Below are 144,179 nucleotides of genomic sequence, written 5' to 3'. Positions count from 1 at the left end.
GCTCCTATTCAATCCCAGTTGTTGTTCAGTTGCTAAGTCGTACCTGACTCTGCGACTCTATGAGCTGCAGCACTCCAGGCTTCCCTGTCCTTCACCATATTACAGAGTTTGCTCAAACTCATGTCCATTGAGTTGGCAATGCCATCCAACCATCTCATCTTCTGTCACCCCCTTTTCCTCCTACCTTCATCTTTCCTGCATCAGGGTCTTTTCCAATGAGTCTGCTTTTCACATCAGGTGGCCAAAGGATTGGAGCTTCAGCTTCAGCATCAGTCCTTCCAATGAATATTCAGGGTTGATTTCCTTTAGGACTGACTGGTTCTATCTGCTTGCTGTCCAAGGGACTGTCAAGAGTCTTCTCTAGCACCACAGTTCAAAAGTATCAATCACAGTAGCTCATCTATTTTTAATTAATTACTTTTATTTTTAATTATGGTAAAAGAACACATAACAAAATTTACCATCTTAACCATTAAAAGAATATTTCTTTACTTGGCTGCATTGGGTCTTAGTTGCAGCATGTAGGATCTCCACTGGATCATTCAGGCTCTTTTATTAAGGCACATGGACTCTGGAGCACGCAGGTTCAGTAGTGATGGTGCACAGCCTTAGTTGCTCTGCAGCATGTGAGATCTTAGTTCCCTGGGCAGGGCTCAAACCCATGTCCCCTGCATTTCAGGGTGGATTCCTAACCACTGGAGCACCAGGTAAGTCCCCCACCTTAACCATTTTTAAGTGTACAGTTCAGTAGCATTAAGTAGGTTCACATTGTTATACAAGAGATCTCCAGAGCTTTTTCATCTTGCAAAAGTGGAACTTCTTAACAGATATATCCCGGTTTTCAAAAATTTGCTTTACACCACTTCACTTTTATGAAAGGCCTACATTAGTACATGTTTTTGCTAACCAAAAGAAATGCAAACAGGGTTTTCAGTTTCACAAAAAAAAAAAAAAAAACAAAAATAGCATTCAAAGTTTGTTTTGCAGCCAACCATTATAGAGGCAATGCATCTGAACAGGCTAAGGGGTCCCACCAAGCTCCTTCCTCTGGAATAACAACTCAGAATCTTAGCATCAAGCTGCCATAGCTTTGAACTGAGTCTACAGGCATCTGTGCTTTATCTTGAATTATTTTGTGAGTCCATTAATAAGATGCATCTCAGGTAATTTCTTCTTTGCTGTATGCCATTTTAGCTTACAAAAGATTTCATCAGAATGTTCTACTTTTGCATGGTGGGGGAAACCCCTACTCATTAAACAACTCCCCTTCCCTTCCCCTAGTCTCTGGCAACCATTAGGCATGTATCTATTTTTGAATGGGATAGACTTCTGCCGTGGGGCTTCCCAGGTGGCACTAGTGGTTAAGAACCCTAGTGGTTAGTAACTGCCTGCCAATGCAGGAGGTGTAGGAGAAACTGGTTTGATTCCTGGGTTGGGAAGATCTCCTGGAGGAGGGCACGGCAACCCAGCCCAGTATTCTTGCCTGGAGAATCCCATGGACAGGGGAGCCTGGCGGGCTGCAGTCTGTGGGGTCACAAAGAGTCATACATGACTGAAGCAACTTAGCGTGCACGCATGGCTTCTGCTAATACCAGACTTAATATGGATAGTGAAGGAAGGCCACACTCTGTTTTTCTTTTTAACCCAAAATAATGAATGGCAGATATGGTAGAGTTGGTGGACCAATTCTATCCCAACAAGCAGGAATGACCTAAGTAATCCTGCTAGTTGCCCTTAATTTTGAAATGTGATAATTCTAGAGGTAAAAAATACATGCATGTTCAGTCGTGTCTGACTTTTTCTAACCCAATGGACTATAGCCTGCCAGGCTCCTCTGTCCGTGGGGTTCTCCAGGCGAGAATACTGGAGGGGGTTGCCATTTCCTCCTCCAGGGGATCTTCCCGACCCAGGTAAAGAACCCACATCTTCTGCGGCTCCTGCTTTGCCAGGCAGATTCTTTACCACTGAGCCACCTGAGAAGCCCAGAGGCAAAAAGGAGTGCTGTGGAAATGCGTTTTTTTTGTTTGTTGGTTTAAAAATTCCCTTGGATCTTGAATGTGCTATGATCTTTCTCTAAACTGGAAGACTTCAGCTAATTATCAACACTAGGTCTTTCTTCCCCTCTTTGTGCAGTTGACATTTTCAGAATCTAAATGCAGCAAGAGAGGTTTTAAGGTGATAAGCATGTTTCAGTGTCATAAAACAATGCCATGAAGTGCATTCAGTGATAGGTATGAACTTGGTATAATCTTTAGACAGGTATTTTTCAGTTAAGATGAAAAGATAAACATCTCCTAATTAGTTCATAAGATAAATACCTTCAGCATGAAGTAAGGGAAAAAAAATCCCCAGGAAAACTGAGGGAAAGTTTGTACACCTAGAGGGTTTGGCTTTTGAACCATTAATCCAGTAAAAGAAGCTCTGAATCACCTGTGCATTTTACAATCCCAGAGGAACATGAGCAGATCTCTAGAGCCAGGAAAAGGCTTTAAGATGAGAAATGGTCCAAAGATTTTACTTGCTCATACTTGCCCTGTGATAGTCTGGAAAAAAAGGCCTTTTTCAGAAGTGTTAGTTTCGTTTTGTATCATTTCAAATTTTATAGGTACATCTTGCCTTCCATCTCAAGAGGACTTTCAATAGTAAATTCTCCCATGTGTGAGTACTCTCTATATTAATTTTCTACTGGCCCACATGCTCTCCAAGAAGCTCGTTTTTTGACTCAATGTTTCTGAAGCAAAGTCACAAATGGTCTCTAAAGCCTATTGTCTCTTCACCCTGGAGAATTCAGAAACATGGAGACTGCCTCCCATGGTCTACACGTTGGGGCACGGATGACATCAGGGCAAGGGTCATTCAACAGAATGTGACTCAGCAAAGGGAAGAATCAGATATTCAAAGCCAGCAAAAAGAACAAGTTCCGGGAGTTAGGCAAGGTGTGAAGGCTCTCACAGTTCTTAAAGCAGAAGATGGGGAAGGGTCCCAAATCCAGAAAGACTTGGAATTTGAAGGGCAGTGACCATGGGTACCTTATAACCTTCTTGGCTTCATTTTTATTACCTGTAAAACGAAGGAATTAGATTAGTCGATGTTATGAGTTGAATTGTTTGCCTCAAAAAGATATGTTGAAATCCTACCTCCCAGTATCTCAGATGTGATCTTATATCGATAAAAGAGTCATTGCAAATGTAATTAGTTAATATGAGGTCATACTGAAGTACAGTGTACCCTTAATTCAACATGACTGGAATCTTTATAAGAGGAGAATAGAGACGCACAGGAAGAATGCCATGTGAAGATGGAGGCAAAGATTTGAGTTATGAAGCTACAAACCAAGGAATGCCTGGGGCTACCAGAACCTGGAAGAGACAAAGAATCATCTTTCTTAGGGGCTGAGAGAGAATGAGTTTCTGTTGTTTCTAGGTATCCTAGTTTGTTACTTTTTTACAGCATCCCTAAGAAACTAATATGACCAACATTTAAGTTCTGTTTTCCCACTAACACTTATTGATTGTGATTTAGAAAAGCATTTCTAATGGATATTGTAGTGTGATAGTGCTAAGCACATTTACTAGCCAGTGAAATGCAAATGGCTATTTGAGGTAGCCCAGTGAAATTTATGCTGATCAATTCATTTCATTCGTTATGTCTGAATCTTTGCAATCCCATGAGCCGCAGCCGGCCAGGCCTCCCTGTCCATCATGAACTCCCGGAGTCCACCCAAACCCAGGTGCATTGAGTAGGTGATGCCATGCAACCATCTCATCCTCTGTCGTCCCCTTCTCCTCCTGCCCCCAATCCCTCCCAGCATCAGAGTCTTTTCCAATGAGTCAACTCTTCGCATGAGGTGGCCAAAGTACTGGAGTTTCAGCTTCAATATCAGTCCTTCCAATGAACACCCAGGACTGATCTCCTTTAGAATGGACTGGTTGGATCTTCTTGCAGTCCAAAGGACTCTCAAGAGTCTTCTCCAACACCACAGTTGAAAAGCATCAATTCTTCGGCACTCAGCTTTCTTCACAGTCCAACTCTCATATCCATACATGACCACTGGAAAAACCATAGCCTTGACTAGACGGACCTTTGTTGGCAAAGTAATGCCTCTGCTTTTGAATATGCTATCTAGGTTGGTCATAACTTTCCTTCCAAGGAGTAAGCGTCTTTTAATTTCATGGCTTCAGTCACCATCTGCAGTGATTTTGGAGCCCCCCAAAATAAAAGTCAGCCACTGTTTTCACTGTTTCTCCATCTATTTCCCATGAAGTGATGGGACCAGATGCCATGATCTTCGTTTTCTGAATGTTGAGCTTTAAGCAAACTTTTTCACTCTCCACTTTCACTTTCATCAAGAGGGTCTTTAGTTCCTCTTCACTTTCTGCCATAAGGGTGGTGTCATCTGCATATCTGAGGTTATTGATATTTCTCCCAGCAATCTTGATTCTAGCTTGTGCTTCATCCAGCCAAACATTTCTCATGATGTACTCTACATATAAGTTAAATAAGTAGGGTGACAACATACAGCCTTGACGTACTTCTTTTCCTATTGGAAACCAGTCTGTTGTTCCATGTCCAGTTCTAACTGTTGCTTCCTGACCTGCATATAGGTTTCTCAAGAGGCAGGTCAGGTGGTCTGGTATTCCCATCTCTTTCAGAATTTTCCACAGTTTATTGTGATCCACACAGTCAAAGGCTTTGGCATAGTTAATAAAGCAGATATAGATGTTTTTCTGGAACTCTCTTGCTTTTTTGATGATCCAACAGATATTGGCCATTTGATATCTGGTCCCTCTGCCTTTTCTAAAACCAGCTTGAACGTCTGGAACTTGACGGTTCACGTATTGCTGAAGCCTGGCTTGGAGAATTTTAAGCATTACTTTACTAGTGTGTGAGATGAGTGCAATTGTGCAGCAGTTTGAGCATTCTTTGGCATTGCTTTTATTTGGGATTGGAATGAAAATTGACCTTTTCCAGTCCTGTGGCCACTGCTGAGTTTTCCATATTTGCTTGCATATTGAGTGCAGCACTTTCACAGCATCATCTTTCAGGATTTGAAATAGCTCAACTGGAATTCTATTTCCTCCACCAGCTTTGTTCGTAGTGATGCTTCCTAAGGCCTGCTTGACTTCACATTCCAGGATGTCTGGCTCTAGGTGAGTAATCACACCATCGTGATTATCTGATCATAACATTTCAAAGCTCATTTTGGAGAAAGCCACAACTTGTTTGAAATGCAACACTTTATTCATGTCCATGCTGAGAAAGTAATATTTCCAGCATGAGCTATTATTCTGGAAGATACCAGGCCTGTTCTGGAGCCACGAAATTAATGTCCTTTCAAAATGTCTTAATTCAGAGCAAGAAACGAAAGTAAAAGTCTGCATGACTCAGGTTGGAGGATTAATAAAATAGGAAGCAAGAGTCAGAGGAGCCTAAGTCTACAGTCATGACAAGGAAATTGGAAAGGTTAAGAGGACAGACTCCTTTTTACTTGAGTTATTTCATTACATGATCCCCCAAAAGACCAAATTCAGGGCCCAAAGTAAGAAGGTATAGTAAGAAAAGTGTGCAGATATAAATGGGAAAAAAAGATAAGAAGTCATCTTCCTTTCCCCTGATTCATAATAGTAATTGATGATGATGATGATGATTATAAGAAACAATCTGCCATAACCCCTGAGTGTTCCTTCATGTTCTTGCTGGGTAAGCCAATCACACAAAGCCCTGACTGCTCTTTACTTGGGTTATTTCTCAGAATTGTGTTTTTGCACACAACCTTGCAAGATGAGGCAATTTCTCTTCCTGGACACAGAGCAGGCTTGCTTACCGCTTACTATCCAAGCTATAAATCCCCCAAGCTCAGAGTTCCTCAACAATGGTTCACATCCATTGTGTGCTCAATATCTGCCTGTGTTCTCACATGTCAACCCCGTAGGAACTGAGGGCAAAGGGAACTCATGCAAATACACAGATGCTCATGTTGCTTGGTGTAAGTAAGATACTTTATCATCGAACCACTAGTCTCTCCTGTCTTCTGCCAGCATCTAGGAACCTGCAGCAAGTTAATTTGTTAGTCTACAAGTAGCGTGAGGTTCCAGATTTGACAATAATAAGGTAAGCTGTTTTCATCTACTGTGGTTAATAATAGTAATAGATAATGATAATTTTAAAAGATAATAACAATGCCATTTACTGAGTGCTTACTAAGTGCCAGGCACTGCTTTATGCACTTTGAATAAAGTATCTCATGTCATACCCACAAAAATCTCTCTAAGAAGTCAAATGACTCACCCAAGGTCATATATTCTCAAGGTGACCTGACGATTATCATTACTGTTGTTTCTTACCTGCTAACATCTTTCTTTCTTGTTCATTTCTGCCTTCTTATTATAATTCTTTTTTCTCACAATCAAAAGACTACTATATATATCATATAAAAATAATATATTGATAAAACTCACTGACCCCCAAAACTCTTTTGTATCTCATGTTTCTTCTTCTTATCATAGTAGTTAATAGTCCAGACTCTGGAGCCAGTCTTCACTCACTAGCTGGGTGACCTTGGGTCAAGTTGTTTAATTTCCTTATGTGTCAGTTTCCTCATTTGTAAAATGGGGAATGAGGGTACCTACCTCATAGTGTTGTTGTGAGTCTCAAGTGGATTAATATATGTAAAGTGTTTACAATAGTGCCAAACATTTCATAATACTTCCATTCAAATTAGCTCTTCTTATCATCTTCCTTCTTTTCTGAAGGCAGAATATTCCTGAATCATCTTTTCTACTGTATAAATTTCTAATTGACAATGATTGGTGTAATTGTATTCAACGTCATCATCATCTTCAATTGAGTGCATACTGTCTCCAAGGTAGGTACTATGTTTACATCAGAATAATATTCCATTTCAGTCAAGGAAACTATCATATCAGGAATCTAACAGTGCTAGATGCAGCAGGGAATGCAAAGCAAGTTTAGGGCATTGTCCTAGCCCTAAACAATCTTAAATCTACCTGATGAGATGAAATTAACCCACACGAGCTCATTAGAGGGGAATAAATAATGATTGGTATGCTATTGCTCATATAAACTTATGTAAATACAATATGAAGGGCTTCCCTGGTGGTCCAGTGCTTAAGAATCTGCCTTGCAATGCAAAGGACACAGGTCAATCCCTGTTCCAGGAAGATCCCACATGCCACAGAGCAACTAAGCCACGGGCCACAACTACTAAGCCCGTGCTCTACAGCCTGAGAGCCACAACTACTGAGCCCATATTCTGCAACTACTGAAGCTTATGCGCCTAGAGCCTGTGCTTTTCAGCAACAGAGAAGCCACAGGAATGAGAAGCCCATGCACCACAGCAAAGAGTAGCTCCTGCTCACAGCAACTAAAGAAAGCCCAAGTGCGGCAACAAAGACCCAGCACAGCCAAAAATAAATGAATTAATAAATCTTTAAAAAATACAATATGAATTGAGAGAAAAGTGACTAAGTCAGGCAAGAATTATGCTGAGTCTTAAAGTGTGAGCAACATTTACTCTGGGACGTGAGGGAAAAGATGAAGACTCTACACTGAACACTTTCTAGATTTACAATTCTTTTCTATGTATAGACTCATTTTATTTTTGTGGCAAGCCCTTCGGATAGACAGAGAACACATTCTTATTCTAGCCCATGTGTGTGTGTGAAAGTCGGTCAGTCGTGTCCAACTCTTTGGGACCCCATGGACTGTAGCCCACAAGGTTTCTCTGTCCATGGGATTCTCCAGGCAAGAGTACTGGAGTAGGTAGTCATTCCCTTCTCCAGGGGATCTTCCCAACCCAGGGATCAAACCTGGGCAAATTCTGTTTGGAGAAGGTTCAATTGACTTCAATCTCTTGCATTGCAGGCAGATTTTTTACTTTTTGAGTCATCATGGAAACCTATTCTATCCCATAGGTGGGTCTTAATGCACAATGGTAAGTAATTTGCCCTGGGTCTACAGCCAGGGAACGGAAGCGATTACCACTCCAGGTCTAGGAGTGCCTCTGCCCATAAGAAGCTTACACATGTTAATCATGACTCTCCTACAGGTATAGAATGAATGTGTTAATTTTATTTAAATTGTTATTAATGAGAGAGCTGGTAAGATGCTACAACCAGTTCAAAGGAGTAGTCAAAGATGCACACCTTTATATGGAGTAAAGAGATGATATTGAAATGAATTTATAAAAAGATGGGAAACTGTGTTTTTTTTCCATGGAGGGTGGGGAGGAGGAGGAATGTCAACCAAATGTTCCCAAGACAGAATTTACTTCTGTCTGTGGACAAGGATTATTATTCATTGCTACCAGTTATCTCCAACTTGCAGAGGTTTAAAAATAGCTCCAAGAAAATGAAAGACTGGATCAGATAACTCAGAAGAATCTGCTCTAAACAATGCATAGTTTCCATTGGAGACAGCCAGTAATCTTTTTTTTTTTTTTTTTTTGCCTATTATAAATTTCCCTATTCATCTGAGTTATAGACATAAACAAAACACAAATGAAATAGTAGCAAATGGTATCAGGCCACAGGGTTGGAAGTTCAGTTCAGTCACTCAGTTGTGTCTCACTCTTTGTGACCCCATGGACATGCCAGGCTTCCCTATCCATCACCAATTCCCAGAGCTTGTTCAAACTCATGTCCATCCAGTCGGTGATGCCATCCAGCCATCTCATCCTTTGTCTTCCCCTTCTCCTCATGCCTTCATCGAGCCAGCATCAGGGCTTTTTCCAATGAGTCAGTTCTTTACATCAGGTGGCCAAAGTATTGGAGTTTCAGCTTCAGCATCAGTCCTGCCAATGAATATTCAGGACTGATTTCCTTTAGGATGGACTGGTTGTATCTCCTTGCAGTCCAAGGGACTTTCAAGAGTCTTCAACACAACAGTTCAAAAGCATCAATTCTTTGGTGCTCAGCTTTCTTTATGGTCTTATGGTCCAACTCTCAATCCACACATGACTACTGGAAAAACCATAGCTTTGACTATATGCACCTTTGTAGGCAAAGTTATGTCTGCTTTTTAAAATGCTGCCAAGTTTGGTCATAGCTTTTCTTCCAAGGAGCAAGCATCTTTTAATTTCATGGCTGCAGCCACCATCTGCAGTGATTTTGGAGTCAGAGAAAATAAAGTTTATGTTTCCATTGTTTCCCCATCTATTTGCCATGAAATGATGGGACCAGATGCCATAATGTTAGCTTCTTGAATGTTGAGTTTTAAGCCATCTTTTTCGCTCTCGTCTTTCACTTTCATCAAGAGTTCATCTTCTTCACCATTTGCCATAAGGATGATGTCATGTGTGTATCTGAGGTTATTGATATTTCTCCCAGCAATCTTGATTCCAGCTTGTGCTTCATCCATCCCAGCATTTTGCATGATGTACTCTGCATATAAGTTAAATAAGCAGGGTGACAATATATACCCTTGACGTTCTCCTTTCCCAAGTTGGAACCAGTCTGTTGTTCTATGTCCGATTCTAACTGTTGCTTCTTGACCCGCATACAGATTTCTCAGGAAGCAGGTCAGGTGGTCTGGTATTCCCATCTCTTTCAGAATTTCCCCCAGTTTGTTGTGATCCACACAGTCAAAGGCTTTGGTGTAGTCAGTAAAGCAGAAACAGATGTTGGCAATTTGATCTCTGGTTCCTCTGCCTTTTCTAAATCCAGCTTGAACATCTGGAAGTTCTCAGTTCATGTACTGTTGAACCTGTCTTGGAGAATTTTGAGCATTACTTTCGTAGCATGTGAGTTGAGTGCAATTGTGTGGTGGTTTGAACACTCTTTGGCATTACCTTTCTTTGAGACTGGAATGAAAACTGACCTTTTCCAGTCCTGTGGCCAATGCTGTTTTCCAAATTTGCTGTCATATTGAGTGCAGCACTTTAACAGCATCATCTTTTAGGACTTCACATAGCTCAACTGGAATTCCATCACCTCCACTAGCTTTGTTTGTAGTGATGCTTCCTAAGACCCACTTGACTTCACATTTCAGGATGTCTGGCTCTAGGTGAGTGATCATACCATCATGATTATCTGGGTCATGAAGTTCTTTTTTGTATAGTTCTGTGTATTCTTGCAACCTCTTCTTAATATCTTCTGCTTCCGTTAGGTCCATACCATTTTTGTCCTTTATTGTGCCCATCTTTGCATGAAATGTTCCCTTGGTATCTCTAATTTACTTGAAGAGATCGCTAGTCTTTCCCATTCTATTGTTTTCCTCCATTTCTTTGCATTGATCACTGAGGAAGGCTTTCTTATCTCCCCCTGCTATTCTTTGGAACCCTGCATTCAAATGGGTATATCTTTCCTTTTCTCCTTTGCTTTCTGCTTCTCTTCTTTTCACAGCTATTTGTAAGGCCTCTTCAGACAACCATTTTGACTTTTTGCATTTCTTTTTCTTAGGGATGATCTTGATCCTTGCCTTCTGTACAATGTCACGAACCTCTGTCCATTTCTTCAGGCACTCTGTGCATCAGATCTAATCCCTTGAATCATTTGTCACTTCCATTGTATAATCGCAAGGGATTTGATTTAGGTCATACCTGAATGGGCTAGTGGTTTCCCCTACTTTCTTCAATTTCAGTCTGAATTTGGTAATAAGGATTTCATAATCTGAGCCACAGTCAGCTCCCAGTCTTGTTTTTGCTGACTGTATAGAGATTTTCCATCTTTGGCTGCAAGAAATATAATCAATCTGATTTTGGTATTGACCACCTGGTGATGTCCATATGTAGAGTTGTCTCTTGTGTTGTTGGAAGAGGGTGTTTGCTATGACCAGTGTGTTCTCTTGGCAAAACTCTGTTAGCCTTTGTCCTGCTTCATTTTGTACTCTAAGGCCAAACTTGCCTGTTACTCCAGGTATCTCTTGACTTCCTACTTTTGCATTCCAATCTCCTAAGATGAAAAGGACATCTTTTTTGGGTGTTAGTTCTAGAAGGTCTTGTAGGTCATCATAGAACTGTTTACCTTCAGCTTCTTCAGCATTAGTAGTTGGGGCATGGACTTGGATTACTATGATATTGAATGGTTTGCCTTGTAAACGAACAGAGATCATTCTGTTGTTTTTGAGATTGCACCCAAGTACTGCATTTTGGATTCTTTTGTTGACTATAGGGCTACTCCATTTCTTCTAAGGGATTCTTGCCAACAGTAGATATAATGGTCATCTGAATTAAATTTACCCCTTCCAGTCCATTTTAGTTCACTGATTCCTAAAATGTTGATATACACTCTTGTCATCTCCTGTTTCACTACTTCCAATTTGCCTTGATTCATGGACCTAACATTCCAGGTTCCTATGCAATGTTGTTCTTTATAGAATTGGGCTTTACTTCCATTACCAGTCACATCTACAACTGGGTGTTGTTTTTGCTTTGGCTCCGTCTCTTCATTCTTTTTGGAGTTATTTCTCCACTCTTTTATAGTAGCATATTGGACACCTACTGACCTGGGGAGTTCATCTTTCACTGTCAACTGTGAGCCATGCTGTGTAGGGGCACCCAAGATGGATGGGTCATGGTGGAGAGTTCCGACAAAATGTGGTCCACTGGGGAAGGATATGGCAAACCACTTCAGTATTCTTGCCTTGAGAACCTCATGAACAGTATGAAAAGGGTTGGAAGTGGGGGTTAGGAACACCTACCACAATACCTTGGTAGGTATCACCACTCACACACACTGAAACAGAGACACACATACACACTGAGAGAGAGACTTCCATGCTGAGAGAGAGAAACACACACTGAGAGAAAAACACACACTGAGAGAGACACAAACCCCGAGAAACACACAGAGTGACACATAAATACACACACACTGAAAGACACACACACACACACACTGAGAGACATACACATACAGAGAGAGACACATACATACACTTAGTGAAACACACACACACAGAAAGACATACACACTGCGAGAGTGACACAAACACTGAGAGACACACAGAGACACAGAGACACACACACTGAGAGACACACTGAGAGACATACACATACAGAGAGAGACACACACACACTGAGAACCTGGAATGTGAGGTCCATGAATCAAGGCAAATTGGAAGTAGTGAAACAGGAGATGGCAAGAGTGTATATCAACATTTTAGGAATCAGTGAACTAAAATGGACTGGAAGGGGTGAATTTAATTCAGATGACCATTATATCTACTGTTGGCAAGAATCTCTTAAAAGAAATGGAGTAGCCCTATAGTCAACAAAAGAATACAAAATGCAGTACTTGGGTGCAATCTCAAAAACAACAGAATGATCTCTGTTAGTTTCCTTGGGCTCCCAAGCTGGTCTGGAGCTTCCTAGGACCATGAATCTAATCAAGGGTGAGGGAAGCTTTTTTGTATGAAGAGTTATTCAGAGGGTCCGTTTTAAGCCAAGCCAGTTTTTAGTTCAAAGGAGGCTTGAAGATGAGGTTTCCAAGTTGCTAAGTGGTAGATAGTGGTGGGTGCATTCCAGACTGGCCAATTTTATAGTACCAAGATTCAGCGATTCAGATAACTATTTAATTTAAGTTTATATATAGCAGAGTTTTTGTTTTTGTTTTAAGAAAGTAGTAATTTTATGATCACAACATGGATGCGCTTTCCTTCCTGCCAGAAACTAGGGGTACCAGGTGAGCAAGGAAGAAGTTTTTATTGATGTCCTAATGAGGGGGTTGCACAGACATCCACTTATAAAAGTCGCATTCATATCCATATATGTGAATATATAGCTCATCCATTAAAGTGTAATTATGTACTTATACAAAGTGATACAGATATTAATTCATAGACTTGGTCTTACATGTAGGTAACCACCTACATGTTGTGCTCTAAAGGGTGATTAAAAGTCTCCCTGCTCCCTGATGTCCCCCTAGCAATCTGCATTAATTTATGACATTCCCACTGCTAATGTTACTTCTTTGAAGGAAGAGTTTGCTGCAGAAGGCCCATGTTAAAATGCAACAGGATCTTTTAAAGAGGACTGACAGAAGAGTGGGATGCAAAGGTCTATAATGCAGGCAGAGAGGGCAAATCTGAGAAGAAAGCCATGAAAGCAGCCTTGGAAAGTGCCACGTGAGGTGCCATGAGAACTCCAGATACCGAGGAGGATCAGTGACAAAGAGTGCAGGGAGGGAGAGAAGAGTGGAAGCATTAGAAGATGAAATTGACCATACCACAGAGTTGTGATGGCTCTGTAAAAGTATCCAACAATACAAATACTGTACATTAAGGATTACTCCATCGGAGAATTTAATTTAAAAGAAATTAAGTTTTATGAAAGACATCTAATTTCCCTAACATTAGTATGTTGTTGAAAAATGATTTGGCTGAGACAAAGGTTGCAAATCAGGTATTACCAGAAAACAAGAGTAGAAGTGGGAAAACTGGTTTATCACCCAAGGTTCAGGACTTCAGTGCAAACCAAGAGAGACATCTTTACCATCATTTGCATCCTCTTCAAACCAGTTATTAAATACCTCTTGGTGGCAACCCACTCCAGTATTCTTGCCTGGAAAATCCCATGGAGGGAGGAGCCTGATAGGCTACAGTCCATGGGGTCACAAAGAGTCGGACACGACTGAGCGACTTCAGTGGTACACTGAGTGGTAGCAAATAAGCATAGTTAGGATACTCTGCCCTCAGGCAATTTCTAATGGTGCAGAAATATAGTAAACAAATTCAGAACTTGAAACACTGATACCTGACATTAATGTAAGGAGTTACATATTTTCACTGAGTGTAAATAAGAAGGTAAGTGCGTTTGCCAAAGAGTTGAGCAAAGGAGCTTTAATAGGGAGTTATTGACACTTTTTCAAGGCTTCTCTGGTATAGATAGACTTTCAAAAGCTGTTTAGATAATGGGAAAAATGAAAATCATAGAAAGAGATTCAGTATATTTTAGTAGAATATCAGAGATGGGCAGTTAATGAATAAGTAAATGACATCTTTTAGGATTTGAAATAGCTCAACTGGAATTCCATCACCTCCACTAGCTTTGTTCATAGTGATGTTTCTTAAGGCCCACTTGACTTCACATTCCAGGATTTCTGGCTCTAGGTGAGTGATCACACCATCGTGATTATCTGGGTTATGAAGTTCTTTTTTGTATAGTTCTTCTGTGTATTCTTGCCACCTCTTCTTAATAATCTTCTGCTTCTGTTAGGTCTATACTGTTTCTGTCCTTTATAGTACCCACTTTTGCATGAAATGTTCCCTTGGTGTCTAATTTTCTTGAAGAGATCTCTAGTCTTTCCCATTCTATTGTTTTACTCTATTTCTTTACATTGAGCACTGGGTAAGGCTTTCTTATCTCTCCTTGCTATTCTTTGGAACTCCACATTCAAATGGGTATATCTTTCCTTTTCTCCTTTGGCTTTTGCTTCTCTTCTTTTCACAGCTATTTGTAAGGCCTCCTCAGACAACCATTTTGCCTTTCTGCATTTCTTTTCCTTGGGGATGATCTTTATTACTGCCTCCTGTACAATGTCACAAACCTCTGTCCATTTCTTCTGGCACTCTGTCTATCAGATCTAATCCTTTGAATCATTTGCCATCTCCACAGTATAATCGTAAAGGATTTGATTTAGGTCATACCTGAATGGTCTAGTGGTTTTCCCTACTTTCATCAATTTCAGTCTGAATTTGGCAATAAGGAGTTCATGATCTGAGCCACAGTCAGCTCCCTGTCTTGTTTTTGCTGACTGTATAGAGCGTTTCCAACTTTGGCTGCAAAGAATACAATCAATCTGATTTTGGTTTTGACAATCTGGTGATGTCCATGTGTAGAGTCTTCTCTTGTGTTGTTGGAAGAGGGTGTTTGCTAAAACTGGAAAAGGTCAGTTTTCATTCCAATCCCAAAGAAAGGCAATGCCAAAGAATGCTCAAACTGCACTCAATTGCACTTATCTGGCACAATAGCAAAACAAGGCTCAAAATTCTCCAAGCCAGGCTTCAACAATACGTGAACCATGAAATTCCAGATGTTCAAGCTGGATTTAGAAAAGGCAGAAGAACCAGAGATCAAATTGTCAATATCCATTGGATCATCAAAACAGCAAGAGAGTTCCAGAAAAACATTTACTTCTGCTTTATTGACTATGCCAAAGACTTTGACTGTGTAGATCACAACAAACTGTGGAAAATTCTTAAAAAGATGGGAACACCAGACCACCTGACCTGCCTCCTGAGAAAACTGTATGCAGGTCAAGAAGCAACAGTTAGAACTGGACATGGAGCAACAGACAGGTTCCAAATTGGGAAAGGAGTACATCAAGGCTGTATATTGTCATGCTGCTTATTTAACTTATATGCAGAGTATGTCATGAGAAGTGCTGGACTGGATGAAGCAGAAGCTGGAATCAAGATTGCCAGGAGAAATATCAATCACTTAAGATATGCAGATGACACCACCCTGATGACAGAAAGCAAAGAACTTAAGAGCCTCTTGATGAAAGTGAAAAAGGAGAGTAAAAAAGTTGGCATAAAACTCAACACTCAGAAAACTAAGATCATGGCATCTGGTCCCATCACTTCATGGCAAATAGATGGGGAAACAATGGAAACAGTGACAGACTTAATTTTTATGGGCTCCAAAATCACTGCAGATGGTGACTGTAGCCATGAAATTAAAAGACGCTTACTCCTTGGAAGGAAAGTTATGACCAACCTAGACAGCATATTAAAAAGCAGAAACATTACTTTGCCAACAAAGGTCCGTCTAGTCAAAGCTATGGTTTTTCCAGTGGTCATGTATCGATGTGAGACTTAGACAGTAAAAAAAGCTGAGCACCAGAGAACGGATGCTTTTGAACTGTGGTGTTGGAGAAGACTCTTGAGTCTCTTAGACTGCAAGGAGATCCAACCAGTCCAACCTAAAGGAAATCAGTCTTGAATATTCATTGGAAGGACCGATGGTGAAGCTGAAACTCCAATACTTTGGCCTCGTGATATGAAGAACTGACTCATTGAAAAAGACCCTGATGCTAGGAAAGATTGAATGGGGGAGGAGAAGGGGATGACAGGGGATGAGATGATTGGATGACATCACTGACTCAATGGACATGAGTTTGAGTAAACTCCAGGAGTTGGTGATGGACAGGGAAGCCTGGTGTGCTGCAGTCCATGGGGTCAGAAAGAGTCAGACAGGACTGAGCAACTGAACTGAACAGAAATGACATCTGTTAAGGAACCCTGTTCCCTTAACCTCACATTTTTTTTTTTTTGAGGTAACATAGACTAGAGGGATGCCCATGGTCTTCCTCCTTGACCCTCCCTTATGCCCTGTCAAGTGAAGAAAGTTTTATCTGGGTAATGAGTTTTTGAGAAGAGACTGAGAGAGCTCTGCCGTGCCATTTCTACGTATTCTGTTTAAGGGTTTTATTGTGATCTTCTCTTAGCTTGTGGGAGAAGGCCTGAGGTTATCTCCCTGAACCAGTGACTAGATGAATCAAGATCCTTAATTCACGGCTGGAAGGAGATATTAGAAAAACAGTTGAGGTCCCACATCTTAGCTATGTCTTCCAACCCAGTTTTGTAACTGATATTTTCATCTCCTGTCTGACTCTGGTGTTTGTCTCAGTTGCTAGGAAGAGGAAAAGAGCTGTTATTGATTGTTCTCCTAAAATCAGGCAGAGCAATGATTATATTTGTCAGGGAGAAGTAGAGAGGGATGGTGAGAACAGAAATAAAACTCTCACAAACCTCATGAAGAAGCTCAGACTTCACTACCTTCCATTTTTCTTACTAGAATAGTCATCATGAAGATATGCTTCTCAACCTGTCTATGGTGAAAGACCAGTGTTTTTTTCTTTTTTCAAAAATTCCAATCCATCATGGAACAATGCTTTTAAAAAAGAAAATTAGTCTATCAACAAACAGGTGAACTGATAAAAAAGACGTGATATTACTCAGCCATAAGAAAGAATGAAAGATTTCCATTTGCAACAACACGGATGGACATGGAGGGCATTAGGCTAAGTGAAATAAATCAGACAGAGAAAGACAAATACTGTATGATATCACTTATATGTGGAACCTAAAAAATACAACAAACTAGTGAACATAACAAAACAGAAGCAGACTCACAGATTTTGAGAACAAATTAGTGCTTACTAGTGGGGGTGGGGGAGGGGCAATATAGGAGCAGAGGAGGTACAAACTACTATGTATAAAGTAAATAAGCTACAAGGATATATTATTCAGCATAAGAAATATAGCCAATATTGTGTAATAACCATAAATGGAGTATAACCTCTAAAAATTGTGAATCACTATATTGTATACATGAAACATATAATACATCAACTGCTGCTGCTACTGCTAAGTCACTTCAGTCGTGTCCGACTCTGTGTGACCCCATAGATGTCTGGCAGCCCACCAGGCTCCCCCGTCGCTGGGATTCTCCAGGCAAGAACACTGGAGTGGGTTGCCATTTCCTTCTCCAGAGCATGAAAGTGAAAAGTGAAAGTGAGGTCGCTCAGTCGTGTCCGACCCTCAGTGACCCCATGGACTGCAGCCTACCAGCTAGATCTCAATAAAACTACAATAAGAATGAATTACTATAAAATGATATTAGATAAAAACCAAAGACACAGAAAATGCAAGCCCTCAATTTTTAATAATTAGGTCCAACAAACATAAAAATTACTGTCACATTGCTCTAATTGTTTATAAAAGCTAGGTCTTAATTTCTGACGAGTAGCAAGCAGTCCATGAACCACCACTAGCCTACAGCCCATGCTTTTTTAGTAATGTTGATCTGGTCCACTGAGTATAGTCGTTAAGAGCACAGGTTCTGCCAACAGACTTTGAAATTCCAATGAATGACTGGTGGAGTTACTATTAATGCCTCCCCCAAAGGGTTGGTATGAGGATTAAATGGGAATTTGTGTAAAGTACTTGACTGTGTCAAGCCTCTTATAAGAGTTCAATAAATCTTATTTTTATTCTGGACCAATATTCACGTTGAGTGGTAGGTTTTTGCTTAATGTTTCAGAAGAGGCCTAAATGGGTGCAAATATCTCTAAGATGTGTCCTTTGAGTGAGTCAGATCGTATTATCAATTGTGCTGTGTAGGGATATTTACACCCATTTAGGCCTCTTCTGAAACATTAAACAGAAACCTAGTCAAAATTGTAGTCATAAGTAGCCATAAATAGTCATAGCCAAAGGTTTACCTTAGCCTCAGCATATCATTGTGTCTGTTTCCAGTAATATTTGCAATGTTTGCTAGTGCTGCCTAATACTGTCTCCTAAAATATTAGTTCTATTTTCCATGAGAAAAGTAGTCCTGGAGGACATGCATGAAAGTAGAACAACTCAGGTTTCAGGGGTAGGGGTGAGTTGGGGGTGCCCTGGAGCCTACAATGTATCTGACTGAGTTGGGTCAGGAAGCAAAGTGTGCCAAATGGCCTTGTAACAGGGTCTTGTAACATAGAGATTTGTTTTTGTCAGAGAAGCAGCTGACTGTTCCAACCCCCCCATCCCCCTTTCTTGGTATTTCCAATTTGCAGTCTTCTGGTGCCAGCTAAAGCCACCTCATTATAAAAGAAAGTAATAAAGTATAAAAAAAGTAATAAAGCTACACCCAAGTGGCATAGAACATTAACTGGTTGTTTCCCCATATCAAACAAACAAATATGCTTTTCAGAAAGGCAGAGCTAATGAAAGGCTGATTTGCTTTCATTGTTCCCGTCTGTTCACTCTAGAGGGCCAAAGCTGAGGTGGTTTGGGTCATGGGGGCTGTTTAGAACCTGGCTCTGGCCTCACCTGGCCACCGAGTTTCCTGCTCTATGGAGAACTGAGCTGATTTTCTTTTTTCCAGTTTGATCTGATAAAACTACAAGTTTCATGCTCCAAATTTACTTCAAGGCACTGTAGAGTTGATTCCTGTGTGGTTATAAAGGGAATGCTATCTACTGAGACAGGTGAACCAAAATTCTCAGAAATTAAGTTTTTTTTAAGATTTATTTTGATGTGGATCATTTTTAACGTCTTTATTGAATTTGTTACAGTATTGTTTCTGTATTATGTTTGGGGGGGTTTTTTTGGCCATGAAGCATGTGGGATCTTAGCTCGATGACGAGGGACTAAACTCACACCCCCTGCATTGGAAGGCAAAGTCTTAACCACTGGACCACCAGGGAACTCCCTAAATTTGTTTTTTAACAGAGGGAATAAACCCAATGACATTTGAGGGCCAGTGTGTGTGTGTGCTGCTGCTCCTGCTAAGTCTCTTCAGTCATGTCTGACTCTGTGCGACCCCATAGATGGCAGCCCACCAGGCTCCCCCGTCCCTAGGATTCTCCAGGCAAGAACACTGGAGTGGGTTGCCATTTCTTCTCCAATGCATGAAAGTGAAAAGTGAAAGTGAAGTTGCTCAGTCATGTCCAACTCATTGAGACCCCATCGACTGCAGCCTTCCAGGCTCCTCCATCCATGGGATTTTCCAGGCAAGAGTACTGGAGTGGGTTGCCATTGCCTTCTCCAGTGTGTGTGTGTAGTAGAGTGATATTTTAAAGTCAGGCCTTCAACAGGTATTTTATGTTCCTCTCTGAACTTAATGCTTCTGAAACCCCATGAATTCTCACCAATGGCAGAGAAGAGGGCCTAAGGACTACCAGAAGGGAAGGAGATTTGTCACATTGCTATACTAAAAGGAAAGCTGAGTGATGAGTAAGACATTTCCCCCTAGAGGCAAGACCATCTGGCAGGTCCTTGACAGAACTGAATACAAAGAATGTTAATGATCAAATCCTCCTTCAAAAGTAAAAGCCATTCTTGTTTCTCAGCTAATGAGCAAAAAAGGTACATATTTACCTGGAATATAAACTGCAAATGCCTGTCTTACTGTTCTTGAATTTTTTGAGATGAATGGGGAAGACTGCTATTTTAACATTTGAAATAAAATTACTCTCTCGTTGAAATGATCCACTTCCTGGTGGGAAGCCTCACCTGGGAAACTGAAGCTTTGTAGCCAGATATTCAGATCAATTAAAGAGACGATGAGAAATAATGGAAAAGTCATTTAAGAGGAAGTCACTCTTTCAATAAAGCAGAACCAAAGGCTGTCCCCCAGAAGGCCTCTCATTTCCTTATATCATATTCTGAAAAGGCATAGTGTACAATAGTCACTAGTGGCTTCCCTTGTGGCTCAGAAGGTAAAAAATCTGCATGCAATGCAGGAGACTTGGGTTCGATCCCTGGGTTGGGAAGATCCCCCAAAGGGAATGGCTACCTACTTCAGTATTCTTGCCTGGAGAATCCCATGGACAGAGCAGCCTGGTGGACCACAGTCCATGGAGTTGCAAAGAGTCAGACACGACTGAGCTACTAACACTTAACTTACTCAGTGAATGACAACACCTTAGTTCTGATCCAATGGAATCCTTGGATAGCCAGGGCCACAGTGAGAGAACACTGGGCTAACATAATCCTGGTAACCTAGAGCTGGCAAGCACATTGTAGAAGCCACTGATGTTCCATAGCATTTAGCCCCCGCCTACACCCCCAAATTCCATCTGTCATAGATGATTCACCTGTGTTCCTCCCACCATTAGAGTTTTATTTATTTATTTTTTGGTTCATTCATTTATGCTGCAGATTAAGTGGCATTTAGTTGTGTGGGAGTCCTCTTTGGTTACCATGTGACAATCTTCTGAAGACTTTCTAGCCTGTCTTTATTTGAGGCTGGTGGCCTACTCAGGAAGAGTCAATGGTTTTTGTTTTGGACTTCCTGAAGTCCTCTGAGATCTAATCCAGACCTCCAATAAGATTCTTGAACTGTCACAGTTTCCTGGTATACTCAAGATTCTTGAACTGGCCTAAATGCATTATGACACTTCTACATATAATTACTGTGTTATAAAGGGTTCTAAACCTTACTTGACTTCCATAGGAATTTTAAGAATGTCTTAAACCATCGTTGGATCCAAGGATTTGGGATGAGTATACTCAGTGGTCTAAAATTAGTTTTGGAGCAGCAAGGCTGCTACTAGGGTAGAGAGAGAAAGGATGCCTGTTATACTTAACACTTGATTAATACTTTACAGTTTTCAATGTGTTTTAATACTATCTTATTAATTCCTCCCAAGCTGTGAGGTGAGGGTGTGGGTATTCCCATAAGGAAACTGAAGTCAGAAAATTAACTTCCTCAAATGTACTATTTCAAACTCTTTCAACTGGAAAGGTAACTTGAACACAAAAGTGGATTTACTTGTTCACATAACTCTGTGGTACCTGGCAGAATTGAAGGGGAAAAAGTTGCCAAGAACCAGGCCTCAGATGTTGAAATAAAGACTCAACATTGCCAGAAATTTCTCTCTAATCACCATTATTTCTTCTTGTCTCTGTTTGGATTCCTTCTATATACAGGCTATCTTTATATGTTGGGAAAGTTTGTGGGTAGTAGCCCCAATCATATGCCTTTAACAGCTCATTATCAAAGTGACAAGTACCTGTACTTCAGATAATTTAGGGTAAGGATTCCAATTTGCTTAGCCTTGGTCATTTGACCTATCCCTTGGACCAATTACCATTGATGCAGTGCTATGGTTGGGCCAGGCCTGGATCACATGCCCATTCTTGTAGTGTGGGTTGAGAGTGGAGCACTTGATTAACCGCTTCACCAGGAAGGCAAGGAATGGGGAGAGGGTTCTCTAAAGGGAAGGGAATGATGTTATTAGGCAAAGAACAATGGGCAAGTGTGTGGGGTAGACAAAAACCACAACTACCACTGCTGACTACACCAATATTCTGGAAAATGCAGATCACTCTTTCCAAAATACCATACTAGGAGAGAGTGAGGAGAAACAAATTGGGTGAACACACAGGAGAATGTTTCAGTTTTAGAAGGCTATCTTAGAGCCCTTAATCATTATTTTTGAGAAGTCATAAACAAGAGATAGACCTGGAGATGTGAAAAGTTTGTGTACAACACATAATTGAAAAGAGGAAACTTGTCTTGATAAGAGTCATGCTTGTCAAGTTAAGAGAGCAACTGTTTTCAAATATTTTGGTGTGAAGAGCCTCTCACATTCTTAGAAATCATTGAGGACCCCAAAGGTATTGTTTGTGTGTTATAGCTATCCATGTTGATCAAATTAGAAAGTAAAACTAAGACATTTAAAAGTTAAAATAATAATGAATCACATGTTAAAAATAACATTTTAATGAAAAGTAATTATAATTTATACTGCTTCATCAAATATATTCCTAAGCAAACTGGCATTTCTTTTTCTGAAAGTGGATGGTGGTAAAGAACACAATGACTAGTAATATAGTTTTGTACCTCTGCCTTGATTCACACTAACACACCAGATGTTTTACTCACCACTGCTTTTCACCATCCGTACAAATGCCAACACTCCAGGAAAAGCAAACCCTACTTTAGTATTATTATGAAAGTAATTTTGACCTCTCTAATGCCCCCAAAGGGTCATGGAAACCCCCAAGCATCTGGGAACTATACTTTGAGAATCAGAATTGCTACAGGAGAGGAGATTGTCCAATAATCTATTTACTCCCTACACTAACATCAAGTACTGTGTAGCAATCAGCCCAGCTTTATATAAAGCAAGTCATTTCATGACATTTTAATTTCCTTCTTTCATAGAAAAATAGGCCAAGGAGTTAAGAGTGAAACAGTATCATTGTAATAAAGTCACTTTGAAATTGTTTAAAAGCCTTGTTAGATTTTCAGTCATCAACATCAAAAAGTATTTGTTAAGCTTGCACTTCCCTAGAATAAAGCCCTCTTTCTCTTAAAGATTTAAAAATGTAAGCTAGGATGTACTGACAGAGTTTGCCACAGGAATAAATGTGTAGGAGAAGCAGGTAACAAACCAAAAAGAAGAGCTCATATTTAAACAGTTGAATTTATATATCAAATACTCAGATCTAATCTATAGTCACAGTCTTGCCCATGATAGCATCATCAATGGCTAGTCACGTAGACTTGTCAATATGAACAGCACAGGGGGACTACATCTATCTGGAGGCTCACACCCCCAAAAAAGAGACTTTCAGTGCTTCTTTATTATAACCTGGAAGCAATGTGAAACATAGTGTTTCACAGGCAGAGCCCTGGGAATGGTATATCAAATCCATTCATAATTCCAAAAAGAAATAGAGTGAGTAATACATCTGCATAAAGCTCTAACCAGGGCACTTGGTTAAATTGGAACTGCAACTTGGGAACAAGTCAGGAAATTAAATATATATATATATATATATATATATATATATATATTATCAGACCATTGAACAGAGTCTTGGAGCATCGAACTTCTGGAGAAGGAACTTAGTTATTATAGATTTATTTGTGTGTTTGTTTAATGTCTGCCTTTCTCATTCACCACAGTATCCAGAGTCTAACATAGTGTTCAGTAAATATTTGCTGAATAAATAAATAAATGATTGCTTCTACCTGGTCCTGCATGATCTGACCTCTGCCTCCCTTCCCAGCCCCATCTCCAGCACGTTCCACCTGGCTCTCTGGACTCAAGTCACAGTTACCTTATTTTCATCCCTTGACTACACTCTACATTCCACTATTTTGTTCCCTTTGCTTGGAGTGATCTTCCACTCTATTCGCTAATTAAAACTCATTTGTCAGATATCAGATCCAGTTTTAGGTTTATGTTCTTTAGGAAAGCCCACCTTGAGGTCCATTTCTAGAGCAGACCCCTGCTTGGAAGCTTGGGCAGGGCCTAGCACAGGTGCAGGGTTCCATTTGTTTGTGTGGTTGTTTGACTGATGTTAGTCCCTATTCCTACCTGATGAGATTGTAAGTGTCACAAAGGTAGGGACTAGGTTGGCTTTCACTTAGCCTTAGAGGTCAGAGCATAGTGGCTGGGCATGGTGAGTGCTTCCCCATTACTTGTGAAATGAAGGAGAGAATGAATGGAGCATGCTGTTCCTTTGTCATGGAAGGAATCTAATACCATTTAGGATGGGGGAGGGTCATTGGAGGAGACACTGCTTATTTTCCGATTTCTTCAATTCTTCTCACTCCCTTTATTCCCCTCTGCAATTTATTTGCCTTCTGTGTTTGCTCAGCTGAAGTGGCCATTAGTATCCTCATTGTTGTTATTGTTGTTTTTGTCGCTAAGTCATGTTCAACTCTTTGAGACCCAATGGGTCCATGGGTTTTCTCAGGCAAGAATATTGGAGTGGGTTGCCATTTCCTTCACCAGGGGATCTTCCCAACCCAGAGACTGAACCCTTGTCTCCGGCTTGCAGGCAGATTCTTTACTGCTGAGCCACCAGGGAAGCTCAGAATCTTGTTAGCCTAGGATAATTACTTGGAGCAGGGATAGGCCAACTATGACCCCTGGGCCAAATCTGATCCACAGCTTTTTGAAATAAAGTTTTATTGGAACACAGCTATGCCCATTCATTTACATAGTGTATATGACTGGTTCTTCCCCACAGCAGCAGAGTTGAGTACTTGCAACAGAAGCTGTCAGTCCTGTGAAGCCTAAAATAGCTCCCATCTGGCCTTTTACAGAGAAAGTTTGCTAACTCCTTTTTACAGAAATGTGTTTTGAAAGCCCAGTGTCTGAGTTTAACTTCCCATGTATTGCTGGACTTCCTAGTTATACACTTAAAATGATGACTGTGTGTGAGGGCTTAACACAAAAAAGATATTAGGCAACTAATAGTCTTTCCATGCAATCTTCACAAAAAAATATGTTTGATTTGTAGCCAAAGTTGGCCCTAAGTAGCTTGCAAATTTTGAGTTCCTTGGATAATGATAGCTAATATTTATTAAGCACTTTTAATGAACTGGGCTCAGTTCATAACACCTTATGTGAAATTATCTCATTTATTCCTCACAACAATTCTTTGGTGCATAGATTATAATTATTCCTGCTCTGCTGATGAGGAAAGTAAGGCAAAGAGAGGTTATACTGCATGCCAATATCACACAGCTTGTGGAAGTACTTAAGCAAGAATTTGATTTGGAGGATTCTGACTCCAGACAGGACAGGACCTGTGCTTTTAATCATTCTACCATCCTGCCATTTGGTTCCTTCACTCAAAAAAAAAAAAAAAAAAAAGCCACCCTGTTTCTGATTTCTAAATATGAAGACAGTTGATGTGCTATTGTTTCCAAGTGGGACCACTTAGAGTTTTGAGCTTTGGAGGTAAGATGTGGAAAAGTTTTAAAAATCCCAGGGCTTGGCAGAGTGCCAGGCACACAAAAGTCAGTCAATAAATGTCTTTATTGTGGTTGGAAGTGAGATTGCATTGAAGAGGAAAAGGATGAAGACAAAGAATAAGTTTCACCTCATCCTAAGTCATTGCCAGTGGATGAGAATGTAGTTCCAGGTACTGGATTCACTGCTTAGGGATCTGGCTACCTCTGAGCATGTGAGTGGAAATAGCTGACCTTTCAATAGAAACTCTTCAGGCCAGAAGGGAATGGCAGGACATACTTAAAGTGTGGAGTCAAGTATTCATAGGTAAGAGTGGCTTAGGGTGTAGTCCCTGTCATCTGAGAGTTAACCATCAGTGAATTTTAAATCCCAGTGGTACAGGTTCATAAAAGACTGAGACCTAATCATAGGGCTATAGTTGAAGTCCTTTTCTTACAAAAAACTTAACTCTTGCCTGGGGGCAACGATGGCTGTTTGATCAGTTGTACAGTTAATGTACAACAAAGTGCATATTATTCTAGCCTACCAAGATTTCAATAAGTAATTCACTCTTTAACACAGATCAAATTACTTTTTTGTTTTTAAAGTTTTTATCTAAGGATTGCAGAGATAACATCTACACTAAAAGGTGGCATTAAAAACATAACAGGAACTTCTGGTTTCCTGTCTAACATGTAAAGAGCTTGGGAGTCGGCATTCCATCCTGACAAAAAGTAAAAAGCTGAACAAACTGAAAAATCAACAGTTTTTCTTAGATCCACAAAAGAAGTGAGGTCACAGGGTAAAATGTTGCTCTGAAAATTGGAGAAACAGACAGGCGTATATAGAGAATCACAGTTTATCAAAGCAGAAACCTCCAGTGGAACCTGTATTGGGTACTGGGGTAGGAAAATCTGAGATGTAAATGATGAAATGCTGGAGGCTTAGTGTGGACAATTCTGTGAGTTAAAAACTCCAGGGGAAACCCAACATTTTTGTGAGTTTTATCTCCTGGAGCCCTACCAGGTTCTTACAGGGAGGAGAAAAAGAAAATCCCCTCAGGCTTCTGGCAGGAAGAAGGGAAAAGTGGCCACTTTCAAGTAGACCAGAGAATTCTGTTCTTCTTAACAAGACTTACCCTCAAGAGAATCTATTTTACCAGAGCCTAAACTTTTGGGTTTATATTGGCGCCTGACTGGGAGGAAATGAAATACTCAGTTTCAGCTTATTCTAGCCTTCCACCTGATGAAAGAGAAATACCCAATTTTTGGAGAAGGGAAATACCCGATTCAAGTCCCTCTGGCCATCCTGTCTGACTTAAGGTGAGGAGGGACGACGGAGAAATACTGGTGAATTTTATATCCCAAGGGTACAGGTTCATAGAAGACTGAGACCTAATCAGGACTACAGAAAACTTTCCCTTCCTCCTACACATTACCAGCATATCACTAAATGCCTATCTATTGAAGATCTTTTCATTCAGAACATCATGTCTTCTTTCAATAAAAAAATAAATTATACTAAATAGTAAAAATAATACAGTTTGAAGAGAAAAAGAACCAGACTCAGTATGTCAGGGATATGGAATTCTGACCATGAATTTAAAACAATTGTTACGGATATGCTAAGGGTTCTAAAGAAAAAGAAAGCAATATGCAAGAACAAATGCATAATATAAGCAGGGAGACAGAAATTCTAGAAAAGATTACAAAAGCAACACTAGAAATCAAACATACTAACATCTGTCCAACTCTTTGTGACCCCATGAATCGCAGCACACCAGGCCTCCCTGTCCATCACCATCCTGGAGTTTACTCAAACTCATGTCCATCGAGGGGGTGATGCCATCCAGCCATCTGATCCTCTGTCATCCCCTTCTCCTCCTGCCCCCAATCCCTCCCAGCATTAGGGTCTTTTCCAATGAGCCAACTCTTCACATTAGAAGGCCAAAGTATTGGAATCTCAGCTTCAACATCAGTCCTTCCAGTGAACACCCAGGACTGATTTCACTTAGAATGGACTTGTTGGATCTCCACACAATCTAAGGGACTCTCAAGAGTCTTCTCCAACACCACAGTTCTTTGGTGCTCAGCTTTCTTCACAGTCCAACTCTCACATCCACATATGACCACTGGAAAAACCATAGCCTTGACTAGATGGACCTTTGTTGGCAAAGTAATGTCTCTGCTTTTTAATATTCTATCTAGGTTGGTCATAACTTTCCTTCCAAGGAGTAAGCGTCTTTTAATTTCATGGCTACAATCACCATCTGCAGTGATTTTGGAGCCCCCCAAAATAAAGTCTGACACTGTTTCCACTGTTTCCCCATCTATTTGACATGAAGTGACGGGACCAGATGCCATGATCTTCATTTTCTGAATGTTGAGCTTTAGGCCAACTTTTTCACTCTCCTCTTTCACTTTCATCGAGAGAGTCTTTAGTTCCTCTTCACTTTCTGCCATAAGGGTTGTGTCATTTGTCTGTCTGAGGTTATTGATATTTCTCCCAGAAATCTTGATTCCAGCTTGTGCTTCTTCCAGCCCAGCATTTCTCATTATGTACTCTGCATATAAGTTAAATAAGCAGGGTGACAATATGCAGCCTTGACGTACTCCTTTCCATATTTGGAACCAGTCTGTTGTTCCATGTCCAGTTCTAACTATTGCTTCCTGACCTACATACAGGTTTCTCAAGAAGCAGGTCAGGTGGTCTGGTATTCCCATCTCTTTCAGAACTTTCCACAGTTTATTGTGAACCACACAGTCAAAGGCTGTGGCATAGTCAATAAAGCAGAAATAGATGTTTTTGGAACTCTCTTGCTTTTTTGATGATCCAGCAGATGTTGGGAATTTGATCTCTGGTTCCTCTGCCTTTTCGAAAACCAGTTTGAACATCTGGAAGTTCACGGTTCACGTATTGCTGAAGCCTGGCTTGGAGAATTTTGAGCATTACTTTACTAGCGTGTGAGATAAGTGCAATTGTGCGGTAGTTTGAGCATTCTTTGCCATTGCCTTTCTTTGGGATTGGAATGAAAACTGAACTTTTCCCATCCTGTGGTCACTGCTGAGTTTTCCAAATTTGCTGGCATATTGAGTGCAGCACTTTCACAGCATCATCTTTCAGGATTTGAAATAGCTCAACTGAAATTCCGTCACCTCCACTAGCTTTGCTCGTAGTGATGCTTTCTAAGGTCCACTTGACTTCACATTCCAGGATGTCTGGCTCTAGGTGAGTGATCACACCACGGTAATTATCTGGGTCATGAAGATCTTTTTTGTACTTTTTGTACAGTTCTTCTGTGTATTCTTGCCATCTCTTCTTAATATCTTCTGCTTCTGTTAGGTCCATACCATTTCTGTCCTTTATTGAGCCCATCTTTGCATGAAGTGTTCCCTTGGTATCTCTAATTTTCTTGAAGAGATCTCTAGTCTTTCCCATTCTGTTGTTTTCCTCTATTTCTTTGCATTGATCACTGAGGAAGGCTTTCTTATCTCTCCTTGCTATTCTTTGGAACTCTGCATTCAAATGAGTATATCTTTCCTTTTCTCCTTTGCTTTTCACTTCTCTTCTTTTCACAGCTATTTGTAAGGACTCCTCAGACAGCCATTTTGCTTTTTTGCATTTCTTTTTCTTGGGGATAGTCTTGATCCCTGTCTCCTGTACAGTGTCACGAACCTCCGTCCATAGTTCATCAGGCACTCTGTCTATCAGATCTAGTCCCTTAAATCTATTTCTCACTTCCACTGTATAATCATAAGGGATTTGATTTAGGTCATACCTGAATGGTCTAGTGGTTTTCCCTATTTTCTTCAATTTCAGTCTGAATTTGGCAATAAGGAGTTGATGATCTGAGCGACAGTCATCTCCCAGTCTTGTTTTTGCTGACTGTGTAGAGCTTTTCCATCTTTAGCTGCAAAGAATATAATCAATCTGATTTTGGTATTGACCATCTGGTGATGTCCATGTGTAGAGTCTTCTCTTGTGTTGGAAGAGGGTATTTGCTATGACCAGTGCATTCTGTTGGCAAAACTCTATTAGCCTTTGCCCTGCTTCATTCCATACTCCAAGGCCAAATTTGCCTGTTACTCCAGGTGTTTCTTGATGTCCTACTTTTGCATTCCAGTCCCCTATAATGAAAAGGGCATCTTTTGGGGTGTTTGTTTTAAAAGGTCTTGTAGGTCTTCATAGAACTGTTCAACTTCCGCTTCTTCAGCATTACTGGTTGGGACATAGACTTGGATTACTGTGATATTGAGTGGTTTGCCTTGGAAACAAACAGAGATCGTTCTGTCATTTTTGAGATTGCATCCAAGTACTGCATTTTGAACTCTTTTGTTGGCCATAATGGCTACTCCATTTCTTCTATGGGATTCCTGCCCACAGTAGTAGATATAATGGTCATCTGAGTTAAATTCACCCATTCCAGTCCATTTTATTTCACTGATTCCTAGAATGTTGACGTTCACTCTTGCCATCTCCTGTTTGACCACTTCCAATTTGCCTTGACTCATGGACCTGACATTCCAGGTTCCTATGCAATATTGCTCTTTACAGCATTGGACCTTCCTTCTATCACCAGCACCAGTCACATCCACAACTGGGTATTGTTTTTGCTTTAGCTCCATCCCTTCATTCTTTCTGGAGTTATTTCTCCACTGATCTCTAGTAGCATATTGGGCCCTTACCGACCTGGGGAGTTCCTCTTTCAGTATCCTATCATTTTGCCTTTTCATACTGTTCATGGGGTTCTCAAGGCAAGAATAGTGAAGTGGTTTGCCATTCCCTTCTCCAGTGGACCGCATTCTGTCAGACCTCTCCACCATGACCCATCTGTCTTGGGTGGCCCTGCACAGCATGGCTTAGTTTCACTGAGTTAGACAAGGCTGTGGTCTTAGTGTGATTAGATTGACTAGTTTTCTGTGATTATAGTTTCAGTGTGTCTGCCCTCTGATGCCCTCTCGCAGCACCTACCATCTTACTTGGGTTTCTCTTACTTTGGACGTGGGGTATCTCTTCACGGCTGCTACAGCAAAGTGCAGCTGCTGCCCCTTACCTTGGACAAGGGGTATCTCATCAGGGCCGCCCCTCCTGACCTTGAATGTAGAGTAGCTCTTCTCGGCCCTCCTGCACCCGCACAGCCACCCCTGACCTCAAGCGTGGGGTTGCTCCTCCCGGCCGCCGCCCCTGGCCTCAGGAATGGGGTTGCTTCTCTTGGCCGCTGCCCTTGACCTCGGGCGTGGGGTAGGTCCTCTCAGCCATGCTTCTGCGTGGTCCATTGTAGGACACAACTGAGGATAGAAGAACCTCTGAGCTTGAGGACATGTCAGTAGAGACCTCCAAAACTAAAAAGTGAAATAAACCCAAAGCAAGCACAGGGAAGAAAACAATACAAATTTGAGAGCAATTCCATAAAATTGAAAACAGGAAATCAATGCAGAAAATCAATGAAACCAAGAATTGGTTTCCTAAAAAGATGAATAAAATCAGTAAACCTCTTGCTAGGGTAATTAGGAAAAAAGAGAGATGACACAAATTGTTAATATTAGAAATGAAATAGGTAACATCACTGTCGGAGAAGGCAATGGCACCCCACTCCAGTACTCTTGCCTGGAAAATCCCATGGATGGAGGAGCCTGGTAGGCTGTAGTCCATGGGGTCACAAAGAGTTGGACAGGACTGAGTGACTTCACTTTCACTTTTCACTTTCATGCATTGGAGAAGGAAATGGTAACCCACTCCAGTGTTCTTGCCTGGAGAATCCCAGGGATGGGGGAGCCTGGTGGGCTGCCATCTATGGGGTCGCACAGAGTCCGACACGACTGAAGTGACTTAGCAGCAGCAGCAACATCACTGAAGACCCTATGGACATTAAAAGGATAATAAAGAGATACTATGAATATTGCCACACCCACATATTTCTTAACCTGAATGAAATGGACCTCCTGAATGAAATGGAATTCCTCAAAAGACACACTCTGCCAAAACTCAAAAAGAAATAGACAATCTGAATATGCCAATATCTATTAAAGAAATTAAGTCACTGATTAATAACCTTCTAAAAGAGAAAGCACTAGTGCCAGATAGATTCACTGGTGGGTTCAATCAAATTTATGCCAATTCTCTGCAATGTCTTTCAGAAAATAGAAAGAAAGGGAATGTTTTTCTAACTCATTCTATGAGGCCAGCATTACCTTAATACCAAAACTGGACAAAGACATGACAAGAAAAGGAAACTGCAGACCAAATATCTCTTAGAAATATATAAGTAAAATTCATCAACAAAATATTAGCAAATCAAATCCAGCAATGTATAAAAAGAATTCTATACCATAACCAAATGGAATTAGTGAAAGAATGGACAGATCAAAGGAACAGAATAGAGAGCCTCGAAATAGACCCACAAAAGCATAGTCAACTGTTCTTTGACAAAGGAGCAAAGGCAATACAATGGAGCAAAGATAATCCTGTTAACAAACGGTGCTTGAACAATTGGACATCTATATGTAAAAAAAGAAAAAAATCTAGGTATACTCTCCACAAAAATTAACTGAAAATGGATCACAGACCTAAATATAAAATGCAAAACTATAAAACTCCTACAAAATAACATATGAGAATATCATTGCCTTGAGTATGGCAATGAATTTTTCAGTTACAGTGCGTGTGCATGCTAAGTGTCTTCAGTTGTGTTCAACTCTGTGTGGCCCTATGGACTGCAGCCCGTCAGGCTCCTCTGTCCATGGGACTCTCCAGGCAAGAACACAGGAGTGGGTTGCCATTTCCTACTCCAGTATATCTTCCCAATCCAGGGATTGAACCTGTGTCTCTTATGTCTCTGCATTGGCAAGTGGGTTCTTTACCACTAGTGCCAACTGGGAAGCCCCTTAGGTACAACACCAAAGCAAAAATCAGGAAAGAAATAATTGATAAGCTAGACTTCGTTAAAAATAAATGCTTCATTTCTGTGAAACCCAACATTAAGATAATGTAAACACAAGCCACAGACTGGGAAAAAATATTTGCAAAAAACATATCAGATAAAGGACTATCGTTCAAAATGTACAAAGTCTAAAAGTCAACAATATGAAAATGAACAATTTAGTTTTAAAAATGGACAAAAGACATGAACATCAGTTCAGGTCAGTACAGTCACTCAATCATGTCCGACTCTCTGCGACCCCATGAACTGCAGCACGCCAGGCCTCCCTGTTCATCACCAATTTCCAGAGTCCACCCAAACTCATGTCCATTGAGTTGGTCATGCCATCCAACCATCTCATCCTCTGTTGTCCCCTTCTCCTCCTGCCCTCTCTCTTTCCCAGCATCAGGGTCTTTTCAAATGAGTCAGCTCTTTGCATCAAGTGGCTAAAGTATTGGAGTTTCAGCTTCAACATCAGTCCTTCCAATGAACGCCCAGGACTGATCTCCTTTAGGATGGACTTGTTGGATCTCCTTGCAGTCCAAAGGACTCTCAAGAGTCTTCTCCAACACCACAGTTCAAAAGCATCAGTTCTTTGGTGCTCAGCTTTCCTTATAGTCTAATTCTCACATCCATACATGACTACTTGAAAAACCATACCCTTGACTAGATGGACCTTTGTTGGCAAAGTAATGTCTCTGCTATTTAATATGCTATGTAGGTTGGTCATAACTTTCCTTCCAAGGAGTAAACGTCTTTTAATTTCATGGCTGCAGTCACCATCTGCAGTGATTTCGGAACCCAAAAAAATAAAGTCAGCCACTGTTTCCACTGTTTCCCCATCTATTTGCCATGAGGTGATGGGACCAGATGCCATGATCTTAGTTTTCTGAATGTTGAGCTTTAGGCCAACTTTTTCACTCTCCTCTTTCACTTTCATCAAGAGGGTCTTTAGTTCTTCTTCACTTTCTGCCATAAGGGTGGTGTCATCTGCATGTCTGAGGTTATTGATATTTCTCCCTGCAATCTTGATTCCAGCTTGTGCTTCTTCCAGCCCAGCGTTTCTCATGATGTACTCTGCAAAGAAGTTAAATAAGCAGGGTGACAATATACAGCCTTGACGTGCTCCTTTTCCTATTTGGAACCAGTCTGTTGTTCCATGTCATGTCTAATGGTTGCTTCCTGACCTGCATATAGGTTTCTCAAGAGGCAGGTCAGGTGGTCTGGTATTCCCATCTCTTTCAGAACTTTCCACAGTTTATTGTGATCCACAGAGTCAAAGGCTTTGGCATAGTCAATAAAGCAGAAATAGATGTTTTTCTGGAACTCTCTTTCTTTTTCGATGATCCAGTGATGTTGGCAATTTGATCTCTGGTTCCTCTGCCTTTTCTAACACCAGACCTGAACATACACCTCACCACCCCACCCCCCCCCCAAAAAAAGATATACAGATGTCAAATAAGCATATGAAAAAAAATCTCCAAATTGTATATTATTTGTTGTTATTTAGTTGCTCAGTCGTGTCCAACTCTTTGTGACTCCATGGACTGTGGCCCACTAGGCTCCTCTGTCTATGGGATTTCCCAGGCAAGAGTATTGGAGTGGGTTGCCATTTCCTCTTCCAGGGGATCTTCCGGAGCCAGGGATCAAACCCACATCTCTTGCCTTACAGGTGGATTCCTTACCACTGAGCCACTGCATAAGCCCCTATCATGTATTATTGCTGCTGCTAAGTCCCTTCAGTCATGTCCGACTCTGTGCGACCCCATAGATGGCAGCCTACCAGGCTCCCCCGTCCCTGGGATTCTCCAGGCAAGAACATTGGAGTGGGTTTCCATTTCCTTCTCCAATGCATGAAAGTGAAAAGTGAAAGTGAAGTCACTCAGTTGTCGAACTCTTTGCGACCCCATGGACTGCAGCCTACCAGGCTCCTCTGCCCATGGGATTTTCCAGGCAAGAGTACTGGAGTGGGGTGCCATTGCCTAGGTGACTGTAAATTAAAACAACAGTAAGGTACCAGTACCCATCTATTAGAATGGCCAAAAATCAGAACGCTGACAACAACAAATGCTGGTGAGGATGCAGAGCAATAGGAACTTTCATTTATTGCTGGTGGGAATGCAAAATGATACAGTCATTTTGGAAGCTAGTTTGGCAGTTTCTCACAAAATGAAATATGCTGTTAATATATGATAGAGCATTCACACTGGTATTTATCCAAATGAGCTGAAAACTTACATCTACTAAAAAACCTGCACATGAATGTTTATAGAAGCTTTATTCTATAATTCCCCAAACCTGGATGCAACCAAGATGTCCTTCAATAGCTGAATAGATAAATAAACTGTAATACATCCAGACAGTCAAATATTACTTAAAGCTAAAAAAAAAGTCAAGTCATGAAGAGATATGGAGGAACTTTAAATGCATATTACTAAGTGAAAGAAGCTAATCTGTAAAGGATACATACTATTTGATTCTAACTATATGACATTATAGAAAACACAAAACTATAGTCACTATAAAAACATCCGTGGTGGGCTTCTCTGTTTGCTCAGTGGTAAAGAATCTGCCTGCCAATACAGGAGATACAGGTTCAATCTTTGATTCAGGAAGATCCCACAAGCTGCAGAGCAACTAAGTCCATGTGCCACAACTATTGAGCCTGTGCTCAAGAGCACAGGACTCACAATTACTGAGCACACACGCAGCAACTACTGAAGCCTGAGCACTCTAGAGCCTGTACTCAGCAACAAGAGAAGCCATCACAATGAGAAGCCCACACACTGCAACAAAGAGTAGTACCCGTTCACTGAAACTAGAGGAAAGGCCCATGCAGCAACAAAGACCCAACACAGGCAAAAATAAAATAAAATAAAAAAATAAAAAAAAAATTTTTAAAGCAGTCAATGGTTACCAGAGAATAAGCAGGAAAGAGAGGGATGAATAAGCAGAACACAGGATTTTCAAGACAGTGAAAATATTCTATGTGATACTACAATATCATTATACACTTGTCCAAACCCAAAGAGTTTTTCATTGATGGGGTATAAGAAGGAATCCGTCAGAAAGGGAGGACACTGGTTCTCTTTAAGGGCCAGTCACACTCTCTTTTCCCTCTAATAAATTTCCCTTTTCTTGCCTGAGTGCCCAGCTCACTCTCTTTTCCTCTGCACTCGCCTTACAATGTGGAGTATGTTTCCAAGTGCTTTTGGACTTGGACCATGCTTTGAATTCTTTTTCGATGATTTTCCCATGGACACTACTTGAAGGGAAGGAATCATTTACAGCCTCTCAGCCCTTTTGAAAAAATTAGGCATCCCTGGTGGCCCAGTCAAGAAAGAATCTGCCTGCTATGCAGGAGACCAGGGTTCAATCCCTGGGTCAGGAAGTTCCCCTGGAGAAGAAAATGGCAACTCACTCCAGTATTCTTGCCTGAAGAATCCCATGGACAGAGGAACCTGGCAGGCTACAGTCCATGGGGTCACAAAGAGTCAGACACAACTGAGAGACTAAACCAAACCCATAGAACATATAACACCATGAGTGAACCCTAAGGTAACTCTGCACTTTGGATGATTATAACGTGTCACTGGTAGGTTCATTGACTGTAACAAATCTACCAGTCTGGTTCAGAATGTTGATGGTAGAGGAGGCAGTATGTGTTTGAAGGCAGAGAGTATATGGGAACTCTCTGTACTTTCAGCTCAATTGTGCTATAAACCTAAAAGAATGTGCTCTGAAAAATAAAGTCTACTTAAAGGGGGGAAAACCACAATGGACAAAATATTAAAAATTAAATTATTCTAACAGCATTAATAAGGTGTCGTTTTTTTCAATGGTTTACATCAGAAATTCCAGTCGCAAAACTCTTTTATTTCCCTGGTATTTAAATTTGTGGGAGCCCTAACTAGGACTGCAAAGAGATCCAATCAGTCCATTCTGAAGGAGATCAGCCCTGGGATTTCTTTGGAAGGAATGATGCTAAAGCTGAAACTCCAGTACTTTGGCCACCTCATGCGAAGAGTTGACTCATTGGAAAAGACTGATGCTGGGAGGCATTGCGGGCAGGAAGAAAAGGGGACGACAGAGGATGAGATGGCTGGATGGCATCACTGACTTGATGGACATGAGTCTGAGTGAACTCCGGGAGTTGGTGATGGACAGGGAGGCCTGGTGTCCTGCGATTCATGGGGTCACAAAGAGTCAGACACAACTGAGCTACTGAACTGGACTGAACTGAACTAGGTCTATTTTTTCTCATCCTTGAATCTACTGTTAAAAACACAGGTAACCATTGGGCATGGCTATGGAATCCAGTCAGTAGCTCTAAGGAATGTAAAAAATTAAAAAGGCCCAGTGTTTGTTCTCCAGGGGAAAAGTACTGATCTAATGTATTTAAACATACTTATTCATTCAACAAGTATTTATTAGGTGTCTACTATGTGCCAGGATCTTCCCTGTAGCTCAGACTATAAAGAATCTGCCTGCAATGCAGGAGACCCAAGTTCGATCCCTGGGTCAGGAAGATCCTCTGGAGAAGGGAATGGCAATCTACTCCAGTATTTTTGCCTGGAGAATCCCATGGACAGAGGAGCCTGGTGGGCCACAGCGCGTGGGGTCACAAAGAGTCAGACACGACTGAGCGACTAACACTACTACTACTACTATGTGTGAGGCATATAGTGTGTGCTAGGCCCTAGGACTACTACTAGGCCCTAAGAATACTGTGTTAAGTTCTTGCTCTCCAGGAGCTAACAATCTACTGGGGAGACAGATAATAATCAAGTAATCATACTAACAAATGTCAAACAGGAACTATAGTAAGTGCTACAAATGCTAGTACACAGTACCAAGACACTGATTGACCTACCGGGAGGAGGGTGGCTGGGGTTGGGGGATGGTGGTCAAAGAAGATAACCCTAAGGGAGTCACTCAAAATGACATCTAAAGAATGAATAAGAGATGAGAAAGGAAGGAGCAACAAAGAAAACAAACAAATCCGAATATGCAAAGGCCCCATAGCAGGAGGGAGCCTAGTGACTTGAAGAACTTAAGACTAATGTGATAGTAAGTGAGGAGAGCGAAGGGGTCTATGATGAGGCTGGAGAAATAAGTACACATGCCAGGTCATGGAGGGCCTTGTAGGCTACATTAAGGAGTCTTGTTTGTGTTTGTTTTAAAAGTGATGGGAAGCCGTAAGGCTTTTAAGCATAAGAATGACATGGCATTCCTTATGCTAAGACCATTCTGGCAGCAATTAACAGAACAGATCAGAGTGAATGTTTGTACATGAGGAGATACTGCAGTAGTCTAGGAAAGAGGTTGATGGTAGCATGGTGAGAATGAAGATGGAAAGAAGTGAATGGATTCCCAAGATTTTACGAAGTAAGCAATAAACAAAAAAATAAGCAAAATTTGACTTCCCTCCCAAAAGGAAGTTTCAAAGTGGGGGAGGAACCAAGTGGTATCAAAAGATCCCTAAGTACCACTGGATAGAATGGTAGACCAATCAACTGAGATAGGGAAGGCTGCAAGAGGACCAGGTTTGGGGAGCAAGTTGAGCCTGAGTAGGCTTTCAGACATCCTAGCGGACCGGTCCAGTAGGCATTTGGATATACCAGTCTGAAGGTCACACAAGAGGACTGAGATGGAAATATAAATTGGGGACCTCATGTGTGTGCACGTGGTAATTAAGCTGTGGATGTGAGTGAGTTTGCCAGGAGAGAGAGCATAGAGATGGGAGACAACTGAGGACCAGGCCTCAGGAAAAGTCAACATGTGTAACAAAACAGTTCAGTTCAGTTCAGTTCAGTCACTCAGTCGTGTCCAACTCTTTGTGACCCCATGGACTGCAGCACACCAGGTCTCCCTGTCCATCACCAACTCCCGGAGCTTGCTCAAACTCATGTTCATAGAGTCAGTGATGCCACTGAAATATCTCATCATCTGTCATCCCCTTCTCCTCCTGCCTTCAATCTTTCCCAGCAACATGGTATTTACAATGAGTCAGTTCTTCCCATCAGGTGGCCAAAGTATTGGAGTTTCAGCTTCAGCATCAATCCTGTCAATGAATATTCAGGGCTGATTTCCTTTAGGATGGATAGTTGGATCTCCTTGCAGTCCAAGGGACTCTCAAGAGTCTTCTCCAACACCACAGTTCAAAAGCATCAATTCTTTGGCACTCAGCTTTCTTTATAGTCCTACTCTTACATCCATACATGACTACTGGAAAAACCATACCCTTGACTAGACAGACCTTTGTTGGCAAAGTAATGTCTCTGCTTTTTAAAATGCTGTCTAGGTTGGTCATAGCTTTTCTTCCAAGGAGCAAGTGTCTTTTAATTTCATGGTTGCACTCACCATCTTCAATGATTTTGGAGCTCCCAAAAATAAAGTCTGTCACTGTTTCCATTGTTTCCCCATCTATTTGCTGTGAAGTGATGGGACCAGATGCTATGATCTTAGTTTTCTTAATGTTGAGTTTTAAGCCAACTTTTTCACTCTCCTCTTTCACTTTCATCAACAGACTCTTTAGTTCTTCTTTGCTTTCTGCCATAAAGGTGGTGTTATCTGCATATCTGAGGTTATTGATATTTCTCCTGGCAATCTTGATTCCAGCTTGTGCTTCATCCGGCCCAGCATTTCGCATGATGTACTCTACATATTAGTTAAATAAGCAGGGTGACAATACACAGCCTTGACATACTCCTTTCCCGATTTGGAACCAGTCTGTTGTTCCATGTTCAGTTCTAACTGTTGCTTCCTGACCTGCATACAGATTTCTCAAGAGGCCTGTCAGGTTGTCCAGTATTCCCATCTCTTTAAACATTTTCCACAGTTTGTTATGATCCACATAGTCAAAGATTTTGGCGTAGTCAATAAAGCAGAAGTAGACGTTTTTCTGGAACTCTCTTGCTTTTTCCATGATCCAGTGGATGTTGGTAATTTGATCTCTGGTTCTTCTGCCTTTTCTAAATCCAGCTGAACATCTGGAAGTTCTCGGTTCATGTACTGTTGAAGCCTGACTTGGAGAATTTTGAGCATTACTTTGCTAGCATGTGAGATGAGTGCATTTGTGTGATAGTTTGAACATTCTTTGGGAATGCCTTTCTTTGGGATTGGAATGAAAACTGACCTTTTCCAGTCCTGTGGCCAATGATGAATTTTCAAAATTTGCTGTCATATTGAGTGCAGCACTTTAACAGCATCATCTTTTAGGATTTGAAATAGCTCAACTGGAATTCCATCACTTTCACTAGCTTTGTTTGTAGTGATGAATCTTAAGACCCACTTGACTTCACGTTCCAGGATGTTTGGCTCTAGGTGAGTGATCATACCATCATGGTTTCATGGTTATCTGAGTCATGGAGATCTTTTTTGTATAGTTCTTCTGTGTATGCTTGCCACCTCTTCTTAATATCTTCTGCTTCTGTTAGATCTATACTGTTTCTGTCCTTTATTGTGCCCATCTTTGCATGAAATGTTCCCTTGCTATCTCTAATTTTAAGAGACCTCTAGTCTTTCCCGTTCTGTTGTTTTCCTCTATTTCTTTACATTGATCGCTGAGGAAGGCTTTCTTATCTCTCCTTACTATTCTTTGGAACTCTGCATTCAAATGCATATGTATTTCCTTTTCTCCTTTGCCTTTAGCTTCTCTTCTTTTCACAGCTATTTGTAAGGCCTCCTCAGACAACCATTTTGCCTTTTTGCATTTCTTTTTCTTAGGGATGGTCTTGATCAATGCCTCCTGTACAATGTCATGAGCCTCCATCCATAGTTCTTCGGGCACTCTGTCTATCAGATATAATACCTTGAATCTATTTGTCACTTCCACTGTATAATCATGAGGGTTTGATTTTGGTCATACCTGAATGATCTAATGGTTTTCTCTATTTTCTTCAATTTAAGTCTGAATTTGGCAATAACGAGTTCATAATCTGAGCCACAGTCGGCTCCCTGTCTTGTTTTTGCTGACTGTATAGAGCTTTCCATGTTTGGCTGCAAAGAATATAGTCAATCTGATTTTGGTATTTACCATCTGGTGATGTCCATGTGTAGAATCATCTCTTGTGTTGTTGGAAGAGAGTGTTTGTTATGACACATGTGTTCTTTTGCAAAACTCTGTTAGCCTTTGCCCTGTTTCATTTTTGTACTCCAGAAGGAAAAAGTAGCTATGACAATATGTGGATTCTCCCTTCACTTCTGGAAATCAAAAATCCTGAATTCTTTCTTTCACTTTGCCACTCAATCACCCTGACTACATCCAAAAAAATAACTTTTCCCTTCTTTAAATCAACATTCCCTTTCTTGAAAGAGATCGTGCTATTTTTGTGAGGGAGTACTTTTACTTTTTACCAGGTATCAGTAGGAGGATGTTAGTAAATACACTGTTAGTACTTCTCAAAAAACTAGAAAAAAATTATATTCTGTTGAGAATATGGTAGCAGAAGTTTAACTTGTTGAAGTATTGAGCCTTATTCATAGATGCATGGGACACACAGAGAGCTACTGTACTCTTCCAGGGTTGATTCTGGGAGGGTGGGAAAAGGATAGCCCCTGTACTATGGTGATCTGGAAGATGGTCCCACATACCCAGTATTTCTCTGAGTGTAGAACTATGTTTTCAAAGTGGTCAATGACTTTGCTTGGGGAACAAAAGAGAGAGAGAGGGAGGAGATCCCTTGCCTTCTTTCTCAACTCTATAGTGCATATTTTTTATGCCCTTGGGAGGTAAAAGGGAGGAACAAGCTAATAGTTTGGTTGATTCAACATTCTGATCCCTGAGTCAAAAAGTTACTCAATAATCCTTTTAGCATGCGGTAAGGAGGTGAATATTCAGAGTCAGGAGTCTCCCGTTCTGATACTGACTCATACTCTGAGTTATCTTGGGGTAAACCATATCAACTCCCTCTATTTCCATATCTGTAATACCATCTGTCCCCCCATCTCTTTGGGTTGTTATGAGAGTCTGATGAGATCACAAATCTAAAAGCATTTTGAAAATGTCAGACATTATCAGGCCACAAGTAAGCCATCCACCGGGGAACTGGTCTGTTTTGAATAAAGCACAGCTTTGTTACACCACACATGTATCAGTTCCTGTTCTAATTGTTTTATTTCCAAATCATGTTTCCTTTGAAAATAAAGGTTTCCCAGCTATTGATATATAAGCTAGCTGCTTTTACCACTGCAACTAAATATCAAAATATGTAAATAAAAGTTATATTAATCCATGACCCAGTTTACAAATGAAACTCTAAAACAAAAAATGTAAAATTGAGATTAGTTTTTATCATAGCATGACCTGAGCTCACTAGACTTTACACTGTCTTGTTCCTAACTATCTCTTTGACCTCCCTATGCACTACTCCCTTCTTTTCTCACTCCTTCCCACTACTCATTGCTTTTGCCCTTTAGCAAAGGCCTCCTCACTGTTCCCTGGACAACCCAAGCACTGCCTTGCCCCACAGACTTCGCTTTGCTACTACTCATCATTTCCCTCTGACATCCCTCATTTCTTTCAGGTCTCAGTGGATCCCTAACAACCCTCCCTGTGTGTGTGTGGTCAGTTGCTCAGTCATGTCCAGCTCTTTGCAACCCCATGGACTGTAGCCCATTAGGCTCCTATGACCATGGAATTCCCCAGGCAAGAATACTGGAGTTGGTTGCTATTCCTTTTTCCAGGGGATCTTCCCAACCAGGTTGAACTTGGGTCTCTCACATTGGAGGCAGATTCTTTATCATCTGAGCCACCAGGAAAGCCCCACTACCCTCCCTAAATTAGTATATATCCCTTGCACTGGTCATCCATGTCTCTCTCTCATTCCTTCTTCTTAAATTGCTTTATTATTCTTTGTAGGACTTATAATCACCTGACATCCTGTATTTGTTTTTCTGTTTTTCTCCCAACAAAAATGTAAGTTCCATGAGAGCAGGGGCTTCTTGTCTAGTTTGTTCCACTGTTGCATCCTTAGTACTTAGAGCATATAGGCACACAATAAATAGCTGTTGAATAGAAGAGTGAAGGAACATAATTATACCACTCCTCCAGCTAGTAAAATCCTTCCTAACACAGTACCTTGAAATCAAGGACTTAGGAAATCAGAATGAGATGCAAAGTAGTAGGATGCTTCTGCTGGACATGATGCTATGGCTGGTTTAGCAAAAATGTGGGGAAGAGCATAAAGATCAAACATGATATATTGACCTAACTGAAGCCCTTAATGCCATTTACAGAAATGGACTATGGAAACTTTTGAATAAATCTGGCTGTCTTGAGAAGTCTAGCAGGTTTACAAGTTCCCTCTCATTAAAACAGTATGGGCCTGTTAGTGGGAATTGGACATCACATCTAGGTGTCCCTTAAACTTGTTATCTTAACAAATTAAGTGCATTGGGGTCAGCTACAAGCTATAATTAGCATTGTCAGGTTCGATTCCCCAATAACCAAGTCCTGGAGTACAACTAGACTACAGGCATTGAAACAATTCAAATTCATGGCAACACACATCAGAGGATAGAGGACATGCAATTTACTGATGCCAGTGCTGACCCCAAATGGTGCAGTTATCAACACAGAAGGCAGAAACAAAGCTTTGTGTCCAAACTGAAGCACAAATATGTCCTATCTGTTGGTGGGGGTGAAAATCTCAATTTTGTTGCAATTTGGGCATCTGCTCTTGCGTCTAAGATCATATGACCACTTTATGAGAGGAGGGGATAGTCAGGGTACATCACTGAACTAACCAGAGCCCATAAGAACAATTAACAAGACATAGGAAAAAAAGAGCTAAGCATTGATTGTGGAGACAAAACTGTTTTGATGAAGTCTGTTCAATCGTGTCAGAAAATTGGAATGAAATTGTAGTTATATTTCATTTAGTGAAATGTGATCTCATTATTTTTTAATATTTATAGGGTATGGCTTATTGATTCTTTACTATAATTAATTACTGTTTGCTTCCATCTTCCATTTTGTTTATAAGGAACAACTAATCAAAGTATTGAGATATTTCTTTTTTTAATTAATTCATTTATTTTAATTGGAGGCTAATTACTTTAAAATATTGTGGTAGGTTTTGCCATACATTGACATGAATCAGCCATGGGTTTACATGTGTCCCCTATCCTGAAACCCCTCCCACCTCCCTCCCCAGCCCATCTCTCTGGGTTGTCCCAGTGTACCAGCTTTGAGTGCCCTGTTTCATGCATTGAACTTGGACTGGTGATCTATTTCACATATGGTAATATACATGTTTCAATGATATTCTCTCAAATCATCCCACTCTCACTTTCTCCCACAGAGTCCAAAAGTCTGTTCTTTATAGGTGTGTCTCTTTTGCTGTCTCGCATATAGGGTCATCATGACCATCTTTCTAAATTCCATATATATGTGTCATCATTACCTTCTCTTGTATTATTTAAAGATGCCACTGTTGGCAGAGTTCCCCATGTGTGGAAAGATAATTGAAGAGGCTCAAAAGTGAGGCAGTTTTCTCTACACTCGTGTGTGTAAGGAGATGGACTGCAAATGGGAATAGACCTTTAGAGCTGTAAAAGGCCACAGAAATAACTATTTTTAGTTGTCTATCTCCATGATAATCTCAGGATGTTATGTAATGTTTCCATTGATATATCTAATATATGACCTCAGAAGTATTTCTATTTATTTCTTTGATCATTGGCATATTATCTTGTGAATATTTTCATGGCACACATTTGGACTACAGGAGTACTTGGATCTTGTATGAATTATATGCTTATTGAGAAGAAGAGTGAAAGTTTACCCCAAAGACAAGTTTCTAAACCCCTTGCTGGGTTATGTCTTGGCTTAGCTTCCCTGGTGGGGAAGCTAGTAAAGAATCTCCCTGCAATGCAGGACACCCATGTCCAATCCCTGGGTCAGGAACATCTCTTGGAGAAGGGAATGGCTACCCACTCAAGAATTCTTGCCTGGAGAATCCCATGGTCAGAAGAGCCTAGCAGGCTACAGTCCATGGGGTTGCAAAGAGTTGGACATGAATGAGCAAGTAATACTTTCACTATGAAAGATAAAAATGGATCTATGACACAATCTTTTTTTTTTTTTACAGCCTTAGTGACTGAGGGGAATGTTCAGGATTGTTGTTCATTGCTCAGTCACCTACTTGTGTCTGACTCTTCACCCCATGGACTGTAGACCTTCCTGTCCCTCAGTATCTCCTGGAGTTTGCCCAAGTTCATGTTCATTGCATCAGTGATGCTATCCAGCCATCTCATCCTCTGACACTCTCTTCTCCTTCTGCCCTCAATATTTCCCAGCATCAGGGATTTTTCCAATGAGTTGTCTGTTCGCATCAGATGACCAAAATACTGGTGCTTCAGCTTCAGCATCAGTCCTTCCAATGAATATTCAGGGTTGATCTCCCTTAAGATTGACTGGTTTGATCTCCTTGCTGTCCAAGGGACTTTCAGGAGTCTTCTCCAGCACCACAGTTTGAAGGCATCAATTCTTTGGCATTCTGCCTTCTTTATGGTCCAGCTCTCACAATTGTACGTGACCACTGGGAATACCATAGCCTTGACTATACAGACCTTTGTCGGCAGAGTAATGTCTCTGCTTTTTAACACACTGTCTAGGTTTGTCATTGCTTTCCTGCCAAGAAGCAATCGTCTTCTGATTTCATGGTTGCAGTCACTGTCCACAGTGATTTTTGGAGCCCAAGAAGAGAAAATCTGTCACTACTTCCACATTTTCCCCTTCTATTTGCCATGAAGTAGTGGGGCTGGATGCGATGATCTTAGTTTTTTAATATTTAGTCTTAAGCCGGCTCTTTCACTCTCCTCCTTAACCCTCATCAAGAGGCTCTTTAGTTCCTCTTTGCTTTCTGTGATTAGAGTGGTATCATCTGCATATCTGAGGTTGTTGATGTTTCTTCCTCCTATCTTGATTCTGGCTTATAGCTCATCCCCTTCAGGGATCACTGCCTTGTCATGGCAAAGGAGCCTGCATAACTCAATGAAGCTATGAGCTATGCCATGCAGGGCTGCCCAAGATGGACAGGTCAGAGCAGAGAGTTCTGACAAAGTGTGATCCACTGGAAGAGGGAATGGAAAACCATCTCAGTATACTTGCCATGAGAATCTCATGAACTGTGGTCGTGGTGGTTCAGTTGCGAAGTCGTGTCTGACTCTCTGTGACCCCATGACTGTAGCCTGCCAGGCTCCTCTGCCCAAGGGATTTTCCAGGTAAGAATACTCAAGTGGATTGGGTAGCCATTTCCTTCTCCAGGGTATCTTCCCCACCCAGGGATCAAACCTGGGTCTCCTGCATTGCTGGTGAATTCTTTACCAACTGAGCTACTAGGAAAGCTAAAAAAGATATGTTCAGGATACCTATATCTATAATATAATTGACCATATTATTATGGGATATTAAATGGATCTTATCTGAATCTTAGCTGTAAGACAAGGGATTAGGCTTCAAGAAATTTGTGCTAAATCTTTTGTCAGTGGATAATATGGTCTAGAAATCTTAGTGTTCATTGAAATTTTTTTCTGTATCTGTCACAATGCCAAGAAAGTGAATGCTTGTTATTCCACAGTAAGTAAACAGTTCAAAGAAAATGAAGAAAGGAACAAAATAATGTTATATTTATCCAAGAGTTGCAAAAGTCTGGGTTTTCAGCAAAGTAATGGTTTGAAGATGTCTGCTTTTGTGAAAAGAAATACTGGTCATTGAGAGAAGCAAGTGGCTCCCTGTGTGAAGTGTTTATAAAAGGATATGTTTAGAGCTTACCACAGGAGATAAAAAGAAGAATCCTAGTTGACTTAAGAGACTATCTGAGGAAGAGCAACTCTTGGGAATTTACAGAGGATAAGAACTATAGCCATTAATATGACATTAGATAAGATAGCTCAAAGGACTTTCAATGGAAGCTGTAGTGGAATTCCTTTAACTGTGGGATGTGAATGATGGCTTAGGCCTGGAGAAGTAGCAGTCTTCTATGATGGAGATAAGCTTAAGAAGTGCGAGTTTTTATTAGAAGTGAGGCCTAGATAACAAGAATTATGTAACACAAATATGCCAGATTTTTCCATTTGGTGAAATGAGATCACATGAATGCTACTATCCAAATTTCATCAGCTGCAAAGCCCCACCTGCTCTCAGAGGAATTTAATCCCATTCCATAGACTCTTCAGTTATTTCTAGCCATCCTCTGCAGAAAGCTTTACCACATGTGCTTGTAACAATATCATTCATATTCTTACAGTCCAGCCTACCAGACAAGGCACCTCATCAACTATGTCTGTTGCTGATACCCTTTGGGCAAATAGCATTGAGCTTTCAGTGCTTGAGGTATTGAGATTGGGACCCTCACCTAACTTTATATTAATTTTATCAATTTGGCCCTAAACAGCAACATTTGAGCTCAGAATCACAGAAGGTCCTTCATGAAAATGTTTTTTTTTTTCAGTTTTTGGCTCCATTTTCCATATTGAGCCTTGAATCCAAAGTGCTAGCAGGAGCATCAACACTCCACCTTTCCCTCTGTTCTTTTAAGCTCTCTCTCCTCTTCTGTGTGCCCCAGCAAAAACCCAACTTATCACTCCTTCGGGCAAAACCAGAAAGCCTCAATGTGCACAGAATTATGCTAATAGGTAAAGGACGCAATAGGGGTAGGTGTCATCTGATTTGCTTCAGAAAAAGTTCTATCACTAGCACCAGCCTAGTCAAGATAATCTGTAACACATACAATAAAAACACAGGCTTATGTTTCTGTTACATCCTGGGTGGGAATAGGAAGAGCATATCAAGGAAAACAGTGGTATAAAGGAACCACCACTTTAGAAAGAGAATTAAACCTTTAAAGAGTGATTGACTGTCTTTGTCATTCTTTCTTACTGCTCTCTTTCATTTTTTCAGGTTTAATTTCAATATTGAGTCAAACTCTTTTGTTCCTTCATCTCCTTCATCTTTAGATCCAGGAGAGGACAGAGATTAATTAGTATTTATAATTGAACAACCAGGAATTAAGATGAGTTTTCATTATGAAAGCTATGGAAAATGATTGATGACATTAAGTTTGATAGACCTCTTTGCCTTAAGTTAATTCTACTTTATAGCCAAAGCAGAAGGCTTCTGTTCCATAATTCAGTGGAATATCTTTTCAGACAAAGCAGCCTTATAATGAGGACAAGATCACACTTGAACTATGATTATTGAAACAGTAAGGACATGCAAGTACTCCCCCCATCCTGTTTTTTGGAGAAGAGGAAGGATTATTGCATGGCCATTCAAGGAGAACCAATGGCTCATATTCAAATGACCCAAACTCCAACAGTAGCCCTGTTAAATTAGTCATATCACTGAAGATTTTCATACCATAAAAAAGAACAAATAGTTGAACAATTATCTCATGTCTTGAAATGGAAGAATTTATAGACTTGATTTGTTAGATATCGGAGAAGGCAATGGCACCCCACTCCAGTACTCTTGCCAGGAAAATCCCATGGACGGAGGAGCCTGGTAGGCTGCAGTCCATGGGGTCGCTAAGAGTCGGACACAACTGAGTGACTTCACTTTCTCTTTTCACTTTCATGCATTGGAGAAGGAAATGGCAACCCACTCCAGTGTTTTTGCCTGGAGAATCCCAGGGACGGGGAAGCCTGGTGGTCTGCCATCTATGGGGTCACACAGAGTTGGACACAACTGAAGTGACTTAGCATAGCATAGCATAGCATTCCCCATGAGGGAGATGATGATGAACCTCACTTCAATAGGTATGATGTGGATTGCCAGACAAAAGTGGAGAGGAAGAACGTTCTGGAAGCTGTATAGGTGAGGACTCAGAAGATTTTAAAGTTTTAAGAAAAATTCTTAAACATCAAGAGTTTGATAGACATAGAGAAGAATCTCGAACTTGGTAAAATACTATAAGGTGTTGTTGTGCTGTTTAGACACTAAGTTGTGTCTGACTCTTCTGCGATCCCATGTGCTGTAGCCCTCCAGGCTCCTCTGTCCATGGGATTTCCCAGGCAAGAATACTGGAGTGAGTTGCCATTTCCTTCTCCAGGGGATCTTTCTGACCCAGGGATTGAATCCATGTCTCCTGCATTGGCAGATGGATTCTTTACCACTGAGCCAGCAGGGAAGCCCAGTACAGAGGGTGGAAGTGCTATAATGAAAAAGCAAATGATTAGATTGAGTTAGAGCTGTGGTTCTCAACTGGGGAAGGTTTTGCCCACTAGGGGATGTTTGGCCATGTCTGCAGACATTTAAAAAATAACCTTTCAAATATTAGTATATCTTTAGAGTTACAAAAAATTTACAGAGGACAGAGACTTCCTGAATACCTCTAGTTTCTCCTATTGTTAACCTGGTGTCTTGGATGGTGAAGAATTCCCCCGCAATGCAGGAGACCTGGGTTCCATCCCTGGGTTGGGAAGATCCCCTGGAGAAGGGAATGGCTAGCCAACTCTAATATTCTTGCCTGGAGAATTGCATGGGCAGAGGAGGCCAGCAGGCTACAGTCTATGGGGTAGCAAAGAGTCAGACTCGACTAAGAGACTGTGACATACTAGTATGATATATTGTTACAACCAAAGAAACAATATTGATACATTATCATTAACTAAAGTGCATTCCTATTCAGAAGTCCTTAGTTGTTATCTAACACTTCCTTTCTGTTTCAAGAAGCTACATTGTATTAATTGTCATGTCTCCTTAGCTTTCTCTAAGTTAAGGTTTCTCAAGTTTTCCTCCCTTTTGATGATCTTGACAGTTTTGAGGGGTACAGTTCAGGTATTTTATAGAATGTTCCTCAACTGTGATTTGTCTGAAATTGTTCTCAAGATTAGACTGGGGCTGTGGCTTTTTAAGGGGAAGAAGAATAGAGGTGAAGTGCCATTCTCATCACATCATATCTAAGGTTATCAACATGACTTACCAGAAATGATATAGACCTAACAGAAGCAGAAGATATTAAGAAGAGGTGGCAAGAATACGCAGAAGAACCATACAAAAAAGATCTTCATGATCCAGATAACCACAATGGTGTGATCACTCCCTAGAGCCAGACATCCTGGAATGTGAAGTCAAGAGGGACTTAGGGCATCACCAGGAACAAAGCTAATGGAGGTGATGGAATTCCAGTTGAGTTATTTCAGATCCTAAAAGATGATGCTGTGAAAGTGCTGCATTCAATACATCAGCAAATTTGGAAAACTCAGCAGTGGCCACAGGACTGGAAAAGGTCAGTTTTCATTCCAATCCCAAAGAAAGGCAATGCTAAAGAATGCTCAAACTACCAAACAGTTGCATTCATCTCATATGCTAGTAAAGTAATGTTCAAAATTCTCCAAGCCAGGCTTCAGCAATATGTGAACCATGAACTTCCAGATGTTCAAGCTGGATTTAGAAAAGGCAGAGGAACTAGAGATCAAATTGCCAACATCTGCTGGATCATTGAAAAAGAGAGTTCCAGAAAAACATCTACTTCTGCTTTATTGACTATGCCAAAGACTTTGACTGTGTGGATCATAACAAACTGTGTAAAATTCTGAAAGAGATGGGAACACCAGACCACCTGACCTGCTTCCTGAGAAATCTGTATGCAGGTCAAGAAGTAATAGTTAGAAGTGGACATGGAGCAACAGACTGGTTCCAAATCAGGAAAGGAGTATGTCAAGGCTGTGTACCGTCACCCTGCTTATTTAACTTAAATATGCAGAGTACATCATGAGAAATGCTGGACTGGATGAAGCACAAGCTGAAATCAAGATTGCTTGGAGAAATATCAATGACCTCAGATATGCAGATGATATCACCCTTATGGCAGAAAGTGAAGAAGAACTTATGAGTCTCTTGATGAAAGTGAAAGAGGAGAGTGAAAAAGTTGGCTTAAAACTCAACTTTCAGAAAACTTGGATCATGGCATCTGGTCCCATCACTTCATGCCAACTAGATGGGGAAACAATGGAAACAGTTACAGACTTTATTTTTTTGGGTTCCAAAATCACTGCAGATGGTGACTGCAGCCATGAAATTAAAAGATGCTTGCTCCTTGGAAGAAAAGCTATGACCAACCTAGACACTATTTTAAAAAGTAGAGACATTACTTTGCCAACAAAGGTCTGTCTAGTCAAGGGTATGGTTTTCCCAGTAGTCATGTATGCATGTGAGAATTGGACTATAAAGAAAGCTGAGCACCAAAGAATTGATGCTTTTGAACTGTGGTGTTGGAGAAGACTCTTGAGAGTCCCTTGCACTGCAAGGAGATCCAACCAGTCCATCCTAAAGGAAATCAGTCCTGAATATTCTTTGGCAGGACTGATGCTGGAGCTGAAGCTCCAATATTTTGGCCACGTGATGTGAAGAACTGACTCATTGCAAAAGACCCTGATGCTGGGAAAGATTGAAGGCAGGAGGAGAAGGGGATGACAGAGGATGATATGGTTGGATGGTATTACTGACTCTATGGACATGAGTTTGAGCAAGCTCTGGGAGTTGGTGATGGACAGAGAGACCTGGTGTGCTGCAGTCCATGGGGTTGCAAAGAGGCAGACATGACTGAGCGACTGAACTGAACTGAACTGATCAACATGACTTATCACTAGTGGTGTTAATCTTGACCACCTGTTCAAGATAGTATTTGTGAGGTTTCTCCACTGTAACATTATCCCCCCTCATCCCACCCATCTCATACTCTATCCTTTGGAAGCAAGTCACTCCCTTTTGTAGCCCTCACTTGTAAGGTGAGTAGTTATGCTGCATTGCATCAAAGGGGGAGTATCTATGTAAATGAGTTAGAATTTTGCACAGGAGATTTGTCTCTTCTCCCATATTGATTTATTCATTGTTAATTTACATTAGTATGGACTCCTGTATATTTATTACAAACATTTAGATTTTTATAATAATCTGGGTAGAGTGCTTATGGCATCTAGTGGGCAGAGACCACGGATGCTAGTCCTGTATTACACAAGACAGACCTTCACAACAAAGAGTTGTCTGGTTCCAAATATCAATAGCACCATGGTTAAGAAACCCCACTTTCGAGTCCTGGATGTTCTATCCTGCTAGAGATTGCATATGGAAATACAGGTCTAAAATCATAATTGAAGTCAGTGAATAAAAGTTGTATTTTCAGAGAACTTCATTGGAATACATAAAATGAATGATTCTTTTGGTGTTATAAAGATGTAAATAAAAGGCTTAGTCTCTCTAGGCTGTGCTCAAAATGAGCTGGAAAGTTAAGGCAGTTACCCAGACTATTTAAATCCAGAGGTATAGTGACTCAGTAGTCCACATAGGTAGTGTACATTGAATGAATTTACTGAATATTTACTTAGCACCAATGTATGAGTTCTGGGAATCGAGAGATGCTTTGGAATGGGCCTGGAGATGGGAAGGTTAAGCATGGTATAATGCACAGGACAGGCTCTTCTGTCCATGGAATTCTCTAGACCAGAATACTGGAGTGGGTAGTCTTTCCCTTCTCTGGGGATCTTCCCAACCCAGGGATTAAACCCAGGTCTCCCACATTGCAGGTGGATTCTTTACCATCTGAGCCACCAGAGAAGCCCAAATAAAGAATTATCCAGCCTCAAATGCCAATAGTGCCAAGGTTGAGAAACTCTGGACTAGAAGGGAAAACAACAATCTTTCAACTTGATCAAATTGAGTTCTCACAGAGAGTGGTGTAATTATCTTGGATATCTCTTTTAAAATTGTGTGTGTGTGTTTCATCAGCCTCTTTGTCCAGATGACTGCTGGTGCTGAAAGCCATTTCAGAGCATAGGTGCATCTGAATAAAGTCAAACTTCTTATGCTAGCCTATGAAACTGAAAAAACCAGGCCCTCCCCACCTTTCTGTCTTCTTTCCATACTCTTATACCCTTGGTTCTCTTGATCCATCCAACTGTAGAAGATGCAAGCCCCATCTGACTTTAAAACCTTTGTACTTCATAATCCTTCTGCCTGGACCACTATTGTCTGAGACTTAAGCATGGCTTGCTTTCTTTCATCATTCCCATCTCAACTCAAACATCACCTTCTCAGTAAAGTTTTTTTTTTCTTTCTTTTTTTTTTTAATATGGACCATTTTTAAAGTTTGTATTGAATTTGTTACAATATTGCTTCTGTGTTATGTTTTGGTATTTTGGCCATGAGGCATGTAGGATCTTAGTTAGCTCCCTGACCATAGATTGAACCCACACCCTCTGCATTGGAAGGCAAAGTCTTAAACCACCAGACAACCAGGGAAGTACTTGGGACTCAACATTTTCACTGCCATGGGCCAGGATTTGATTCCAGGTCAGGGAACTAAGATCCCACAACCCGAACGATGTGGCTGAAAAAAAAAGGAATTATACATTATGTGACCTTTTGTGTCTGGCCTCTTTCACTTGGCATGCTGTTTTTAAGGTTCATCCATTATGTATCACATATCAGTGTTTCACTCATTTTTATGACCAAATAATATTCCATTGTATGGTTATACCATATTTGTTTATCCATTCATAAGATGATGGATCTCTGGGGTGTTTCCACTTTTTGGACTATAATGAATAGTGTTACTTGAACATAAGTTGTTCCTGTATCGTTTGATTACCTGTTTCCAATTATTTGGGGTAAATGCCTAGTGGTGGGATTGCTGGATTACATGGTAATTCTATACTTATCTTTTTGAGGAACTGCTGAATTGTTTTCTATAGCTATACCATTTTGCATTTCCACTAACAGTATGGGAGGGTTTCAATTTCTCCTTTTTTGCTTTCCTTTTTTAAAAAATAGCCTTCCTCGTGAATGTGAAGTGGTACCTCAGTGTAGTTTTAATTTACATTCCCTAATGACTAATGAGGCTGAGCATCTTGTCCTGTGTTTATTGTACATTTTCCATGCATATTATTTCTGACTGTAGAGTATTTCTGAACTTTTACAGTTTCTTTTATATAGCGTAGAAGATAGAAAGATCAGAAGCAAACAGGAACAAGAGAACTAGTGTTATAAAATTATATTTGGCAAATACCCCAAATGTCTTTCCGGCCTCAACTCCTGAGAATTTCACATTTTCCGTAACACTGGAAAGTTCCCTTCTGATATCAGGTATTACCAGCCTTGAATATTTGCTGATACAGTTAAATGACATTGCAGGAATGTTACAAAAATGACAGACAGGAAATATGGAAGGCATCTATAGATGGGGCAAGCCATCAACTCCATGCCTCCATTGGGTAAGGAAGAGGTTGCAATCCGAAGTGGACCTTTGTAAAGTATATTGACCACATGCAGATAATCAACAAACACATTGGAAGAGTTTGTGTCTTTAACGAATTAGATTAGGGAGCAGAAATGATCTTTTCCCTCAAAATTTCCACTTGCTTTCTCAGACACATTCCACGTAAATTGAACAGACCACATTTTCTTGCTATTTTTAAAAATGTATTCCTGATTTAAAAAAAGAAAACTGAGCAATCAGGGCACTTTAATAAACGTGGTTATGGAAACATAACCTTTCCAATTTGCTTCAAATATCAAATGACCATAGAATGGTCAAATATACATACATATATATATATATATATATATAGAGAGAGAGAGAGAGAGAGAGAGAGAGACAGAGACAGAGAGAGACAGAGAGATGGAGAAGGCAATGGTACCCCACTCCAGTACTCTTGCCTGGAGAATCCCATGGATGAAGGAGCCTGGTGGGCTGCAGTCCATGGGGTCACGAAGAGTTGGAAATGACTGAGTGACTTCACTTTCACTTTTCACTCTCATGCATTGGAGAAGGAAATGGCAACCCACTCCAGTGTTCTTGCCTGGAGAATCCCAGGGACAGAGGAGCCTGGTAAGCTGCTATCTCTGGGGTCGCACAGAGTTGGACACGACTGAAGTGACTTAGCAGTAGCAGTAGCAGCAGCAGAGAGAGAGAGAGAGAGAGCGCGAGCTTATTGTTAGATCATCAAACCTCTGGTAAATTGATATGAGGTAGGCAATGTAGCAAAATAGGAAGAGCTTTGAGCCTGGTCAGGAGATCCATGTTCTGGTCTCAAGTTCTGAAACAACTAGTTTTATAACCTTGGATAAATTAAACTCGTGAAGCCCTAGTTTCCTCATTTGTAAATAACTGAGCAATTGTACTTTAGATTAGCCTTCAAGTCCATTACAGCTCTAAAATTCTATTTGAAAAGTTCATATGTTATGCTAAATTTCAGAAGCAACACATACTCTTTTTATGTTTGCATATGTAAAAATTAAAACCGTTGCCTCAGTTCAAACCTGTATCAACAGAAAAAGTTAAAAAGGAAAATAAATAAGGCCTAGGGACACAGGTTTTCAGGTTCCAGAGCCACACTCTTCTTTGTGTACTGGCTAAATGCCTGGGTGCTTTCTACGTGTGATGATCTGTCCTCTATCCTGAGGTTTCTTAATCTACGTTTTGCAATGTGTGTCATAGATGTTTGTTTATCAAACATAACTGACTCACACAGGACATAGCACTCTTTCCTAATCAGCGGCTCAAATATTTATCTCCTGAACTTTTCCAGTCTTAAATTCTGGTCTGAAATGAGGATACTTTGACTTTCACTTAATCTGATGATGCATTTTATTGTTGCAGGAAGATACTGGGTTTCGAAATGTTTTCCCCCACCCCCTTCATTTGTAAGAAAACATTACATGAAATGGTAAGGTGATTCTGTTCTGTCACCCATAGAGTCTCTTTCCAGGCACAAGACCTGGGGAGCTCTGGGTCATTTCATTGCCATTGCCAGGAGAGTACAACTAGCAACTTTAGTCCCTGATGAAGAATCCAGAGTTTATGATCTCTCTGGGAAGGGTTGTGTTACATTTAGGTATAGTATAGCATGAGGTTTTTGTAATCTTGGGATTAACATAAAGCCAGTGGAAGGGAAAGGGTGAAGCTAGTCATCTCAGATGAGAGAAGCTGACATGGTCTTTGCATTAGCATTTATTTCCAATTTGGAAGATGTTCTCACATGAAAAACTGTCCTACATAAGATAAAGGCTCTATGAAAATTTATGATCAGAGAACTTTATCAGAAAACTGATCTGTTCTGCACTATCTTAAGACTCATTTTTCATGAGTTTATTACCTCTTGGCTATTTCTTTTATGTTCATTTACAGGTGTACATTGCATCAGTGCTTTTCTTGGTTTTCTGTATTTGGTCTTTTAGCCCTAGGTCAGCTTGTGTATTTCCCAAAAAGCAGCAGCTTCTGCAAAATGCTGGCAAACAGGGTGGAGTATGGGGTGTGAAGGAGGGAAATGTGATTGAAGCTGAAAGGAACTTTTATAGTTAGTGTGTTCTGTTCAACTAAGCTATCTCTCCCTCGACTTTTTTTCCCCAGTAGAATGTTAAAATATTGTACTCCTGCCAAAAAATTTCCTAAACTCAAATCCTACACAAAAGAAACTACCTCTCTCTCCTGAACTAAGCTGTATTTAGTTTGTGTCTTATTTCAAGAATCATTATATTTAATTTAATTTAAAATTACCTTTGTGATTTTACAGCAGAAAAGTACATATATTTGTTTTCCTATTGGGGTCTATTGATAAATGGGACTATCATTACAAATCATTGTTTTCACTTTCTTTTTAAAATCAGAGGAAAATTGTTTTGGTTATGTGAGTCAATTACCTTGAAATGCATCATTTGATTCAATAAGTCTATATCTAGTCTATTTCTAACAAAATAATTAGGAAGACAAATTTATGTCCAAGAATGTTCACAACAACATCATTTATAATACTGGGAAAATTTAAAAACCAACATAAATGTCTGGCAAAGACTAGGTAACTAGTTAAATAAATTATGACTCTCATATGCTAGAACAGTATGCAATCCTAAACATTATTTTAAAATAATTTTAGCAAATGGGGGAGAGCTCGTGTTATATGTCAAGCGAAAAAAGCACACAGTATCCAATTTTGGAAGAAATATGCATAAGACAAAACTGATAAAAGTATATCAAAATATTAACAGTGGTTCTCCCAGGGCAGTAGAATTGTGGAATTAAACAGCATTCTTCATACATTTTTGGTGTTTCCTATATTTTCTATGATGAATAGTCATTACTTTCATAGAAAAATACAGTTACCAAACATTTTAATGAAAGCCAATTAAACAACAATGAGATGGCATTACCTATCAGATTGGCAAGATTTTTAAAGATTGATAATATTCAATGTTTTCAAGAATATAAGGAAAATGTTACTCTTATACACTCTAAGTAGGAGTATTAATTCATCTGGCCCTTTTGAAAGACAATTTGACAGTATCTTTTAAAATTTAGACTGCACATACTCTTTGACCCAGCATCATTTCCACTTATAGGGCTCCACTGTAGAGATGCTTAGACAAATACACAATGCTTGGAGAATTTTGAGCATTGTTTTACTAGCGTGTGAGATGAGTACAGTTGTGCAGTAGTTGGAATATTCTTTAGCATTGCCTTTCTTTGGGAATGGAATGAAAACTGACCTTTTCCAGTCCTATGGCCACTGCTGAGTTTTCCAGATTTGCTGACATATTGAGTGCAGCACTTTCATAGCATCATCTTTTAGGATCTGAAATAGCTCAACTGGAATTCCATCACCTCCACTAGCTTTGTTCGTAGTGATACTTCCTAAGGCCCACTTGACTTTGCACTCCAGGCTGTCTGGCTCTAGGTGAGTGATCACACCATCATGATTATCTAGATCATGAAGATCTTTTTTGTATAGTTCTGTGTATGCTTGCCACCTCTTCTTAATATCTTCTGCTTCTGTTAGGTCCATACCATTTCTGTCCTTTAGTGTGCCCATCTTTGCATGGAATGTTCCCTTGGTATATCTAATTTTCTTGCTTGCCATGGTTTCTTGCTTCTTGGTTTATGCTTGCCATAAACCAGACATTTTATGATCATGATTTCATTTAGCCCTCCTTCAGAAAAGCCTGTGGTACCATAATGAATGTGGTATCATTATTATCCTTGACTTACAGATGAGCAGGCTGATGCTCAGAAGAGGTTATGTAACTTGTCTAGGGGGTCCAAGTCCAAAGCCCATGGTTTCTCTCCTGCTCCTCCGACTATGTGACCTCCTGACTCCAGTAGTCAATGATTCCCAGTAAAGGACATTAAACAAACAAACAAAAAAAAACATTTGTTTAGTTATTTTTGCCTGTGCTGGTCTTCATTGCTGTATGGGTTTTTCTCTAGTTGCAGCGAGTTGGGGCGGGGGGTGGCTATTCTTTGTGGTGCGTGGGCTTCTCGTTGCAGTGGCTTCTCTTGTTGCAGAGCATGGGCTCTAGGGCACATAGGCTTCAGTAGTTGTGGCTCCTGGGCTCTAGAGCACAGACAATAGTTGTGGCTCATGGGGTTTAGTCGCTGTGTGGCATGTGAGATCCTGCAGGACCAGAGATCAAAACTGTGCCTCCTGCATTGGCAGGCAGATTATTTACCACTGAGCCACCAGGGAAACCCCGAGTAAAGGAAAACCTGGACTCATCTTTTAAGAATGGGTAAAGAAATCAAATCTTCTTGCATGTGAAAAGGAAAGGAAAATAAAGATTTAAAGCAAGTTAAGATATTGATGACCTTTTGTACACACTGCTATATTCAAAATGGATAACCAACAAGGAACTACTGTATAGCACACAGAACTCTACTCAATGTTATGTGGCAGCCTAAATGGGAGGAGGGTTTAGGGGAGAATGGATACATGTATATGTATGGCTGAGTCCCTACACTGTTTACCTGAAATGACCACAATATTGTTAATTGGCTATACCCCAATACAAAATGAAAAGTTTGAACTTTGAAGAAGTAAATAAAATAAAAAGGAAAATTCTAAAAAAAGAAAAAGATATTGATGACCTTTCCTCTAACATTACTAGGCTAGAATCACTACAGAAAATGGGCAAACTATACAAAAGGTAACTTTTTGCAGATTTGAGGACTACCACTGCACATTCAATTTGCCTCTGGCCTTATGGATAAACATAAATATTTTGTTCCTTTCTTCTTTCTTTTTGGGAAGGTTGCAAAAGTAATTTGTGAGGATACTGCAGAGGATCTTATCTAGAGGGGATAGAATTCGTTTTTAAGAAGACAGAGTTAATGAGAGACACAGAAGTTAAATTTCATTAAAACCCTGCTGGTATTTGGTTTGGACTGCATGATCTTTACAGATGAATTTGGGAAGAATTGGGTCTTTACTGAGTTTTCCCATCCAGATGAGTTCAATATCTTTCCATTTGTTTTGTCTTTTCAATTAGTTTAAAAGCCAGTGGAATGTACTAAAGTGATAAGAAATTGTGGTCTGAAAAGATAAAAGAGTTGTTTCTCAAAAAATGACATTAAATCTAGCTACAATGGCAATGGTCATTTTTGAAAGGATTAGCTTAGGTTATTATTTATGTTCACAGTTAGATCAGCTTCTGTTTAGGTTTCTGATTTCACCAGTTGTTTCAGACACGCCACTGAAGACAATATTTGGCTTGGTTATTGGGTCTAAAAAAAATAAGGTCTCATGAATGACAAAGCATAACATCACTTGGCTATGCAAATATTATTATAAAGTCCTGCTGCTTGTAGTGAGACCAAAAAGGAAATTATTATTTTACAAACATGTGAAGTATGTTTAACATGCAAAGGCTTGTTACACAGTCAATGAAGAACAGTTGTTTTCTGCCCTTCCATAAATAACTAATGCCAAGAGCAGCCTGGCTATCTGTTTCAGCTTCTTGTTACAGAAGAGTAAAATGGGCAAGGTCTAAATATCAGTACCTGCTAACAGAGCTGTCCTGTAAGTTCTGTTTGCCTTCAGTTTAATTTCCATGCTTTCAGTGCTTTTTATGTTGCATGTTGAATCTGTCAATTGCACTGTACATTTTACTAACTTTTTTCCATGTTCATATGTTTCTTCTGTTTCTAATTGGACTGGTTGTCCTGTGTAAAACTTATTACTTAGGAAGCCTGATGTAGTGCAAGCACCCTGGTCTAGGAATCATAATTGTGATGGGAAATCCAGGCTCTGCTACTGGTTAGTTGTATGTCTAGACAAGTCGTTTAACCTGCATCTGTTTCTCTATCTGTAAAATAGGGATAATAATCCCACGTCTTCCAAACTAGTAAACAATGATGCAAATGTTCTCTCTAAAATGTCAGACAGGTGGCTTGGGGGATGTTTTGCTTCTGGGTAGTACACTTCTAGAGGGTTTCTGATGACAAGAAATTAAGCAGTTTATTTTGACCTTGAAAAAGTGAAAAAAGCAGCTAGAAACAGCGTGGATACACTTGGTTTCCTTTTTGGAGATCCTTCTATCCTCTTCGTCCTGAGTATGGTTAACTAGAAAGGAAAAGGTGAGAAAAGGCAGATGATAAAGGTAGCCATAACTGTTAGCATGAATGACTAGCATGTGATAAAGATCTTGAAAAATACAACTAGTTTCTTGGTCTGATAAATATCTCTATATATCTGTATTTACAGACATGCTTATACATAGGTAGGTATATGCACAGATTCATACATACAAACAAAAACTGATAGCTTCAGGCTCTTTCCTTTACACCTTCTAAAGCTGGAGGAACTTTAGCAACCTGTGCTCAGTGTTCAGAAAAAATTACCCAACTGAAAAATTCTGGGCTAAATGCCTGCTAGTAAAGGAAACTGACAAAAGTATATACTTTCATTACGAGGTTTTTTTTTTTTTTTCATTTTGGTTTGATTTATGTGGTCTACTGGGTCTGTTCTCTGTGTTTTCATTCCATCACTAGACACTAAGTTTGTTGAAGGCAGGGATGATCATTTGTTTGATTTCGTTTGTGTTTACTGTACTTGACAGTCCTCTGTATGCTGTTGGTGCCCAGTGAATTTTATAGATGACAAATGATTACTTATTTCTGGTATTACAACAAGATCTCATAAATAAACATGACAATTAAACTTGTTGTTTGAAGTCCTGAACTTTCTAGGTCAGTCTTGAAAAAAGAAGCTATATGACTGCCACAGCAATATTCATAGGCATATTATATATAAGTGGGTGGGCCTGTTGAAAATTGGATGAGTAATCCCACTTCAAAGAAGTAACATATAAAGGCTGCAGCTCTCAGCTCTCCAATTGCGGGCTTCCAACCACCTATAGTGTCACCTGAGATGCTTATTAAAGATTCAAATTTCTCAGTCCCACTCAGATCCAGGTATCCATATTTTAACAAGCACCCCGGAGTTTTCAGATGCATACTAAAGTCTAAGAACAACTCTAGCCTGTAATCTGAGTTGCCCCCCCCGCCCCCCGCCACACACACGCAAACACACATGCGTTGTTACCTCCCATAATTATATGGGAAAATGAAAAACAGTGAAATGGCATGTCCATGCCTAGCAAGAAAAGGAAGCTAATTCTCCATTAAACATCAGGGAACTGGAAGAATACTGGCATTTTCTTTCTTTTGGTGATATATTCTTGGCAGTTTGTCGTGGCTTATTTACAATTACGGTCTCTTTTGAAGCCCCAAGACAGTTCGCCAGCATTTTATTTTTAACAGCAGTTTCTTGAATCTCTTGGGAAGATTATTTGTAGGACTGTCTTAGGAGCAACGATTAGGGCCAGTAAGATGTCACAGTGCTGCGGTGACATTTCCTTATCGGTTGTGAGCTCTTTTTTGCCACGACACCATCGTAGAAACACAAGGCATAAAGTGAAAACCCTGCATTATTGTGATATTTCATAAGTGGGGATGGCTGTATGGGGTCTTAACGCAGTGAGAGGCGCGATAGAGATGCGTTAGGTGGGGCTTGGAGGGGCAGGATGTCTTAGGCAAAGAACGTTAAGATTCCTCTCTAAAGAGTGGTGAAGTCCGAAGATGAGTATCTTGAAAGGGCAGCTGGAATATGACCCGAGGGGAACTTTCATTCTAGGGTGGAGTTCCTGGGAAAGCGAGCGCAGGTACGGGCGTGGGCCCATGGGGTAGCTCGCGGAAATCAGATAAGCGCCGGAACCTCCCCAAAACAAGCTCCATCACCAGGCGGCGGGTGCGGGAGCTGGACCCTAAGGCAAGCCCGCGAGGAGCCGTTAGCCAACTCGGTTCCCCCGCACTTCCCCCCGCCCCCCGCGTTCTAACGGCCCTCGCCGCCCCTCCTTTTCGGCTGACGTCGGGGGAGCGGAGGCGGGAGCGTGGGTGGGCTGAGCGGGCCGTCGCCCGCGATTCGGCCGGCTGTGCCACACCACCGCGCGCCCCCGCTCCGCCCGCCCCTCCGGGCGCGTCTTTTCCGGGCCCGCGCGGCGCTGCGCCTCGCCCCGCCTCTGTTGGCCCTCCGGGTGCGCGCGCGCTGCTGCGGCTTTTTCTCCGGCGTCCGCGGCGCGCCCCTCCTCATCCCAGCGCTAGCGGGCACGCGGCTCCTTTCCGCCGGCTTCTGGAGTGCCGAGTCCCCGCCGGCTGCGAACACGCCACAGGCAGCGCCTCGGGTAAGTAGCCGTAACCGGAGAGGCTCCGGCCCCAGCACCCCTACCCCGTTGCTATGTCCCAGGCCCCCCGCTCTGGCCGCACCACCGTCCCACACCTGAGCCCAGAGGACGTGGGGCGGGGGGGTGGGGGGACGTTCCTGTTCCCGAAATCCGTTCGCTTTCTTCTAGAGCCTGGGCGATTTACCCGCCTGCTTCCTCCGGGGCTGGGAAGATTTCCCGAGATGCCGGCATCATCTCCATTGCTGAGGTGTGGGGTCTTCGAGACCCTGGTCTGCCTCTTCATGCTACTCACCGCCTCCTCGAGGGCCAAAAGCTCTTCCTGATCGGGGTGCTAGGCTTTGCCATGACCTTTCCCCAGTGAGCACACCAGGGACTCGCCAGACCTCCAAACGACCTTTAGGACGCCCCCGGACCTCAACTCCATTTTGTCCGTTTCAAGTCGCTCTATATCTGAAAGCCTGGGACTCTTTCTGGCTCTAGAAGCATCCGCCCTTCGAATTTGAAGGATGCCCTAGCTTCCGATATCCTCTTAGCTTCCTATCTTTAGGTAGGTTAGAAAATGACTAGTTTCTAGCAGAAGCATGCTCTTATTTTTTCCTGTCCTACCTATCTACATCCCTGCCCTCCGTGGGTGCTGTATATTTAGCATCAGCTTTATTCACTTCCTCTTCCTCTCATTCGAGTGCCCTACAGAAAGAACTGTGGTCGATGTCTATAGCCCAGAGAAAAATCGAGGAGAATATGATTCACTGCCTAACCACCATTAAGGGGTTACATATTTTAAATAAGACGTCATTTCTCCTCTTCACTCCAGCATCTCCTCTTTCAAAGGCATTTTTTTCCACCCTCTTGAAATGACTTTGCTCTAATCGCTCTTTTCACGTTAAAAGAATCAATCATCGCTCTAAGAAACAACGGCGAAATGGCATTTAAATGAGTCCCTCTGAAAAAGTAAGCAGTCTGCTCTATTGGTTAATGGTTTAATCAACGCCTCAGTTAGCTCATTTACAAAATTGAGGGTGTTGAACGAAGGTTCCTTCTAGTATTTTGATTTTAAGACCTGTGAATTCATGCTTAGTATTGTAACGTGTTGCAGCGTAAGGGAGATTTAACCTGATGAAATCCACGTTTCCCAGTAGTTGCTTGTCACATTAGGTTTTATATTACTTATAAGTACTTATATTACTTATATATTTTATATTATAACAAATCCTTTTAATTGCTCTTGATGCATAAATTTGTAGGGAGATATCCAATGTCTGTACTGTCAATGAGCGTATCTGTTAAGATTTGCATAGTGTGAGGCCTCTTCCTTGAATTATAAAATAGCTCATCTTTTAGATTGAAAAGAAGTGTGAAACACCTAAAACTCCTGTAAGAATTAACACCCTTTCTGCCATTTTGGCAGAGGATGAAACACTGAACTGTTATTCTTCTCCCAACGTAGAATAAAATACCTTATTGTTCTGATAGAAGTAATTTGACACCTAAAAATCCACAGAAGGTGTAATGCAACAATGAACATCTTGAATAAATTGAATTTTTCCCCCTAAAGCACCGATTTTAAAAATAAGTGATTCAGAAGAACATTTTTGAGTGTTTTGGGTAGGGGCAGGATGGGTGGAGAAAGAAGAGGCTTGCCCAATTCCGTGGGAAGAGAAATGAATTGGGACTCTGGAGAGGCTGACGTGCAGTTACAGTGGTAGCTAAATGTATAACCTTGAACAAGTCACTTTACCTCACTTCATTTTTGCATCTGTATAAGGGTCTTGATGTTGTCAGAATAATCTGCATGCTGCTGCTGCTGCTACATCGCTTCAGTCGTGTCCGACTCTATGAGACCCCAAAGATGGCAGCCCACCAGGCTCCACCGTCCCTGGGATTCTCCAGGCAAGAACACTGGAGTGGGCTGCCATTGCCTTCTCCAGTGCATGAAAGTGAAAAGTGAAAGTGAAGATACTCAGATGTGTCTGCCTCTTAGCGACCCCATGGACTGCAGCCCACCAGGCTCCTCCGTCCATGGGATTCTCCAGGCAAGAATACTGGAGTGGGTTGCCATTGCCTTCTCCAATAATCTGCATAAGTCCCCTAATTTGACAATACATATCTATCACAGTTTGCATTAAGGCTGTGCCGTAAATCATTAGTTAAGTCCTTAGTTATTTAGAACATTTTTCTCAAAGATCTGCTTATACTAGTTCTAATCTATATATCCATAATTCTTAATTCATCCATATCAAATGATTTATTCTATGTGAAAGTCTATATATTGGGAAGCATTCTACAAAAGTCAGGTATTGTTCACTTCTGCTTGCAAGTGAAGGGTGTGCATACCACACTTTATTTTTCTTTAAAGGTTCAAGGCTTTTAAGAAATGTGTATGGGAATGTATACAGACTGCCTTGTAACTGTAATTGGCTAGGCAACTTGAAAAGAATATGCAAGCACCTCATTCATTCATTCATTTGTTCCTTCTTTCAACTTATCTCATTCCTCCATCTGTCATTTATTTTGTGCCATAGGCCTCTAGGGTATGATGGTTGAGAAGACAATTCTTTGCCTCCAAGTTTTAATTTTATAGTCCGGGATGGAGGCGATGGTGGTGAGAGTTGTGGAGAGATAGTTTTATGTGCCAGTTTATTTTTATTAACAACAGTCAAATCAGGGACATAAAATCCTGGGGAAGTTAAGGCTCCACAGGGGAGGAGGAGATAATTGTGTTAATTGTAGCCTGTAGACTCTCTTCTTCGTGTTCCTTTTTTTTTTTTTCTTTCCATTCCTTGACTTTCAATTACTGAGACTTTAGCAAAAATGAAAGATTTGTTTTTTTCACTCCTGCTGTTGACTGGTTTTATATATTCCTTTCATTTGTTTCTCTTTTAGCTGTTTAAGATAGTTATACATTCTCATACAATTGTAAAAAACAATAGCCTTTAATTTTCTTAGTGGTAACATCTGGCATAACTGTAGCATAATATCACAAGGAGATTGAAGCAGGTACAATCCATCCACCTGATTCAAAGATCTCCAGTTTTACGTGCACTCACTTGCGTGTGTGTACTTAGTTCTATGGGCTTCTCTATAGGCAATATATATAAGCAATATATAGTAGCAATATATAGTGGTAAAGAATCCGCCTGCCAATGCAGGAGACATGGGTTTGATCCCTGGGTCAGGAAGATCCTCTGGAGAAGGAGATAGCAACCCACTCCAGTATTCTTCCCTGGAAAATCCCATGGACAGAGGAGCCTGGCCAGCTACAGTCCATGGGGTTGCAAAAGAGTTGGGTACAACTTAGCGACTAAACAACAGCAGTTTGTCTCTGTGCAGTGTTAGCACATGTAACCACCACCACAGCCAAGATACAGAACAGTTCCATCACCCCAAAGGTCTCTGATGTCCTTTTATAGCCATCTCACTCCCTCCCTGAGCCCCTGGCAACCCCTAATGTGTTTTCTTTGCCTGATTGGTGTTTTTTCACTCAGTGTAATTGTGTGGAGATTCTTGCAGGGAATATATCTTGTATCAATAGTTCTTTTCATTCTTGAGTCATATTCCACGCTATGGATGTATTATAGTTTAATCATTCACCCATTGAAGGATATCTGGTTCTTTCTTGTACTTTGTAACCCGTTATGAATAAAGCTCCTATGAACAGTTATGTACTGGTTTTTGTATGAATGTAAATTTTCATTTCTCTAGGATAATTGCCCAAGAGTGCAACTGATGCTTGTATTGGTGTTTAGTCTCATAAGGAACTGCCGAACTGCTTTCCAGAGTGACTGTGCTATTTTATATTCCCTCAGCAATGCATGAATGGTTCTCATCTTTGCCAGCACTTGGAGTTGTTACTATTTTTTATTTTTAGCCATTCCGATAGATATATATATACAGTGATATCTTGTCATAGTTTTAATTTGCATTTCCCTAATGGCTATGATGTTGGACATCTTTTCATGTGCTTATCTGCTCTCTCTGTATTTTCATCAGTGAAATGTATGTTCATGTCTTTTCTCCATTCTCTAGTTGGATTTTTTTTTTTACTGTTCTGAGAGTTCTTTATATAATTCTCAATACTAGTGCTTTGTGGGCCACGTGGTTTGCAAATATCTTCTCCCAGCCTGCAGCTTGCATTTTTGTCCTCTTCATAGGCAAGTTTCACAGAATAAAAGTCTTTAATTTTGATGAGGTCCAGTTTGTCAGTTTTCCCTCTTATGGATAGTGTGACGGAATCTTATATACCTTTGTTATTTAATTTTATTCCTTGCTGTTCTATATAACATCCAGTATTTCTGTAAGCAGTGTGAACGTGTTTTTTTCTTTGCACATTCCTGGAGCTCAGATGTATTCTTCAAACAAGTGACCTTGATGGCTTAGAGTGTGAATCCATACTTATACATATTCTCACTGGATTAAAATGGCTGCCATCCTTTTGTGCCTTAAAACTATAATTTCTATATTACCAGGCAGTCACCGTAACATTAAAATTAATATTTTAAAATTAAGTATATGCGTCATATGCCAAGGAGATTTTTGGTTTCACTTTCTAATTTTAAAATATTTTGGCAAAACTGTGTAGTTTCTAATCAACATTTCTGGTAAGTAATCCAAAGAAAAAAATTTGAGTTCTCATTTAAATGTACTTTGAAAGTCTGCTTCTGCATTTTGAGTAGTAAAGTTGGAAATATGATGATAGATTTAGTAGGCTTGTTCTGCTTAGAATAATGAATCGAATGTTGAATTTGTCTGTCTAGACTGTATGTTTTTCTTTTATAGTAGCTACTTAATGTTCATTTTAATTATCTTTGAAAATAAGCATTAGTTTTAAGGTAGCTTACAAGTGTTATTTTGAAAAATATATGTGCTCCTGTTTGAGAAGAACTTACAGGAAAAGCTTCGTGATTGATTTTTAAGAGTATTCATTTCTGTAAGGGGGCACTGAAATTATTAATTGTCCCTTCAGTGTCACAATATTTGCTCAATAAATTTATAGCCAAGATAGTGGATTCCTAGTTGGAAGAGATCAATCATTGGTGTGAGACAATGGTGGGTAAAGTACTGCTTGTGACGAAATCCTGCCTACCACCTGTTTTTGTAAATACGTTTCTGTTGGAATTCAGGCACATCCATTCATTTATGTGTTGTTTGGCTGCATTCAAAATACAGTGTCAGAGTTGAAACAGAGAATTTAACAGCCCTGAAAGTCAATTTACTCTCTGGTCCTTTACACAAAAAGTTTGCCCAGAGATAAAGCAACCTTATAATAAATTATTGAGTGTCTATGCTTTAAAAGAAATTTAACAAATGTTACCTTGACTTTTAGTACCTTTTAGGTATATTTCCATGTGGAAATTGTGGTTTGGAAGAGTGTATTCATTTTCTTTATTGTGTCCAAAGGCACTGATCTAGGGGCAGCATTAAGGAATGGATGGAGAGTTGGAAAAGTTGATTTTGTTGTTTTTGTCAAAGTGTGGGCTATTTCAGTGTGAATGTCAGTTTGCAAGTTTGGTAACTGGTGAGATGCAGAAGGAGGCCTACCTAGTCGCCATATCCTTTGGAGATTCTGTTGTGTGCCAGAGTGGTAATGACAGCCAGGTATGGCAGTTCGTTGCTCCTCCTCCCAAAGTTACTGTGATCTTTAAATACATAGTAGTTTGAGCCTGTCAAGCTGAACTTAAGACTGTTGGTTTATTATTTTGTGTGCACAGCTTCCTTTTGTAAGTTAGAAGTTCATACTTTAGTTCTTTTAAATGCCCCACCTACAAGTAAGGTTGAAAATGGAAACTGAGTTTGGACTGTTTCACTGTATATTTGGAAAGAGATGGGTCCCTGCATCACATCATACTCCAAAATAAGTTAAAGATGTATTTTTTTTAAATATATGTATATATTTTAAAAACTTCTGGAAGGCACAACACACCATAACAAAGTTGAAAAGTCATATGACAGACTGGAGGAAAATAATTTCTATATATGCCATGGGAGCTTTTACTGACTTCCACTTAACTGACCCACCATATTAAATGTTATTCGTTTGTTTTGTAAAACACACTATGAACTGAACACTTGCTATTAGTAGATCGGTATCTGGTACGCCAGGTTTGTGAACCCACCAGTACAACAGATGCTTTTATTACTGAATTATTATGAATTAAAATAATTAAATTAAAAATATTAATTATTATTTTATTATGAATTACTGTGCTTGTTCTTGTTTTTGTAAATATAAAATTTATTTTCGTATAACTTGATACAATCTAAGTAGTGAGGAATTGAAGTTCTTACTGAAAATTTACATATGAAATGATATGATGTCTGGGATTTGCTTCAAATTATATAGGAGTTGAGGTGCAGAGTGCATAGAGATGTGAAAGAAATAAAATTCAGCAAATACAGATGATAGTTGAAGTTGGGGGATAGGTGTATTGTAACAAAACAAATGGTATATTATGAAATGAGTTGATCAAAGCAAGTTGTAAGTGTATAACTAGGTGTGTGTAAGACAATGATAAAGGATTTGTATAAAATATATATATAAATCTGAAAGGTTCTCCACTAATAGTTCCTTACAGGTATCTTTTAAGTTCTTTGAAGTTCTGCATTATCTAAGAATTCAGTTTAAATTTCTTTACAGTCAGTGGGCCTGGAGTTAAAGAAAGGTTTTGGCCTTCTGGCCCTTTATCAAAAACTTGATGAATGAGTGTACATTTACCACTGATAAAATGAAGATAAAATGAAATGTTTGTCATGAGCATATTTTTTTTATGATTGTCCACCTTAGTTGACTTTTAATTAGCTAATTGTGTTCCAAATAAAATTGGGTTAAAAGGTTTCTACTATATAATATCTATGCTATGTAAAGAGCTCCTCCAGATCAATAAGTAAAAGGTACCTGTTAGAAAAAGTGGCAGAGGGTTGTGAATTGGCCTTTACAAAAAAAGAAAAGAAATTGAAATAATGATTCAAAAAGAAAAGATGCTCAAATTCACTCTAGTAATTAGGAAAATGAAAACCATTTTTTTACCAAATACATTGGCAAAAACTGTAATATCCACTTTTAGAAAGGAATGGGCACTGTCATACACTTTAATGAGAGTGTGAATTGTGTAGCTTTTTGATAGAGTGCCAAAATCCTCTCATTTTTAAATGTGCATATATTTTTGACCCAGTAATTCTGTAGAAAGCTATTCTGGGTAAATATCTGCACATTTGTATAAAAATAAATACAAGATTTCAAAGCAATGAAGCTTGGTAACAGTGAAAACTTGGCAGCAACCTAAATGTCCATCAGAAGGGGAATGACTTAAATAATAACATGCTGTTCTGTGGAATAATATGAAGCTATTAAAGGAAAGAAATCCCTTAGACCTATATAAATGGACATGGGAGTTCCAAAATATGTTGTTAAAGGGTGGAGGGAATTATATAGCACTCCATATACCATGATTCCACCTATCTAAAAAAGACAAAACCTTGCCATGCATATGGATAATACAAAGAGGTGTGACTGATAGGCACCATGCATGGTTATCTCTAGGGCAAAAGGGAGTGGTGTTAGAGGAAGGCATTATAGAGATACTTATACTTTTTACCCTGTACAATTCTATAATGCATTTTAATATATGATTACCCTTTTGATAATAATTTTACAGATTCTTCATATGCAACATTACACATTGAAGGATATTTAACAATGCAGTTTCTTCATTGTGCTTTATACAGTAACATCGTGCTAGAAATGGGGTGAATGCCTTGTATTTAGAGAGTACTTAGTACTTTAACAAAGGAAGAACATTATTTTTAAAACTATTTGTATTTTCTGAATGTTCTGCACTGAAAATATAAGTATAAAAAAAGAATAAAAGCGCCATAATGCCATATCCAGGGAGATCTGTTGTCATCTTCTGGGCACACGTTTGTGTACATACATGTATGGACACTTGCATGCACACACACATGCATGTGTGCAAACATATGTATCTTTCTACAAAAGAAGGATTCTTAGTGTACATGCTGATTTGTAACTTGCTTCCTTTAACTGGACTGTATACAGTGAGCATCTTTCATGATTGATAACTGTGAATAAGTGAAAAAGACATACTAGTGGGAAAAAGAACAGCCATGTGCCAGGTAAACATAGTGTTTCACTTAAAATAACTGATTTCTGGGACAAACTACAATCTTCAAGCAAAGTCATGGCCACCAAAAGTAAATAACCAAGGAATGAAAAAATTCTCAATGTTAAACCAGTTCAGTTCTGTTTTGAATTTATGCATGTTGTTTAAGTTGTAGTTACTAGTAATGATATATAAGTACAGTATATTAAAAGGTCATTAGGGATCTTTTGGGGTGGGGTTTGGTTTTAATGAAGGTTTTAAAACCGAGCTTGAACAGTTATTTTGGTTCAAAGAAAAACCAACCACTCTGACTAATTTTTGGTGAATGTGTGGGCGTAGTTGTTCTCTTTCACAGCTTATAAAAGTAAAGAAAATCTGGGTGTCTGTGGCAACATGCATCTTTGTCTATGGTATCTCAGTCTACAGTAAAATTGAACATTACGAGAAATGTGTTGCAGGGCCAAGTTTGATTTGTATAGTATGTATTCTGCTCATATGTCATCGAGAAGCATTTATTAAGCACATCTGCCATAGGCTCATTATAACCACTTCTGAGTTTATACTGTGAGATTTAGAGGTGAAAATACTTTATGATGAATTCAATAGAGTATTTAATAAAAGAATATTCTACCTTGTAGACAGTGGTGTTAATGTGACGGCCCAGTGTAGCTGCTCATATTTTCGTTATGGTGATTGAAATAGCATCCCCATTCTCCAAGGCCTTTCTGGAATTGATTTTGCAGCAACAGGATTTTTTTTTTCATAGGCACTGTGAAGTTAGAAGATTTTATAGGGGAGTAAAAATCTTATGGACAGAGGAGCCTGGCAGCGACAGTCCATGGGGTCGCAGAGTCAGACACGACTGAGCCACTAAGCATGCACGCAGAATAGAGTTTTCCCATTTCTCACTTGAGTAATGACAGGTGCGTGCAAGATGAGACTATTAACAGAGGTATTTGAAACATTTATGGGGGCTTCTAGAGATTGTTAGGAAGTTAAGGCAGTGGAAGGCATGGTGAAATACCTGTTTTCTCTTAGGTATTCTGTTTATTACCTTCAACATGTGCCTGAAGCATTCTAATACTGTTAAAAAAAGAAATGACAGGGTTTTGGAGGACCACTCCCCTGGGGGTACCCAGGTGATGTCATAAAAAAAAAGGTCTGCAAAAATGGGCAGAGCTGCTCCCTATGAAATGGTGATCATTCGTTTTTCTCAGAATATATTAGTCATTTCTGCTTTTCAAATAAACTGAAAGCTGAAAACTTCCCACAGACAGGAAACAGGAACTTGGTTGAATGAGCTTAAAGTTCAGTTATGGCTTTGGAAACAGAAGAGAAGACACAGCTAGCACTAAGTATCTCATGGGATGCATCCGAGTAAAAGGTGCTCTGTTCTCCATGACTGCTGAAGATGGTAAGTTGAGAAGTAACTTAAAAGAATAGTTGAAAAACTGTAACTTGACTCAGGGGTGGAACTGAGCAGAACTAGCCATAAATAACTGTCAGATGAATATGTTTCAGACAAATAAAGTAGAAAAGAGAAAAGCAGGCCGGGATAATGGTATTCTTATACTTGGAACCACAGAAACCTTCGGGGTTTGGTCAATTGCAGGTTAGTCTAGAATGGTTTAAAGCCTTTGGTAAAATATTTGGGATTTCTCTGTGCATTTCCTTACAGAAGTAGGTTAGAATATCTGTGAAGAAAGTGGTTTCCATACTCTGGAAACTAGAAAAGGCAGGGTTCAGGCTCACTGTTTGGTGAATTATAGCGACCTGCAGATGGGAAAATGTGTAGTGTTTATTTCCCTCAGTAGAAAGAAATGTCAGTATTAGCATATTCATTCAAATATATTTACATGTTATGCATTTTTAAGCAAAATGACTGAACTTGGAAGGATATTATACAACTCAGATTTTCCACCAGAAATTTTGGGATCCCTTTCCTTCGATTTTGTTTTTAGTGTCAAGTGTAAAGGCCAGGATTTTTATGTAGAAGCAAGTTTTTAATTTATGCCCTTATGTACATTAATTTTAATATTCTCTCGATCACCAGGAGATCGTTGAGAATTAAACTGTTAATAAGGGAGTAGCTTTCTTTAGGAAGTATCCCCCCAAATAATTTACTTCTTTACAAGTAACTTTAGAAAAGACAAGTGCAAAATGGAAACCTCCCTGGTGAATCTCCATTCTCTGTTTTTTATTCTTGTTTTGAAATGGAGTTCCCCAACCTCACTATTCCAGTCTTTCTTTTAGGACTGAGTAGAATTGAATCAGGGATGATGATTCTCAACCCCAGAAGTACAAATTGTTGACTGCAGTTGTATAGACACGTGCACTAGTCCTGCTGGCTGACTTGAATCCTAGCTCAGTAGGGTCCATTTGCAGTCACTGTAAGTAAGTATAAGGAGTCTGCAAAGGAAGACTGTTCTACCTGGCTGTTGGGAGAAGAATATTCCAGTGCTCAGATAGTTACCTAATCTCTGTCCTATGTCAGCGGTACCCTGCATTTGAGCCATTGTTCTTTGGTTATATGAAATGTTTGTGTGGAGTGATTGGCCTATGATTGCAATGATATACATGTGGTGAAATGGCGGAGTTGTTCCTAACTCAACTTTCAGACCACTGATCTTTTTCTCATAAAGCCCCTAACCCTTAAAGATTGTAGGATGTGTTTTTTTTTGTTTTGTTTTAACTTCTTGGGGAGGAAGTGTGTTTCCCTGTTGGCCCAGTGGTAAAGAATCTGCCTGCCAGTGCAAGAGACTCCAGTTCGACTGCTGGGTTGGGAAGATCCCCTGGAGGAGGGCATGGCAACTCACTCCAGTATTCTTGCTTGGGAAATCCCATGGATAGAGGAGCCTGGCGGGCTACAGTCCATGGGGTCACAAAAGTCGGACATGACTAAAAAACACAAGGAGGAAGTGCTTCCTATTAATCTTGCTTCTAATTGTCCTCAACTGATGAAGACTGTTGTCCACCGCCCTCTCTGTCTTTGATTGAAGGGTCATGTTGCTTAGGGCATTGCCCACAGGAAAGAGGAGGTGGATGCTATACTAGGGCATGACCAAAGGAGTGGGAGGTGGCTGTGAGCATACAGTCTCTAGCCAGAACGTACCTTGAGTTTTGAAAACTAGGAATCTCAACTCCAGTTTGTAATTTAAAGACATATTTTAGAAACCAGCTGTAGCCTATCGAATCCCTAAACTAAGAAAATATTGAGAAGCCTTGCAGTGTTTAATCTGATGATATCATAGTCCTCAGTGGAAATCTGCAAAATTGAATCAAAATTCTATTTGTCTTCTTCAAATATGGGATTGTTGTTATGAAACACATATATGTTATTTTAATGACTTTGATGAGATGCACGAAACTCATTTTGATGCAGCTAATTCTGGTTGAAAGAATTACTTTTCAACCTAGACTAGATTTCTTCACTCTTGCATCGTTTCTAGCTATTGTGACACTAAGGTCATTTTATTTGGTCTCTTCTAGATGTCATAACATTTTGTCATGAGATCATGAGAAATGTTTCTTCTGCTTTGAGAGGAGTGATTAGGAATCTGTTTAGGATGGAAAATCTATTCTTAGATTTGTTGCCTCTACTGCTTACCTCTATCTGCTGCATGAAAGAAAATCAATAATGTCTCAAAGCCTCACAGTTACATATTTGAGTTACATAAAATTGTTCTGTGGAATGATCTAAACTTTTAGAATTTGTTTTGAGTTTGGTACTTGGTTGGGTCTGGGGCCGTGTCTTGCTATTGCTTGACCTTAAAAAAATTTTTTTTTCTTTTTTTTTTTTACCAGCACTGCCCCATTGCTGATGAAAGATCAGGATGTTGTCTAGGTGGGCTTGGCACCAGGTGCCAAACCTCAGTACCTTTCTCTTCTATTTTCAGGCATAGCAGCCCTGGAAACCATCAAATTGAGGTGCTGGAAGCATTTTGATAATATCTTTTCTTATTCTTTAAAAATCTGGCCTGTCTCCGTCACACAACCATCAGACCTCAACGTGTGCTTAACGGAGAACGTTTGTTTTCAGAACCGCCTCTGTGTTGACCTTAGTTTTGCTTTTGAAGAAGAGTAAGCAGTGTATTGCCCATGCAGTACATGAGAAAGCAAACCGCTTTTACTGCTCCTCGTATTGTTTGCAGATGTTTGTAGGAGGATTGAATTATAACTTAATTAAAGATGATACATTTTTGCTTAACAATTCACAGAAATAACTGCAAAGGGATGTCTTAAAGGCGGATTACATTATAGATACAGCAGAAATTAATTGCTTTAGAGATAAATGGGTGATTTCTACTAGTAGGAAGTATCAACACTGTTGAAATTGCAGCAAGTTTCTTGGCTGACCTTTTTATGGGGACACATAATAGCCCTTCCTTAAGTAGTGTTCCATTGAGATGGGAAAGACTTCTCCTCTGCTTGGGAGTTCTTAGTACACTGGTGCTTCTTTTTAAATCTGTTTTTTGAAATTTTTGTTTTGGGTCTCATCTGCAGAAATACCTTATTGATGCATTTTCAATACTCAACTAATGAAACTTCCAGGTAACAAAACCTCAGTTGGGTGTGTTTTGCAACGGAACTAACCTATTCCAAATTTTACACTTGCCAGAGTAGTAGTATAACCAGAAAGCTGTAACCTGTTTGTAACAGCTGGGTAGCAGTCTGCAGATGAAATTGATCAAAACCTTTTAGTTTTCTGTTTGTGTACTTCAGCTCTGCATTTTCCTTTCCTTTATTTCTTTTCAGAACCTCACTTTCATCCTTTGGCTTTGCATAATTCTTCTTGCTCCAATATTTAAAGATTAAAAAAATACATTTTGAGTAAGCCAGCTGGTCCCTAAGCAGTAACAGGTATAACTGGATAATTCTAGAGGGTAGCTATTATTATTAGCTTTTTATTAATAAAAGGTAAGATGATCATCTGATTGGGCATATAGGGTTGAGGGTTGACTCATGGGTGACCCTCCTTTCCTGTTACAGGTGTATGTCTGCTCTCTGTGTTAGTCTCATGGCCTCTTTTTTAAAAAAGTTTTTAAAGATTTCTCTGATGTGGATCATTTTAAAAGTCTTTATTGGATTTATTATAATATTGCTTCTGTTTTATGTTGTGGTTTTTTGGCCACAAAGCATGCAGCTCTTAGCTCCTGGATCAGAGATTGAACCTGCACCCCCTGCATTGGAAGGCAGATTCTTAACCACTGGACCACCAGGGAAGTGCCTAGTCTTAGGTCCTCTTAAAATGTTATCTATTGAACACTAAGCTCCAGAAGGAGAGGGCATAGTAAGTGTTCACTGGATTTTTCATGAATGAATGCATGTTCATGTACCTGTAGCTGCCTGCAATTTGACAACTAGAAATACTACAACTAAAAATATTACAAAAGAAAAGGGTTGGGACTTCCCTGGTGGTCCAGTGATTGAGAATCTGCCTGCCAATGCAGGAGACATGGGTTCGGTTTCTGGTCTGAGAAGATCCCACATGCCACAGGGTAACTAAGCTGGTGCACAACAACTACTGAGCCTGCAATCTAGAGCCTTTGAGCCACAACTACTGAAGCCTATGGGCCTAGAGGCTGTAGTCCATGCTCCGCAACAAGAGAGGCCACAGCAGTAAGTGTGCACCACAACTGGAGAGTGGTCCCCACTCACTGTAACTAGAGAAAGCCCAAGTGCAGCAATGAAGATCCAGTGCAGACAAAAAGTAAATACATTTTTTGAATTAAAGGTTGTTACTGGCTGTACTTACTTTTAATTCCTTCCCTCAAATGTTCTTATGGTGGTTGGTCTTCAGCAATGATGATTACAAAATCAAAGAAAATAGAGACTCAGCCATTTATTTCCAGCTTCAGTGAGTCTTTGCCTAATAGGGTAACTTCACTTTCATATTATGAAAGGCAATGCATATGTCGTTAAGTCTTTATAGCTTTTGGTTGTCATGCTAGAAGGCGTACCTTCTTCAAAGCTTCTATCTATGAAAGAAGTTTGATTCCACAATATTATTCTTTAAATGTAGGAATCTTTTTAACCAAATGGATTTTTTCTTCTAGGTTTAAAAGGCGTGATCTTAGTACATGGCTTATTTTTTAAAATAAGTATTTCATGTTGGAATAATGTTAGATTTACAATGAATTTGTGAAGATAGTTCTGATGTTCTGGATATCTTTCCCCCAACTTCCCCTAAGGTTAACATTTTACATAACAGACAGTGGCACAGTACTCTACAGTATAGAATTTGTTTGGATTTCCCTAGTTTTTCTGCCAAAGTCTTTATTTTTCTTTCTGTTCCAGGATCTAAAATTGTTATACATGTTTATTTTAGAAACATGTATGGATAAAAAGACAAAACAAAGTAAGGCTAACCCCCTACCCAGAGACATCTATTGAGGTTTTTAGTATATATCCTTCCATATGTCCCCAAACTTTTTGAATGCCCCTAAAACACTGGGTCTTAGAAAAGACCCTGATGCTGGAAAAGATTGAGGGCAGGAGTTGAAGGGGATGACAGAGGACAAGATGGTTGGATGGCTTCCCGGACTCCATGGCCATGAGTTTGAGCAAACTCCAGGAAATAGTGAAGAACATGGAAGCCTGGCATGCTGCAGTTCACGGGGTCGCAAAGTCAGACATGACTGAGTGACTGAACAACAGCAACAAAACACAAAATGTGTTTTATATACTGTTTTGTAATTGCTTTTTACACTTAATATAGCATTTACTTTTTTGGTGAACATGTTCCCATGTTTGCTGTTTTTTAATATAGTTTAATCTATTCCTTATCCTGAGGGTGTTTTTTGGTTTTTTTTTTTTTTTTGGTCATGCTATGTGGCTTGCAGAATCTTAGTTCCCCAGCTAGGAATTGAACACATATCCTCAGCAGTGAAAGCACCAAGTCCTAACCACTGGACTGCCAGCAAATTCCCTATCTTTAGTTATTTTGTTTCAATTTGTTTGTTCAATTAACTCTTCATGATTAAAGAGAAACTATGCATGTATTCTCAACCTTTTTTCCCCAACAAACCTGAGAGATAGGACACTCTTATCAGTAACAGTGGCTCACTAAACCACTGATTCTAAATAGGTGTGTATTTGGTTGAACTGTTTGAAATTGCTATTTTGGGGGGTATGTAACAGTTTTTTGACTATCAGCAATTTTATATGGCTCAACTTAATAGTTTTTTTTTTTAGTTTTAAAAAAAATCTTTGTATTTTGAAAAATTTCCAGTAAAGATCATGTTTATTTACTAAGACAAAGTATATTCTTTATTTCTACTAAAAGTGGTTTAAGAGGGACTAAAGAAAAACTGCCAAAATCAATTCATGAAAGTTTATTTTAAAATGTGGGATAATACCACCTAATAGTTTTTAAAATAGCTTTCTAAGTCATTCTGATCCCTTTCCTTCCTTATCACTCCACTCAGAATCCCTGGCAACTCCCTCTGAGATTCTCTGCATTTAGAATGATAAGCTGACTATGAAAAATTTCACCAGGTAAAAATGTTGACAAACCACCTTCCAGGTGTCTCTGATAAACAAACATCCTTAAAACCTATGCCTGTGTTAATGATACATGCAGAGAACTTGAAATCTGGTGAATTGCATCTGTCCATCAGTATGCTGAAAATAAACTTGTGAGCATTTAACCTAAGCTCTGGGAGATGCAGGCTAATTGATGGCTCTGCCTCCTGGTTCCATACCTGTATTGAAAAGCCAGGGGCACTTGCGCCACCCAGTGGTTCCTTGTAGACTAGCAGCTGATGTTGCTCTTAATACAGCTGCTGCTGCGGCCAAGTCGCTTCAGTCGTGTCCGACTCTGTGCGACCCCATAGACGGCAGCCCACCAGGCTCCCCCGTACCTGGGATTCTCCAGGCAAGAGTACTGGAGTGGCTTGCTATTGCCTTCTCCGCTCTTAATACTACTTTCACTTTTTTTTTCTTTCCTGTTTTTCTGTGTTCATGGTCTCACCTTCCTTTGCTTCTCTCCATCTGTGCCAATTGCACTAGCAGATTTCATTTAGCCCAGCTGATGAGAATCGGAGCGGTACCCTAACCATATAATTTTGCTGCGATATACTTATAGCAGTAAAGGCTTTGGAATATGAGACATGAAATCATAGATGTAAACATACTGAACAGACTGTTACTTTCTCTGCTTGTGAAATCATTATTCCTACCCAGAATGGCCATAAAATTTGTATTCTACCGGAATGTGGCATGTCTCGTGTTTAATTTCAAACTTCTCAATAGATGAGAGGAAGTATTCTTATACATCTCAGATATGAAGAGGCATACATTTCTGCCTGGAGTGAAAGGTTTAAGTGGGAATTCATTCTTTGGTCTCCTTCCTCTTTAGCATGACTTGTTATTTCAGTCCAGAACTGTTTTGTAAGCATCTACTGTGTACCTGTACTGTGCTGGGTTCTCGGAATTATGGCAGTGATGGGGACAGACATGACTTCTGTCTTTAAAGAGCTTATAGCCCAGCTGGGGAACAGAAACTTGAACACGTTTAGGTGTTGTGCTATATGAGCACTGGGAGGACAAACAGCAGAGGCACCTGACATAAAGTGGGGAGGTCAAGGAAGGCTTTTTAGAAGTGTCATTTAAACTAAGACCTAAAGGAAGCCAAGAAAAGGGAGAAGAGAATGTTCTTGGCAAAGAGAAAAGCATGTGCTAGATGCAGAGGTGAGAGATTAAGCTTGGTGCTTTTGAGAACCTAAAAGAAGTTCATGATGGCTGGAGCTGTGAAATCAGCTCATTTCAGCTTCACAGCAGTCCCAGAAGGTAGGAGTATTATTCCCTCCATTTCAGGGTTGTGGCAAATGAGGCGCAGAGGGTACATAACTTGCCCGAGGTCACTCAACTCTAGTAAGTGGCACCACCAGGAACTGGATCCAGGCCGGCTGGCTGCAGCACGTTGGTTCACAGTTACCCTCATCAGGGTGATGTGTTGTGTGTGCTGGAGCTTCACTGTCCCCCTCCCTTTAGCCTTTGATGGAGCATAGCACCTTATCCTTTTCATCTGTGGTCTTTTTTTTCTTTTTCCTGATGGGCCAAATTAAATAAAATCGTTCTTAGTAAGCTGAATATTAGGCTGTACTGGATACAGCCTCTTCAAAGAACTGAAGCTTATAAATAGGTGAAAAATTCCTTAAGCTTACAACATCTGGGTTAGCCTGGAATGTCTCCTGTTTGCTTTAGTCTTTTATCACTGGGAATCAAATACCTCATTCAATATGCAGCTCTATGGTTGCTAACCTGTATTTTCCAGAAAATCTTAGATGGCAAGTTATAATCGGTTGTATTTTTCAGGAATGAGTATCAGATTTGTATTCCCTGCAAAGTTAGAATTTTTGTTTGCTCAGTCTGTGGGGTCGCAAAGAGTTGGACATGACTGCTTAAGCACAGAGTTGGCTTGGCAATAGGTTAATTGCCAAATTAACCTATTTGATTTAGGTTAATTTAGTGAAAGGGTAAACACAACTTCTTAAATAGGATTATAGTCTTTAAAAGTCATAAGTTAAAAACCTATTTGTAGAGGTATTTTCTTAAAATGGATCTGATTTATCCTTTATGTACTTAATATACAAGTGTATGCTTTGTAAGATGAGGAATTGACTTTAGTTAGAAATTACCAATTAAAATCTAAAACAGTAGATTTTAGAAGTGGGATTATAAATATTTGGTTGTAGATAAAATATTTAAAGTTATCATAATTTGATATTGTTGAAACACTTGGAATAAAAAATCATGTGTGTGTTTAATGGCACAAAGCTGATTATTTCATCTACTTGCCCATTTGTATATGACTGTGGATTCAGTCAGTACTTAGTACTTTCCAGTTGTGGAGGTTGGCTTCTGCTGGGGTAGCCATATATTCTTATCTTGTTCTCTGTGGTACCAGAGTTAGGGTTATTACTGGGCCGTTGCTAGGGTTGCCTCTCCCAAAAAAGGAAAAAGGTTGGGCGTGGGGGATGACTCTGATAAGAATTCTGGTAAGAATCTGGGACAACACATGACAACCAGGGAATATACATTAGCAAGCTGAGAAATGTGATTGCCTTTTTTTTCACCAATTCATGTGCGTGTGAGCTTGGTCGCTCAGTTGTGTCCAACTCTTTGTGATCCCATGGAGCCCACCAGGTTCCAGTGTCCATGGAATTTTCCAGGCTAGAATCCTGGAGTGGGTTGCCATTTCTTTCTCCAGGGGATCTCCTGACCCAGGGTTCGAACCCTCATCTCTTGCATTGAAGGCAGATTCTTCACCAGTTCACACAGGGCTCAAATTTGTGAGCTTAGCTTCAGAAGCACTGGCTCAACTCAGTTGAGTTAACCAGCAGCCACAGACTGCTTTCCCTTAACTTTGGAGTAAAAACATTAATTTTCAAGTAAATTAAAAACAATAATTTTCAAGTAAATTGTATATTGCAGTGGGATGTTATGCGTAGCTGCTGTGTGCCTTTTATCATTTTGAGCATTGTGAACTCAGTGCCACTAGGCCCTGTCGAGGTTATTGCAGGACACAGTTGGAGCTGTGTGGGCCTTTACAGGAAATGAGATTACTTAATGATACTTGACTGTTGCCTGAAACATTTTGAAATGAAAACTTTGAGGGAAAGAAATGATTCAACCCTTTCTGCCTCCTACAGCTTTTTGAAGTCAGCTAGTACATATTAATAACCTGATATCACAGTTGATTGGAATGTCTGAAGTAAGACAGTCTTAGGTAAGATGAGATCTTCTAATATTTTGAGCCACTGGTCCCAGAGTTCAGGTTGTAAACAAGTGGGTACTGATGGAGAGTTTACTTCTGAAATCCCCTGCCTGTATCATCCCTCCCATCACCGTGTGGAAAGCAAAGAAAGGATACTCATTTGCTGCCTTTTGCCTGTGATGCTCACCTGGGGGCAGGCAGGCCTCAATTCCCATTAGGGGGCTGATTGATATTAATATTAATTAATAATATATTAGTATTAATATACTTGGGCTAGCTGAAAAATATTTTCTTTGTGGGGCAGAAGAATGCCAGTATGACTCTTCTCATACCTCTTAAATCTTTTGGCAGTGTCACCTGGCATTTGAGTTCCTGTTTGTTTTAATAGGATAAGTGGGTGGGACTGTGGGCATTAAGGAAATTATTGATATTTCCATCTGTGCAGAACCCCTTGTGATTATCTGGCTTTTTGATATTGTCTATTCACTTGCCAGTGGGCTTCTCTGGTGGCTCAGGTGGTAAAGAATCTGTCTGTAGTGGGGGAGACCTGGGTTCAATCCCTGGGTCAGGAAGATCCCCTGGAGAAGGGAATGGCTACTCCAACTCCAGTATTCTTGCCTGGGAAATCCTGTGGACAGAGGAGCCTGGTAGGCTACAGTGTAGTTACAGCAAGAAAAAAACCCGCTGATTTTATTTTGCTTTATAGATCATATTACATGAGCAAAAGAAGTTTCTTTTACTTTGAGTCTAGTTTAAAAACTGAAGTATCTAATCTTCTCTCTACAATGCAGTTATGTCAGCAGAATAGCATCACTTTACCATGTCAGTAGGGCCAAATACCTTATGGGCCATGTTCATTGTCACTTATCAATACCCACATATAAACATAGACACACACTAGAATTAATTGACACTGGTGCTGTATTTTTTACTTATGTATTGAATGAGAAAAGTAATATGTTCACTGCAGCAGTTTTAGAAAATGTAGGAAAAAATAGGACAAAACTAAAAATCACCTATAATTCTACAATCCAGAGATGAATATTTCAGCTGGTAGCCTGCATATATTTGGTTAAGTTTTGTCTTAAACCAATTTCACTTATTAATATCTTGACTGTTTTTTCATATCCTTAAAAATCTTTGACAATACTGCGTTTGATGACTGTAGTGTTAAATCATGAGGATATATCACTGTTTTACCAGTCTCCTTTTGGATATTTGCTGTTGTTTCTAGTTTTCTGTTATTTATATCACAGCAGTGACTATTGTCTATGTTTTTTTGTGCATGTGCATTTCTCTTTCCTTAGACTAGTCCTAGAAGTAGAGAGTGAAATTACTCAGTCATGAGATATGTATGATTTAAAGCTTCTGAATGCCTGTTGCCAAATTACTTTCTATAAAACTTGTACCAATTTATACTTCCATCAATGGGATATAAAGTGCCTTTCTGTATACATTTGGCAACACTGAACAATTTCTTTATTCTTAATCGGCACTACTTTCGATGGAACTCCAGTGCATTTTTTTTTTCAGCAAATAAAAATTATTCCTGGCAGAAATGAAAGTGGTGCTTGCAATATTATGAACAGTAGTACCGCCAGGAACTGGTGGCCCCAGATACTTTGAGAGTCATCAAAACAGGCCATATTTTAGCTCTAAGAGTCTGTATTTCTAAAAATATATTTTCTTTTCTCAGTGGTTTATCAATCTCATCTTTAATGTAGAAGAAAATGCTAATGTTTTTCTCCTAAAATGATTGCTTCATGAGTACTTATTGTTCATTACCTTGGTGCTCTCTGTGTGTTTATTTATTGAGTCATGTCTTTAAAAACAAAATGTAACTTCTGGCAAAAATTACCCAAGCTTTTGGAAAGTTTTGATTGTTACACAGCAGTACTTTCTGGTCAAGATCTCTTAAAGTAACAAATACTTCTTTCAGGCATCATTCAGTTCTTCAGTATTTTAATAAAGGCCTTGTAAATTCAGAATTACCCATGTATCAACACACTGCTTGAGTAAACTTGGAAGGAAGAGATGTGGTAAGTCCAATGTTTGATATTATGCAATCAATTTGTTCAAAACACTCTTTTAAATCAGTATTGGGAGATTGTTGCTCCTGAGCCAAGAAGGCAATGGCACCCCACTCCAGTACTCTTGCCTGGAAAAATCCCATGGATGGAGGAGCCTGGTGGGCTGCAGTCCCTGGGGTTGCTGCGAGTCCAACACCACTGAGCGACTTCACTTTCACTTTTCACTTTCATGCATTGGAGAAGGAAATGGCAACTCACTCCAGTGTTCTTGCCTGGAGAATCCCAGGGACAGCGGAGCCTGGTGGGCTGCCATCTATGGGGTCGCACAGAGTTGGACACGACTGAAGCGACTTAGCAGCAGCAGCAGCAGCAATTTTCAGCTATTAAAACAGTTCTTCCCCAGTGATTGTCTCCTAATAATCAAGCTATATCTTAGGTGGATCTTACAAATAGGATTCTTGATATATGTGACTTTAAAAATTTCTTATTTAAATGCAGTTGTTCTATTGAGAGCATTTAAAGAGAATGTGCCTTTCTGTCTTGATACTGTTAATTTCATCCTAGGTAACCAAAAGGTTAGAAATAGTGTAATTTTTTGCTTTCTAATATTCTAACATTTCATCTTAAAGAAAGAAAGTCTTACATTATCTGTATAGGGAAGCATATAAGAGGCTTTCCTTATGTTCTAGAAAATAGATCCTCTCTTAGCTCCTGTGATCATTTGGAAGGGGAGGGAAGAGAGTTTCTTTTTATAGACTAATTACTCTCATTTTAGGGAGAAGGAAATGGCAACCCACTCCAGTATTCTTGCCTGGAGAATCCTGTGGACAGAGGAGCCTGGAGGGCTGCTGTCCATAGGGTCGCACAGAGTCGGACATGACTGAAGTGACTTAGCATGCATGCATGCATTGGAGAAGGAAATGGCAACCCATTCCAGTATTCTTGCCTGGAGAATCCCAGGGAGAGAGGGGCCTTGGTGGGCTGCCGGGTATGGGTCGCACAGAGTCAGACATGACTGAAGCGACTTAGCAACAGCAGCAAACTTTCATTTTAAAGCCTATTTCAGCTCTGGAAGTCTATAACTTTGTAGGTAAGGAATGGTATTTATATGTGTATAGTTTATCTTCCTGTCCTAGGTGAGGTCTGGTACTTATATTGTAGGTAGATACTTGTCATTTTTATACATACACATAATTTACATATGTGTGATATGCAAATTGTATGTGTGCATGTATATATATAAAGCCATGCTAATGATGAAACTGTGTGTGTATATAATTCATATAATTTACCATACTAATTATAAGGGGAAAAGTTATGTAAGAGAATGGGTGATAACAGAATTCTTAACTATAGTTGAAGTATTTCTCTTAATGTTCAAACTAGACTCTGTCTTTGAGCTTGGGTAAAGACAATGGGTAGAGTATAAATAAACATTGCTTCAAAACTGAGAAAATGAAACAAAGAATTTACTGCAGAATACTGCAGATCTAACTACATAAAAAAATATTCATTGTTGTCATGGATATGCAATTTATATATTGTTCTAGCACTGAAAAGAATAATTTCTGACTAACGAGTAAAACAAAGGATTTTCTCTTTGGTTAAAATTGATTATCATTGTATCATTGTTCTAAAATATAGTGGTAGTTTTTTTGTTATAAGTACTTTTCCAAAATATCTGCTGAAGTTGATAATGTAAAAAAAATACTATCTTAAAACTAGTTACTAATGAAGTGAAAGCTGATATTAAATGTGAAGAAAAAAAATGACTTAAACCAGCTGTATTCTCTGACAGCTGTTAGTTTCCTTTATCCATTCCAACAGATTTTTAATGCACTTTCAAGCCAAAATAGATGCAGAGATAATAAGACACAATCCTTGCCCTATATGACCTTCTATTTATGTTTACTAAATATCAATAACCTCAGACATGCAGATGACACCACCTTTATGGCATAAGGTGAAGAGGAACTAAAGAGCCTTTTGATGAAAGTGAAAGAGGAGAGTGAAAAAGTTGGCTTAAAGCTCAACATTCAGAAAACTAAGATCATGGCATCTGGTCCCATCACTACATGGGAAATAGATGGGCAAACAGTGGAAACAGTGTCAGACTTTATTTTTGGGGACTCCAAAATCACTGCAGATGGTGACTGCAGCCATGAAATTAAAAGACGCTTACTCCTTGGAAGAAAAGTTATGACCAACCTAGATAGCATATTGAAAAGCAGAGGCATTACTTTGCCAACAAAGGTCCGTCTAGTCAAGGCTATGGTTTTTCCAGTGGTCATGTATGGATGTGAGAGTTGGACTGTGAAGAAAGCTGAGCACCAAAGAATTGATGCTTTTGCACTGTGGTGTTGGAGAAGACTCTTGAGAGTCCCTTGGACTGCAAGGAGATCCAACCAGTCCATTCTAAAGGAGATCAGCCCTGGGTGTTCTTTGGAAGGAATGATGCTAAAGCTGAAACTCCAGTACTTTGGCCACTTCATGAGAAGAGTTGATTCATTGGAAAAGACTGATGCTGGGAGGGATTGGGGGCAGGAGGAAAAGGGGACGACAGAGGATGAGATGGCTGGATGGCATCACTAACTTGATGGACATGAGTTTGAGTGAACTCCGGGAGATGGTGATGGACAGGGAGGCCTGGCGTGCTGTGATTCATGGGGTCACAAAGAGTTGGACACGACTGAGCGACTGAACTGAAGTGATTAAGATAAATTCATAAATGGTATAAGGTGCAGTTAACCTAGCAGTTTGACTTAACAATTCTTCTAGAAATGTATCCTATAGAAGGGCTGGCATAAATATATTGTTAAGGGTGTTTATTGCTGTTTCTAATGATGAGAAATTAGAAAATCCCAAATACCTATCAATGGGGAAGATTGGTGAAGAAGGCAATGGCACCCCACTCCAGTCAGTACTCTTGCCTGGAGAATCCCATGGACGGAGGAGCCTGGTAGGCTACAGTCCATGAGGTTGCTAAGAGTCAGACACGACTGAGCAACTTCACTTTCACTTTTCACTTTCATGCATTGGAGAAGGAAATGGCAACCCACTCCAGTATTCTTGCCTGGAGAATCCCAGGGATGGGAGAGCCTGTTGGGCTGCCGTCTATGGGGTTGCACAGAGTCGGACACGACTGACGCGACTTGGCAGCAGCAGCAGCAGGGAAGATTGGTAAGACTTAATTTTGCCATGGCCATACAATGGAATACCATATAACTGTTAAAAATTTAAAAAGCAATAACAAAGTAGTATTATTTTAGATCTATGTATTCTGACATGGAAAGGCATGTAAGAGCCGTTTTTTAAAAAGAAAGTTGCAAGCTTGTATAGATAGTATAATTCAGTTTTTAAAAATTGTGTGTGTATTAGAATATGCTTAGAAAAAAGTCCCCAAGGGTATTCACCAAACTGTTAAAGCTCTTATTTCTAGAAGATCGAATGAAAAAGATAGTTTCTCTTGTATTTGATAATTTGTAATGTTTGTTTTTCAAGTAGCTTTTTGAGATCATGAGTATTTTATAAACACTTTTTGGTTTTAACTTTTCCATGAAGCAACATTATAGTCTATGACTAGTCTGTGACTAGTCTAGAGTCTGGAATTACATCCGTACTCTTTTCATGATAGATTCTGGGTAGTTTTACTTAGGTTATAACATTTCTTAAATAGTTTTAATGTTTACAAATCAAGTGACCCACAATCTTAGGAGCATTTAAAGCTCCTGGACCACTCATACTCAAGTATATTTTTAAAGGGAAAAGAAAAGATTCTATTGTAGCTTAGACTCTGAGCAATACCTCCGGTGATTTGACTACCTTATTACTGTCATGTAGGCATTTTAAATGAGTCATTTTCTTGTTCCTTTAGGATTTTGAAAAACTAATTTTTAAGTAAAAGCAATTTTTATTTCTGGAAACTTTGGAAGACACTAAATCAAAGAATACACAACTTAAAATTAGTAAAGCATGTAAAATTCCCCTTTAATTGTACCATGCAATAATAGCAGTAATATTTGGTGCATGTCTTGCTAATTTTTCTACGAATATGTGCCTTCTCAAATATGTAGGTATATATATATAATGATAGACTCATACATACTGTTTTGCACCTGTGTTATTTTTTATTTCAACATCTCTGACCTTTAAAATATATGCTAGCATGGCAGTTTTCATCCATTAGTATTTGCCGGTATATAAATTTTGTGTACATAGATTTATAAAACACTGTTGCTTAGGGAATTGTTTCATAAGGGACTTTCCAGGATTTACTTTTAGATTTGGACACAATGTGCGTAGGACTTTGTTAATGTTTCCCACTGTTTCCCAAAACATTGTCTTTTAAACTTACTAAGATTGGTCCTTGAGTCATTAAGGAAAGAATGATTGATCATGCCTGAAACATTTCCATCTGATGCTGTCACATTTTTAGTATATGGACTTTACTTTAGAAAAATGTTTCCAAAATATTCATTAGCACACTAACTTATTTACAGAAAGGGCAAAAACTAAACACATTAATGGTTTGTTATGAAGTCTGTCTCAAAACATGAGGTTGAACAACACTGCCTTCTATTTGTATTACTTTTTCCCTTAGTCACTCTCTTGTTAGCTGCAAGGACACTGTTACGCTCCCTGATATTTAGCGGGAAGGCTTTCTCAGAGCTGCCTCATTCCCTAATTGAAAGATGATCAACTCTAGATGCTGTATTATTCCTTTTGTTCATGCCACCAAGTGACTATAAAGTGGAAACAAACCATGGTATATGCTTCAGTCTGTTTAAAAATTTGCTATGCTAAGGATTTCCAACTTCCTTATGTTGCAAAAGCTTGCATATCTGTGAAAGTGAAAAGTATGACTCAAATTTACATTGTAATTTTAGCCAGATCATCCATATTTCTGATCATCTGTAAAGAGAACCTGCATGTTGATAATCTGTTTAGTTCTTTTATATCAGATTATTTCTTCAATTTAATAGGATGACTTTAAGAGGAGGATGCTATTTTGTAGGGAGGAGGCTAGAGAGAGAGAGAGGCGAGTGCCAGTTTTTCTGTTGTGCAGAGAAACTTAATTAGGCTCAGTTAGGAAATGTGATTCGGAGAAGGCAATCGCACCCCACTCCAGTACTCTTGCCTGGAAAATCCCATGGACGGAGGAGCCTGGTAGGCTGCAGTCCATGGGGTGGCTAAGAGTCGGACATGACTGAGCGACTTCATTTTCACTTTTCACTTTCATGCTTTGGAGAAGGAAATGGCAACCCACTCCATTGTTCTTGCCTGGAGAATCCCAGGGTCGGGGGAGCCTGGTGGGCTGCCGTCCATGGGGTCACACAGAATCGGACACAACTAAAGCGACTTAGCAGCAGCAGTAGCAGCAGGAAATGTGATTTGATTCCCTTTTATCATCTGCAAAGTAAGTAAGCTGTTGCTTACTTACTTTTAAGCAAGTAAGCAACTTACTTACTTACTTACTTACTTTTAAGTAAGCAACTTACTTACTTTTAAGTAAGCAACTTACTTTCTTACTTTTAAGTAAGCAACTTACTTTCTTACTTTTAAGTAAGCAACTTACTTACTTTCTTACTTATCATCTGTAAAGTAAGTAAGCTGTTGCTTACTTTTAAGCAAGTAAGCAACTTACTTACTTTTAAGTAAGCAACTTAAGTAAGTAAGCTGTTGCTTACTTGCTTTTTTGTGTGTGTGTGATGAAGGAAATGTCCTTTACTGAGAAAAATTATGTCTGTCTTTTGTATTAAAGAACATCTGAGAGTTACATTGTCCTGCCCAATTGATTGAGGGCTCTCAGACTGGAAATTAGCCAAAGGTTGGTATGGGCCTCTCATCCAACTGAAAGAGTTCTCTTATACTTTTGAGTATCCTCTCCAGCCTCTCTTTCTGTAGGACCAATGACCAAGTGTCAAGTCTCCTTTGGAAACTTTCTCTATGGAAATTATTTTTCAAATTACACAAACTACTGGATAGTTTTGTATCCCGTCCCCACTCTGCACCACCTATAGATGTTCATGTGATTTTATGAAAGGTTGGTTTTTTGTTGTTTGTTAGTTATCTGAATTAAGCTCTGTGTGGGGGAGGAAATACATGCATTTGTATAAGAAATATGAAGTTTTTCTTCCTCAGCGTTCTCTTTTTGAGCTCTTGGGACTTTGTTTTAATACGAACATGCAGAGATTTCCCCTCTTGGTGTTAATATCAAGTGTTAACCCTCAGGGAGTAAAGGAAGAAAATATTAAATAGTGTGTCTTTTGTTTATAAGTAATCTTAACCACTTGTGTTTGCACAGGTACTGATACTATTGCCAGAGCCCCCTTTCCTAGAGTAGATTGTGGGTATTAACTTGAAGTTGAAAAGTAGTTCTATTAAGCCAAACAATTGGCATACTTAGTTAGTGATTGATCTGGGTATAAACCTTTGTTTCCTTCACCCTCCTGATGTTAGCAAAAGAGAAAACCAACTGTTTGAGTTAATACCAGCTAGTTAGTATGTTGATTAGTTATATGGATGTTTGATTTGCAACTTCCATTGGGATGTCTAGAGTAGAAATTTTGTTTGAATGTTATTCTTATAATCATATGGAAGTAGTACCGAATACTACTGGATGGAAAGAAAACTGAAGCATAATATGATGCCCAGTCGTGTTGAAATGTAAGTAAACAGTATCTGTTACTGGAGAGCTTTATTTTACTGTTCTGAGTATTCAGATGGTAAGTTTTCTCCTGCATTTTCCAAAATAGACTAACCCTCAACTATAAATGGATCCTAAACCTTCACAGTGTATATATCTTGAAGGATGTCACAAGACTCTCTCTTTATTCATTGAAGGAAGATGAAAATTATCTCTCATTTCTACTTAGACCAGTGCTGTATTTGAATTTGGAAAGAGCCATGTATTGTTTAAAGGAAATAGTTCATTTTTAATGAGAAAATAGCTGGGTGCCTGTGGGCATTGAGGTCGGAGTTAACCAGTCAGATTGACCTACTAGTTTCCCATAGTCAGACTTTGTCTCTGAACTTGGCTCCTATCCTGACTATGGGAGAAGAGGTAGAAATAAAACCATTTACATCATGACTCCTGCTCTCTGTCATTTAAAAAACTTTAATTGTGTGTGTATATATATATATTATTGAGATATAATTAACATATAACATTGTATAAGTTTAAGATGTACAATGGGTTGATTTGATATATTTATATATTATACTGATTAATACCTTTGTATTGGCTAACAACTATCACATCATGTTAACTATCATTTCTTTTTTGTGACAAGAACATTTGAAATCTAATCTCTTAGAAATTTTGAAGTATGTAATACAGTATTGATCATAATTAATATGCTGTGCATTATAGATCTCCAGAACTTACTCAACATTCTAGTTGCAAGTTTGTGTCTTTTAACAGCATCTCCCCAATTCCTCCACCACCCCACTCAGCCCCTGATAACCAGCCTTCTAGTCTGTTTCTTTGAGTTTGACCTTTTCAGATTCCATATAAGTGATATAATACAATATTTGTCTTTCTTTGACTTAATCTAACTATAATGTCTCAGGGTCCATCCATGTTGTTGAAAATGGCAGGATTTCCTTCTTTTTTATGACTGAATAATACCTCCATTGTGTGTGTGTGTGTGTGTGTGTGTGTGTGCACGCGTATCACATCTTCTTTATCCATTCATCCCTTAGCAGACACTTAGGTTTTTTCCATATCTTGGCTAGTGTGAATAATGCTTCACTAAACATGGGAAGGCATTGAAGAGATCTTCAGTATCCTGTTTTCATTTCCTTTGCATATATAAGCAGAGATGGGAATGCTGGATCATGTGATAGTTGTTTAAATTTTTGAGAAACCTCCATACTGTTTTCCATAGTGCCTGCATCAGTTTGCATTCCCACCAACAGTGCGCAAGAGGTCCCTTTTTCTCCACATCCTCACCAACACTCATTATCTCTTGTCTTTTTGGTGACAATCATTCTAACAGATGTGAGGTGAGAACTCAGTGTAGTTTTGATTTCCATTTCCCTGATGATTAGTGATATTGAGTACCTTTTTATGTACCTTATTGACCATTTTCTTTGGGAAAATGTCTATTCAGTCCTCTGCTTGTTTCTTAATCTGCCCTTTTCCCATAGGGTTTTGACTACTGTTTCTCAGAGCCAGGCTCAGTTACTTTTGTAAAACCCCAATAGTACTAGTTCTAGTCATTTTTTGTTTTTTCCTTTGCTACCTGGCTTATCATGAACTAAGGTGCACAGGTAATGCGAAAAAGCAGATGGGTTTCTTTTTAAAAAGGATCTTTTCTTATGTCACCATACACATAAATATTGTCTCTTATTGCAGATTCAAATCCAGAAAGATATACGGGTTCTTCTTAAGAGAAAAAGAGAAAATCTGTAAGTATTTGTCCTTTAAAAATTCTAAATTTGCAATCTTGTCAGCTTTTGGAGAAAGTTAAGTGACCAAACTAATAGACATTTTTTCTCTCTTTAGATTGGAAAAGCCCTGCCAATATTTATATATTAAAAAGGCATTATTTGGAAAAGTAAAATAGGAGAACTTTTTACTCTGGACAGCTTCTAAGATTTAAAACATCTGTCACTCATTTATGAATGGGGAAGTGATAATTAAAATCTAAATATAATCTCTCTTTTTTTTTTTTGAGTTTTACCAAAAAGTGGAGTCATAATTGGAGTTCCAGTTCTGACTCCTGAGGCAGTGTGTCTCTGAAAAGTTATTTAGTTTACCTTTGCCTCAATTTCTTCATCTGTAAAATGAGCTTAATAGTAAGTGTCCAGTGAATGGTTCATTAATATTGATGAAGTTGAATCTGTAGTAGTGTATACTTTCTCCAATAAATTGAAGCTTAATTTTAGTTGTTATTTCTCAAAATGATTTAAATGTATTTCTAATCTTCAAAAATCTAGGCATCAGTGCTGTCCTTCATGGAACACCTACTTTAGACTATAATATAGAATGAAAGAAATATAACAGAGCACCTACAATTATAATTTAGTGTTTGAGCCTTGGACCTTGAAAATTACCTAGTTCAGGAGTTCCCAAACATTTACTTTTAGACAGTACCCTGACCAGTGAAGACTTTTTACTGGCCCATGGTGAAGTAAGGGAAATAAGCCCCACAGGCCATGAGATTTTTAAAGCTGAACTTTTTCAATTTGAAAAATTGCTGCTTATTATAAGTTATATCCTTCTAATTTTGAGGAGTTAGACCCGTTTTGTATTTTATGAAATGTTGGTGATAGTAAATGATAGGTTTTTGTTTTTTTATGTCCATGCTTGGCCAAAAAAAAAAAAAAAAAAAAAAATTGGCAGTTGTGTCATTGCCCTCACCATCATTCTTTGTTTATAAAACTTTTACTTGTCTATGATATCTTAAAATCTGAATCCAACTTTCTCATGTAGATGAGGAAATAGACAAGAGGTAATTTAATTTGTTCCAGGTAGTGCAGCTTGTCAAGCTGCTGAGCCAGGACCAAAGCCCTGTATACAATGCTGTCTCTCTTGTATTTCTGGTCTTCTGAGAATTGCTCTCATTATAATAGATTATGAAACTGAAACAGAAGAAATAGTAGTTTTTATGTGCTCATAACTATTTTTGAATTCCAAGTATAAAGAAATTCAGAAGACTTAATGTGCTTGTATAGCGAAGATTGCTACAGTTGACTTATTAGGCTACATTAGAAAAATCTTGAACATGAACAAAGATTTTCATCAACAGACCAAAATTAGTTGTCTCCGAATTCAGCTACACAGGCAGCATGCTGTGCCATGATTGACAAAGGAGATAAGGTAACAGGTTTAGTGTTTCTTTTGGGAAATAGACCATAGTGCAATTGTATGGGCTGTAGGATTCAGGCTCCTATAGTTATTTATACACAGAGAATCTATTTCCTGTTTCTTTTTCCCTCTCCACCCCCACCCCACATGTCCCACACACATAAAAATTTATTGTAATTGGCCTGCAGCCCACTTAGATGTGTAAGAGAAAGAACTACCAAGGTGAAGAGCAGGAGTTTCCAGAAGCTTTAGCAAGAGTATCTGGCCAGTTCGGGAGTCAATAAACACTTTGGAGAGAGTTCTTCAATTGGCATAGTGCCTTGCCTCTCCCAAAGTACACTTCAAAATAGAAATACCTAATTCCCTTATCTCACTCACGTTCGTGAAGCTTGCATGGGTCAGGTGAACAAATGAACGTGAAGAGAGAACAGAATGGAAAATATTCCTCATCCCTAACATGGAGACATTACCTCTCAGAGTATTTTTCCATGGCTTCTTGTATTTGACTTCGTGTGGCATCCTTCTTTAGTTAAGAATTCTTTAATTTCTCAAATGTCAGAAACACCCATAATTCAGTGTGAATAATTTAACTATGTATTGCATTAATAATAATGTTAATAATAAAAATACATATTGAATTTTTTCATTGTCTTTGGAATATCCATGCCCTTTTCTTTACTAGCGCTAATATTTGAGCACTATAAGATTTGAATGGTTTTTGAATTTGAATGTCTATAAGACTTCAGTCTTCAACAGATTTATCAGTCACTGAACTCTTTTATTGATCTCAGTTATAAGATATATTTGCTACTGAAGAGCAGAGCGAGGTTTTGTTGTTTTATTTTGTTTGTTATTTACCACAGTACAGTTTCACATTATGGTGGCCTGGTAGCTGAATCATAGTGACTTATTTAGCCATTTTGTAAGAAATGGTTTAAGACTACCTTGCTGCATGGCTTTTTAACAGTGTGAGTACTGGGAAACAACATTCATAGAGAACCAATCTATTAAACTGGTCCCTCCTCTAGGAAAGGCCAGAGGATAGGGCATGTAGCCAAGATGTAAGTTGCAAAATTCTCCCTGTAGAACAAAGGCTGTGGGAAATAGCACTGCAGATTAACTTTTTTTTTTTTTTTTAACCTGTGCTCAGGGTTGGCAGCTCACAGCTGTATTGATTTATTATAATTAGTAGATAAGATGATAGGAGACAGATGTGTAACAAATAGCAATGATAATAGTCTGTATATTTCTCATTCAGATAACACATTTATAACTGTGAGTTAATTTGTCAGATATGTAATCCGATTGTTTTTATTAACTTATGTTAAGATCATAAAGAAAAAAATACCCAGTACACGGAAGACTTTACAGACAAAAAGTCTGCACCATGCATGATGGGCTGTTTAATGTAGCAGCAGGGTTTTGTCTAGAGGGACCTGTAGCAGATCCTCTTTAGCAGGGATTAGGGATTGGGGTTGTCATTGTCGTTGTCTGCTTCCCTTCTACAGCGCTGAACCCTTTATATTTCTCTGAACACGTAACTCCTAGAACTTAGTTTCTCTCCCATTTTTCATGATGTCTGAAAAAGTTGGATTATAACATCATGTCTTGTTGGCAGGTGCCACTTCTAGCATGATATATCCTCAAAATTCCTTATATGTAAGCTTTGGATTAAATTATATCCAACCCACTCTCAACTTTGGAAAGCTTTAAAAAATCAAGTGTGTTTTAAAAAATAAAAATCAAGTGTGTTTCAATCACTTAAAATGAGGAAGATAAATGTACTTGTACACAGTGTGTGTGAGGTGTGTAGACACAACATTGTATGAGGCTCCCACATTTCAACACATGACATCTCCTTATTTCAACATATGTAGATAGGATCCAAATTATACTATCCTATGACCTAGAAAAAGCATTATCTGATACGTACTGGGCATGTTCTTAACGCATTATGGGAGGGAACGCGTGCTCGAGCAAGAAAGGGCATCTTCAACATGGCAGCTGAGGTGCTTTCTTTGCTGGGGAGAGCTGGAAAGAGACTAGCAGGATGGCGACTTCAGGAGTTAATATCCATCCAGGTGATGAAGCAAACAAGTTTGGTTCATCTTGTTTGAGATGTTACCAAAGATCAGTCATAGCTGTGAGACTCTTCTAGTCAAACTAGCTAGGCAGGCGAACAGTGTGTGGTATAGAGCATCTGTCTAGTCATCCTAGGTGTTTGCTTTTCTTTTGCTTTTTTTTCAGCTTTCAAATGTATTTATTATAATTACTGTATACTTCAAAAGTTTGACTGTATAAGCTATTTCATATTGATTAAATTGACTTACCAACTTTGAGTCACATGAGACTTACATAGAGCAGACAGATATATATTTCACATGATTATTCAGTCCTGCAAACTGTCTGAAAGCAAAAGATCATGCTAGCTACTCTTACTGCCTTTTATTTTCTTAAAATATTAACATTTAAAAAGTTTTAATGTTGAAATATAAGGTTAATTATGTTGTAATGTAGTGCCTATGAAGTTTGATTTCATTAACCAAAGCAACTCTTTTCTTTAATGGGTATATAACCTTTCTCCTATATGTTATAAAATCACTTGAAACTTTTTAATAGTGTGTGAAAGAAAATAGGAATTTTTAAAAAAGCACTCCACCCCTTTACAAAAGTCTTGATGCAATATCTATGTCAAAGTATGATCTTTTAAAGTGCGACAGGTATGCATATCTGTTTTAATCTCTTGGAATTTTTATAATTGTTTTCTGATTTAATGTTTAGTGGATACAGGCTTATCCTTTTCAGAAGGCAAATTATATCTTTATTTGGTATTTAAATTACTCTTAACTGATGTGTGATTTGAAAATGTGATTTCTTAAAGTAGCACTGACAGTTAATCATAGATTATCACATTGATATCTGTTACAAATTCATAAGGAAATATATCAAGGACAGATGAAGTATATTTGTCTCTACCATGTGTCTCAACTTGGTAGATGCATGGATCCTTGCTTGGTTTAGACCATTTTCTAAAACTTTCGAAAAAAAAATATCTTGGTATTGACTTTAGTTTATTATTTTTTCTCTTTCCTGAATGAGTGTTGTGTCACATGCTATTGGGAAAGATGATGATTTCTTTTAAATTCAGCCATTAATCAGTATGTCGCGTTTGTTTACTTTGTGTGCTGGAGCTTCATGTATTACTAATGCTTTTTGTGTTTAACCTAACTGTCTCAGAGCATTTGAAGTAACTGGAATGAAATACTTAACATTAAACTTGGCCTCAAAACAAGAAGCAAAGTAAAATTACACCTGATTTTCACTTAAACTTCTAGGACTTATTGGGCAGCTAAAGGGCTCCCCGCCCCCTGCCACTGCTATAAAAATGCCTTAGACTGTAGGACAGATCAGTGCTCAAAGTTGTCATCAGGATTTTTTCATACACAAAGTTTGTCACTCTCACCTATTTAAATTATACCAGTATGACCCAGGTCACAGACAGTACAGCTAAAAGCATGGACTTTAAAATCCAGTAGACCTGGATCAGAATCCCTACTTAGCTGTGTTATCTTGATCAAATGATATGTCTGAGACTGTTATATCATCAGTTATAAGTTACATCCCTAGTTCATTAGTATATTAGTTCAAAGAGTGTTTCTGAAGGATTAAAGGAAATAGTGTATCTAAAGGACTGAGCGCAGTCCTAGCCCATAGTACAGGCTCAATAAGTGGTTATTAATCTGATTCTCGGGCTTCCCAGGTGGCTCATTGATAAAGAATCCCCCTGCCAATGCAGGAGATGCAAGAGACGCAAGTTCGATCCCTGCGTCAGGAAGATCCCCTGGAGGAGGGCGTGGCAACCCACTCCAGTATTCTTGCCTGGAGAATCCCATGGACAGAGAAGCCTAGCAGGCTACAGTCCATGGGGTCACTGAAGAGTTGGACACAACTGAGTGAGCATGCAATCCGATTCCCAAATGGAATGCTGAACATCAACAGGAATGATTCGCTATCCCCTGACTAAAGCTGACGCCCTGCCCTTTCCAGCTGAAATACAAGTGCATCATTTGATTTTAAGGAAGTGCAATTCAGAGTTCATGTCCTCTTGGTGAGACAGCAGTATCCCTCTTCATACATGACAGGACAGCATCCGTGAAAAGGCACATGATACAAATTCTATAATCCTCTTGCTTTTGTAACAACTTGTCTTTTTCCTCTGTGGAAAAGGCAGTTTGTCCAGTTTCATGTTTTCTATCAAGCAACTAAACACATGTTCAAGGTAATTACCAGGAATTTTAAGAGTATACCATTTCCTGGAGTGTTGGCATGGACAAGTGATTTTTTAAAAAGATGACTAAGATTGATTGTCTTCTGGCTATTGCCCTTTTTTTTTTTAATTTTATTTTTAAACTTTACATAATTGTATTAGTTTTGCAAATATCAAAATGAATCCGCCACAGGTATACATGTGTTCCCCATCCTGAACCCTCCTCCCTCCTCCCTCCCCATTCCATCCCTCTGGGTCGTCCCAGTGCACCAGCCCCAAGCATCCAGTATCCTGCATCGAACCTGGACTGGCAACTCGTTTCATACATGATATTTTACATGTTTCAATGCCATTCTCCCAAATCTTCCCACCCTCTCCCTCTCTCACAGAGTCCATAAGACTGTTCTATACATCAGTGTCTCTTTTGCTGTCTTGTACACAGGGTTATTGTTACCATCCTTCTAAATTCCATATATATGCGTTAGTATACTGTATTGGTGTTTTTCTTTCTGGCTTACTTCACTCTGTATAATAGGCTCCAGTTTCATCCACCTCATTAGAACTGATTCAAATGTATTCTTTTTAATGGCTGAGTAATACTCCATTGTGTATATGTACCACAGCTTTCTTATCCATTCATCTGCTGATGGACATCTAGGTTGCTTCCATGTCCTGGCTATTATAAACAGTGCTGCAATGAACATTGGGGTACACATGTCTCTTTCCCTTCTGGTTTCCTCAGTGTGTATGCCCAGCAGTGGGATTGCTGGATCATAAGGCATGTCTATTTCCAGTTTTTTAAGGAATCTCCACACTGTTCTCCATAGTGGCTGTACTAGTTTGCATTCCCACCAACAGTGTAAGAGGGTTCCCTTTTCTCCACACCCTCTCCAGCATTTATTACTTGTAGACTTTTGGATCGCAGCCATTCTGACTGGTGTGAAATGTGGCTATTGCCCTTAACATACATTTCTACTTTATAGTTTCAGAGCAATCCCATCTCCATTCTTATTTCAGTCAACAAGTTTATTGAACACTTCATACACAGAGGTACAAGTGTAGGAGGATTCAGCAGCAAACAATAAACTCTGCCTCACGGAACCTTTATGTTCTAATGGAGGCCTTGAAAATAAACATGAAAGATAAAGCATATGATGTAGTAGTGTTAAGTACTAAGGAGAGAAATCAAAATGGGCTGTGATTTTGGAGTGACTGGAGAAGGCCTTGGGCTTCCCAGGTGGCTCTGTGGTAAAGAATCCACCTGCAGTGTAGGAGACTCAAGAGACCAGAGTTCGATCCCTGGGTCAGGAAGATCCCCTGGAAGAGGGTATGGCAACCCATTCCAGTATTCTTGCTTGGGAAATCCCATGACTGCAGCCTGGCAGGCTATAGTCCATAGGGTCACAGAGTTGAACACGACTTAGCAACTGAGCACAGAGAAGACCTTACTGAGGGAGTGATATTTGAATAAAGGCAAAAAGGAGATGAGAAAATAAGCTGGGAAGGTATCTTGGAAGAACATTCCAGGTAGAGAGAATAGCGTGTACAAGAGCCCTGAGGCAGGGTCATGCTTGTTGTGTCCCAGAAACATCAAGGAACAAGTTGGCATGGTAGCAGAAGGAAGTGGACAGTGTCGCAGATGAAGGCAGAAACTTGAGGTGGGGGACAGGTCCCTTCTCATAGATCGGAGTAAGGACTATTTTTTTCTGAATGAGTCACATGGGGATTCTTTGAAAGGTTTTGAGCAGAGGAATGGCATGATCTAGCTTACAGTTGAACTCGAGCACTCTGGCTGCTGAGTTTAGAATTTGTTATAAAGGTGGAAGCAGGGAGCTCACATTGGGTATTGCAGTTCTCCAGGTGAGAGGAGACAGTGGCTTGAGCCAGGTTGGTATGTGTGGAGGTGGTGAGAAGTAGTTAAATTTGGTATCGGTTTTGTGAGTAGAGCTGGTAGGATTTGCTGATGAATTGGCTGTGGAATTGTGAGAAAGAGAGGGGGATGAAAGTGAACCTGATTGAAGGCTTTTGGTTAAAGCAACTGGAGCTACAGAGACGGGCAAGACTGAGTGGGCTATTTGTGGAAGGATGATCAGCAGCTCAATTTCCTATTAATACATATGTATTAAATGAGTATGTAACTGATATCTAAATGGATCTGTTGAGGAAGCAGTTGGATATACAAACCTAGTGCTTAAGGGAGACCTCCAGGCTTAGCAGAGAAACTTTGGGATCATCACCATATATATGTTGTTTAAAGCTATGAGCCTAAATGAGATCACCTTGGGAGTGAGCTTAGATAAAGAAGAGGTTCAAGGACTGAACACTATAGCACTGAGAGGTCCGGGAGATGAGGAAGAAGCAGCAATGAAGATGGAGAAGGAATTGTCAGGGAAGTCGGAAGAAAATCTGAAGAATGGGTTCTCCTGGAAGCCAAGTGAAGAAGTTTCCAGCAGGAAAAGAGGGGTCAACTGGGCTAAAGGCTGATGGTGGGTCAAGGGCGGGGTGAGGCCTGAGCTTTAATTGACCTTGGGATCTGACAACATGGAAGTCATTGGTGACCTTGAGCAAAGCAATTTTGTGGAGTGGTAGGAGGAAACCTGCAGAGAAGGCAGTGGCACACCACTCCAGTACTCTTGCCTGGAAAATCCCATGGATGGAGGAGCCTGGTGGGCTGCAGTCCATGGGGTCGCGAAGAGTCGGACACGACTGAGCGACTTCACTTTCACTTTTCACTTTCATGCATTGGAGAAGGAAATGGCAACCCACTCCAGTGTTCTTGCCTGGAGAGTCCCAGGGACGGCAGAGCCTGGTGGGCTGCTGTGTTTGGGGTTGCACAGAGTCGGACACTACTGAAGTGACTTAGCAGCAGCAGCAGCAGGAGGAAACCTGAGCTTAGTGGGGTCAAAAGAAAATAGGAGATAACTGGGTGACAGGGCATGGGGACAACTCTTTAAAGGAGTCTTACAGAGAAGGAGAGGGTTTCTTAGGTGGTGCTAGTGGTAAAGAACCCACCTGACAATGCAGGAGACTTAAGAGACATAGGTTTGATCCCTGGGTTGGGAAGATCCCCTGGAAAAGGGCCCAGCAACCCACTCCAGTATTCTTGCCTGGAGAATCCCATGGACAGAGGAGCCTGGCGGACTATAGTCCAAACAGTCAGACATGACTGAAGTGACTTAGCACACACACAGAGAAGGAGAAGAAATGGAGCCACAGGCAGAGAATAAGGTATGAGAGAGGGAATGGTTTTTAAGATGAAAGAAATCATAGCCTGTTAGGATGTGGGTGGGACCAGTTCAGCAGAGCAGGAGAAATTAATGAGGCAGGAGAAGGAAGAGTCAATAGAGCAGCAGAAGAGGGGAGCCTGGTGGGCTGCTGTCTATGGAGTCGCACAGATTCGGACATGACTGAAGCGACTTAGCAGCAGCAGCAGCAGCAAGGTCTTTCTAGTCTAGACAGGGGCTTCATGCATGAGTGAAGGGGTCGGCCTTGGCTGGGAGCATCACCAGCCCATCTCTAGTCATAGGAGAGAGGAGAGATGTGGCCACAGATGCGAGTAGTTGCAGAGACACTGGTGGGAGTCTGTGGATGTTCTCTTCAGACGGTTTCAGTTTTCTCAGCCAAATGGTAAGCCAGGTCAGCAGCTGAGGTTGAGGACAGTGAAGGAGACTTGGTGGTCTGAAGAGAGAAAACAAAGCATGAACCCCAGGACAGCAAGCCTGTGGATAGCCTAGGGCAGGGCAACATGGCTTCTCTGCAGCTTCAAGGGTCCATTTGAGGGAGCAGCCATGGATCTAAAGGGGGATGTTTGGCTCTGTTGGGTGTTTCTCCAGCCAAATTCAGCTGCATGGGGAAGGGTGCAGATAAGGTGGTAAACTGGATTTAACCAGGTCATGGTTTAGCCGAGTGAGTACACCGAAGTGGGAGAGGGGCAAGAGGGTTGAGAGTGTATTTCAGGGACCAATACCACACACCCATGGAAGTGAAGCTGGATCAGACAGAGGACTTTCCCAACAGTGCCATGAAGTAGATGGCAAGCAAGTAGAACACAAGCAGTATTCCCGATTGCACATGATGCCGCTGGTACAGAGCTTTACGTGAGAGGTCGTATATCTTGTCCAGAGTCACATTTAAGAGCAGATACTGAGTTGAGAAGCCATATCTCCTTTGATTAGAGTGTTTACCACCCAACCTATCATTAGGCTTTCTTCTAATATAATAGCAGGGTGTTTAATCTTAAGTTCCAAATCACTATACACATGTGTCTCTTATAGTGACATTCTAGTAGCATTGACTCTGAAATAATATGACTTAGATCACAAAAGGGGACCAGCACTTTAAAAGCAGAAAGCTCAAAAGCCTCTGCCATGCTGCTTGCTGTTTTCTGATACATCCTGCAGTTCTGCCCCCAGCCATTCCCCAGAGTCCATGAGGACCATCCTCATTTCCCAGTCTTTGTCCTCTCCTTTTGAAAATGTTCCCATCCTTTACACCAACCCAAAATACTGTGCTTTTTTTGTGAAACCTTCCTAGATAGTTCTCCTTCCTCCTCCATCTCTCCCCTGTCCCCTAAACTGGGTGCAATTTCATCCCTTTTTTGAATACCTTTTGTTCTTGCTTCTCTGATGGGATCTATCATAGTCTACTGTATATGTTTGTGAACTCATCTCCCTGCCCCCTACCATACATATGGACATGCAGATGTGCATGCAAAGGATTGAGAGCATGTTTTACTCATCTTTGTATTATGTACTCAAAACATACATAGTAGGTGTTCAAATTTTTTAAAAAAATTAATTTATCAGCAGACTGTGTGTAATGCTGGAAAATTTTTGATACAGAAGGATTTTTAAATGATAGGCCAAAGTGAGCAGAGGCTGCCTGGGAGCAGGGGGTGCTTGAAAGAGCACCAAACTTGGGGACAGACCTCGGGTGCAATTTGCACTGTCACTCATTCACTTCCCTTGGAGATGAAAGATCAGACAGCATCAGTGGCTCAAATACTCAGCTGAAATGGAGGTTCCATAGAGTCCCTTCAGGTGCTTACACAGCTTCCCCAACTGAAGCAACTCTGCTTTTTTCTTTTATCTATACTTGTGTTTCCATGTGCATATAAGATTTTATTCAAATGAGTGACCCATACCCACCCCATGCCCCCAGCCTCAGCACCACCAGAAAAAATTAGAAAACTTCTAAACTAAATGATCTCTCTTTACCTCAGTGTTCTTTGAGCCTTGTGGGGTGTGTGTGTGTGTGTGTGTGTGTGTGTGTGTACTATGAGGATTAAGTAGATGTTTCCCTACCTCTAAGACTTAAGGGAAGTCTGTGTAAAAAATTAAGTGTATATAACAAAACAATTGACTGAAAAGCATGCAGCACAGTTTAAATCCAGCTAGTTTGTAATATTGTCAAAAGCTGTCTTCTGCTTCTTCAGTCCCATTTTTCAAATGAGAATGAGGTGATACTCCCCGCTTAGGGGGATTCTATCAGTCTAAAGACTTTTGTTTGTCTTCTGGTATTGTCCCTGAGAATTTATGTATTAAAATGAATATTTATTTTGAATTAATTTCCTTTCAGTACTTCTTTATATTATCAGTAAGGAATTATTTTTAAAACTGTGTGTGTAAGTAGACTATCATCTCTGAGTACCCTTTAGGGTTTATACAGGAGTATTATAAAATATTTGTTATAATAAAGAGGTGCTGGATTTGATAGGGTTGCAAACTACTGGTCTGTGCTGCATACTTAGATGCTTAGATGTTTAAAAATGATGACATAATCAAGGATCAGAATGAGTGGTAGACATTTCTAGTGATGTGGGAAATTAGGAAAAGGAGAGATTATCATGGATTTGGGTAGTCATGGAATGTTTGATGGAGGAGGGGATCTTGCATACTGAGGATCAGGCACTATGATAGACCCTTGGTGTATTCTATCTTGAAAAAAAAAAAAAAAGGATGATGAGACTTGTCAGAGAGATGGAGAAAGCAATTTCTAGGTATATTGTTGTTTAGTAACTCAATTGTGTTTGGCTCTTTGTGACCCCATGGACTGTAGGCCCTCTAGGCTCCTCTGTCCATGGGATTTCCCAGGCAAGAATACTGGAGCAGGTAGTTGTTCCCTTCTCCAGGGGATCTTCCAACCCAGGGATCAAACCCACATCGGCTGCATTGGCAGGCAGATCCTTCCCACTGAGCCACCGGGGAAGCCCTTTTCTAGGTATAGTAAAGCATAAAGTTAAAGTTGCAAGGGCCCCAGGAAATTGTAAGGGTGGTGTCAACCTTTGGTGTTCATGGATGGATTCCAGGGAACTCAGGAATTCCCTGAATTTGAGTATACCATTCTGCATATCTTTCCGAGGAGAACTGGGTTTATAGTACTCATTGAATTCTGAAAGTGGTCCATCACCCCTAGGAAGTTAAGGCCTACTGATCTAGCCAGATCTTATGCTCAGAGGCTTTGCCCAAGGTTACACAGCTAGTCAGTGACAGAGATGGGGCCCGAATCGCGGGTTGTTTCATCTGTAATTTCTTGCTCATTTCACCACGCTCAGTTGAACAACATGAATAACAGCAGAGCAGGCTTAAGGATTATGTTACCATTTTATAGTAATTGGTGTAAAAAGGCACAACTGTCTTGGGGTCAGTAGTTGATTTTCACAGGAGTTGCAGAAGGATGCACTTTGCTTTGGCCCCTCAAAGTGAGCTAATACTTTACTTTTTTCTAGTTGAAATATACTGCCACTCACCAAAATAGCTTTCTCAGCTGAAGGCAAGCTCCTGGAGAAAGATTATTCTCCGTGAGGCTGTTTCTGCAGTTCCTTTCCAGTTGGCACTGTTTTTCTGACCTGCAGTGGCCTCCAGTTTCCTGCCAAATCAAATGAAAACTACTTCGCCTGATTTGTCAGATCATGTACTACTGTGGCCTGTACTGCTGTGGCGAGTACTTTGTGCCCCAGTCAGGCGAGTGTCCTTATTATTCGCACTCATTCCTCTCCTCGAGTCTTTTCATTCCTCTCTTCATGTGGTTCCCCAGCCCAGAATGACCTCTGTCCTTTTCCTTTGTTTCCAGATCCCCAACATAAGGTCCAGCTTAAGTCTAATCTCCACAAAGCTTCCCTTTGTAACTGTGGACTATTTTGCACTTGCTCTGAACTGCTATCACATTAATTGCTTGCACTGCGCACCACAGGACTTAGGTATTTCTACAGACTCTTCATTGGAAAGAAGGTCGAGTGGTCACTTTGAGAATGGGGTTCCAGGAAGTCCAGGGTGGGACTCAGGGCACCCCCAATCCCTGCTTCAGCCAGAGCAATTCTACTTTAGTGTTTACAGATGGGAAATCTTCACTAGTGTTTATTTGATGAAATGGGTTAGCTGCCCCTTTCTCCTGCAAACAAAGTTTGAAAAACACTGGATCTATCTTGTGTGCTGATGACCTCATAACTGTTAACTCATAATGAGCAGGGGCCAGGAGACTTACACTGCCTTGGACTTAATACTGCCACTCCCAGGCAACTGGTGCAATTTGAGCACAAAACAGACATGTAGGAAATGATTTTATGATTATATTAGTCCAATTTGGGGGATAAGCGATAATGAATAGCATTACTAAAAAATTATCTTAATGAAGAACTCAGAATATTTCTGGGTTGATCATTGAGAAATAAACCAAAATTGGTGGATTTATTTCCCCTCTTTTGAAAAAGTCAAATACTATTTAAAGCTGTTCAGTTTACACGTGCATAGTGAAGAGAAACCTCAGTATTGGCATTCTCTGCTCTCCTAAAATTTAGCCAAACTTAAATATCACAGGCATGTGCTCATATAGTTGCTATAGTGTTATACAACTGACTTGTAGAGTCACGTGCAGTATACCAGATAACCTAGAAAAATTGCATCTAAAATTTATGGCCATAATGTTTTTAAAACTGGAAAAAACCAGTCTTTCAGACCAGTTATTTCTGCTTTCTCGTATCAAATCAATGCTAGAAGCTAATAAAAACCTGAGTATTTAAATCAATGGTGCTATCAACTTGTTAATACTCTTTTGTTTTTGTTTTGTTTTCCCTGCTCTCTGCCTGGTTCATTGTCTTCACCTGCAGGTGTACTTTATTGTCGGCTTCCAAAGATTACTAACTCTTTCTGTATCATTAAAATTGAACTGCCTTGACTATTCTGCTACTCTTACTGCTGCTCCCATTATTGCCTTCTTCAGCAAAATCAGGCTTTCCGAAGCCAAAGAATAACAAGAAATAAACACCATTTTAGAAGCCTTGCCACCATGAAACTTAAGCAAAGTGTGCTCACCATTATTTTGCTGCCTATCCACCTGTTAATAACAATATACAGTGCCCTTATATTTATTCCATGGTATTTTCTTACCAATGCTAAGAAGAAAAACGCTATGGCAAAGAGAATAAAAGCTAAGCCCACCTCAGACAAACCTGGAAGTCCATATCGTTCTGTCACGCACTTCGACTCGCTAGCTGTCATAGACATCCCTGGAGCAGACACCCTGGATAAATTATTCGATCATGCTGTCTCCAAGTTTGGGAAGAAGGAGACCCTGGGGACCAGGGAAGTCCTAAGTGAAGAAAATGAAATGCAGCCAAATGGAAAGGTTTTTAAGAAGGTAAAGCATTTTTGGGCTTTCTATTTTTTTTTAAGGGGAAGGTACACTTGACTATAAATCAAGTGCATTTATTTTTTTTTAATTTTATTTTATTTTTAAACTTTACATAATTGTATTAGTTTTGCCAAATATCAAGTGCATTTAAAACATGCCAACATTTCATTATAGTGCCTGTAACTAATTCTCCAAAGCTGTTCCTAGCGTCTGTGTATTCACTTAAGGGCAATTTTGAGTTCTCCCCACTGAATAGTATTTTAATTGCTTGTTTGAGCACATATGCTAATAGTACAGCATCTCTCACTCTAACAGTTAATTCTCGGGAATTATAAATGGTTGAACTATCTCGACGTGAACCGCCGAGTGAATAACTTCGGTAGTGGACTCACTGCACTGGGACTGAAGCCAAAGAGCACCATTGCCATTTTCTGTGAGACCAGGGCTGAATGGATGATTGCGGCACAGACCTGCTTTAAGTATAATTTTCCTCGTAAGTGCCTGGTGGTTTTGGAGGGAGAGAGTGGGCTGTTCTTATACATGAAACTGTCCTGAGCAGGTGTTAAGCCAGAACCTGTTGACCTTGAGAATCTTAACTGATGAATTTGTGCCCAGTTTGTGGCACTTTTAGTATTTTCTGGTTTCTTTAGGTTTAGAGAGTTAGAATCCTGAGAATTTGTAAGACACATTTGTGACTGCCAGGAAGTTTGAGGCAAAGTGGAAGGGTAAGAGCAGAGACTATGAAAGCAAAGTAGATTATAAAATATATTCATGTCTGTGAGTCTACCATTAAAAGTTGGCTGAAATAATATATCTAAGAAATGTTTATCATTTAATGTTTGTGTTTATTTTTTATTATGTAGTTGTGACTTTATATGCCACCCTTGGCAGAGAAGCTGTAGTTCATGGGTTAAATGAATCTGAGGCTACATATCTGATTACTAGTGTTGAACTTCTGGAGAGTAAACTTAAGGTAAATATGACATTTTCTTTTAATTTATGGTAGCATTTGACAGCATAGGAAAATATTCAGTAATGAAGTTGATTGCAGGCCCATATTTAATAGCTGGATTTTCCTTCTGTTCAACAGACTGCATTGATAGATATCAACTGTGTTAAACATATCATTTATGTGGACAATAAGGCTATCAATAAAGCAGAATACCCTGAAGGATTTGAGATTCACAGCATGCAATCAGTAGAAGAGTTGGGATCCAAGCCAGAAAACTGTAAGTAAAGCAAACAAATTTATTAATTGATTCAAGGCTTATTATTCCAGTACATTAAAGAAATAATACAAGTGAAAACTGTTAAGTTCTCTGATTTAAAAAAAAGGTTTGTATAACTCAATAAAAAATAACTTTAAAAATGTTTAAAAACTATCAAGACCATATAATATTAAGATTTTCTCTCCCTCCTCAAAAAGGTAACCACTGTTTGAAAATTTACTAAATTACTGAGAAGTATTCAATGGTTCAGGGCTTCCCTGGTGGCTCAGATGGTAAAGAATCCGTCTGCAATGCAGGAGACCGGGGTTCGATCCTGGGGTTCGGAAGGTCCCTGGAGAAGGGAGTGGCTACCCATTCTAGTATTCTTGCCTGGAGAATTCCATGGGCAGAGGAGCCTGGCAAACTACAGTGCATGGGGTTGAAGAGAGTTGGACACAACTTAGCAACTAAGCATGCATGCATTCGATGATTCAGATTTATGGCAGCTGCTGCCAAACTTTCTTCCCTTTTTTTTTTTTTTTGTTAAAAACCTACTATAACCTTCCAGTCTGAACCTCATGTAAGGGACAGATCTCAGGCCTTCCATTCAGTAAAATTTTCCTTTATTTTTTTCAGTGCTAATGCCACTGATTTTAATCATATCTCTGAGGATACAAACCATAAATAAAACCATACTTGGATTTATTCTACTACTGATATGGTAGTTGGTATTCCATTTGAAATAAGTGTGTCATATCAAAATGTCAGTTGGTCATCAGGTCACAGAGGGTTGAACAGTTGAAATACTCCATTTAAATTATTTTCTTTCACATGTTTAATGAGAAGATCACAATACTCTGCTAGATGAGGAAGCCAAGTCTTTTATAACAGGCAGTCAGCATGCCTGCCCTTTGCTCTGAGGAAAAGTATTATCTTTATTGTACTGGACAGTGAGCATGCCTGTTCTTTGCTCCAGAGGGAGACACTTTTTCTGTCTTCCAAGGCTGTTCACTGTGGAATCATCCTTGAAAAGATAGTCCAGAATAAAGTCAGTGCCTCTGCTCACAAGATGTGCAGAAACTCAACAGACCCATGGAGAGTTGTGTCTCAACACCAGGTTGACACTGCAAGATTGGAATAAAGTTGACTGACAAGTCCTGATTGGTTGGGATTTGTTGGCATAAAACTATGGGAGGTAGGGGTCCTCATAATTTTGTGTGAGCCATAACATGATAGACCCACATATCCCACCTAGTCCACTCATCTCTACCTTCTTTTATTGTATTTTACAAATGCATCCATCCATAAATTATTAGGGGGAAAAAAGGTCCTCATAGTTTGAGAAGCACAACTCGAGCAGACAGGTTAGCAAGCTTCAACCTGCATCTGTTTCTCTAAATGAAGTTGGATTGGAACACAGTCACATCCATTTGTTTAACAACTGCCTATGGTTTCCTTCACTCTCCAGTAACAAACCTGGGTAGCTTTGGCAGAGAGACCATACGACCCTCCAAGTTTAAAATATTTACTCTGTGGTCCTTTGCAATAAAAGTTGGCCGATCCCTGCTCAAGACAGCTGACTGTAATCTGTTGGGAAGACCTCTCTATTTCTTTCCCCTAATCATTCAACAAGCAGAGACGGCACTGGAGCTCAGGACACAAGATGATTAAACGTTCCTACCTGAAGGCAGACGGCAAGAAGAAACAAAGTTTAGAAACTGTTTAGATATTACCTTTGGTGGGAAATGAAGGGCATCTAAGCCCCTCTTAATTGTCTCTTTTTCTTGGTTTCCTAAAATTCCTGTTTGATTTTGATTAAAAAGAATCGAAGTATGGTCTGACCCTGATAGGGAAAGAAGCATTAATTCTGGAAGACCCAAAAGAATCCCCAATCCAGACACATACCAAATATTCTAACTACAGGCATGAGTGAGTGTGTGTGTGTGTGTGTAGCAGAGAGAAACAACTTCCTCTTACAGTTTTTATGTCACTGCACTTTCAGCAGTTTCAAGAAATGATTTCCTTTATAGATTTCAAGAAGCAACCATCAAAACACAGACATCATTTTGGTTTGATGTCCTTTGGATTTTACTTGCTACTTGGAATCTAATTAAAAAATATGTTAAATGTATAATGGTTATCTTATTGTTATCTTACTCAACATCCATGGTTCAATTATTTTTTAAAATAAAATTATTTTTCTAAAAATTTGAAAAAAGTCAAGTCCAGTTGGTTTTCAATCAGGAGTGTGTATGAGTGTCACCTGTGGAGCCTGTGATCCATTCCAGACATACAAAACCAGAATTTTCAGAGCTAGGGTCCAGAGATAGTATTTTATTTAAGTTGCACAGGCGATTCTTATGCCCGCCAGTGGTTAAGAACCAAAATCTAGTCCAACCATTTCATTTTAGACATGAGAAAACTGAGGCTTGAGGAGCTCACACACAGTACTCTATCGTCCTAATTCTCCAGATCTTAGATATCTTTCCACAACAAAACCCTGTAAACAGCACTGTGGAGAGGAATTAGGCTAAACATTCAGAAAATGGGCCAAATTAAGTTTGAAGTTCTCATTGCAGGTAACCAGAATTGGATAACCATTTTCTTGTTGATGATCAATAGGGAGTATTTGTTTTAAATAGTTTATCATTACACCAGAATCTAAAAATCTTATCTCTTTTTAACAGTTTAACTTTTAAACTAAAGGAAATGTGCTTTTTCATTCATTTAGTGAGCATTTCTCCAAATAGACCAACTCCTTCAGACTTGGCTATTGTCATGTATACCAGTGGATCTACTGGCCGACCTAAGGGAGTGATGATGCATCATAGCAATTTGATAGCTGGAATGACTGGCCAGTGTGAGAGAATTCCTGGGCTGGGGTAAGAGAAAATTATTGAGTGTTCTTAGAACTAATGTTTGACATTCTCTAAACTCAGACTATAGTAAAACAATAATTGATGTTTCTAATTTACAATGTCTTTTTAAGAATGGCTAGAATCTTTCTCTTACTTTGTTTTAGACCAAAGGATACGTATATTGGCTACCTGCCTTTGGCTCATGTGCTTGAGTTGACAGCAGAGATCTCTTGCTTTACCTATGGCTGTAGGATTGGATATTCTTCTCCACTTACACTCTCTGACCAGGTGACAAGCTTTTCAGTCTATTGACATGATCATATTAAGTTACAGTGTTCGGCTGAGAATAGTTTACTAAAACATGAAATATTTTAATTCAGCTAAAACTTTCTCCTTGGCTTCAAAAATAGCTCCCATGAGCAGTATGTTGCTATAGAAAATAACCTTGAGGATTTGTTAGCATTGCTTTATCTATATATTTTAAAATTATTTTGAGACTGATAATTACTTTCATTGTCTTCAGTATTCTATCAACCAAAATGTTACCAAAATAGTATTTCTATATGATGCTAGTTGATGTTCATAGAGATGACTTTGAGATGTGGCTTTGCCTTCTGGCTGATCAAAGAAAATTAAATTTTTTTTCAGTTTTGTTTTAGTGTTTGATCTACCTTAGTTTAGGTTTTTTCACCTTTTTTTGTTTTTGTTTGAAAATGGATAGTCTGTGCTATGTGTAATATGTTATTAGTAAAAACGCTCAGTTTACCAAAATACCCCATTTTCTTTTATCCTGGATCAGAGTTTCTCCTATAAGAAAGACTGAAATGTGCTAGAAGAAATCATCTACAGGACAAAACACTAATATCCTCATACCTCAGACTTGTAGGTTATGATAGTTGGAACAGAGAACTCACAGAGCAGTAGAGAGCAAATTCCATGTGTAAATGTCTGTCTTTGCTCCTGCTAATACTTAAATTATAACCTTTTTTCTGCTAAGGTTTCTTTCCTTGATCCTATTTACTTTTTGTTTACTCTAGTCCAGCAAAATTAAAAAGGGAAGCAAGGGAGACTGTACTGTACTGAAGCCTACACTCATGGCTGCTGTCCCGGTGAGTATAGCATGTCAGTGTCATCCATGGCCTGCACTTGGACTTTAAAAAAAGTAACCCTCTTAAATATTTGTCAACGTTTGTAAACAATTGTACTTTGTGGAAATTACGGTAAAATGTGTCCCTTAAAATCTTAGATAAGCATCTGGAAAAGATGAAATGGCAACCTTCTAAAGTGGATGCCTGTAAGGGTTTGCTGATTCTTGAAAATTAAGTGATGAAACTGACCTAGCTCAAATTACCTAGTCTGAGAATTGGTCATAATATTTTAAAGATAGATGACACTCCAAAGATCATTTAGTTTAGTCACTTCATTTAAAAATGAGGCAACCGAGGCTATCCTAGAAAACTGGGGCAGTGTATCCAAGGTTACAGAGCTGGTTCATGGCAGAGCTGAATCTAGAATCCAAGCTGCTGACCCTTATGGTGGCTAAGAAAGATTAAGGAAACTGTCATATGAGAGAACTCCCAGAGAAAAAAAGTTGAATTCTCAGTTCAGTTCAGTTACCAGTCATGTCTGAGACTTTGCGACCGCATGGACTGCAGCACACCAGGCTTCCCTGTCCCATCACCAACTCCCAGAGCTTGCGCAAACTCATGTCCATAGAGTAGGTGATGCCATCTAATCATCTTGTACTCTGTCGTCCCCTTCTCTTCCTGCCTTCAGTCTTTCCCAGCATCAGGGTCTTTTCCAATGAGTCAGCTCGTCACATCAGATTGAATTCTAGATATTAAAAATCTTTATGTGAAATATTGCCTTTCATAAAAATAAGATGTTACATTTTATAGCCTTGTAATGATAAATTATTAAATATTTAACAATGTTTCTAACTTGTATAGTCAAATATATTCTAGCACTTTAGGCTTTAGAAACTCCAGTGGGAGTATCACTACTGCTTGTATTATGATCAGACTTTACATCTTATCCTATTATCTTTCTAAGAATTATTTTTGCATATGGAAAGCCTGTGATTAGATAATGAAGTGTTCAGTCCAAGTTTTTCTAAGAATTACAGATGGAAGATAATTTTTTTTACCTTCAAATTACCAAAATAACCTAAGTATTAGATCAGAGTAGCATTTGCATTTTTATTTAGAAAGTGAAGTGAAGTCGCTCAGTCGTGTCCGACTCTTTGCGACCCGTGGAGCCCACCAAGCTCCTCCGTCCATGGGATTCTCCAGGCAAGAATACTGGAGTCGGTTGCCATTTCCTTCTCCAGGGGATCTTCCCGACCCAGGGACCGAACCCAGGTCTCCCACATTGCAGGCAGATGCTTTAATCTCTGCACCACCAGGGAAGCCCTTAAATACAAGCAAAGATTTCAAGGGAGGAAAGGAAGCCAGGTTGAAAGAAGAAGGGGGAGGAGGCGGTGCTGTAGAATTCAGCAAGTTTACAAACTGAAAGGAGAGTCTTCTGATTAAAAGCATAATAAAATGTTGATAATAGGTTTCACAGTACTTAACTATGTTCCAGACACTGTGCTAAGTGCTTTAGATGGATCATCTTTCTTAATCCTCCCTAACACTCTGCTGCTGTTGCTGCTGCTAAGTCACTTCAGTCATGTCCGACTCTGCTAGGTGGGTCCTTGTATAAAGAAAAAAAAAAAACTTGCCAAAGGTCACAGAGCCCATAGGTGGTAATTAAAACTTGAACTGGGATGGCAGAGACTTCTTAACCACTGTGGCTGTCTATTTACGATTGTCTTTGGGAAACAGTATGTTGGGTTTATTACCCAGGAGTTCTTAGGAAACAGTATCGGAGGATATAACTAGGGAGGGGGAAGGACCGAGGAGTCTAGGAAATAATGTTTGATTTATGCCTGAAAGATAAACAACAGTTAGCTGATATGCTGTGTATCTTTTAATTACCTGTTTTTCATTCTTTACTTTGTGTCTTGGGAGGATAACACCAGGAGGATTTGCACGTGTTTTGATTTCTGGTGGGGCTTAGCCCCTTGTTGGTGCTCATGAGAGATCAGAGGACGGAGAGAGAGGTCTACCTATTTACTGACTTTGCCTCTTCCCTGCTAAGCTGCCATTTTTGGTAGTTGTTGCCAGTGCTCATTGGATAGTCTCTTTCCTATTGGCTCTAACCAGGTCTTTCCCATGGCAATGGTCCTCCATCAGATTCTAGTAATACTTCTCTCCTCGCACTTCTTCAGACCTAGAGATAGTAAACCATCTCCTATGTTGCTAGTTCACTGATGCTTCACCATACCTTATTGGTCCCCTTAGCTCCTTCCACCCCTCTTTAAATAAGCCTTAAAAAAATCTTTTTATTGAGAATTGTTTCTGATATACTCTATTTTCTCAGTTTCTTTCCTGAGTCAGAATAAAAGATACATTTAGTATTGTAATATTCACGTACATGATGAGAATTCACAGTAAATCACTACTTATAAGTAATGACTATTGAATGTCATGTAATATTATTAGGTCAATTTAAAGGGTGACTGAATGTGCTAACAATAAACCCTGCCAGTGTGTTGCAACTGTGTTGAGTTCTTTACTCATTAAGGCCTTTCTGTATCTGTGACTGGTATCTAGTGTTGGAAGGAGTGGTGAAAGTAGTTCTCACACATCTGCCTCACTCCCATGTGCTCTTTTCCACCCAACCTATTTTTTTTTAAAATGACTTATACATGATTTCGGTGTTGACCATCTGGTCATGTCCATGTGTAGAGTCTTCTCTTGTGTTGTTGGAAGAGGGTGTTTGCTATGACCAGTGCATTTTCTTGGCAAAACTCTATTAGTCTTTGCCCTGCTCCATTCCATATTCCAAGGCCAAATTTGCCTCTTACCCCAGGTGTTTCTTGACTTCTACTTTTGCATTCCAGTCCCCTATAATGAAAAGGACCTCTTTTTTGGGTGTTAGTTCTAAAGGTCTTGTAGGTCTTCATAGAACCATTCAACTTCAGCTTCTTCAGCATTACTGGTTGGGGCATAGGCTTTGATTACTGTGATATTGAATGGATTGACTTGGAAACGAACAAAGATCATTCTGTCATTTTTGAGATTGCATCCAAGTACTGCATTTGAGACTCTTCTGTTGACCATGGTGGCTACTCCATTTCTTCTAAGGGATTCTTGCCCGCAGTAGTAGATATAATGGTCATCTGAGTTAAATTCACCCATTCCAGTCCATTTTAGTTCTCTGATTCCTAGAATGTCGATGTTCACTCCTGCCATCTCCTGACCACTTCCAATTTGCCTTGACTCATGGACCTAACATTCCAGGTTCCTATGCAATATTGCTCTTTACAGCATCGGACTTTTCTTCCATCACCAGTCACATCCACAACTGGGTGTTGTTTCTGCTTTGGCTCCATCCCTTCATTCTTTCTGGAGTTATTTCTCCACTGATCTCCAGAAACATATTGAGCACCTACCGACCTGGGGAGTTCCTCTTCCAGTATCCTATCATTTTGCCTTTTCATACTGTTCATGGGGTTCTCAAGGCAAGAATACTGAAGTGGTTTGCCATTCCCTTCTCCAGTGGACCACATTCTATCAGACCTCTCCACCATCACCCATCTGTCCTGGGTGGCCCCACACAGCATGGCTTAGTTTCATTGAGGTAGACAAGGCTGTGGTCCCTGTCGGAGAAGGCAATGGCAACCCACTCCAGTACTCTTGCCTGGAAAATCCCATGGATGGAGAGGCCTGGTGGGCTGCAGTCCATGGGGTTGCTAGGAGTCAGACATGACTGAGCGACTTCACTTTATTTTTTCACTTTCATGCATTGGAGAAGGAAATGGAAACCCACTCCAGTGTTCTTGCCTGGAGAATCCCAGGGACGGGGGAGCCTGGTGGGCTCCCGTCTATGGGGTTGCACAGAGTTGGACACAACTGAAGCGACTTAGCAACAGCAGCAGCAGCAGCGGTCCCTGTGATCAGATTCACTAGTTTTCTGTGATTATGGTTTCAGTGTGTCTGCCCTCTGATGCCTTCTCGCAGCACCTACCATCTTACTTGGGTTTCTCTTACCTTGGACATGGGGTATCTCTTCACGGCTGCTCCAGCAAAGTGCAGCCACTGCTCCTTACCTTGGACGAGGGGTGTCTCCTCACGGCTGACCCTCCTGACCTTGAACGTGGAGTAGCTCCTCTCGGCCCTCCTGCGCCTGCTCAGTCACTGCTCCTTGGACGTGGGGTAGCTCCTCTTGGCCGTTGCCCTTGACCTTGGGCGTGGGGTTGCTCCTCTCAGCCCTGCCCCTGACCTCAGGCGTGGGGTAGTTCCTCCCTGCTGCCACAGCACCTGACCTCAGGTGTGGGGTAGCTCCTCCCAGCCACCGCCCCTGACCTCGGGCGTGGGGTAGCTCCTCTTGGCCGATGCCCAGATTATGACTCCTTATTGGCAAATTCAGACTTAAATTGAAGGAAGTAGGGAAAACCACTCGACCATTCAGGTATGACCTAAGTCAAATCCCTTATGATTATACAGTGGAAGTGAGAAATATATTTAAGGGACTAGATATGATAGATAGAGTGCCTGATGAACTATGGACGGAGGTTCGTGACATTGTACAGGAGACAGGGATCAAGACCATCCCCATTGGAAAAGAAATGCAAAAAAGCAAAATGGCTATCTGAGGAAGCCATACAAATAGCTGTGAAAAGAATAGAAGTGAAAAGCAAAGGAGAAAAGGAAAGATATAAGCATCTGAATGCAGAGTTCCAAAGAATAGCAAGGAGAGATAAGAAAGCCTTCCTCAGCGATCAATGCAAAGAAATAGAGGAAAACAACAGAATAGGAAAGACTAGAGATCTCTTCAAGAAAATTAGAGATGCCAAGGGAACATTTCATCCAAAGATGGGCTCAATAAAGGACAGAAATGGTATGGACCTAACAGAAGCAGAAGATATTAAGAGGTGGAAAGGATACACAGAACTGTACAGAAAAGATCTTCATGACCAAGATAATCACGATGGTGTGATCACTCACCTAGAGCCAGACATCCTGGAATGTGAAGTCAAGTGGGCCTTAGAAAGCATCACTACGAACAAAGCTAGTGGAGGTGATGGAATTCCAGTTGAGCTAGTTCAAATCCTAAAAGATGATGCTGTGAAAGTGCTGCACTCAATATGCCAGCAAATTTGGAAAACTCAGCAATGGCCACAGGACTGGAAGAGGTCAGTTTTCATTCCAATCCCAAAGAAAGGCAGTGCCAAAGAATGCTCAAACTACTGTACAATTGCACTCATCTCACATGCTAGTAAAATAATGCTCAAAATTCTCCAAGCCAGGCTTCAGCAATACGTGAACCGTGAACTTCCAGATGTTCAAGCTGGTTTTAGAAAAGGCTGAGGAACCAGAGATCAAATTGACAACATCCGCTGGATCATCGAAAAACCAAGAGAGTTCCAGAAAAACATCTATTTCTGCTTTATTGACTATGCCAAAGCCTTTGACTGTGTGGATCACAATAAACTGTGGAAAATTCTGAAAGAGATGGGAATACCAGACCACCTGACCTGCCTCTTGAGAAACCTATATGCAGGTCAGGAAGCAACAGTTAGAACTGGACATGGAACAACAGACTGGTTCCAAATAGGAAAAGGGGTATATCAAGGCTGTATATTGTCACCCTGCTTATTTAACTTCTATGCAGAGTTCATCATGAGAAATGCTGGGCTGGAAGAAGCACAAGCTGGAATCAAGATTGCCAGGAGAAATATCAATAACCTCAGATATGCAGAAGACACCACCCTTATGGCAGAAAGTGAAGAGGAACTAAAAAGCCTCTTGATGAAAGTCAAAGAGGAGAGTGGAAATATTGGCTTAATGCTCAACGTTCAGAAAACTAAGATCATGGCATCTGGTCCCATCACTTCATGGGAAATAGATGGGGAAACAGTGGAAACAGTGTCAGACTTTATTTTTTGGGGCTCCAAAATCACTGCACATGGTGGTTGCAGCCATGAAATTAAAAGATGCTTACTCCTTGGAAGGAAAGTTGTGACCAACCTCGATAGCATATTAAAAAGCAGAGGCATTACTTTGCCAACAAAGGTCCATCTAGTCAAGGCTATGGTTTTTCCAGTGGTCATGTATGGATGTGAGAGTTGGACTGTGAAGAAAGCTGAATGCCAAAGAATTGATGCTTTTGAACTGTGGTGTTGGAGAAGACTCTTGAGAGTCCCTTGGACTACAGGGAGGTCCAACCAGTCCATTCTAAAGGAGCTCAGTCCTGGGTGTTCATTGGAAGGACTGATGCTAAAGCTGAAACTCCAATACTTTGCCCACTTATTCGAAGAGCTGACTCATTGGAAAAGTCTCTGATGCTGGGAGGGACTGGGGGCAGGAGGAGAAGGGGACGACAGAGGATGAGATGGCTGGATGACATCACTGACTCGATGGACGTGAGTTTGGGTGAACTCTGGGAGTTGGTGATGGACAGGGAGGCCTGGCGTGCTGCAATTCATGGGGTCACAAAGAGACATGACTGAGTGACTGAACTGAACTGAACTGATACATGATTTATTGGTAGGATACACATGATACAATTTATTTACCTTGGTGGGGGTTAGATTGAAATATAGTTAAAGTATGCTGCTGCTGCTGCTTCTAAGTCACTTCAGTCGTGTCCGACTCTGTGCGACCCCATAGACGGCAGCCCACCAGGCTCCCCCATCCCTGGGATTCTCCAGGCAAGAACACTGGGGTGGGTTGCCATTTCCTTCTCCAATGCATGAAAGTGAAAAGTGAAAGTGAAGTCGCTCAGTCGTGTCTGACTCTTTGCGACCCCATGGACTGCAGCCTACCAGGCTCCTCCATCCATGGTATTTTCCAGGCAAGAGTACTGAAGTGGGGTGCCATCACCTTCTCCGAGTTAAGGTATAGTATTATATTAGTTTTAGGTGTACTTGTACTACATGGTTTGTCATTTGCATACCATACACTTTCTTAAGAGGAATAGTTATAGGATGTTAAAATCCTTTTAGAGAGTCTTTGGGATTTCTCAATCACAGATATAAAGAAGGATTTCAGTGTATCCAATAGTGATTCTTTTTGAGGAAATGGAGAGAAACAACATTGTACCATACTTGCGTTGCCATGCAACCGTCCCTCCCCAGCTTTATTGAGATATAATTGACATATAGCATCATGTCAGTTTTGGAGAAGGCAATGACACTCCACTCCAATACCCTTGCCTGGAAAATCCCATGGATGGAGGAGCCTGGTAGGCTGCAGTCTATGGGGTCGCTAAGAGTCAGACACGACTGAGCATCTTCACTTTCACTTTTCACTTTCATGCATTGGAGAAGGAAATGGCAACCCACTCCAGTATTCTTGCCTGGAGAATCCCAGGGACGGGGGAGCCTGTTGGGCTGCCGTCTATGGGGTTGCACAGAGTTGGACACGACTGAAGCGACTTAGCAGCATTGTGTCAGTTTAAGGTCTACAATGTGATGATTGGATATACATATGTATTGCAAAATGATTACCACAATGTTAATTAAAACATTTATCACCTCACATAGTTACTATTTGTGTTTATGGAAAGAACATTTAAGACTTTATTTTACCAACTTTCAAGTATACATACAGTCTTATTGATCATAGTCACCATGGTGTACATTAGATCTCTAGACTTATTCAACTGGAAGTTTATACCCTTTGACCAACATTTTCCCATTTCCCTCACCCCCTAGACACAGGCAACCACCAATTTATTCTCTGTTGCTATGAGTTCAGCTTTCTTATGTTTCACATATAAACGAGATCATGCAGTAGTTGGCTTTTTCTGTCTGACTCATTTCACTGAGTATAGTGTAAGGGCTGTTTCTGCTGTCCTCATTTGAGAATGACTCTGTTCTAGCATTAAAAGAGCCATCCATAGAGTTATTCATTGTAGCACAACTGAATTTATATTACTTGCTATTTTAAATATTTAAATTAGGTATACATGTGTATGCTTTATGTAATAATTCTTATTGATTTGTGCTAAGTAATGCCAAAAAAAATCATCTAGTGATATAGTGATAGTTGGGGCTTTTACTGCTTGGTTGGTTTGTTTTGTTTGTTTTATGTTTTCTATGTATTAGCTTGGGAGTTAGTATATCCCAAACCTTGAACTACTTCTAATTTTCCACAGAGCTGTGAGGAAGAATCCTTTTGTTGTTGTTAACTTAGCTTCTATTAAGATGGAATAGGAATGCCTCATGTATAAGGAAATAATTTTAAGAAACTGTAAAACTCTCTGCCAGGCTGTGAGAGTTACAAGGTAGCAGTAAGAACAACATTATGATTATATTCAACATTGTTGGGTGTTTTAGTGCTGTTTGAGAACAAGTCAATATATTTAAAAGAAAAGAACTATTTTAAAGTTATTTTTATGTTACATGTGGACGAATTATTTATACTTTCAGTTCAAGTCAGTTCAGTCACTCAGTCATGTCTGACTGCGACTCTACTGACCGCAGCCCGCCAGGCCTCTCTGTCCGTCACCAGCTCCTGGAGCTTGCTCAGACGCATGTCCATTGAGCTGGTGATGCCATCCAACCATCTCATCCTCTGTTGTCCCCATCTCCTCCTGCTTTCAGTCTTTCCCAGCATCAGGATTTTTTTTCCAGTGAGTCAGTTCTTTTCATCAGGTGACCAAAGTATTGGAGCTTCAGCTTCAGCATCAGTCCCTCCAATGAATATTCAGGACTGATTTCCTTTAGGATGGACTGGTTTGATCTCCTTGCCGTCCAGGGGACTCTCAAGAGTCTTTTCCAACACCACAGTTCAAAAGCATCAATTTAGTCAATGTTTAAAACACTTCCATTCAATAGATTTATTAATTAGCCACACCACGTGGCTTCCAGGATCTTAGTTCCCCAACCAGGGATTGAACTCAGGGCCATGGCAGTGAAAGCATTGAGTCCTAACCCCTGGACCTCCAGGGAATTCTTGTAAGAAATTTTAGATAAAGTTAGTGTATAGAAGTGAAGAAACCCCTATACTTGCTCTTAGTGTTTTTGAAATAGTAAACAAGTTAGTGAAATTAATTCTTTAATAAAGTAAATATTTCCATTATGCTAAAGACTATTAAGATTTTGTAAATAGAGTATTTTCGACTAAAGGCTATCTCAGTGTTCGTGTAGGTCTTTTCATATTATTTAATATGTTGCTTACCTTTCAGGAAATCATGGATAGAATTTATAAGAATGTTATGAGCAAAGTCCAAGAGATGAATTATATTCAGAAAACTCTGTTCAAGATAGGGTATGATTACAAATTGGAACAGATTAAAAAGGGATATGATGCACCACTTTGCAATCTGTAAGTATATTTCACAGACTCTGTAGTTTGAGCTTTTAAATCTTTTTGTGTTTTAATATCTGGAAGATGAATAAGTAAATGACAAGTAAATTTAGTTTGAGCATCACCACCATGATCATAACATTGAATTTCTCTCTTACTCACTTCTAAGCTTTGTTGCTTATATAGCAAGCAGAGGACGTTGAACTCTAATCTTGGCAGTTTAACAAATTTTAATAATTGGTGTGCATATTTAAGATTTAATTATAAAATTTGGTCTCATGAAGAAAAACTACAGTAGACTTTTTCTCAAGATAGTTGAGAAAAAAGTGATCTAACTAAAAAAGTGATTTTCAATATTTACTTTGTGTGAAGGTTTATGATTTATTGTATTCATAAAATAGCATATTAAGCATATGAATATAATGGTTACTTTAAATGTAGTGCTGGAGAGTCAAGATGAGGAAGCATTTTTCATTGGAAGGGAAATAAGATAGATGACAAAATGTTCCAAAGATTACGTTTTTTCCGTTGACATCATCCTTTTCTTTCATTTACTATGTGTCAAAGCAGTTTCCCAACACTGTACAGTTTTCTTTTTGCATTTTTCAGAGTTTTACTAGCATTTTTCAAGGTGTTACTAGTTGTTGCTTTGATCACCTCTCAGTATCACAATGGTCCCAAAATTTAGATGTTCAACCAAAGTTGAGACATCTTTTCCAGAGGCTATGAATTATGACGCTTGGTGCGTCACCAAGAATAATCTATTCATACATTAAAATACAGATAGCCAGTGGGAATTTGCTGTGTGACATGGAGAGCTCAACCCAGTGCTCTGTGACAACCTAGAGGGGTGGGATGGGATGGGAGATGGGAGTGAGGCTCAAAAGGGGAGGGGACATATGTATACCTGTGGCTGATTCATGTTGATGTATGGCAGAAACCAGCACAATATTGTAAAGCAATTATCTTCCAATAAAAGATTTTTAAAAATCATTTATTGCCCCTTTTTATCAAGGATACTGTTTAAAAAAGTGAAGGCTCTGCTGGGAGGGAATGTCCGTATGATGCTGTCTGGTGGAGCACCCCTGTCTCCGCAGACACAGCGATTCATGAATGTCTGCTTCTGCTGCCCAGTTGGTCAGGGTTATGGATTAACAGAAACGTGTGGTGCTGGGACAGTTACTGAAGGTGAGTTTTTTTTTTTTAATTAAAATTTATTGAAGTATAGTTGCTTTACAGTGTTGTGTTTGAACGTAAGCATTTTACGTAAGCATTTTTAACATGGCAAATAATTATATAATTATAATTGCTATTGGGAACCGTGGTGACTTTATGCCTCTTAAGTAATATTGGATTCAGTGCAAATCTACATATTTTAGTTTTAGAAACTTTTAGTTGAGTCATGTGTACCCTTTATTTGTCAGCCTCATAAATATTTATGACACATTGTCAGTCCTCAAAGTTCTTTTACCCTGGTCTCATAATCTCTCTCTAAAATGATCACTTCCTCAGAGCACTGCACTCTTGGATTAGGTATCATTTTTTTTTTCTCCTAGTTTTCTTTTTTTATTATCATTGGAGTAGAGCTGCATTGGAGAAGGAAATGGCAACCCACTCCAGTGTTCTTTCCTGGAGAATCCCAGGGACAGAGGAGCCTGGTGGGCTACCGTCTATGGGGTCACACAGAGTCGGACACGACTGAAGTGACTTAGTAGCAGCAGCAGCAGAGTTGCTTTATGATGTTGTATTAGTTTCTGCTTTTACACTTTTGTGCTCCCTCTTGAACCTGTGTTCCTATCCTGACTTCTTGTTTGCTTTCTTTTCTGTTATTTTCAACAGCCTACAGCAGGGTTTCTCAACTTCAGCACTGTTGAGATTTTGAACCAGATAATTCTTTATTGTTGGGACTGCTACTGCATGTTGTAGGATGTTTAGTTGCTACATAGCCGCCAGATGATGTGACAATGAATTATATCTTTAGTTGTTGCCAAGTATCCCTGGGTTGTGAAACAATGGAATAGAGCAATTCTTTTTTGTTATCTCACTTTCACTTTAAACTCCTGTCCAAAGTCGGTGCCATTATCCAAAACCATCTGTCCATTGCAAGATTGTGTATGACAGTGTTATTCAGTTCAGTTCAGTTGCTCAGTCGTGTCCGATTCTTTGCGACCCCATGGACTGCAGCACACCAGGCTTCCCTGTCCATCACCAACTCCTGGAGCTTGCCCAAACTCATGTCCATCGAGTCAGTGATAAAACCATTCAGGGCATTAGCTTTGAAGTCATTGGATTGTTTCTTTTTAATATCTTTAAATTTCACTCGATCTCCCCATGTTTTTCATTGGATTGCTCCCTCCCCTGGCTGCCACCTTTGGCATCTCACCTTTTATTACTTCACCATGTCCTAAAGTAACAGTCTTTCAACTGCTGTGTCTGCCTCTATTATATCACTTCTGTTTCATCCTGTATTCTTCTGTTAGACATGTCCACCTCAAACACTGCTTCATACCTGGTGAACCTAGATTTCAAGCATCTCTAACCTGGCACCATTGTACCTACTCATCATTATTTCCCACCTGTGTATACACCTGGGTTCTTTTCTCCAGACAAGCCAATCTTCTCTGTCTTGTATTTTCTGTTCCCTTCTCTTGGAATGCCCCTTTTGCTGTCTGGTCCCAGCCATCTTCTCACGTGCAACTCTTCTTTCCCAGCCATTTCATTTTATGTTGATCTTTCTAGCCTCCAAGGTGCTAGTGTGCTCACCTTCAGAACCATGCAGTTTACTATTTAAATGTGCTCCAAATTATTTAATGTGCTTTTCTCTCCAGGTAGTTTGTTTGTAAGCTTGGTGAGGGCAGGGTCTCTTTACCTTTAATGTGTTTTTCTCACAATGTTTAATGTAATGCTAAGGTACATAATAAGTTGTCCATAAATACTTGATTAATGCATGCAATAATCACATACTACAAAAGGACAATATCATCAGTGAAATGTCATGCACTAATTAATATCCTTGTTACTCTTTCCCTTATAGTTACTGACTATACCACTGGCAGAGTTGGGGCCCCTCTTATTTGCTGTGAAATTAAGCTAAAAGACTGGCAGGAAGGTAAGCATTTTATGACAAACTCTAGTGTTTCTAGATATGCTGAAAATCACCACAAGCCTCTAGACTTCCATTTTTTTTAAAGTGTTAGGTTGTCAATGGTAGCAAGTGAGTCTTTGCTGTTGCTTGTTTTTTGTGCTTTCTTTTTCTTCAGTAACATCATTAGGTTCCCAATAGAAAAAGAAAATCTCTAGAATCTAGGCATGAAGATTCTGAATTTGGGAATACTTGATGGATGGTAAAAAGGAAAACGTTCTTAATGGGGCATTCCCTGGGTTCAGAGAAGGATATATTATCCTATCCTTTGAATCTCGAGATTGCTAGTGAGTAGATTTGGGCTGAGAAATGAAACCCCCGATTTTCAGGGGATATAGTGACTAATCACACACACAGTCCCCCAACTTCTTAGCTCGTGACCCCAGCAAACATTTTTATAGTTGAGAATCCACTGTCTATCTTTGTATAGTTTAATTTTTATAAGTAACTGTAGAAGGTGAACCACTTAGAGACCTGTGCTTTACAGACATTAGTGATAATTCTTTTCTATAAATCAGCTGAAGGCAAAAGTAAGGCAGTCTTCCTGTGATGAAATTGTGAAAAAACATTAAGCATATTCATTAACTGCAAAATAATTAACAACCTAGCCATGCCAGATGAAGAGTAATTCAAAAGTTTAAGATTTCCTTCTATTTTTAATTTACTGTATTTGGTGTATAATATCTAAATTGAAGACATACGACATGTTATTTTGGTACCTTTATATATTGTAATATGATTGTTGCTGTAGCGACATTCAGCATCTCTATTACATTACATAATTGCCTTTTCTTTGTAGTGGATGGGATAGTTAAGTTTTAGTCTCTAAGCAAGTTTGATGGATATAGTACAATATTATTGTCTGTTAAGAAAAAATCAAAGCTTAACATTTAAAAAGGGAGTATTCACCTTAGGATGGAGTCATAGACTGAAATTTTAAAGGACCAGTTATCTTGTTGTACATATCCCTTAGGTTGTTCAAACCCAAGAAAATGAATGGGCTTTGTCTGACATAAATTTGAAGTTTCTAAAAGTGTTCCTCCTATGTGACTTTTTAATTATGTGCATTATTGTTGGTGCTCTATGAGCAAACAACCATTTCTTTTTAAATACCATGTTGGAAAGCCAGTTTCATTCCCAGGTGTTTTACATCTTGGAAATAAGACTTCATTCTCCCATGGTAGTGCCTTTGCAGCTTTAGAATGAAAATTTGAAAAAATATAGGGGCTGTGTGTCTATGTATATTGGGCATCAGCATCAAAATTGCTGTAGTCAGTGGGTTATTTATTAAGCAGTGGAATCAGAGAAACAAGGTATATTATAAAACTTGGTAAGAATAATTTTGCCTTTAATTTTTATTTTCTGATTTTTCTGGTACTGGGCTTTAATGTCAGTTTTGTGGGGAGTGGGTCCATGTTTGGAGTTTTCCTTGCTATGAAAGAATCTTTGCTTTATATAATACGAATGATGTTCATGCTTTACATACAGTGAGTTTTGTCATATTAAAATATTGAATTGTTTTAAATTTATAAGAGTAGCTAACAGCTGGAAAGAACTCTGCTTTTAATTCTTTTATGACCTAAAATCTAACCAGCATCTCAGTTTATCAATTCGAATTTTTGTGTATTTTCCTTAGAGTAAGCTTTGTTCAGTAATAAACAAGTAATGAGTGTAATAAAATGTTTCATTACTCATTGTCAATGATTTCGGTGTTTTCACTTTTAAAGCCATGACTGACCAGAGGCAAAGTGAAGAAAATAATGTTTCCCTCTCACTTCATAGCTTCTCTGGTGGCTCAGGTGATAAAGAGGCTGCCTGCACTGCAGGAGACCCAGGTTCGATCCCTGGGTCAGGAAGATCCCCTGGAGAAGGGAATGGCTACCCACTCTAGTATTCTTGCCTGGAGAACTCCATGGACAGAGGAGTCTGGCGGGCTACAGTCCCTGGGGTTGCAAAGAGTTGGGCATGACTGAGCGACTAACACTTTCTTACTTCATGGTGTTGCCTTTGAGAGCACTTACTCTCAAACTGCTCTCTTTGATTAAAACAATATATTTGAAACACATTTGATATCAAAATATTAATAATTTATTTATAACAGCTTCAAATATTATCCTACTTGGGGTGATTTTATTTTAGTAGATGTCTGTGAACCCTAATGATGTCTGTGAAGCTTTAATGATGTTCTGAGTGTGAAATTTTATGGTCCTTGAAAGGCTTCAGATGGGTTGGTACTTCTGCAGTCACAGTCACCCTCTATCCTCACACAAATCTCAGTAAATATTAACTAGTATGCTCCTGTAGAGTGAAGTAAAATTTGACCAGCAAAAAATATTAGCAAAGGATCTTTAAGAATTAATGCAAGTAAATTTTGCTTTGGAACAGTAACTAAATAGTGTTTATGACCTCCAGGCGGCTATACAATTCATGACAAGCCAAACCCCAGAGGTGAAATCGTAATTGGTGGAAAGAATATCTCCATGGGATATTTTAAAAATGAGGAGAAAACGGCTGAGGATTATTCTGTGGATGAAAGTGGCCAAAGGTGGTTTTGCACTGGTGATATTGGAGAATTCCATCCCGATGGGTGTTTACAGATTATCGGTCAGTGTGTTCTCTTTTTGTGCTTTTCTGTAGTTTTTGCAACTTCAACAACTATGAAAGGTAATATTGGTCAAGTCATTAATAACTTTGATGATGGTTCCATTGGTTTAAACTTCAAACACGTTATTTAATTAATGTCTGTGCTTCCCCATCTGTGAAATAGGGACAGCAACACTGACCTGGCAGGGGTTTTGTTAGGATGAAATGAGTTTGTATAAAATGCTTAGAGCAGGGCAGTGCCTTCACCTTAGTAAGTGGTAGTAGAAGCAACATTAGAGTGGGCAGACATAAATTTGAAGTTTCTAAAATTGTTCCTTCTTTGTGACTTTTTAATTATGTGCATTATTGTTGGTGCTCTATGAGCAAACAACCATTTCTTTTTAAATACCATGTTGAAAAGCAGGAAAATAGCAGTTGGTGATGAGAAAACAAAAATTGCTCAGAAGAGGGATTTTTGGTTGGTTGTTTGTGGGTTTTTTTCCTTTTTATCGTCAACTACATTTGGTTACATATAACCATGTACTGCAACATACCCTATTCTAGGGCTTCCTCACCATTTACCTCCCCACCCAAGAGGCATTGTGGACACATTATTTTCCCTGCTGCTGCTGCTGCTGCTGCTGCTAAGTCGCTTCAGTCGTGTCCGACTCTGTGCGACCCCATAGACGGCAGCCCACCAGGCTCCCCCGTCCCTGGGACTCTCCAGGCAAGAACACTGGAGTGGGTTGCCATTTCCTTCTCCAATGCATGAAAGTGAAAAGTGAAAGTGAAGTCGCTCAGTACTTATATGACTCTAACTAGCCTAGACTCTTAGAACGAACTTTTTGGCCAACACATCTCAGTTCTTAACGTTAATCTATTCTGAGAATGTCAGTTGGCTTGGCACTGCCTTTATTGAGCCTATTAGAATAGACTTTGAAGTTCAAAACTACTCCAAAATAGCCCTTACACTACTCACTTTAATCAGGCAAAAGTGAAAAATTTGACTAGCTAATACCGATCACAGTGTTGGGTCTCATTCAGGCCCTTTTAAAGCCATAAAATTTCCTCAGTCATATCTCCAGTGGTCCATTTAAATCTGTCTCTGGACCCGTATGCGACCTGAATAGAATTAGAGATTTCCTGAGAAAAGCTGGTTCTTCGCCTAGAAGTTTGATCTGCCAGGGAAATTTCCTGGAAGCATGGCTTGATTTAGAACCAGTAACAACCTCATTGCCTTTTTCCCCTTGATCCTTAATTGTGCTAGAATCAAAGGTTGTCTCTGTTGGCATGTAGAGTGGGTTCCCAGCCTATGGCTAGGGATATAAGACAACCTGATGATTAGCCATGCTGTGCCATCTTGTGCCAGCATGTTATTAGAGCACAGTCATTTTAACACTAAAAAATTGAAAAACTTTTGGTGTGGGATATAACATTTTAGCCAGTACTTCTTTAAGTAGGCATTTTCTTTTTAACTGATGTGTGTGAGCAGGCATTCTATATAACAAGCTTTTAGAAGTATCTTTATAACTAAAGGTTAAGGCAGTGGGATGGAAAGGAAATCAAAATTGTACATACCTGTACTGTGGGTAAGCTAACATGCTTCATGACTTACAGACCGTAAGAAAGATCTGGTGAAGTTACAAGCAGGAGAATATGTGTCTCTCGGGAAAGTAGAAGCTGCACTGAAGAACTGTCCACTTATTGATAACATCTGTGCTTTTGCCAAAAGGTAATTTTAAAGTCACATTTGTTTCGTATACTTATAGTAACAGGATAATTGGGAAAATATTGATACAATCATAAGGGAAACATTAAACTTTCAGAGTTGGGGAATGTTATACATTTTATGAAAGTTCTTGAATTCAACAGCGTAAAGGTAATTTGAGATAACCCAGACATTTTAACCATTTATGGACCACCTGCAACGTCTTGCTATGCCACAACAGTTATTTGGTTTAACATCCATAACAACTGAAACTTAGCATAAGTAATTTTCCTAGGAAGGTAACACAGCTAGTATAAGTTTTCTAAATAAAAAGCCTGAGAGACTGAACCATTTTCTTTCTTTATATGTTAATATGATTTATTTTTCTGGACTTTATTATCCCCTTTAAAAAATTTAATTGTAAAAATCATAAAACCTAAATTTACCATCTTAACCATTCTTAATACAGTTCACTAGGGTTAAGTATACTTACATTGTTGTACAACCAATCTCCAGAACTTTTCATCGTGCAAAAATGAAACTCGATGTCCATTAAACAGCTCCACATTTCCTCCTTCCCCCCATCCTCCCCACCCCCTGTCCACCAACATTGTCCTTTCTGTTTCTGTGAATTTGACTACTCTAGATACCTTAAATAAATAGAATCATACAATGCTTGTCTTTTTGTGACTGGCTAGAATATTATTCAGCCTTAATAAGGAAGGAAATTCTGATACATACTACAGTATAGATGAACCCTGAGGGAAATTCTAAGTGAAATAATCCAGTTACAAAAAGATAAGCACCATATGATTCTGTTTATTCAAGGTATCTAGAGCAGTCAAATGGCAGAATCTCTTTCTTTCTCATGGCTCAGTAATATTCCATTGTACATATAGACCACATCTTTATCCGTTCATCTGCTGATAGACACTTGTTTCTGTATCTTGGCTATTATAGACTAATGCACGCAGTCCATTACATGGACTATGCAGCTGTGAACATGGACCAGCTATCTCTTTGATATCCTGTTTTCATTTCCTTTGGATTTATACCAAGAAGTTAGATTACTGGGTCATATGATAGTTCCATTTTTGATTTTTGAGGAGCCTCCATCCTGTTTTCTATAGTGCCTGCACCAATTTGCATTCCCATCAACAGGGCACAAGTGTTCCTTTTTCTTCACATCCTCCCCCAAACTTGTTATTTCTTGACTTTTTGATAATAGCCATTTTAACAGGTATGAAGTGATATCTTATTATGGTTTTGATTTGCATTTCCCTGGTATTGAGCACCTTTTCATGTACCTGTTGGCCATCTGTATGTCTTCTTTGGAGAAATGTCTATTCAGATCCCCATACCTATTTTAACTGAATATTTTTTGCTATTGAGTTATATGAGTTCTTTATATATTTTGGATATTAGCCCTGTATCAGATATGATTTTCAAATCCTTTGCTCCCATTTTGTAGGTGGCCTTTTCATTTCATTGATGGCTTCCTTTGCTGTGCAGAAGCTTTTTAATTTTATATGCTCCTACTTGTTTGTTTTTTATTTTGTGGCCTTTGCTTTTGGTGTCTAATTTAAAAAGTCATTACCACACCTATGTCAAAGAGCTTCCACTTTTGTTTTCCTCTAGGAGTTTTATGGTTTCAGGTCTTTGCCCATTTTTTAATAGAATTATTTTTTTTTATTATTGAGCTGTATGAATTCTTTATACATGCTAGATATTAACCCCTTATCAGACATATCATTTGCAAATAGTTTGTCCAGTTCCATAGATTGCCTTTTTATACTCTGTTGTAACCTTTGATACACAAAAAATTTTTTATTTTTCTTGTACTCTTCATCTATTTTTTCTTTTGTTGCCTGTGCTTTTGGTATCATATCTAAGAAAGCATTGCCAAATCCAATGTCATAAATCTTTCCCCTTGTTTTCTTCTAGGTGTTTTATTATTTTAGATCCTACATGTTTGGGTCTTTGATCTATTTTGAGTTTAATTTTCCTATGTGCTATAAGATACAGATCCAGCTTCGTTCCTTTATATGTGACTATCCAATTCTTTCAACACCATTTGTTTTAGAGACTGTCCTTTCCCCATTGAGTGGTCATGGTGCTCTTGTTGAAGATCATTTAACCATATATGCAAGGATTTATTCTGGACTGTATTCTATTCCATTGGTATATCTATATGTCTGTGTTTATGGCAATACTATGGGCTTTATTACTTCTTAATGAACTTGTAAAAAGAGAAATATATATTTGGACTTATATGTACTATTTTCGTTGAATTTATGTTTTAAAATTTATGTTCCGCTTTATTATCTAAATTTTTAGTGACCAGTCCTATGTGATAAGTTTTGTGGTTCCTAATCAGCAAAAGTTGACACTTTTGGCACAACAGAAAGGGGTAGAAGGAACTTGGGTTGATATCTGCAATAACCCTGCCATGGAAGCTGAAATACTGAAAGAGATTAGAGAAGCTGCAAATACCAGTAAGTAAGAAATTGTTTGTCTGCTGAAGTCCTCAAGAGTTATTTAATGAGGTCCTATGCATTAGGCTTTTCAAGATGTCTATTTGTTTTGATAATAAAATACAAGTTTTTTTTAAAAAACTCTTAAATTATATATAATGAATTTTCTTGTTGAAAGGATCTTTAAATGTTATATGGTGTTTAGTTCTTTATTGCATGTCACAGCATCCCTGCTAAGTGGTCATCTAGCCTGTGTTTGGAATGGTCTGTCTTTGTTCTCATTGGGCTTCCCTGATAGCTTGGTTGGTAAGGAATCTGCCTGCAATGCAGGAGACCCCAGTTCAATTCCTGGGTCAGGAAGATCCCTTAAAGAAGAGAAAGGCTACCCACTCCAGTATTCTGGCCTGGAGAATTCCATGGACTATATAGTCCGTGGGGTCGCAAAGAGTCGGACAAGACTGAGTGACTTTCACATGTGCCTGGTGTGAATCTTTTATCATTTACTATTATGTGTACTTACTTGGTGTGGGCCCTTTTAATCTAGAGATCTCTGCTCTTTGTTTCTGGGAAATATCCATTTACCTTTTGTTGTGTGTTTGCTTTTCTTTCATAGTCTTTCCCCCCTTTAAGTTTCAGGTTCATGTTTTTATCTGGGACTACTTTTATATGACTGTTGACCTTCTACATTCATCCTCTTATTTTCTTATCTAATTTTTCTTTCGTATTCTGTCTTGTCCGTTTTGTTTTATATGCTGGCAGATCCCTCAACTTGATCATTGCTTCAGTCTATTGAATTTCCAGCTTCTAATATCAGAATTTAGATTTTCAAGAGCTCTTTCCTGCTTTCTCAGTGTCCTTTTAGTAGCATCCAGTTGCTCTTTCATGGGTGCAGTCATCCTCTGAGGATAACTTCTATGAAGTTTTCTTCTTCTGTTAGTGTTTCTATTTCCTCCAAGTTCCACTTTCTGCTTGCTTTGGTTAGCCTCACATACATCTGCTGACCTTTATCCATTCATATTTGAGAACAAGGTACTAAAAAGCTATTTGGAAAACTTACTGGGCTTCACTGAAAAGTTACTCAAATGTTAATATCTTGGGTAATACTGTTGCTGCAAAGAAGACTTCTCCACTCTCTTCCCTGGAGTGATATTAACCTGAGTGTCAGTATTCTGGCAGCCACAAAAGGGACTCGGGGCTGGGGTTGGGGTACGTAGATCTCCTCCTCACTGATTTCTTAGGTTTTCAGCTTTATTCCCTAACTCTATTGTACCTGGTGTCCTTGAGTCCAGAGTCTCTAGTTCAGTTGGGGCTTCCCAGGTAGCATTAGCGATAAATAACCCATTTGCCAATGCAGGAGACTTAAGAAATGCAGGTTTGATCCATGGGTTGGGAAGATCCCATGGAGGAAGGCATGGCAACCCTCTCCTATATTCTTGCCTGGAGAATCCCATGGACAGAGGAGCCTGGCGGGCTACAATCCATAGGGTCACAAAGAATTGGACATGACTGAAGCAACTTAGCACACATGCACACCTATCTCCAGCCTGGTTGGGGACGAGCAGAGTAAGAGAGAACTGTCCTCTGAAGAGGCGGGGGTCAGCCCTCCTGTTTGCAGTGTGCCTCTCATCCCTTTCTTTGGCCCCTGTAGCTTTTGTCTATGGGCTCGGGAAGTCGGTTTGCCTCTGTCAGTGTCCTTCAATGTCAGCAGTTAGCTTTTTAGCCGGAGAAGGCAATGGCACCCCACTCCAGTACCCTTGCCTGGAAAATCCCATGGACGGAGGAGCCTGGTAGGCTGCAGACTATGGGGTCGCTAAGAGTCAGACACAACTGAGCAACTTCACTTTCACTTTTCACTTTCATGCATTGGAGAAGGAAATGGCAACCCACTCCAGTGTTCTTGCCTGGAGAATCCCAGGGACGGGGGAGCCTGGTGGGCTGCCGTCTCTGGGGTCGCACAGAGTCAGACACGACTGAAGCGACGCAGCAGCAGCAGCAGCTTTTTAGCCCGTTTGCTTTTGGTCTTCTAAGATTTTATTGAGTCCTCTCACCCACTGTTCTCTTTCTCGTGTTCCTGTTTTTTTTCTGTGAGGTTAATACCTTTTTAATATAAAAAATTATTTTCAAACTGTTTATTTTCCAGGGGAACCTGTATAAACTGTGTACTCTGCATGCTTAATTGGAAGCTGTTAACCTAGTTTAACCTGTTGGCTTCCCTCCAAAAAATGAAAATATCATTTTTCTGAGGATAGGTTACCTATATTCATTCTAAGCTACTGGACAATACAGAAAATTTAAAGGAGGAAGCAAAAATCACTTGATAGTAGTTACCTTTGGGTGGTGACATTACTTTCTGGTATATATACTTGACATATCAATGTCATCTACTTTCTTCTAAGTCAGTAGATATGGAATTGCATTACCTTTTTTTTTAGCTAAGTAGTATTCCAGTACAGGGAGGCCTGGTGTGCTGCGATTCATGGGGTCACAAAGAGTCGGACGCGACTGAACTGAACTGAACTGATAGGAGTGTCTACTTGTTAGACTTTTTCCCTCTACTGTTAAACAAATAGACCCCCACCTGTTGTTGCCTCCCAGTCAATTTGCCTTATGTAATTATTTTATTAGTATGAATCCTTAGCCATTGAATTTCTTTTTTAAAAATAATTTTATTTATTTAGTTTTGGCTGTGCTGGGTCTTTATTTCTGCGTGTGGGCTTTTTCTAGTTACAGCGAGTGGGGTCTTCTCATTGCAGTGGCTTCTCTCGTTGCAGTGCACAGGCTCTCGGCACATGGGCTTCAGTGGTTGCAGTCCCTGGTCTCTAGAGCACAGGCTCAGTAGTTGTGACACACTGCTTAGTTGCTCTGAGGCATGTGGGATCTTCCCAGACCAGGGAGTGAGCTTGTGTCTCCTGCATTGCCAGGTGGATTCTTTACCACTGAGCTACCAGGGAAGCCCCAGAAAAGAAATTTCTGAGTTAGGGAAAATGTATATTTTAAAGACTTATGGTTTACCTTAGACTTCCCAGGTGGCGCTAGTGGTAAAGAGTCTGCCTGTCAGTGCAGGAGACATGAGACAAAGGTTCTGTCCCTTGGTCAGGAAGATTCCCTGGAGCAGGGCATGACAATCCACTCCAGTAATCTTGCCTGGAGAACCCCATGGATAGAGGAGCCTGGCAGGCTGTACTCCATAGGATCGCACAGAGTCAGAAGCAACTTAGCACGCATGCCTTATGTTGCCAAATAACTCCCTCTTCCCCTAGAAAAATTGGACTAGTTTATACCCCTGTTAGAGATACATGAGCACACCTATCTCCCTAACTAGGGTACTATTATTTTTTTAGATTACCTACTTGAGTTCCACTTTGGTTTAAATAAAGAGTTTGCAACATTTGTTAGCAAGTTGAAGTTAAAAAAACTATTTCCCCCAAGAAGAACATTCTTCTAGTTAACTCTGGTCACTGTAAGTTTTGGATAACAGTTATTAACATAATCTAAAAAGTATGTTACTTTATAATCATTAAAGACAGTGGCTTAATTTTTTCTTAAAGTTGGTTTTGTTAGTTATAGTATTATTGACATATCACACTTTTTATGTTAATATCACCAGGCTTCCAGAATTTTCTTTGACACAAATCCTCGTTTTTTCTTTAAATAAAGTATTTTAAAAACAATTTCAGTCAATAGGCTGTTAGTCACTCTCAAAGTACTAATGGACTGGAATGTGACTTGAATAATTCATCATTGAATATTTAACTGTGTGAAAGCAATAATGGGGGAAGTTTTTCAGGCTGGAAAATGGAATAAAATTCTAGGACCTAATACATCTACATAACTTTCCTGTGTTTGGAATGGGCATGAAACTGAACAGTTCATGATTTGGTTAATGAACACTAATCATGAGTTAAGTCTGTATAATTCATGAGCTTGTCTGTGCCACAAAAGATTTATTTTACTAATCTTTTGCTTCAGATTGTAATTTCAGAAAGTGAAAGTGTTAGTCACTCAGTTGTGTCTGATTCTTTGTGGCCCCATGGACTGTAGCCCACCAGGCTCCTTTGTCCATGGGATTCTCCAGGCAAGAATACTGGAGTGGGTAACCATTCCCTTCTCCAGGGGATCTTCCCAACCCAGGGATAGAACCTGGGTCTCCCATTCTTTAACTTTTGAGCCACCAAAGAAGCCCTAATTTCAGAGACTAAGGCAAAAAAGTATAAAATAGTTATGACTGGTCTCAGCTAAATCTGCCTGAAATCATGCATTGTTCACAGCAGGCCTCTTCATGTTTTAAATATAAGTGCAAGGTATTGATAAGAATACAAAATAATTGTTTTGGGGTGATTTGACAATTATCACTGGCTAAAAAACCTGACATTTGCTGCCACCTGCAGGTCACATTTCATAATGTCCTAGGTGATTCTGATAAAATGCCATGATTAAAATTGTCTTTTTTTCTTCCCCTAGTCTTTTTCACTTGTTGGCAATTTTTCCTTTTTATAGGAAACTGTGTGATTGCCTATTGTTCTCTATAACTTGTGGTACTAGATAATGTTTAGGCATTTCCAAAACTGGGAAACCTCTGATGCAGCATTTTAAAAATGTATATGTTTTATTTGCTTGTGTGCAATTGAAATAATATGCCTGTTTTGTCTCATTGTTGTCAGTGTTTCTGGAATAGGACCTAGGTAAGTAGGGAAAGTAATACAAAATAAAAGGTTTTGGAGCCTGATCAATACTTGAGTTATTCCCTTGAAATTCAAATTTGGCCTTATTTCAGGGACCTCTGTGTAACTGAGCTGTAATGTATCATCGGAGTAAATACAGTTAATTTGAACAAGTTTTGATAGTGTTAGTCTCTCAGCCATGTCCTACTCTTTGCGACCCCATAGACTGTAGCCTGCCAGGCTCCTCTGTCCATGGAATTCTCAAGGCAAGAATACTGGAGAGTGTTGCCATGCCCTCCTCCAGGGGATCTTCCTGACCCAGGGATCAAACCTGGATCTCCTGCATTGCAGGTGGATTCTTTACCATCTTAGCAACCAGGGGAGCCACCAGGGAAACAAGTTTCATATCCTTTTATTTACCTTTTTAGGCATCACTTTTAGGAAGTTGGTTTTAAGTAGTTCAGAAGATTACTTTTCATACTCAGCTTTATATTTTTCTCTTATTTTAATGAGAAACTTGCCGGGGTCTAGCCCCAGCTGATCCAGGGTATTCGAAGGAGAGACGGCATAGGCGAGGGTCAGGAAACAACTGCTTAATTACACGTTAATTAAGGATACAAAGAGTAATAGAATGAGGATAGCTCAGTAGGAAAATTCAGTGGAGAAAAGAGGCTGAGTAGCTTGGTTTACGCGGGAGACCAATAAAACTTCAAGACAAGAAGTTTGCACCACTTACGTAGGCCGCAGGCGTCCTTCCGTTCTCCCGAAGGAGAGGAAACACTGAGGCCTCCCCGGTCGGATCTTAGAAGCCCAGGCATAATTAGCAAGCATGGTGGGTTCCGCGCTCCAGATGGAGACTCGGCTAGAATTTGGGAGAGAGAGTGACATGGGGAGACCAAGTTTCAGTGAACAAGGCCCGCACTTTATTTTCCAAAGTAGTTTTTATACCTTAAGTTATGCATAGAGGATAATGGGGGAAGGGGTAGAGTCATGCAGCAAGCCAGGCTTTCTTCCTGCAAACTTATCATATGCAAAAGTTCAGGTGATTGACATCATCTTCTGGCCAGGAGGCCTGTTAACATTTTAAGAAACTTATTTTTCTCTAAAGGTGATTATTCCAAAGTCAGGCACCAGCCTCCAAAAAAGCATTGGACAAAGCTGCATTTTACATTTCTATACACCCATTATATCAATCAATACACTGCCAAGGACACAGTAGGTAAGGAGTATGGAGACTTAGCAGCAAACATTGGCCCAACAAGTGAAAAACCCTTCACCAATACAATTTCTAATCAATCTTTTAACTACTCAAAGGAATCTGTGTTTAGGCAGTTTAGAACATCTCCTGCCTCTCACAGTTGGGAGGCTCTGAACAATCACATGTGGCCGGAAAAACCTATTCAGGCAGGCTAGAGGATTTCCAAAGGAGTTTGTAGGTTAAACACTGTCACACCCAGGAATTATTAACTGGAGCTGTAAGCTAACTCTTTTTCCAGAGAGAGGTAGTGGGGGACAGCCCCCCATAAAGTCAGAGGTGTAGGTGAAAGCACAAAGCAGAAAGTAGGCAGACTCTGGTTTGGGGGGTAGATGCTCGAGAATTTCCAGGGGGACTCCTGAGGCTCAATCCCGCCTTTGCGTATGCCGAGCCTCCTTCCTCATGACCTTTGTCATGGGCGGAGTTCCTCACGCTGGCTCCCGGCAGTGATAGAATTCCAGTTGAGCTATTCCAGATCCTGAAAGATGATGCTGTGGAAAGTGCTGCACTCAATATGCAATATGCACTCAATATGCAATATGCCGGCTCCCGGCAGAAACTCACTAATTCAGCCAAGTTTTCATAAAACTTAGACTAGCCTTGGAACAAAAGCTTCATTGAATTTGAGTTCTTTGTGCCTGTCACTAAAACCAAGTTATCCCTAAAGTTACCTAAGGCTGTTTAGTAGTAGTTTTAAAGCATGCAGATGTTTGTGTCTTCAAAACTGCTGTTTTAAATAATCGTGTATAAAATAAAGCTCATCTGTAGATTAACATTATTGTTAGTAGTGGGCCTTCAGAATCTTAAAGAAGACGTTGTATTAATAATAAGTAACTTCACTGACTATAACTTATTGAGATTTAAAATCATTGAGTACTTATATTGATTGCTTCTCTTTATTTTCACCATTTTCTTATATTTCTTTCAATAAGTGTTGTCTAACTCAAACCCATTATGTGCTACATCAGTTCTTGTATCGTTTAAAAGTATGAAATTCACAACCCCCTTTTGATTATTTGAATTATAATAAAGTTCTGAAAAACAGTTATCTAGAGGCTAATTTTCTGTGGAATGAGTGAATAAATATGTATGTGCTTCTTTGAGGGCTCAATGTAGCCTGTGAATGGCAGTGAATAGAACAAAGCCCCTGCTTTCATGAAGCTTACATTTTAATAAGTGAGACACATATACAGTGTATAGGGTGGTGATAAGTATTTTGAAGAAAAGATAGCATAAGGGGATACAGAGAGACAAAGGGACTTCTGTTTTGTTAGGAGTGGTCAGGGAAGTCCTCTCTGAGGAGGTGGCATTTGAACAGACACTTGGATGAAGTAAGGAAGCGAGCTGTGCAGCTACAATAGGGAATGCCATTCCAGGCAGAGGGGGCAGCAGATAGACTCTAAATAGGAGGGTGTCTACACACACACATGTGTGTGTACTCAGTCATGTCCGACTCTGCAACACCGTGGACTATAGCCGCCAGGCTCCTCTGTCCATGGGATTCTCCAGGAAAGAATACTGGAATGGGTCGCCATGCCCTTCTCTGGGGAATCTTCCTGAGCCAGGGATAGAACCTGCATCTCCTGCATTGGCAGACAGATTCTTTACCACTGCACCACCTGGGGACATATATATTAGGGAAAAAAACTGCATAGACCAAAACCATCCAACTGAAACAATTGATGTGTACTTTGAGAAGTATAAAATGAAATTATAAGGTGGTGGTATTATTAATTAACTATAACATACCACTAAGTAAGTTTATCTCATCACCTGCATCATCTAAATCCTGCAAAATTCATGTTTTATTAATTGTTTCTCTCTCTTGCTCTTCCCCCTCCTTTCCTCCCTCTCTCCCCTGTTCCTCTCCCTGCCCCCACACTTCTCATTTCAGTGAAACTGGAGCGATTTGAAATTCCAATCAAGGTTCGATTAAGCCCAGAGCCCTGGACCCCTGAAACTGGTTTGGTCACTGATGCTTTCAAACTGAAAAGGAAGGAACTGAAGAACCATTACCTCAAAGACATTGAGCGAATGTATGGGGGCAAATAAAATGCTGATCTTGTATTTACAGTTGTGCAGAAGGTGGCTTGGTGTTTTTTTTTGGTTCTAGAGTTTTAAGCCTCGCATTGTTGAACTGTCTGTTAGAATGTAAAGTGTATCGTTTTAAAGACATAGTAACAAAAAATCAAAACCAAAAGTGATTAAGTCCACTTTAACTAGTTTCCATAGTTCTAGTGAAGCTGAAATTGAAAAGTTATTTCCCTGTAATTGTGTTATTGATTTTAGAACAAAACTTCTGTTTTTAAAATTTAGCCTAAGATTATACTTCATGGGGTCGCAAAGAGTCGGACATGACTGAGCGACTGAACTGAACTGATACATGTTTCATTAAAGAAAAAAAAATTAATGTTGAACAAAATAAATTAGAGCTGGAGTAGAATGTAGTTTGAGGAAATTTGCAACTTCCAACATCTACTGTCTTCCTAGTTCAGAAGATGCTTAAATATTAAGCATGACCAAAAAAATGTATTAACACTACTCAGAGCAGAAGTGCTCCAGGGCTTTAAAATTCTCTTCCAACCATTTGTCTTGATTTGTAATGTAATATACAGAATCAAATAAAAACATCGGAAACCATTTTAGGATTCACAATTGTTGTGTAGGTTAGACGTAGAATCATTATAATATTGTGAATAATTACAGTGCCTGAAGTTAGAATAAAAAACATATAAATGCACCAAAAATATCTAGTAATACATTTAAAGGGAAATTGAACTGTTATTTGAAACTTGGAGATGGAAAATCAGTAGCTGTAATTATTTGAATGGCTTAAGTATAAAAGTACATCTTCAAAATGCTGAAAATTGCCTTTCTCTGTTTGTTCAAAATAAGACTGAAACCAAGAGTTAAAATGATAGAAATTTAATCACATTTTAGTGGGAGCATTCTCTCTGTTAGAAAAGGTGATGAAATCCTGAGTATTTCGGATCCTGACCCTTGCATAGCATTGAACCTGGGAAAGGATTTAGACTCTGAATTTATCTTTAATAACAGGGATTGATTTTAAAGTGTATTAAATCACACTCATAATTTAAGGTCTGTTTGCTGTTGCTGATTTGATTCTTGATCAATTGGTATTTCTAAAAGTATTTCATTTTGCTTTAATTTTAGCAAAGCGGATTATGATAAATGAATTCCCTGCTATCTTGTTTGAATCTATGAATGATTAATTAACTTGGATGAATTTGGGCAAGTTAAAGGGAAGAACACACTGTTACTACTTTTTTTCCTGTTTGTAAGAAGAGTTTAGAAACTGGAAATGCTGGATTTGGGAGAAGGGAAGTTACTCAATAAGGGACTGATATTTGTGCAGTAACTTTGTGTGTGGGCTTCTTTTTGAATCTTTAATTGAAATCTGGGATTATATATCCCTGAAATATAGTCACACTTGAACATAGTTATTGTTAAAAAAAAAAACCACAAAACATCTTAATACTGTTATTCTTTGCACTTTTTTCTTAATCATTTTATATATACATATATATATATGCCTATATATATATATGTTGCTTATATTGCTTTGTACAGTTGTGGGCCACCACTGCAACAAAACACATTCTTTTTGCTCTAGAATATTTATAAAGAAAATATTTAAATGTTATGTATATGGTGGTAAAAAGGAAAAATCATCGGGTGTTATTATAAGCAAGAATGAAGGTTTTTGTAAAGAATGTTCAGTGTCTGCAATGTAAAATTTGAAGCAAGGCCCCCTGAAGTTATGTGTATGTGAGTATTCTCATTCTTCCCAAATTGTCTTTGAAGTGTGAAAAACCATTCTTACCAAGTAGACTACTATTCAGCTTCTGCTGTTCCTGGCCCACTGTTGACCCTCTAAGGATGATGTACTTAGACTTTTTCAGTATGTGACCCCCCCTTTTGGAATGGTGATTTTAAATGTGTGAGTGCATGCATACATACTCAGATATTTGCACCCCCACCCACTCCCATCTCCCAAAAGCTAGAACACTGCCAACTAATCTGTTGTATGGGTCCTTTAGAAACACGTAATTAACACTTAAGGATGGGTGCTGCTAATTCTTTGTGAAAATCCAAATATTGTTAAGGGACCAGGGAGATGCCACTACCCCCCGATTTTTCATCAAAAAATACACTTGTTTATGTAAACAGATCTTTCCATATTCATAGTGACTTTTCAAGTATTTGAGCCTAAAGATTTTGATCCTACATTTTTATACCGGTTTAAATCATTCACTGTTATTATTACATGTCAGCCATCAAATAAAGTTGTACTTAAAAAATTTCCTACAAGTATGTACATTTCTAAGACGAACACCTGTGACTTTTGCTTTAATTACATGAAAGTATCTTGCTTCCAAAATTTCTTACAAGTATGACATTTCTAAGTCAAACACCTGTGACTTTTGCTTTAATTATGTGAAAGTATCTTGCCTCCTTGATATTTGTATTGATTCTTTTTTTTTCTGGAGTGGAGGTATAATTGTATCACTTTTTGGAACTGAGATACAGATGAATGATTAAAAAAGTCAGAAGTTAAGAATGATGTTTCTGTGGTCATAAAGATTAATTAATAATCTTTGCCTATATTTTCCTGATGGCACGTTACAGATGTTTCTGGAATAGCAAGATGAAAACAGATTAAAGATTGTGGGGTATTTGGGATTTGGAGAGAAATATTTTAATTTTCAAATGTAGTTACAAATTAGAATGTATTCATATTTGTATTTTCTGTTAAAATGCACGATTGCAGGATTGTTACTTAGATTTTCATGTTTTCCTTGATGAAAAGCTTTGTTCTGGTTTTTAAGTTTGCACTCGAATCTTAAGAAATAAATCCACCCATGTTATCAAACCAATTCGTGCTTAATTATGTGCCAGGATAAAATCTACAAATTTGAGGAATATTAACCAAACCTTTAAACACATATTTCAAAAGTACTCATCTCTAGGTTTATAGAACTGCATTAGCAGATAACCTGGTTTGTAGAAATCACATCATTAGTTTGGAGGATTGAACCCAAAGCTGTTACTTTCATACAGTTAATAGAGTAAAATTCCTTTGTAGCACTGGATACTGTGGGACAAAACATAGTCATGTTGTGTGGATTGTTAGCATGTGCTAATAAATAATTGTTACCTTCAGGCTAATTAAAATTTAGGGAGAAATTAAGTTACCTGAGTTATACGAGGGTGTATATAAAATGGTATTAGAGACCGGGAACCATTGCCTGAGTCTATTTCCTGGCTTTGCCACTCACTAGGTGTGTGACTGGGCAAGTTCGTTAACATCTCTCCACTGCATTTCTCTTTCCTGAGGAATGAGGTTGATTGATAATAGGATGGTTGTGACGGTAAAATGAGTTAAACTGTTTAAAACATAGTAAGCATATGTTACCAGCACCAACAAAAACATATGTTAGCTGTTATCATCATCATTGTTGTATCCAGGTAACATTCATCAGTCAAGTTATTTAACATATTGGCTGGCACACTCAGGGACTCAAAGGACTGCTAGCCCCTGAAGGCTTGGTAGAAAGGGTTCTGGATTTAGAGGTGAGGAGACCTGGGCTCACTCTGTCACTAGTTTTGTAGCCATGGACAAATCTCATAACACTCCCCTTAGCTTTAGTTTCTTTTTCCTATATCAAAGAAAGAAGGGGGGAAGACTGGACTTAAAAAAAAAAAGCCCTTTGTAAATAGAGAAAAATGAATGACAGAAGAAATAAGGAGTGTAATTGACCCTAAGTCCCATCACATCTAGCTTTCTTATTGTGGTTTTGCTATCCCAAGGTGACTTTTTGTTTTTTTAAGATGCCCTCGGTCCCAAGTTTCCTATAGGGATATGAGGCTGTAGATGATGCCATGCTACTAGGTTCCAAGAGTTTCTGTCCCTCCCATGTTCTCTCTTTAAAAAGCAGGGCTGTGCACACACAATTCAACAGTGGTTTCAATTTTTTTTAAACATGATCCACAATGCTGTGACCATACACTTCTGTGTATCCTGCTCATGCTCAGTCCCTCGGTTGTGTCTGACTCTGTGATCCCATGGACTGTAGCCCACCAGGCTTCTCTATCCATAGGACTTTTCAGGCAAGAATATGGAGTGGGTCGCCATTTCCTTCTCCAGGGGATCTTCCCGACCCAGCGATCAAACTTGCATCTCCTGCCTTGGCAGACCGTTTCTTTATACTGAGCCACCTGGGAAGCCCCTGCTTCTGTGTATATGAAACAATATTTTATGACAATGTTTATGTGGAAAAAACCATAATAATGAGATGACCAGTGACTCTATTTCGTTTATTTAAATGCTGGTTGTGACCCTCTACACTGATTTCATGACCCCACAAGATAGTGCTGTCCGATGGGACTCTGTGAGTTTGGAAATGTTTTGTATCTGTGCTATCCATTATAGTACCACTAGTCACGTGTGGCCATCAAGCATTGGAGATGTGGTTAGTGTGACTGAGGAACTGAGTTTTTCATTTCCATATTGGATAGCACAGCTCTAGAGAGTCTGCAAGCCACTCTTTGGAAAGCACAGGTTGAAAGTCAGCTATCATATGAAGTCCATGAAAGAAAGCTATCCCTTGCCCTCATCCTCCCACCTCCTCTACCTCAGAGACAAGCGCACTCTTAGACCTCCCAGTCAGTGCTAGTATTTTCTTAGATGAGAAAGCAAGGATTACCTTTGAAGACTAGAGAAAAGAGCAAATTGGAGTAAATTGGTTCTGTAAGATAAAAAAATTGTCACCAAAAACTTGAAAACTCCCATTAAATAAGAGCAGAGAGCTGCAGAAAAAGTAATGTATAGAAAACAAAGCCCAGCTCTTATTATAAATATGATGGCTAAAATGAAAAATTGAAAGAACTGGTAGAGGAAATTTCTCAGAAAGTAGAATTTTTGGAGGGGCCAAAATATTGTGATAAAATATATATAACGAAATGTTGCTTTAACCATTTTGAGTGCAATTAGGTGGTATTATATTCACAACAATGTTGGGCCACTATCAATACTACCTAATTCCAAACAAAGTATTTTTTAAAGATGAAAAATAGGAACAAAAAGGTAAGGGTATTAAAGAGTCAGTCCAGGTGATTCATCATTTGAACAACAGAACTTCAAGAGAGAGAGAACCAAAAAAAGTGGGGGGGATTTCAAGTATTCAAGAAAATTACCCAGAACAACGTGGGTGGAGTTTGTTAAAAAAGCTTTGCTGTAATGTGATTTGGCTGGACCATTTGGGAAACCCCATGTCAGCACTATTCATAATGACCCACAAATTGGAAACAACTATAATGGCTATCAACAGGAGAATAGATAAATTGTGGTATATTCATACAAGGAAATGCTACATAGCAAGTAAAAAGAATAAACTGCTACATGCAAAGATATGGATAAATTATATTCACAGATAATTATGCTGTATGAAAGAAGCTATTCACAGTACATTATGATTCTATTTACATGAAGTTTATATGAAGAATGGCCACAACAGTGATAGAACCCAGAATAATGGTTTTCCCTGAAGAAAGTGGTGGTGTTGCCTAGAAAGGGGCATGAGGGAATCTTCTGGCATCTTGAAAATGCCCTATATCTTGTTTACACGAGCATCCTAAGTAGGATCAGAGATGTCCGGCCTGAGGAGGCAAGATTGATAGGAGAAGTTGAAGGTTGGGTGTATTTGGGTGTGTTGAAGAAGAGGATGAACCAATTAGGCTCATATTCTGTCCAGCATATACTGGACAGAATATCAGATTGATCTCAAACTGATCAATTTTGGGAACAAATGTGTTTAATTAAGGGTGTGGGAGAACCTGAAAGGCTCATCTGATGAGTAACATCTTTGTGAGCTTGAATAGGAGGAAGCAGACCTAGGCAGCTGTGAAATAAGGGGCACAGACAACTTGGGTGAACTTAAAATACCTGGAGTATGTCAGTATATTTCACTGTTTACATCTGCTTTCGGTCTCAGTTGGGCTTAGTTTTGGGGAGACTTGACCTCATGTACCTGAAGTTCATTTCCTACTCTTCCCCGCAATTACTACTGTAGATCAGACCTTCACTACTTTTCACCTAAATCAGCTATGCATGCCTGAGTGCTTAGTCACTCAGTCTTCTCTGACTGTTTGCTACCCTATGGACTGTAGCCTGCCAGGCTCCTCTGTCCATGGGATTCTCCGAGCAAGAATACCAGAGTGGGTAACCATTCCCTTCTCTAGGGGATCTTCCTAACCCAGGGATTGAGCCTGAGTATCCTACATTGCAGGCAGATTCTTTACCGTCTGAGTCACCAAAACAGCTATACTAACCTCCCAACTAGTTTCTTGGCAAGTCTTTTCTTTCCATCACAGCCAGTATACTCCATCTTGTACAGAGCTCTGCCAGACTAACCTTCTTAAAATACCACCTTGTTGATGCTGTTTTTATTCAAATCACAATGTCTTGGTATTCAAGTCCCTGAATCAGAAGCTCTCTCTTTACTTGTCTTACCATATCTCCACAACAGAAACCTTCCATTCTCTTTCATGTCTGTGTTTTCCAGTCTGCCAAGCTCATCCCTCCAAGTTGTTCTTCATCCTGCCTTCACTTAGGAATCACATGGGAAGTTTAACAGCAATAACAACAACCAAAGCCTAAACAAACAAAAAACAGTATCCATGCCTCATCCTCTCTCATTGGTCAACAGTGACCTTTTCCCTAGATCTGTAAATTCCTTTAACACCTGTCCTTAGATTAAACTATTATACAAAATAATTCACAGAAGAGAGGGCAGTCTTCACAGCTT

At 39.6% G+C, this 144,179-nt stretch overlaps 1 protein-coding gene across 9 annotated transcripts; it reads left to right on the top strand.

The window, feature by feature from the left end:
- The first annotated feature begins 61,337 nt into the window (after positions 1-61,337).
- ACSL4 (acyl-CoA synthetase long chain family member 4) lies at positions 61,338-140,245 on the top strand. 9 transcript variants are annotated; one of them, XM_055565139.1, is made up of 17 exons: positions 61,338-61,525; positions 61,694-62,072; positions 90,752-90,804; positions 104,578-105,107; positions 105,417-105,594; positions 105,965-106,074; positions 106,192-106,330; positions 109,041-109,191; positions 109,332-109,455; positions 110,205-110,276; positions 119,407-119,546; positions 120,544-120,716; positions 122,563-122,637; positions 125,083-125,274; positions 126,871-126,985; positions 129,299-129,456; positions 137,246-140,245. In XM_055565139.1, the coding sequence occupies exons 4-17, from the start codon at positions 104,757-104,759 to the stop codon at positions 137,401-137,403; spliced, it is 2,136 nt and encodes a 711-aa protein (XP_055421114.1). In that variant the 5' UTR covers positions 61,338-61,525; positions 61,694-62,072; positions 90,752-90,804; positions 104,578-104,756; the 3' UTR covers positions 137,404-140,245. The 9 variants fall into 9 exon arrangements, with proteins under 9 accessions (XP_055421114.1, XP_055421121.1, XP_055421119.1 ...); XM_055565146.1 differs by lacking the exon at positions 61,694-62,072 and having other exon boundaries at positions 104,871-105,107; XM_055565144.1 differs by lacking the exon at positions 61,694-62,072 and having other exon boundaries at positions 104,868-105,107.
- The last annotated feature ends 3,934 nt before the right edge of the window (positions 140,246-144,179 follow it).

Source organism: Bubalus kerabau, chromosome X (genome assembly GCF_029407905.1).
Source record: "Bubalus kerabau isolate K-KA32 ecotype Philippines breed swamp buffalo chromosome X, PCC_UOA_SB_1v2, whole genome shotgun sequence".
Classification (NCBI taxonomy): Eukaryota; Metazoa; Chordata; class Mammalia; order Artiodactyla; family Bovidae; genus Bubalus; species Bubalus kerabau.
Note: the sequence above shows the minus strand (reverse complement) of the source record. Positions and strands in the feature narration are given on the sequence as shown.

Excerpts from the sequence above, each read along its gene's own strand:
- ACSL4 (XM_055565141.1), top strand. The coding sequence starts at position 104,757 with ATGAAACTTAAGCAAAGTGTGCTCACCATTATTTTGCTGCCTATCCAC. Across the intron at positions 105,595-105,964 it reads CTTTAAGTATAATTTTCCTC|TTGTGACTTTATATGCCACC; the intron begins GTAAGTGCCTGG and ends TTTATTATGTAG. Across the intron at positions 110,277-119,406 it reads CACTCATGGCTGCTGTCCCG|GAAATCATGGATAGAATTTA; the intron begins GTGAGTATAGCA and ends CTTACCTTTCAG.